The following is a 103,151-nucleotide window of genomic DNA, read 5'->3' as shown; positions in this document are numbered from 1 at the left end:
CATTTTTCAAATATGTGTCAAATTTAATTTACTTTTTCCTTTTTAGTCAAGGTGAGCGTATTTTTGAACCTCAGTTTGGGGACATGTCCCAGAATTCAGGAACGATTTGGGGATACTTCTAAATAGTTTTGGGGACATATTGTGTATTTTCTTCAATATAATTGCGTGTGTATTCAACTTCGTTTTTTGTTAAGGCAATTGGGACAATTCCTTGTAATTTTTGCGTAGTTAAAAAAAAACAGGCACCGGTGTCACAGCAAGCATTCTTAAACGATTGAGTCCCATCATGTTTTAAAATAGGGACTCAACCGCAGACTGCGCCATTGAAAGTTTTATGAGGGGGGGAGGGCTTTTGCTTTGGGGGGTCTTCGTGATATTTCTGGGGGGGGTGCGTCTTGCCCTTAAGGGGTTGGCCACCCCTGACTATTCATAATTTTTTCTTAAGCATTTTCGTATAAAAATAGGGCGATCATTTCTGCTACCTTAGCAGTTCTTTGCACTGCATCGAGTTGCAATTTTTTTATTGGTTTTTAAAAAAATTCTTAAATGACAAAGGACAATATTTCATAACAATACTAAAATAAGTCAAACAGTTCATTATAATTTATTATGATGCAAGCAATGATTACTTATGGACTATTCTTGGACATTAACCAAAAATTTGAGTTATCTTATAACACCAATAAGATTTTCTTGTCAGGAGTCTGACTGAAAAACCACAAGAGGGCGCCAACCTGGGCCTCCAAAGGACACAAAAAAAAAAAAAAAAAAAGCGAAAAAAAAAAAAGTGTAAAGAAAAGGAAAAAAAAGGGTGGGGGGGAGAAGCTAGTACACAGGATTAGGGGGTTAAAGAAAAAAAAATTAAGTGAAGTCGAAACCGGTTTGTTTGCTCAAATAATAATAATAATAATAATAATAATAATAATAATAATAATAATAATAATAATAAGGAAGTTGCTCCAAAAAAGAAAATAAATTTGAATATTTTTTTTTTAAGTGTTTAGACGTGCGGGCAAAAAAGGCGCATTGGCGGGAGGGTGTATCGACCGGCGAGGCGGTCCTCCCCTGCTTCTTGTACGAGCCAATTTCCAACTCCCTCCGTACTAATACAAAAATTTGGGACACAGCGTCAAAAAAATTTGAATTTGGTAACCGACGCTAAAATTCGAAGATTTTGTGGTCATCTTCTAACTTTTTTATTACAAAGTTCATACGATTTTCAGAAACAGAGTTCATATTTATTTATGTAGCATAGCGAAACTTTAATTAGTTAATGAACATTAAAAGGCAAGTTTTAACTACGAACGCATTGTGTGATTAACATGTTATTGAAAAAAAAAAAAAATAATAATAATAATAATAATAGTAATAACGTTTAATAAATTAAATATACTGGAGGAAATTTCCGAATTGAACTATTTATATTTTACGTAAACTCTATATACATTTTGAATATCACTCGGCATGGGGACGTATCCAGAGAGGGTATAGGGTGGCTGCTGCCCCTCCCTTCCAAATAGAAAATAATTAATATAAAATCAAAAAGAGGGAAATTTAAAAAAGAAGAATAAAGATAAATATGTGGTTTCTATAAATTTCTACACCTATCCATGAATTCGGTTGCAGTAACTTCGTGGCTGATTTTAAGAAGAAAGAAGGAAAGTTCTTTCTGTTTATTTGGGTTAGTACCATCATGAAGGTAACGCAAGGGTAATACTATTGCACCTAAAGTACTTTCTGCGAACTCTCCAATTAAAAGTGTTCTTTCCGCCCAAAAGTGTGTTCCTTCACGCGATTATGCCCCCCCCCCCTTTAAATTGTAAAAGAATTTAAATTATAAAAAGAGATCCGCTTTGGGTCCGTCATTTGAAAGTTTTACAAATGGGAGGGGGAGGGGTATATACTCAATGCTTTTTATGGGGCAAAACAGGAAAATACACACACACATACAAATTAGGTGGTTTCCAAAATCAGCGAAGAGGAGGGGGGGGGCCATTGATACCTGTCTCTTGATTGCCCAAAAGTCAGATATGCCCTTCTTTCACGCTTTCTTGCTTTCTGGGTCATTTCAAATTTTTGCTAGGGGGGCGGGGAGGGTATACTCAGCATATTATAGCGAGAAACAACAAACCATGTGCAGATTTTGGAAATATAAATTGATTTCACAATGTCGGGGGAGGGGGTGGAAGAGGCTCAATTGCCCCTCCTGACCCCCTAAATAACGGGCCTGCTTTTGTGCACCCTTTAGGGTGTAGGGTCTCGCATTACAGGGCCTGTGGGCATGAAGATCCGGGTCTGATTCTGTGGCTATCCTTGATCTACAGAAGATTGTGATGTAAATGAGCATTTCTTAGTGATACAATAGCATGTCATGCTGCTTTTTTTCCCCAAAGCTTACAGAAACTTTGGCCAACTAAGCCTGTTAAGTTGGCAAATATATAAAAAAAAAAAAAAAAAAACATATAATAGCTTATTAAGGTTTCTTCCTTTATATGCTGTCGAATCAGATCGAACAGCTAATAATCACAGAAATGCTTGAATCTAGCTTGCCATGCTATTACCGCACACGCTAGCTCCATAGCAATTCATGTTTGCCAGCATAAAAAAGCATATAGTAGCTTATTAAGGTTGCAACCTCTACATGCTTTCGAACAAGCTTGCACAGCTAGCTAGCATATGATGCTTGTACATAGCTTGCCATGCTATTACTATGTAAGCTAGCTGCATATACACTCATGCTAGCTAGCATAAAAAAAGCATAAAATAGCTTATTAAGGTACCTACCACTATTTGCTCTCGAACAAGCTTGCACAGCAAGTTAGCATATGATACTTGTGCATAGCTTGCCATGCTATTACTTGTTAAGCTAGCTGCATAGCAACTTATGGTAGCTAGCATAAAAAAGCTTATTAAGGTACCTACCACTACATGCTCTCGAATAAGCTTGCACAGCAAGTTAGCATATGATGCTACGACATAGATTGCCATGCTATTTCTATGTAAACTAGCTGCGTAGCACATCATGCTAGCTAGCGTAAAAAAGCATAAAATAGCTTATTAAAGTACCTACCATTACATGCTCTCGAACAAACTTGCACAGCAAGTTAGCATATGATGCTTGTACATAGCTTGCCATGCTATTACTACGTAAGATAGCTGCACAGCAACTCATGGTAGCTATCATAAAAAAGCATAAAATAGCTTATTAAAGTACCTACCACTACATGCTCTCGAATAAGCTTGCACAGAAAGTTAGCATATGATGCTTGTAAATAGCTAGCCACGCTGTTACTACGTACGCTAACTGCATAGCAACTCATTCTTGCTTGCATAAAAAAGCATAAAATAGCCTATTGAGGTACCTACCACTACATGCTCTCGAGCAAGCTTGAACAGCAAGATAGCATGTGATGCTTGTTCATAGGTTGCCATGTTATTACTACATAAACTAGCTGCGTAGCAAATCATGCTAGCTAGCATAAAAAAGCATAAAACTGCTTATTAAGGTACCTACCACTACATGCTCTCGAACAAGCTTGCATAGCAATTTAGCATCTGCATAGATTGGCATGCTATTTCTATGTAAGCTAGCTGCATAGCATATAATGCCAGTTAGCATAAAAAAGCATAAAATAGCTTACCGTATTACCCCTCATTATCCGGCGTGCCGAAAAAAAGCAAGGTTCACCAGCATGCTGGGAAATTCGAATTTTCCGGCATGCCGTATGATTCGAGGTTTATTTTGCAACAAAACAAAAGTAAATTTCCCCATTCAGTTCCAACCAGAAAGCAAACCACTTTAAGGAAAAAAATAAATAAATCTCGAAAGTAACCTTCTTTTAAAAAAAATGTATTGCCTATAATATGTGATGCTTATTTATGGTAGGTCATTATGAACTGATTAATGATATGCCAATAAAGTAATCAAATTCATAAGCAATAATCGTCACTGCGACTTGTTTATATATTTTTTCAAATAAATTATTTTAGGTTCCTTTTAGAGAAGTATGTTTATTTTTTAGTTATTGAATAGCTATGGTAAATTCTTTAGCGGGAGGTAAATTGCTGCTTAGATGCTTGCTTACTTAGTTTTAATATAATTTTTAAAAATTATTCTTTATTAAATAATATTCTTCTTGTTAAAATAACAAATGACGGTGTTAGTAAATATTTTTGCAAAATTAAAATGTTTATTAATACTAATAAGATATGTATAGAACTTATATTTATTTTTTATCTGAACATATATCTTTTATAGTATTTTTTTTTTCCTAACCTCAATTTTTCCGGCATACCGGAAAGGACCAGGCAAGTGTTACTGAAAATCTGGTGACCCCGCGAATTTTGCGGCATAACAGATTATGCCGGGTAATACGGTATTAAGGTACCTACCCTACATGCTTTCGAACAAGGTTGCACAGCAAGTTAGCATATGATGCTTGTGCAAAGCTCACCATGCCCATTACTATGTAAACTAGCTGCATAGCAACTAATGCTAACTAGCATAAAAAAGCTTAAAATAGCTTATTAAGGTTGCTACCTTTACATACTTTCGAACAAGCTTGCGCCGCTAATTAGCATATGATGCTTGTACATAGATTGCCATGCTATTAATATGTAAGCTAGCTGCAAGGCAAAATCAAGCTAGCTAGCATTAAAAAGCATAAAATAGCCTATTAAGGTTGCTGCCTTTACATGCTTCCGAACAAGCTTGCACCGCTAATTAGCATCTGATGCTTGTACATAGCTTGCCATGCTATTACTATGTAAGCTAGCTGCATAGCAACTCATGCTAGCTAGCATAAAGAGGAATAAAATAGCTTATCAAGGTACCTACCACTACATGCTCTCGTACAAGCTTGCCCAGCAAATTAGCATATGACGCTTGTACATAGCTCGCCATTCTATTAATATGAAAGCTAGCTGCATAGCAAATCATGCTAGCTAGCATAAAAAAGCATAAACTAGCTTATCAAGGTACCTACCAGTACATGCTCTCGTACAAGCTTGCCCAGCTAATTAGCATATGATGCTTGTACATAGCTTGCCATGCTATTACTATGAAAGCTAGCTGCATAGCAAATCATGCTAGCTAGCATAAAAAAGCATAAAATAGCTTATCAAGGTACCTACCAGTACATGCTCTCGTACAAGCTTGCCCAGCTAATTAGCATATGATGCTTGTACATAGCTTGACATGCTATTAGTATGAAAGCTAGCTTCATAGCAAATCATGCTAGCTAGCATAAAAAAGCATAAAATAGCTTATCAAGGTACCTACCACTACATTCTCTCGTACAAGCTTGCCCAGCAAATTAGCATATGACGCTTGGTACATAGCTTGCCATGCTATTTCTATGAAAGCTAGCTGCATAGCAAATCATGCTAGCTAGCATAAAAAAAGCATAAAATAGCTTATGAAGGTACCTACCACTACATGCTTTCGAACAAACTGGAACTGCTAATAAGCATAAGATGCTTGTATATAGCTTGCCAAGCTATTATTGTGTAAGCTAGCTCTCTAGCTTGTGATGCTTGCTAGCATAAAAAAGCATATCATAGCAGGAACTATCTAGCAAACATAGCACAAAATAGCAAAAACTAGCATATTTTTGTTGCTAGTACTAGCACAAATTTTGACCTGGGTACTGAAACAGACAGTATGCAAATAAATTTTCTTGAAAATATTTATCGCAGAACAGATTGAAAAATCCAGAAAGAACGTTAAGAATTTGAACAATAAAAAATAAAAGTTCGCCAAAAATCTGTTTACAGGCTTATGGTTTTAAAATTGTGTGAAAGAATAATGTATCTTGACAAGATTTCGCATATCAGGTAAATCATTTCCATGACGAATGAATTAAATGCATGATTTCTTTGGATATCCAATTATATAGTCATAGAAATAAATTATCTAGTGTTAAACGTTACTCTTGACAGTCTGCCACGTATGTGCACTATGTGACAAAAATGTCAACAAATGCCGGAAATGTCACGAAACTGAACTGAATATGTACTAATGTATAGAAGAAACGGTACAAAATGAAAATGCCGTTCGAAGCGAACCAAAAATTTATGAATTCCGAATTCAACATCGTGAAAATGGCTGCTTCAGAACAACTTACTGTGTGTTCTGCATTAATTGTTTACTTTCGTAATACTTTTTGGTTTCTAATCTCTTTCTATATGGGTCAGAATAACCAAAAGACTTTGAAAAATCTTTTCAAATGAATAAAGCGAAAAAATCATACATACGAACAAAAATCACAACACTTTTAGCATTTTCTTCGTTACCACATGCGTTTGTTTTAGTTTTCAATTCCGCCATTAGACAGTGACTGCAGTGCCCCCTATAGTTCGTTGGAGTTGCGAATTAAGGGATTTTTCCGAAATTCTGGTCACCAATAAACCTTTTTTTCAGGGAGAATTTCATTATTTTGATGAATGTAAAAGTATCAGTAAAGAGAAAGTATCGAAATTCAAGAGTCTCACGAACAAATCATTAGTGTTGGCAACTATGAATTTTAAGCTTTATACAATGAAAAATTATTTAGAAACATGACTGTGATACAAAATTTTGACAATGGGCGTCCATATGGGGGGGGGGGGGGGCAAGTTGGAGCTCTCTAGCTCCCCCCTTAGAAATTAGAACTTCCTTGCTTTTTAGTACTCCTTTCTTTGCAAATATAAAAACATTTCTTCTCCAGCCATTAATGAATAAGTTATTAAAAGTATCAAATTTTGACAACCCTAATCCGCACTGAAATCGGTTTCCATGGGAAAAATATCTGAGCCCCCCCCCCCCCCCCTTAACATTTTGCATATGAGCGCCTATGATTTCAACTGGACTGTTTCACTTTTTATGGAATTGCCCAGGGGTAGAAAGCCATCAACTAGGACATCTCATGTTTCCACTAGCAATCTATTCATGAAAAGTCAACGCACCCCCTATTCCAAACTCTAGCCTAGCTAGCACCAGAAAAATTCAAATGGTGGAAAAAAAATATATAATAATAATAACAGTTAAAAGTAAAAAATTAAAAATCTTTTTGATTTTTGAACGATCAGACAAAATTTTACAAGCATTTCCGAACATTATTGCATTCTAAAAACTTATTCTATTAATGAATCAAAGGAACACAAACGAAACACGCCGAACCATTAATTCGAAAAAAAAAATAAGTTTATGCAGCAGAAACAAATTAGGATTGGAGGAAAATTCATCCTTCTGTTGGGAAAAGAAATTTATTGAAATCGAAACTCTGGATTGGAACTCTACTTTTGCGTTTGAGGCAACGTATGACATTGTTCGAACAAGAACCAAATTGCATTACATTATGCTAAGTCAGTAGAGAGGAAACAAAAAGAGAGATTTTCACACTAGGCTTTTCCTCTTCGATATATGCCGGGTTTATCGGTTGTTCGATTCGAACATACTTCAGTCTTGAAACAGCCTGAAGAAATAATTTTGGGATAAAAATCTGGCAACAACGATTATTTGCAATCATTGTTGATGATTGTGATTGTGGCTTCCCCGGTTAATTTGAATTTAAATAGCGTTGACAGCTTTTGCTAGTCTTTAAAAGTCTTATTATTGGCAAAATAGTGTAGTCTCGGCTCAAAGTTCTGCCCCGCATCTTCTCCATGACAATGGACGAGAACTTGCGAGCGAATGAAATCAAGCAACTTGAAAATGTATGTAGTCAATATATTTGAAACTTGACTAATTGGTTCCCGCCGTATTCCCCAGCTAGTCAATAGAACTACGCAGTGTTTGTACTTAATTCGTAAATAACTTTCAATCATGAGCTCGTTTTGTGTCATTTGTTCTGACAGATTTCGCGATTCTGAACATGTCGTTGCTACTACATGTGGCCATATTTATCATTTTAGCTGTATCACGAGATGGTTAGGAGAAAATAAAACCTGTCCGGAGTGCCGCTCGATTTTAAGAGAAAATAGACTCTTGAGATTATATTTCAATGTTCAGCATGATGATTCTATTGTTTCAAGTTTCGATAGCGAAATTATAACTCTTAGGAAAACTTTAGAGAAGAAAGACCTTACAATTGAGTCTTTAAATGACAAGATTAATGGGATTAGAGAATACTTTAGCACAACAGAGGAAAAGTATGTGAAAGAACTTAGCAAATATCAAGAAAAGACCGAGAGGCTAGAAAGATCTGTCCGACATTTATCATCGGTAGAAAAAAATGTTAATAAGTTAGAGCAAGAGAATCGCCAATTGAGAAGTAACATCGAAGGAATGAAAGATGTTCAGACATTAGTTTCTGGGTGTCAGAAAGATGTACAAGACATGGTGGATAAATGTGTCCAGGAGAAGGATTTTCAACAATTAGCTACTTTATGTGTTGTGATGAAGAGAGAATTGAATAAAGCCCTTGAATCAAAATCTAAACTTCGAGATGATGTAGGGTACCTAACAAAGCAAAAAGGTATGCAAGACCATGCATTGAAAAATGCTAACAAAAAGATCTGTAGTCTAATCCAACAGATTGAGAGTATGGAAAATGACTCTTCAGCGAGAAAACGTAAAAAAGGACTGCTCAACTCCACTAAATGACTCTAATGATTTAGATTCAACTCGTGGAAAACTTCATCAGTCCAGTTATGTGTCAGTCAGGAGTGAGGTAGAAAACATGTTTGATCCAAATGTCCCTTCTACGTCTAAGGGTCATTGTGAAATTTCTTGGGAAACGTCAGGATCCAAGACCGATTTGAATTTAACTCCGATAACGCTGTCGCCAATGCCATCCCATACAAAGTTTGAAAGAAAACCTGTTCCTTGCCAAGTTAAGACAGTTGTTACTATCAATTCAAGCTCCTCGAGTGGTGAGAACGGGTCATCGATGTTTAAAAAATATAAATTGTCCTGTTCAAGCTCAGGTGCATTGAAGAAAGATGCTAATAGTGCAATACAAGTGGGCTACAACGGATTTGGAGGTCACAGTAAAACAATCTTGCCGTCAGCACGAAATAAATATAAATCGTAAATTTTGAATGTTTTGCAATGTGCTGATGATAGTAACAAAATTTTCGGGGAAAATTAAATGCAAGAAATTACGCACTTTTATGCCTAATTTTCTTCTGAAGTGAACTGAAGAAAGCTGTGCTCTTTAAAACTAAGTTAACATGTGAACTGTCAAATTTTTTTCAAAACTGAATGGCTGTGGCTCTTTTTGAAAATTCAAACTTTATAAATGCAAAGCTTTGCAAGTACTTTAGATGTTGTTCATTTCTTTTTTCTACTTTTCTTGACATGGTTTGTTTGATTACTTGTGAGAACGAAAAAAAATATTTCCATTTTGTGATAAAGTTGCACATTATTTATAGGTCTCAAAATAACAGTTATAGATATGTAAACAAACCTGCTTGTCGAATCCAATTATTTTATGGAAACTTGACTTTTAAACTGTCTTGAAGTGTACAATAACATCAAATGTTTGTGGAATGCTTTTGTATTACATTCATTGTTAAAGCTGCAAAATGGTTTTTGTTTTGCATAAACTTTAATTCAAGGTGATGTATATTTGAAAAAAAAAATGTTTATTGTTGATAGCATTTAGCTTATCTCTGGGCAGATGTGTTTAAATGCCTAGAGAGGAGTTATCGGCTTTTTAACCAATATCTTTTTTTTATACTTAACTGTTCATGCAGTTTTTAAATCTAGTGTACATATTATTTTTTATGTGCCCAAGTATCAGAGAATTATTTATATTTTTAGTAAGAGTTTTTTTAAATAAAAATGTCTATGAAGCAGTTTCTTCTTGTGCCTGTATTGTGCTTATTCTAATGAATGTCCAGGATAACTTTATAACTATAATCAACAGTTATAGACAAACTTACACGTTGATTATAAATATTTTTTGGTATACCGTTATATGGAAATTTGAAGTGTAAAATGACATCAAATGGTTTAAAGGAATGCTTCTGCATCCATTTCCGCTTTATAAAGCTGCAGAGTGATTTAAATTTTTGTTTTTACATCAACGTTGATCGAAGTTTCTGATGTAATTTTAAAATTGCATGTTTATTGTTCATATAATAGAGCTTTGCTCTGCATTTAAGCACCTATCCATTCTTAAAAGCTTTAAAGAGTTTTTTGCAAAGGAAACATGAAGATTATGGCTCAATTTTTTACACAATGTGTTTAAATTATATTTTTTTTAATGTCGGTGCTTTTTATAATCAACTGCTAATGCAAGGTTAAAAAATATATTTTCGAAAATATCCAAAATTTTGATATAATCCGATATTTTCAATCGGCACAAACTAACGTCTTCAAAATAGTATAATGCATCCTCAAATCACTCTTTAATTATTATCACAATAGCTTAAAATTAAGGTTTCTTTTAATATTCCTATCCAATATGTCATTTTGCAGTTTTGTCAATTTTAATCGAGTTAATTTAGAATTAGTTGTTTTACTCATTTGTCTTCTGTTAACTACCTTTACACAGTTACCTATATGATTCAGAAATAAACAATATGCATTAGTCGGGTGCACAGTCATAAGACATTTTTTTTCCGACCAAAGTTTAATATTTAATTATGTACTTTTAATATGAATTAAAATTGTTACATTGCTAATAATTTTATGAATCTTTCTTTACTAATAATAAAGCTGAAAGTCTCTCTGTCTGGATGTCCAGAGGATGTCTGGATCTCTGTGACGCGCATAGCGCCTAGACCGTTCGGCCGATTTTCATGAAATTAGGCGCAAAGTTAGTTTGTTGCATGGGGGTATGCACCTCGAAGCGATGTTTCGAAAATTCGATGTGATTCTTTTTCTATTCCAATTTTAAGAAAAAAACTATCATGAGATGGAAGAGTAAATTACGAAATTATCATAATGTGGAACCGTAAAATGGGTACAAGCCAATTGGCGAGAAAATTCACCATACATTATTTGTAAAGATACAGGCAAACCAAAAGACCTTTTAATTTTTCTATTACGGGCAAAGCCGTGCGGGTACCACTAGTACAAAAATAAAGAATATTATATTATTTTGTTACATTAATGATGTATTAATACATCATAAAAATAGAGTATGTAACTTTTTGGTTATTTTTAATAATAAATGAGCAATATTACTATGATTAATATAATTTTATATTGAAAATAATGTAGTTAGAAAAATTAATATCAAAATATCATATTTGCAAAATAAATATCGTGATAAATATCACGATATATATTTGCGAACCCTGTGCTTATGCAATAAAAATTTTAAAGTTTTATGTACATTAATATTTTTCATTTGTTACCTAAATACAGAAAATTATTAACATATTCAGTCAAGGTACTTTTGAGATAAACTCTGGATGAGTTAAGATTCCTCTTTCAGCTAACATCCTTGCTGTATAGAATGGCTAAAGCATTAGCTCTGTAATAATTTCTTTATTTATGCACTAAAGAAAGGTATTAGACCTTAGCATTATTAATTTTCAATCATTGTAAAAGCACTCATTTTCGCAAGCTGTAATTTTCATGCAAATGAAGATATTGGTAATTTTGTCAGATGAAAATTTTATGCATTTCGCAAGGCTGAAATTTTTGAGATTATGACATCTTCTCGAAAAGATGAGCTTTTGTAGTTTGCAAAAATGGAAAACTCGATTTGATTTTGATTAGCCTATCTAAGGATAGCAGTTCCTGATGATATGTACCAATAGGGCCGTTTCCATGGACAATTTCGACCCCCGGAAAAAACCTGCTCTTCACCGCATTCCGGTTATTAGTGGGTTTTATGTGGAAACTTTCTACTCCTGCTAGCTTCTGGAGTGAAAGCGGTGATTTTACCTGGAATGTATTACGCGAAACAAGTTCGTCTACTAGCCGCTAAGGATGCTGGGTAAAAACCGCTTTCTCTGGTATAATGGGAGAACCCCTTTTTACATGGAAACGGGGAATTTTTCAATCGGGGGTTTTTTGCGGAGCCAGATCGGGGATTTACCGGGTCGAAAAGTAAGTTGTGAACGCGGCTATTGAGAAGAGATAAAATGGAGGGAGTGTGAACTTTCATTCGTGAAGGAAAGATGCTAAGTCACATGATAGATTTTAAAGAAAAGTATTGGAAGAAATCAGGTTTGCTGCGCTAGTTTTGCGCAAAAGACTTCAACCATTCGTTGTTGTTGAGTAATGTCACTTGAGCTCTTTGCCTCAACTTTTGCTTAGCCAATGATTGGACTAGCTCCCTCTATTTACTAATTCCTGCTCTAGGATATGTTCTAAAATATTTGTTATCACTTGTCATAATATTTTTGAAGACTATTTGGAGAATGCTGTGTAGTAAGTTTTTTCTTAATCATTGGTTCTTATCTTAAGCAAGATATAAAGCTGGCTGGGAAATTTTCAAAGAAAGATTCTACTGTATGGCAAAAGAAACCCTTCAAACTGCTTCTGACACTGTTCTTGCTGCTTCTAACGTAAAATGCCCCCTGAATCCAAATATGAATACCTCCCCCTCCCCCCGCCCCATCAAAACACACTTTTTGGAAAATGTTCCCCCCAATTTTTTTTTCAGTTTTCGACAGTTTCATAGCCATTTGGAGGGGAGGGAGCATTATATTACCATTAAGTCTTCTGAGGGCTAGAGATGTTAACATAACATTTAAAATGGCTATTATTAAAAATACAGTTTAGTATTTTTAATAGTGCAGTGAAGAATGTTAACGGTTGTTCACCTATAGTAGGCAGTGGCATAGCCAGAGAAAACTTTTTTGAGGTGAGGATTTGGCTAGTTTTAACTTATTTAGTCAAAAGAAGGAAGTTTCAGAGGGAGATATTTCCCTGAATCCCCTCTCCCCTTTGATGTGTCCGTACCAGTTAGTATGAAGAATTTTTTTTTTTAGGAAACATGCTGAAATTTTTTTTTTTTTCCAAATTTCAATTTCAGCAGATGAATAACAAATAAAAGATCTTAAACAATTTCCCCTTGTTTTGTCTTATATTTTCTTTGCACATGTTGCATTTTTCAGGGCCAGTTTTGAACTGAAATATTTGTTTTCCACATAAGATTTTATCTATAGCTATCTTCATGTGACTTATAAAGCATTTTAGCTTTTTTACCGACTGTTTATTGTTGAAAGCACTAAATTGAATCTTCTGCATTGAAAAAATTTCCTTGTAACCCTGAAAAGTATACATGCAATTTTGTGCTGCAATGACATTGATTTTTATCATTTATATAAAGCAGGGGGTACGGAGTTGAAGGGAAAATGACAAACTCCAAGTCCGGAAATTTTAGAGCCTTTGACTCAGACTTCTTTACCCCAAAATTTTTCTGACCAACCAATTTGACAGCACTAGAAAAATAAAATTAAATAGAAAAATAAGTATTCTCACGTTTCCAAATTTTGTTTTGATTGTCGGCATTGGTTTTAAAGTATTTACACATTCATGAACACACTCTATAAAATGTTTACAAGCTGTAACAAACAGTCTACCTAAAATTATGCCAGCACTCTATGTTAAATGCTTTTTCTGTTTGTTTATTCTTACTAATCCTAAAACTCAAATAGTTAAATGTTTCCACGGAAACACAGAAGTATTGTAATGTGTAAACCGCAATAAAATTGCTGTTTCTTGCATTAATGCAAATCCCGCGATATGACCATTCAATTTATTGGAGTTATGTGTGCTAAAATTAACATTTTTCCTTTTAGAACAGAAATTGTTAGAATTAAACAAGCACTGAGTAACTTTTCTAATGTTCATCTCTCTTGCAGCAATTGCAATAGTGTCGTCTGCTAAGGAAGTCATAGGCTGTACCAAGGGGTAGGGGGCAATGCCCCCTTACTTAAATGAAAAGAGGCTTTGCTCCTCCACTTTTCTAAGTTCAAAATTAAGGATAGATCAAAAAATGATAAAATTAATCGACTCAGGTGTTTAAAGAATAAAGTACTGACGTAATATAAGGGTGTTATATATTTTTCTCAAATTATTGCTTCATGAACCTGTAAAATGGAGCTTTAAATTGGAAGAAAGGGGTCTATTGTGGCCATCCTTCGCGATCTTTGAGGTCAAGTCCCGATTTTTTTGGAGGCCATTTAATCTTATAGCGTTAAAATTGTACATAAAAACGAGCTGTTGTGTGCATCACATGACTACCGTTTGCTCCAATTTAATGTCATTTCCCCATTACTGGCAATTTTAATGTGATTTAATAGTTTATACTCTCTAAATATCACCAACAGTGGCCAAATTGACACAGATTTTTTTTAATCGCCAAATTTGTCGCCAAGTTGGCGACCAAAAGACTATATATTGCCAAGTGTCCGCCAAATAATACAACACTTGAATTTACATCGAAATTAACAATGATTTCCCCCAAAAAAGGGGCAAAAGAGCCCTTTAGAAACACCCAAATGCAACCAAAAAGGGATATGCACAACTAGACCCTACTTGGAGTCTACATACCAAATTTCAACGTTCTTGGACTTACCGTTCTTGAGTTATGCGACATACATACGCATATACATACGTACATACAGACGTCACGAGAAAACTCGTTGTAATTAACTCGGGAATTGTCAAAATGGATATTTCGTGTGTCTATTCCATACGTTCTTACCACGTGTGGTACAGTCGAAAATAAAACTCATCATTCATTCGGGAGTGAGTAAAATGGAAATTAAGGTCGATTTTTGAGTGAAAATTTTTTTGCGAATAGAATACTTCCTTTTTTGTAAAAAGGAAGTTAAAACGCCAGCAATAGGGGCAGTCCACCAAACCTGCTCCCCACCTCACCTCTTTTTAACCTCCCCCACTTTTTTTGGTGCTCCATGCCTTTACTGATCAGGCCACCACGTCCCTTTTATTCATTTGTGTTACTTCTTTTTAAAACAAAGAAGGTCTGTCTTAGATTTCATATGAGGACTCTACTCTGCCTTTTTTTCAGTTTTGTTGTCAAATTAATTTTCGCCTTAATTGTTATTATAAATGCACTTTTACTTAAGTTTGGCAACACCCTTTCCGTGTTTTAATTTTGTATACGATGTTGTGGAAATGGAAGCGTGTCTACAGTGTACTCAAATTTTAAATTTTAATTCAACCTATTTCTAAATTGAAAGTTCCTGACAAAACGCCAAATCAAAATTATTGACCATGTTTTTAACACGAGACATTCTTTCTCCCATTCAACTGAAACGACTGAGTGACCACAAATATAATTCATCAGGACGAACGCTTTTGGATCCCATAGTTCAGCCTTTCTGGAACTGGTTGGTGTTGAAATTGCCGTTATGGTTAGCCCCTAATCTAATGACAATTACCGGACTCTTAATAAATATTCTCACGTCGGTCATTTTAATTGGTTACAGTCCAGATGGAACGCAAGAGGTTAGTTGAGCAATGACGTTTGCATTGTTAAAAATCTCTAGTTACTTTTGTTGACATTTTCGTTTCCTGCATCACTTTTATAATGTTAGCTAACTGAAAAGGGGGATATTTCGTTAAATGGGAATTTGGCGATCTTTCTTCATTGGCTCCAGCGCCTGCGCGATAGGTATTTTTCTTTGCAAATCTAAACAAAGAGATCGAAAACATCTATTCACATAGGGTAACTATAAATCAGCAGGGTTACCAAAATAAAATTATTTACGACAAAAATGAAACGACCGCGCCAGATTCCCAATTATCGAAATATCCCCGTGAAAAGGGATAAGGAGGACAGATAGGTCTGGCTGGAGGAAATTTGAGCCTGTTTACAGACCCTTCACAAAATTCTACCCGACTAAGACGGACACTTAACAAAATTCCAATTGATCTAATTAGACCTTTCACAAACTCATTTATTTATAAAGTAGTTAGTACAGAAATCTAATGTGATTGATACATTACTTTTGGTTGGTATTTTAATGTTTCACCAAAATAATTTTATTTTCAAACAATTATTTGAATTTGCAAGAATGCTTAGTTAATAATTATGGTCTGTAACACCTGCCATTAAAAATTATCCATTCCCGTGCCCTGCATTGCTCGGATATTGGAATCAGCAGGGGATAACAGTGCCTGGTGAACCTTTACGAAAATCCCCTATAATAATTACTTATCACATATAATTTTTTTGAGTTGTGGGAGGGTCCCGGGCCCCTGGACTCCTTATATATATATATATATATATATATATATATATATATTATATATATGCCCTTGTTCTTAACCGATCCTGAATTGTCATTAATGATAGCTTTTAAAGTATTGCTTTTCTTTGCAAACGCAGGCCGTCCACATTTTATTATTATACCTATATTTAAGCAAAAATTTCTTTGTATACAACATTTTTTTTTCTGGTGCTAAAATTATTAAGCTACTTGATGAACTCACCCTGGAGCAAGTTACATAAAATTTGCCGTGTGAAGAAGTCTTCTCCTAAATCGATCACTGCTACTTTTAATGTATGACTTGTGTTGGTTATTGCAAAAAATTTTTTTACAGGAAACTGTACCCTTCTAAATTCAAAAGGATAGTCGGTCCGAGATGATGTTCTTAAAAACTTCGTTTCCAGTGTTAAAAAAATGAAAGCAAAAGACAGCAACATTATTATTTGACTTGAGAGAAGCCTCGAAGATTCACGCAAGAAACAAAAACAATATCAAATTTAAAATTCGCTATCTACAAAAAGTTGAGATGAAGTACTGAATAATGATTTGAATGGAAGAAAGCCGTCGAAAATAAGGGATTTAAATTTCAATTACAGGTTTTAGTTTCACAGAAATTAAGGGGTTTTAATTAATTTCTCCCGAACTAATTGATATTTCGAAAAATCCTTTCTTAGTGGATACTTTCGTAATCATGTGGACATACTTGCCAAATTTCAAGTCTGAGGTTTCAGCAGTATTGGCTGTGCGTTGATATATATATGTATATATATTATCTCAAAACATTGATTTTTATATATTAAGATTTACACTTTTGACATTTAATTTTTACATTTATAGTAGTTTTGTTTAAATAAATTTCGATAAATTTATCTCATTAAAATTAAAGTTTTCTATTAAAGCCAATCAGCTACATTATGAAGATTTTGTGAAAAAATTAAGGTGTCGTAAAATGATCATGAATTTATGTAGAAGCATATTTCATGTTGAACTGCATAGTGTAGGAAATAAGTCTTTCATTTTGATGAGCAGTACTGTTCCTCAAATTCTGATACTGAGACGAAGTTCTGTAAAAAATGAGGCACAGTTTTACAACATTTTCAATAAGAAAACAATCAAGTTTTTAAAAATGTAATATTTAAAAAGCATTTTAAAAATTATGTACCATGACTTCAGTTACAAACTTTTTACTTATATTTTACAAAATAGAAGTACTGATGATCCATTTGGTTGTATCCACAAACTCAGGAATATTTGGAGTATAAAAAAAAAGTGAAACTATTTGCAGCCTGTTTATTTATAAAAATGGAGAGGGGGAGGGGGCAACTGCTTCTCCATCGAAGAGAATCTCAGACCCTCACACTGTTTCCAAATGTTACCAAATATAATTTAAAATTGCACTATTTGAACTTCAGTTTCAAAAATTTTCTGGAGCAGAGCAGGGCAGGGCCTCCACAATCCTTCTTTGAGTGGGCCTGGAACAGAGTAGAAGCGAAAACCAGCGATGTTTGCTTTTCGCTGAATTTGATGTTTACGTTCTGTCTCGTATCGTTTGTGATATTTTGTATTTAGGTTTGTGTTTAACTCTTATTTATAATTTATCATGATTGTTGCATATTTATTTATTTATCAAGAGTTAAAACTGCTTTTTTGCAATGAAAATTGCTATCAAGAGGTTAAATTAAAAGCACTTACTTATAAAAAAAAATATGCTTTAACAATTCCTAAGAAGAAAATTACTGTGAAGGGAGGAAACAAAAATAGTTATATAGTTAAATAAACTGCCAGAGCCACGTCAGCCATTGTTTACCACGAGGCATGAAGAAGAGGTGTGGTTGGACTTTGCGTAGTAAATAATGTTGTTTTTTCCTTTTTTTAAAAATTTTTTTCCCCTTTTCTTTCTATTTTATGCGTAAGACCTTTATATTGTATCTTCTAAACTGAGAATAATTAAAATGTATGTGTTCGTAAAAGTGTTGGCAAAAAGCCGAGTTTTTTTTAAAAAGCCCATAGACCCAGGATTTTTTGGGTTTTTTTTAAATAAAACCCAAAAAAACCCAACTACAGCTGGTTTTTTTTTTTTTTAAAGGAAATGTGTTTTTTTTTGTCTTTTTTAGGGAAAATGTGGGGTATTTGTAGCATATTGTAGCGTAAGTAAATGGACAAAGCGCAAAACTAGTCTTGGGGTTAAAAAAGCTGGAAAACTAGTTAAAATTCAGCGTTTATTGAAGAAAAGTATAAAAGACGATGAAACCCAAGAATGGTGAAGTTTCAGATTTTTTAGTTTCCATGATTACCAACAATTAAGGCAAAGTTACTTCTCGAGTGATAAAATCGATTGTTCGTTTTTAATTACTACATTTTTTTTTTTTTTTTTTTGCATTTTACTTTGTTGTATTTCATTTTGTTATGCAAAACTACTGTAGAACCTCAAGTAGTTAAAATACCTTTTTACTGAATTCCAGCTTAATCAAGACATTTCTTTGAACTTTATGTTGCCTGTTTTTCTATTTCTGTGTTCAGAATATTAAACTTTTTCATAAGATAATGAAAATACTGTACATCCTATTCTTTTTTCTGTCTGACAGTTTGAGAAACCTGTTAATTTCTAAAAAATATACCTTGTTTATTTGAGATTTGTGACTTGTTGGTTTGCAGGAAATAATTCACATGAAAGCCTTTTAGCTAGAGTAGTTTCCTCTGTACAGTCTACAAATATTGAGAAAATCACACGTGACAGGACTTAGTCAAGTTATTTATTAACCAGTTAAAGAAAAAAGTTAACTATATTTATTTAAAATCTTTGAAGTATTTTTTTAATGCCGTTAAGATTTAAGAAATACTATTAAAGTTCAAAATTCAATTTTTATGTACATTGTCTGTAGTGAAGAACAAATAAAAAAAAGTTTAAATTGTGAAAGAATTTAAATTAATTTTTTTTAAACTTCTCAGAAAATTTTAAAAATCCAAAAGTGGGTTAAATAATGGGTTTTTTTAAATGGTTTTTTTCAAAAAAAACCCGTTGGGTCCAACCCAATTGGGTCCAATCCGGCCAACCCTGATTTTGGTAGATATTCATCATAGAAACAGTTGAAGTTTCATGCAAAAATAACTAGGACTGCGCAGAAAATGTTTTTAGTGCCAGCATTTCTCCCAATCCATTAGAAAATTTCCCTAAAATTTTACAATATGTTTTATTTTTCAGATAAAAATTCATTCCTATTACTATAGGTATAAATAATTCTGGGGAAAAAAATTGCAGCTTTAAAACTAATAGAATGAACTGGTAACTTGTAGAACTAGGTATCTGAGAAGTAAATTAAGCAAATACATGCAAGTTTTAATTAAAATCTCCTATCTAATATTTATTATTAAATGTAAATTAATATCCAACAAATAGTTAAAGAAAATATAAAGAGTGGTGATGCAAAAGAAAATGAACTCAAAATACACTGGCGAAAAAAATCGGAAAATTAAAAATTAAGGTTTATTTGAGAAACCTGTTAATTTCTAAAAAATATACCTTGTTTATTTGAGATTTGTGACTTGTTGGTTTGCAGGAAATAATTCACATGAAAGCCTTTTAGCTAGAGTAGTTTCCTCTGTACAATCTACAGATATTGAGAAAATCAGACGTGACAGGACTTAGTCAAGATAATTTGAGTTATTTATTGACCAGTTTAAAAAAAAGTTAAATATATTTATTTAAAATCTTTGAAGTATTTTTTTGATGCCGTCAACAGTTAAGAAATTTTATTTAATTAAAAAATTCATTTTTTATGTCTGTGGTAAATTGTCTGTGGATTGTCTGTGGTAAAGAACAAATAAAAAATAAGTTTAAATTATGAAAGTATTTAAATTAATCAATTTTTTCTAAGAACTTCTCAGAAAATATTAAAAAACCCAAAAGTGGGCTAAATAATGAGGTTTTTTAAATGGGTTTTTTCAAAAAAAAAACCCATTGGGTCCAATCCGGCCAACCCTGGTTCGTAACCATAGGCTTGTTTCAAAGATTACTGCTAAGATGCACTAATGTATTCTGACTTCCTTTTTTTTTTTTGCCTTTCCTTAATTTAGCATTACTACTTTTCAGTTTTGAATAATTGTTTAAAAATGCGTTAATGGAAACAGATATGAATTTTTTGCTGTGACCTTCTTTATGTTTCACATTCCTGTATGTCTGAATCAGGAATTTTTTTGCTGTGACCCTCCTTTGTTCTGTAGCATGTTTCACATTCCTGTATGCCTAAATCAGGAATTTTACCCAATAAGATTTTTTTCAACATATTTTCTGAGTGAAGAAAATTTTCATCGCTAAGAAAGATATTAATGTATTGGAAAGGGTTCAAAGGCGGGCTACAAGGCTAATAAGTGGACTTTTCCACTTAGATTATGATTCCAGGCTTAGAAGGCTAAAAATGTAGAGTCTTGAGCAAAGAAGAGACCGAGGGGACATGATTCAGTTGTTTGAATTTATTAAAATGGAAGATGTTACGGGGCTGAAGTTTAGCACTGGGGAAACAGGACAAGGGGTCATTGTTTTAAGCTATTTAATTCTCAGGCTAACATGGATATTAGGAAAAATTATTATTATAGCAGGGTAGTGGAACATTGGAACAGCTTACCGGAAGAGGTGGTAATGAGCACGGGAGTAGATAGTTTTAAGAGGGCCATTGATCTTCACTGGGGATTGTAAATTGACTAGGACCAGTCCAGCTGGGCCCAGAGCCTGTTGCTGGTCCTCACTTTTGTATTTGTATAAATTGAAAACATTTTAAAATTTGCTACTAATATTTTCACAACATCTGAATCTAGATAAGTTAGTTTACTTCTATCTATTTCAAGCAAATATTCTTTTGTCATAGAATTTGTTATTTCAAATAATAACTCCTGCTAATAAGTTTAACCTTAATGTGAAATGACATTACAGTGCAGTGATTGAACAGTGCACTGTAAATGAGGTTTGAATTTATGAACAGCGCATCCAGAAAGTAGAGAGATATCAAATCTTTCTTCGGTCATGTTACAAAAGTCAACACCTTTTATGTAAACTTCAAGTATATCTATTGGTGTTTCTTTTTCGGAAACTCACGCAAAAACTCTTTCAAAGGAAAAGTGCCACATTCTTTTGAATGCAATTTCAGTAAGCTGTTTATTCTTATTTTTTTCAGCTTGCAAAACTTACTCTACAGAAATACTGTAGTTTACGCCACATAACTCGCGAAATTTGATGAAATCAGCTTTCGATAGGGTCGGAGTTTGGTATTTTCCAGTTTGAACATAACTATCAAAGAATAATGTCATTTGATGAATTATTATTTTTCTGACAGTTTTTGTAGTATGTTCAAATGAACGAAACGTTTCAGATGTCAGTTTCCCAAGTTTCTCTTTCTGTCCTGCCTGGAATCGTAACCCTTTTCTATTCACTGACCCATTCTGTACCTTTTTCTAAAAAAATATATCTCTCATCTGAAATAAGCTTAAAAGGTTTCTAATATCATCCGAAATCGTTCATAGCCTTTGTGATGATTTTTCACATTCATAATGCTCTACCATTTGTTAATTATTTGGATGAATTCTGTCGTTCCTTTATATGCAGAGTTATTTTACCGTTTGAAAGCTAGGGCATTTGTCATGACAAAAACTTTTAAACGTAAACTACATTTTGATGCTCAACAATGGTTGGGTGTAATGATATTACCGTTAACTTTGGAGCACACCTAATCACAGATTTAGACTCTTCTCTGTCTAGTTATCTCTGATAAACTAAGGGAGAATGATTAATCATGCTAAAAAATACTTACATGAATATCAAGGGACTTAATTCTGTATTCGTAACCCAGGAGAAAAAATGATTTGAAATAAAATTTCACAACTTGAAATGTCGAAACACGTGCGATGAGTAATCAATACAACGCTTAAAGCTGACCCAAAGAGTGAAGAAACAAATTTTCTCCCATCGCTTAGCTCAGGGATCGAATGGCGGCGGTGACACTTGTTCCAGGCCCACTCAAAGAGAGTCATCGTGAAGGACCCGAGCAGAGCCACATAACTACATTTTCTGCCCTCATCTGACCAAAAATGGCATAAAACAGTTTTTTAAGTGGGGAGAAGGACAATTTCAATCAATTTCTGAGGTCCGTACTAGGGGGAGGGAGAACCACTATCTTGTTGCACCTATGCTTGCCCTCCCCACTAGCGCAGCTAGAAATACCTTCTGAAGGGGTTTTTTGATCAAAAATGACTTCTGGAGGAGATTTTTTTTAATCAAAAATGACTTCTGGAGGGGGGGGGGGGTTTGATGAAAAATACAGTTGGCTCTCTATTTAATGACTTTCTCTATTTAAAGACGACTTTTCACGATCCCGGATGATCTGTTGTGGTCCCTTGAAAGTCACTAAATAGAGAGCCAACTGTTTTCAGAGGGCGGGGGGATTTTCTGATGAAAAATACTTTTTGAAGAGGATTTTTTGATCAAACATAACTTCTGAAGGGTTTTTTTTAATAAAAACAGCCCTTTCGTATGCATAAACTACTGTATTAGATTTTATATTTATGCTAAAACTAATGGCTCTGGCCAGTTTTTCACCCCCCCCCCCCCTTTTGTTGTGCCACTGGCCCTGCCTAACGGGAATCCTACGTACGCCCATGGCTGGAACTGCATTTCGTGTAAGTTTCAGTCATTCTGTTAGCAGACCAGTGTGTCTTTATGCTTACTGGTCTTCATCAAGACCACTCATTTATTTTTTTAAGGATTTCAACGGATTTTAACATTGTCATCTTCCATGCAGGCCCCAAGATGGACATTCGTACTGTGTGCGATTGGCCTCTTTATCTACCAGACACTCGACGCTTTGGATGGGAAGCAGGCGAGAAGAACTGGGACCAGTTCTCCATTGGGGGAGCTTTTTGACCATGGTTGTGATTCCCTCTCCACAGGTGAGTTTACTGTTGTCACTGTTACTGACAGGGCTGTGGAATTGAACTTATTTTGGGGTAAAGGCAAGGGTATTTGTAATTTGAAATTTTCGAAAATTTTGGGTTGCCGTTTCCGAAAATTTTGGGTGGACTGACAACACATTCTAAAACTGAAAAATTCTTTTCAAAAAAAGCCATCTTTTAAAATTATTTTTATTGATGGTTTCAGTGATTTTTGTATGCGTATTTGAAGAGTTTTTGCGACGAGGGGGGGGGGGCTTCCAAAGATTTTACTTGAGTTCACTATCTCCCCTGGGTAAAGGAGTCGAGAGTCGTAGGCTTTAAAATTCCAAGAGTTTGAACTAGAATACCATACTGACTTTTATTTTCGTCACCCCCCCCCCCTATTTTTAGGAGGAAAATTGGGGGAAAATCAAAAGTGTGCATATGAGTCAAAGCACTACTTTCTGAAAAAAAAAAAAAAAATCAGAACCTTTTGCGGCGATTGTTGTAAATAAACGTTTTGAAAAGAAGGAAATACTTTACTTGAATTGTAATGAAGATTTTTTTGATTAAAAAATTGATTTTTATAATTTTGTACAAAAAGGTTTCTTTTCTGCGATCTCAATTTTTGTAAAGAGTTTGTTTTTGCAGTTATGATTTTTGTTATTTCTTGCTTTTATTTTGAATTAATATCAATAACATTTTGCATTGTAGCCGTATTACATTCATTTTTTAAAAATGAGAATATAAAATATATTATAATGTATTAGGTTGAATGTTATAAATGGTCATTTTCAAAATTGCTGCACTGTTATCTTTTTTTCTGATAGTTCACCTTGTGTTATTTTTCTCTGTTATATTTGATTGCTTTAACAATCTTTCTTTCAGCTAGAAAAATTGCACGAAATTTCAAAAAATCTAAATTTTGATTTTCTAATTTAATAAATTTTTCAAGCCGCCCTTTTCGGAATATTACAAGTATATTTTTGGTATTTAGAACTTAAAAGTAGAATGAAAAGCTTAATTTAAAAACAAAATCATGCTACCAAAATGTTGCTAAACTTGTAAATGAAAAAGACATCCTTTCTTCCCACTCTACCCATTTCAAAGTAATTTATTCGTTTCTCCCTCCTTCACTATGATTGACAGATGGGACATTTCTAATGAGCAAGAGAATGCTCAAGACTAATACCTCCAAATACGATAACCAAATTGAATATGACTAGAAATGCATGATGATAATAGTTGTAAAAAATAGTTGAAGACAATTTAAAATAAAACCAAATTTATTTGGTAATTTAGTAAAGTTAGTTTAAGAACATTAAAAACATTTGAAACAACGTGAACTAGAGCTGAGCTATATCTAACTATTAAGAACTATCTATTAAAAATAAACCCGCATCGTTGTTTAAAAGCAAACGAGCGCTCAAGTCACCTAGCCAGAGAGAAAAACGCTGAAGAAGTCAATTTCCTACTTGAAACCTTTCCTTATATCCTAAGTCGACTCATTAGCATGCGGACGCCAAATCCCCTTCTGATACACGCCAGCATAGCACCTGGCCAATGAGCATCGGGCATGTGCTGATCAGTTACGATGCTTCGTCGATTACGTAAAGACCATAGACTAATAATAAGAGTAGACTGAGCTATGGCAACCCTTTTGCTGCTCATAAACCAAACCATGTGACTGGTGGATATCCTAGCAACAGCGGGCGTTGATCGTAGCAGACGATCAACGCGAGCGAGAAATAAAATAAATAGAATTGATGAAACACGGAAGAATGATCTTTTATGGAGTCTGATTTGTAAATTTGTTATTCTAAGTTGTAAATATTTTGTTAATATAGTGAGTTTTTCGTTTAGATAGTATTGTGCATTTTCTTTATTCAATTTTAATAACTCTCTAAGCAATTAAAGATGCAAACGCCCAAATAGAATCGGCAAACGGTAAGATTTTTACCTACAATTTCAATTTAAGATACCGATTAGTACATTTTTGCGTTAACGCAAAACGTTTACGCCATTACGTTCACGCCAATGCTGATGTAGTAGTTCCGAATGAAATTAAAGTTACCGAAAACTGCGATCAAAAACTAATTACTAATGTCAAAATAATGCATAACTAAAAGAAAAACAGTTCAATCATCTCTGCACCTGGGAAAAAAATTATAATAAAAACACATTACGTCTTAAAATACATGCCGAGTGCCAAACTATAGATAATCCTGCCAGCTGGCAACCATGCCGCCAAAGTTTTCGCCGAACCTTCCACCAGTCACATGATGTATCCATGAACCATTTTTTTCATCAGCAAGTCTGGGGAAGATCGGTCTACTCTTATTATTAGTCTATGGTAAAGACCGTGACGTCATGGATCGGCGACTGCAGGTGCGAGATACGTCTTCAGGCATCCGCATTAGAAGGTCGAAAAACATCGTTAAAAAATTTCTCCCATACTAGGATTAGGCAGTTGACTGATACTATCGTGGGATAAGTGGTGAGATAAACTAGTTAAAACTTGTTAATTGTAATTTAAGGGGCTCTAGGCCAACAATTTCCGTATTTGGCGCGTTAGGCTCCAAATTCAGAACCAAGGACGGATCCTGAAAATGTTCAAGGAGGGAGTGATTGTTTTTACGCTTTACTCTTTGGAACTTCAATTTCTAAAAACTTTCGAAGAATGTAGTGAACTCAATAGCTTACCCTTTCTTATGTAATCAAAGGTGTCCTAAAGCTGTGTTTCTTTCGAAAAAATCCGATTAGAGCCCTTGAACCTAGCCCTATTATCATCTAAGTTCGTCTAAAATTGAGATTTTGGAACTTCAATTTCAGAAAAAATCCTATAGAAAGTTCCGGTCTCTATATTCAAGATATAGGCTATGATTGTGTTTTAAAGACTTCAATCCAGGGGAAGAGCTCCCTCTCTTGTAACACTATCAAGTATTAGGTAATCTCGTTTTTAAAACTTTAATAACGAAAATATACGAGAAGGAAGTTCCCATCTCTCAGCTCAAGGAGGTAGTGATCGCCCCTCTCTTGTATCCGTCCTTGTTCAGAACCCCCCTATTCAGAGTTCAGCGTCTTATCCACTAGTCTCCCCGTTGACCTAAATTAATTTTTGTGCAGAAATAGAATCAGAACTAAGAATAAACAGAAAATTAGCTTACTTTAAGGATCACAAAGCTAATTTTATTGACCCCCAACAGTTAACTACAACTCCCTGATTTTCAGGGTTGGAGGTGAGTAGGTTAGTGTGCTTTAGTAGCGGTACATGGCAGAATATCTTCATAATACCAGACCAGAGGATTTGAATATTATAAAGTATGGTGTACAATAGTGGTCAGGGTTGGCAAGTTTTTGCCAGGGGTGGAAAAACCATGGAAAAAAACACGGTTTTTACCGCCCGGCAAAAATAGGTTTTTGCCAAAGTGGCAAAAATAGATTTTGTGTTAACAACTTACGGACATTTTTTTTTCCTCCTTTAGTGAGGAAAAATTAATATTTTTCTATATTCAAGTAAATATTCTGTTATTAATTAAATAGCTTAAAAATCTTAGTGGGATCAAAAAAGTGATTGATAATTAAATATATATATATAATTAGAATTCAATCTTTTTATTAATTTACTAAGCTTAAGTAAACATTCTTTGTTTTAGCATTGAAGGAATTGGCTCATTCTGAAAAAATTGTTTTAGCAAACATTTAAAATCTTAAGTTTTGCAATCCCAACATTTGTTTTTTATTTATTTTTCACCTTATAAATTTTTTATTTATTTTTCACCTTGTTTTTTATTTATTTTTCACCTTATAAATTAGAAGTAATATGGAGAGACAGAACTAAAATATTAAAGTGCATTATTTATATTATATTGTCACTATTTCTTGATTAACACTATAATGCTACTTTATTTGCAATTAGGTTTTTGCTGTTTTTTCCATTTTTGCCATGGTTTTTTCCATTGTCCCGGCAAAAGGCATTTTTGCCGGCAAAAAAACCCAACCCTGATAGTGGTGCACCATTGATGCTCAAAATTAAAACATTAATGGTATCTATACATCAATATCAAAAAAACATCAATGTTTTGTAACATCAAAGCTTTTACATACATCTTTAATCTTGTGAACTCAAGCAAATGATTTTATGGGAAAAGAGAATACAGTGTCAAGAATGTATACCTAAGATTTTTGAACTGTTGTAGCAAAATCAATATAATCATAATAATTTTGGTAATGTAAATGAATTGTTGGAAATATCTGAGTTTTAGATTAAATAATGAAGTGTAATTCATGCATGTTTTTAAAATACAAAACATTGAAAATCAACTAATTATTTTACCTAATATAAATGTTGTGAAAATATTATTTCCATCGTAAGTGATCCACTTTAGGACTCGGAAGGGTACCAAGTGGTCTTCCGTAGTGAAAGAGTTGAAAACCACTGCCTTTTTTACTACATTTAACACTAGAATTACGGAAAGGGTCATTTTGACCCCAAGCAAACTTTTTTTTGTTAACTGCTCTTCCATATTTTTACTAATATCTTAATCATTCCTTGACTTTTCCTTAATCATTGTACTGTGTGATACTATGTAGATTTAAAGAGATTTTTTTTTTTTTTTTTGAGCCCCAATTGGAAGGTTTTGTTCTGTAAGCTATATTTGTTTTTGCCAAGTAAGCAATGAAAAAAATATATATAAATGGATGTCTGCTTAACATCACACCTGCCTGTCACTTGATTCATAATGCTGCAATTATACTTTCTAAAGGAAAGAGAACAGTGAAAAAATACTAGGAATAGATGAATAGGTTCTGCTAGATGATTTTTTTTTAAATTCATTTTTGATCAAATAGTTTGTTTTATTTATGTGACTTTTTGTTTTTGTAAAAGCATATTATTGTCTCGTAAAAGAGTGCTCAGGCAAGACGAAATTCTAAAAATGCTGCAAGAACTAGATGCTCTCAATCAAATGGGAAGGAAATACTCCCAGAAATTCCCTTACACCTCTGGCCAGTGTATTATATATCTTCCACAATATTTTGGACGGAGCAGCTATAAATGCTTGAATTTTGTTCAGGACGGTACAAAAAAAAAAAAAAAAAAAAAAAAAAATCAGAAGAAGGAATTTTTAATTACGTTTGGAAGAAGTAGAACTTAGAGAACACATACCAAGCAGGGTTGGGTTTTGGACTGTCCAAAACTGGTTTAGGACAGGACAGGTGGTTTTTACCGTCCGAAACTGTCTTAAACTGTCCAAAACTAAAGTGTAATATAATCAATTTGTTTTAATGCAATATTCGTACTACATAAATATAGATATTAATGAAGTTTAATTAATGAGTATTCGATAATATTTTTCTCCAAATGTTCATTTAAAAAATATTTTACTTAAAGAAATGCCAGTAACTAGTGCGTAAAAACTTCCTTATGTAACAGTTGGTATAGTTATGAAAAGAAATACACAACACTACCAAGACAACTAATTTCAGTTCCATTTATAACTCAAAGGAATGCTATTAAATGTGCAATAAATATTGAGGTGAGAAAAAAAGCTTAATTTTTTTAATGGTTTTTGCAAATAATTTTTATGTAATGTTTTCATAAAAATTACTTTTTTAATCATAGAACAAGAAATTGATGATTAAACACTTAATTATAAAACTCTTGTGCTATTCTTTTTTTAGTTCATATTTTTAATATAATACATTCTGTAACTACAAAAATTTGTAATTTATTGCACTTAAGTCATTTATTGAACTATATTTTGAACACTTTCTTTTGCACATATGCATAAATGTCGAAAAATTTGGTAGATGAAGAAAAAAACTCCTGCATACAAATGGAAATTTTTATTGAAGAATTTAATTTCTACATAACTAGATTAAAATCAGCTGCATAAATAAGTTATATATTTGTACTTGAATATCCACATTGAATAAATGTATTAAATAGTCCAAAAAATAGTTTTGACACATTTTGTTCTGTTTTTGATATTTTCTCACAAAATATAGTTTCTCAAAAAATAGTTTTGGACACTTTCGGACACAAGGGTTTTGAACAGGATGGTTAAAACCTTGCAAATCCTGCTTTCATTTGCACACATGCATAAACATAGGGAAATTTGGTTACTATTATCAAAAAAAAAAATAAATAAAAAATAACAGACTCATGCGTACAAATTGAAATTGTAATCAAGAATTCAACTTCTATGTAACTAGATTAAAATCAGCTGCACAAATAAGTTGAATGTTCTTATTGAATAAATGTTCAATCTAAAGCATTACTTTAATATTTTATTCTGTTTTTAATGTTTTTTCACAAAATACAATTTTCCTAAAAACATAGTTTTGGACACAAGGGTACTGTGTCCAAAACTACAGTTTGGACAGTTTGGGTACAAGGGGACGGTAAAAACCAGGGTTTTTACCGTGGTTTTTACCGTAGTGTCCAAAACCTTACCAACCCTGATACCAAGTATAAACAAACTTGTTCTAGCTGTAAATAAATTTATGTAGGTGCAAGATTCAGTGAAGTTAAAAAAAAGGGGGGGGGGAGAAATGTCAAAAAAGGAATGTAAGAATAAAAAAAAAAAACTTAACTTTATGCCACTGTAAGATATCTGTATGTCGACTTTGTGCATAGAAAATTAGAAAGATTAGCTCGTGCGAAAAATGCTGCACAGACAAAGTACTATTATTTGTTATTTTCAATTTTAGTAAAAAAAATAAATAAATAAAATACCATTAATCTACTTAAATATTTGGGTTCAAAACTTTTCTGCAAATTTTGATAAAATATTCACTTAATTTTCTAACTAATGTTCTTAGTGAAACCGAAACAACGTTAAATATTTCAATCTCATTAAAAAATAAAAATTTTTAAAAATATTTCATTATATAGATTTAAAACTTCTCAATCTTCAAAACAAATAGTAATTATTATAAATTAGTATATTTTAACTTTATTTTAAAAAACATATGACATTATGTAGGAAACTACGTCGATTTCTTTATGAAACCAAATAATAATTTATTAACAAGAAATGCAAAACAAACCATAATCAATCATCTTTCATTATTTATCTAATGGTATGTATTACAGTTTGTAGAAATTACTTCGTGTTTAGAAGATAAGGTTTACATGAAAAATATGCAGTAACATTAAATAAAAAAAATAGAGTGAAACATTGTTAGTTGAATAGATAATTTTAATTCTCACGCACAAATGTACAAAGTATTTGAAAGTATTTCAAGTAATTTTGAAGAATAAATGAGAGAAAAAAAAAACCTTCTTTTAGAAACATATGTAGGCATTTTTTTAAAAACAAAACTAAAGGTACAGGGGGACACACTATTGCAAATTAAAAAGCAACACTACTGAAAAGTTATTATATTTATGTTACAGGCTGTTTTGTATTCCTTGTCTTTTGCTTTAGTTGTGAGCAATTTCAGTTATTAATTTTGAAGAAAGTTGAAATTTCTTCACTACTATTGTTATAATAATGTAAATTACTTCACTAATATATTTAATTAACTAAAATTACTGTGCTTAATTAAAAAGCTTCCAACTAACCGATTTATTAGTGGCATAACACACATACATACAAATTATAAGTCTATTTTCATGTAATTAAGTTTTGGCCAGTTCTATGGTGGTTAAATCCAGTTTTGGCCGGTTTTAGCCAGTGGCTTGGATGAAATCAGTTTTGTCCGACCAAAACTACAACCCCGGAAGCAAAGGGATGCACGTGGCAAAATTAAAAATTTGGAGATAACCAGTACCTACACATGGTAGGTGAACCTCTCCTCAGTCTTAGGGCAAGAGATGGTACTAGTAGCCCTGGTAGTTGCTGCTGTATAGCATGATTTAGAAAAAAAAATCAATGAAAGCCTACCTAGGATGTTATCTTTAAACTAGTTTTACTCAAAACTTGAAAATGTCCACTTACATCCCTTTGCTTCTCACTGCCTCATATGTCAAACTATGAAAATTTTTGAAGCTTGAGGATATTATAAACTACATTTCTAAAAAAATGTTTGAGAGTATACGGCATAAATGGAGTATACCCTATGGAAACAACTGCTGTCATCTTCATATTTTCTTTTGTAAAATTTGATTTTCTTGCTTATTTCCCAACTTTTTGTCCATCTAGTGTCATCTGAAAATGTTTTCCCCCCTTCTTTTGTGTAGTGTTCGTTTCCCTTGGCGTGTGCATCGCAGTGCAGCTGGGTACCTTCCCGTATTGGATGTTCTTCCAGTGCTTCACCGCCATGACGCTTTTCTACGTTGCACACTGGCAGACGTATGTTTCGGGGACTCTCCGCTTTGGAAGGTGAGGATTGTTTGAAAATAACCACTTGATCTATCTGAGATCAAATGGTAGTGTTCCTTCCTGACAGGGCCGTATTTAAGGGAGGGCAGGCGGGGCTACTGCCCCGGGGCCTCCACGATAAAATTTTTACAAAATATATCCTAACTTTCACGAGTCGAAAACATCGGATATACATTTATATCAAAATATTCTGATATATATATCAAAGTATCGGATATTTTCGAAAATATGATGATCTTTTCGAACCCTGATTTGGGGCCTCCACTCCTTCGTTGCCCCGGGGCCTCCACACTTCTAAATCCATCCCTGCCTCCAGATATTTTGGGAGGACCCTCTACCCTGCTCCCTTTAAGGCAAACTTCATTGTCACTATATTATACACTAGCACACCTGCCAACCCTTCCGGATTTCCTGGAAGTTTTACGGATTTTTATGTCCTTTTCCGTTTTTCCGGTTATGAGCAAAATCTTCCGGATTTTTCACGTTTTGTAGGAAAAATAATTATCTCGCCAATTTTGGCGCTAACGATACTTTTGTGGAACGCGGCACCGCGTTTTAGGCCAAGTAGCCAAGGAAAGGTTGCCGTAAGAGAATGGCACGAGAAGAAGCGGGGCAAGATTATGACGTCACTGAGTGATACAGCGCATGACTTCATCGGGATCCAATCAAAGCAAGCGTCGCGGCGGGCAACTAGGGGCACAATTTCGGCGCCAATTATCTTCTCATTCTCTCAATTCGAGCTGTTTTTGCTTCGTTCTTTTTTTAAGATGAGTAACAAATGTTATTTCCAAACTTTTAAAGAAAGCAATACAAGTAATATTTACTAAACGAAAGTAATTTCAATTGATATGAAATTCATAACTAATATATTGTTAAATGTAAAGAGGGTAGGTGTCCTGTTTGATTTTATTTTGCTTTAAAATCTTGTGGATAAAAGTAAAAAAATCTTCCGGATTTTTTTCCTCGGAGGTTGGCAGGTATGCACTAGTGGTACCCGCACGGCTTTGCCCGTAATAGAAAAATTAAAAGGTCTTTTGGTTTGCCTGTATCTTTACAAATAATGTATGGTGAATTTTCTCGCCAATTGGCTTGTACCCATGTTACGGTTCCACGTTATGATAATTTCGTAATTTACTCGTCCATCTTCTGATAATTTTGTTCTTAAAATTGGAATAGAAAAGAACCACATCGAATTTTTGAAACATCGCTTCGAGGTGCACACCCCCTGCTACAAACTAACTTTCTGCCAAATTAAATGAAAATCGGCCGAATGGTCTAGGCGCTATGCATGTCACAGAGATCCAAACATCCTCCAAACATCCAGACAGAGAGACTTTCAGCTTTATTATTAGTAAAGATACCAAGTACTGTAACCCATTGCATACTTGCCAACTCGACTGATTTTAACGGGAGACTCCCGTTTTTTGCTTCCATCTCCCGATTTCCCATCTTTTGCAATTTTCTTCTGTTTTAGCAGTTTTTCAATCAATCATCAGAAAGTTTCACTTTCTTCTCAATAGATGGCATCCATTTTTAATCATCCACCAATGTCTGGGGAAAGTACAAATCCATATAGTGCGTAAAAATACGAACTGAAACCAATTTTCTGCTCATTGATATTAGTCCTATGACAATTATGCTAGAGCATGCCAAAATAAGTTTTCTGATCTAACTTGCAATAAAGCTACATTTAAGGGCCTTTCTGCACCATTTTCCCCTAAGCATTGTGTATAGTTTACACCAGAAAAGGGAAGCTGCTAAGTACTCCATTTTCCCCGTATTTATTTGTGTGCTGCAAAAATTCAAATTTGTTTTTTGAAAAATCCAACTACTTCAGATTTTTTTTTCAAAAAAAAAAAAAAAAAAAAAAAAAAGAGTGTACTGAAGGAATTGGCTTGTTAAAGAGTATTAGTTAAAAGAATTTTTCCAATTAATACCTCGTTTAGTAAAAAAAAAATTTTTGAAGCTTTCCACATTGCATGTTCAATGAAGCATGTGCTTTGCCAAAAATTGCAGCAGATTTCAATCCTTTCGCATCTTGAAAATATTTCAGTTATTTTGAAAGTTTGAAGTTATTTTATTATTGGCTACCCTATTCCTACTTATTTTATATTTTATTTTAATAAAATATTGAATTTTTTTTTCCGAGTTTTAGTAATTAAGTTTTTGTAGTTACTTTTCAGTAGGGACGTGGGAATGTTCGAAATTTTTAGCAAATTCACTCATTATTTGAATTTCCCTTGGCAGTATTTTGTATTTTTCTTGCTACTATCAATTTGCTTACATCTCAGAAAAATCTCTATTTCAGTTTAAATTTAGTATTCATGTTATTTAAAGGCATAATTTAATAATTTTGGTGTGAAATATGTCGCTGGTGAATTACCTATATACCTCTTGTGAAATTTTTTTTTCTTCGAAAGTTGGCCCTCGTTATATTGCTCTTTTGGGGGGACAAAGAAAACGCCCAATATATCCGAAAGGGCGATATAACCGAAATAATCAAAAATAGTTATCCATCCAACATACAAGAAAATTAGTATTTGTTCTTTTTGACATGATTTTCAAATGGTTTCGATGTTTTTGAGTAAAACGCGCTTAAGGGATTACAGTACCTCAAAAATGATGAAATTATCAAAAAAAAATTTTATTGCTTATTTCAAAACAAAAAACTATTCTGAATGCAGGGAAAAAGTTTCATTGCTTTAGTTCAAATATTTAAAAAGTTATGAGTGGTTTTAGGCCATCCTCGCTATGTGTTCTTATGCAAAAGAAAAACTTTAAACTGCTTTTTCTCGATGATGGTATTTTTGTGTTTTCGTGTCATTAGAATCCCTAAGGATTTTTTTCTATTAAAGATACAGCTTTAAAGTTATACTTTTTGCAATTGGGATAACATATTTGACAAAACTGTGCATCGGATAAGCATTTTAAAAATTACTCAAATGTTTAGAGCATGTTAAACCTTTATAAACCAATTTTTTTTTTTTAAAACTTTGATTTTTTACATAATTAATCACAAAAAATTTTCTAATAAACTCATAAGCAAATGAATGCACATATTTTTAGAGATGATTATAGGGATCGTTTAGCAAAAAGAAATTTTTTAATTAGTGCAAAAATAAAAAAGCCTTAAAAATTTCAAAAAATTAAAATTTTTTCAATTTTTTGAATTTTTAAAAAAAGTAGGCAATTTTTTTAAATTTTGAAAAAAAATTATTGATTAAGAAATAATTATGCATGTTATGGTTTCAAAGAAGTATAAAATTTACTTAAATTTAAAAAAAAAATGTTTGAAAGGTACTGTGACCCCTTAAAGATAACATCCTAGGTAGACTTTCATTGAAATTTTTTTCTAAACATGCTCTACAGTAGCCCCTACCAGGACAACTAGTAATATTTCTTTCCACAAGACCAAGGAGAGGTTTACCTACCATATGTGCTGGTTATCTCCAAATTTTTAATTTTGCCACTTGCATCCCTTTGCTTCTCACTGCCTCAATTAGCTTTATGGGAAAAAAACTTAATGAGGTCACAGGTATCTGTAAATATACGAGCATCTATATTAAGTATTTTATGAGATAAACTAGTGGCACCCGCACGGCTTCGTCCGCAATAGAAAAATCAAAAGGTCTTTTGGTTCGCCTGTATATTTACAAATAATGTATAGTGAATTTTCTCGCCAGTTGGCTTGTACCGACATTACGGTTCCACGTTATGATAATTTCGTATCTCGCCAATTGGCTTGTGCCCATGTTACGGTTCCACGTTACGATAATTTCGTAATTTATGATACTTTTTTTCTTAAAATTGGAATAAAAAAAGAACCACATCGAATTTTCGAAAAATCGCTTCGAGGTGCACACCCCCATGCTACATACTAACTTTGTGCCAAATTTCATGAAAATCGGCCGAACGGTTTAAGCGCTATGCGCGTCACAGACATCCTACGGACATCCTACAGACATCCTACAGACATCCTCCAGACATCCTCCGGACAGAGAGACTTACTGCTTTATTATTAGTAAAGAAGATGACAACGCAAATGCTCAGTTCAAGTTGTTAATTTCGGTAATATAAAATGTTTATCGCCAAAAAAAAGCGATAAATGGCTTTCTAACTCCATTTTTAGCTATAAAACCAATGATTTATAAATAACTGAGATATTATTGAAGTAAAATCTTACTAGTGGAATGCTATTAGTCCTCCCTTGGACCGATTTTTCCTTACATCCAAATGCAGAACACTTAGTGACCATTTTGTTTTAAAACAACAGCTCTCCCTCGTAGAAACACATGCTACGGTACTCTGCGGTGGGTGCGTGTCACGTGGTAAAACCCTCTTTCGTGCTGGCGTGAGAAAGGGTTTCCACATACTCTTTCTACCCATCTTCACTCTGAATAAAACACGTAATCAGTTGGACGAAATTATTAAACAAAATTCAACAGTGTCGGACATGGTTTCTGATATTTTTCGGAGAATGATCTTCGTACCCAAGCATCAAATGTAACGTTCAAATGTTTTGAGAGAGAGCTGTCACATCAACCGTTTTACAACCACTTACATCCCTTTGCTTCTCACTGCCTCAAATGTACTATCACACAAGTTAAAATTTAAACCAGACTAAAATACAAACATCAAACCTTTGAATGAAGATTATCTTTTTAGCTACCACAAGATAAGAATGAGCATTCCAATACCCTCTTATTCCCAATAGACTTTCTAATCCATTCGAATTGATGTAGAAAGTATGCAGGAACTTCTCCGGTCCTGGAAAGGATGTGTGTTAGGCATAAATGCCTGTTAATAACAACGGTAAATAATCCTATCTCATCACCTCGCAAGAATGTATTTTTCGTTACTTACAATGTATTGCCAATCATTCTGCATGACTGGGGTAAAAGACGCTTATCAACACTCATTCACATCGGTCGAATCGACCGAATGTTTGGTTTCACTTTCGTCCACCTTTGGCGGGAACTCCGCAGTGGATGACGCCACATGGAAGCTTCTATACTCAATTCAGCGAGAGCTGATAGAGGAAGTAAACAAAGAGGGTTACTACTTTCATGACTTACTCGCCCGATTGGCAATGCTGTTCGCATTGAAAGCGCGGACATTTCGCTTATCTGATTGGCGCTGTTTTCAATCATTCCAGCGCCAAGCAGACAGCGGTAACGCCAATTGTCGCGTTGCTTTGTTTACGTCCACTATCAGCTCTCGCTAAATAGACTATAGAAGGAATCTGATGGCACGTGTGCTTAATGATAGCAGGAGGAGTTTTCGTTCACGTGACTCGGATATGCTAATGACCCGGGGGATATTTAAACTGCTCGCGGCTTATGTTCTTTCTCTTTGATTATCTCTCATCGTTTTAGGCGGTCGCTAGAAAATTCGAACTTGCTTGTTCGTGCCGCTTGCCTTTTTTGAAAATGACGAGCTGGAAATAGCTTATTTCCTAATGCGTTTCTTCGTCGAAGTATTTTAGTTGATAGTCATGCAGTTTGCATTGTGTTATTTCGTGCTTAAATAGCACATGGAGATATATATATATATATATATATATAATGATTATGTTCTTAGTATATTTTTATCATATACAGAATGTTTTAACTATTTACTTTATTGTTTAATAAACGTCATGCAAGTTAGAAATAGTTTGTTAGTGCTATTTCAGAACTCACTCTGCAAGTATTAAGGGAAATATTGGGGAGATATTATTAGATTAGAGATTCTCCGCAACAATGTGAAAACTAAAAGCAATCAGATTGTTTCCAACAAACCCTTTTACCTATCCAGATCATTCTTCCTTTCTTTGATGCAAATCCCGATTTGCGCATCCAAGCACAAATCTTTTCTGTACTAAAAGGCTTTTTCTACTTGGACTAGTATAACACATGCCTGCTATCTCTCACTCATTAGGACCGTTTCCATGGACACTTTCGACCCCGAAAAAAACCTGCTTTCCACCGCATTCCGGTTATTTGCGTGGTATATACGTGGATTTTTTCTCCTCCTGCTCGCTCTGGGAGGAAAGCGGAATTTTACCCAGAATGCATTACGCGAAACAAGTTTGTCTACTAGCCGCTAAGGATGCTGGGTAAAAACCGCTTTCTGTGGCGCAATGGGAAGCCTGTTTTTACATGGAAACGGAGAATTTTTAAATCGGTTGTTTGTGGAGCCGGAGCGGGGATTTACCGGGTCGGAAAGTGTGTTGTGAACGCGGCTATTGTGGCTTTAGTATCAATGCACAAGAAAGTGTCGAGTAGTTTATGAACCATTTTAAACTGAAATATTCTGCCATATGAGCATTTGAATGACAGAAATTGCTGCTGCATTTCCAGCGAATTCAAAAGAATTGAATTATTTTCGTTTTGTTCATTGTCAAAGTAAAGAAGAAAGAGACCTTTTCTGAGTGTAGTACCAATCTGTTTTCATAAATGGTTTCAAACTTAAAAGCAAGTTTTTTTTTTTTTTTAAGTATTTCGGGAGAGAGAAAAAGAGAGCGATATATCCAAATGAGCAATATAATCAAGGGCTACTGTATTTTTCTTATTTTATCTTACATTAATCTGTAAAAACGTCGCTATCTGAGTAAAAAAACTAGCAGATAAAACCATCCTGGACAAAATATTTTGTCCACATTTCTTCAGTAAATTAATTTCCTTAAATAAAAACATCTCTGCAATCATAAATAAATATATTTTTTGTTCACATTTAAACAACCTTTTTATATCAAAATATTAGACTTATATTTTATATATATATATATATATATATATATATATATATATATATATATATATATATATATATATATATATATATATATATATATGTCACTATGAAAGTCTGAAATCTGTAAGTGCAGACATTAGCCGGTGAATATCAACATTCACGTGCCAACTAAATTAGGGAATGACCAAATACTTCCACTGAGTCACGGGTGAAAGTGGACATCCTAATATTTTGATGTTTTAGAGTTACATATGCACTACAGTATGAAATATTTTTTTGCGAAAATGAAAAAAAGGGAAATATTCCTTTGAAGGAATGTATTTTCATCCCATGAACTTCAATTAAAATTCTTTTGCTAACTTGCACTGCCTCTGGGGGAACAGATGTGTGCACCAACCTGCAGCAGATGGCAAATCTAGTTTCCTTGGGAGCTAATACCTATTACAACACATTTGAAGTAAATTTCTACATAATCATCTATCATATGGCAGCTCCATTGCGAATTAATATTTTTACAAACTTGAAACTTGTGTTAAAAATGTTTGAATCTCAAACATTGAAAATTGTATGGTGAAAAATTGAATTATACATAATGACGATATTTATTTCCTTTGCTTCAGTTCGAGCTTTCATTTTCAATTACTTTTAGTATTGAGCATAAAATAACATATTACTACAGGGTTCGTATGCTCCTTCAAAACTCCTCCAACACTCCTTCGTTTAGGAAATTTTTTTGAAGGGCCCTTCAAACTCCTTCATTTTGGTTTGAACTCCTTCAAAACTCCTTCTTTCTTAGTTAAAGACTACATAGTTTTCCTCTATGACAGTAACTTGAAATACTTCGATTGACAACTTAACTTCATTACAAGGATGAAGATATAAAGGCGATTTTAACGAAGTAATTTCATATATTTATTTTATTTTTTTCATAAAGATGTGATTGACAAATAGAGCATCAAAGTTATAAAAGTTGAAGGTGAAAATATTATTAGTTGACTAAGACATTTCATAAATGAAGTAAACCATGCTTAAATGGTGCTTGGCTATTTTTTCAAGTATTATGATTATTGTTTTTCCATCCACTCCATTCTCAGCTACAAACAGTCAGTTTGTCTAATTATTATTTAAATATTTAAAAATATATAAGCAGATGTACTATAAGTGATTGTGTTAAAAAAACAATTGTTTAGCAAATCGCAGTTATGATATTGAGTCTTCCACAAGTGATGTCATGACTTGAGGGGGAGACGGGTTCGTGAAATTGTGACAAGGGGAAGAGAGAAGGTGACAAAAAGTAACATCTAGTTATTATAACAATATGTTTATAAAAATATGACGTGACAAGAGGAGTAGGAAGATAAAGTGTGATACTTTATGACAAAGGGGAAGAGGGTCAAACATGTTGAAAAAAAAGTGTGACATCATTTAAGGACAGCCCATTAGTACTCCTTCAGAATCTCATTTTACTCCTTCAAAACTCCTCCAAAACTCCTTCATTTTATTTCTGAAATTGAGTATGAACCCTGTACTATATTACTATTACCATGTTAAAATTGTTTAAACTTGCTTGTTTACTTTTAGTTTCAATAATTATTTTGATTATTAATTAAAGGTTTGATGTAACAGAAGCTCAGTATACAGTTATGTTAATTCACTTGATATCAGCTTTGTTTGGACCACCCATTTGGGCAACTAGGGTGAGTATGCTAACTTTGAATATACACCTGTCTTTTTTTATTGCACAACTTCATTGATTTCTTGACATATTATGGTTTGCGGTCTTAACTTTTTAAAGGACCAGTATTATCATGGTTTTAAGTTACAGGTGCATAATCAGCTGTAAATTGTGAATCATTAGACCTCCAAATAAGGGAGGGTGTGCCACAATGAGACAAAAAACACACATTTTTCATTTTTCGTATATTGATGAGTTCTAAAGCACAGAAACACACTTCATTATATTAAAGGTATCAAATTATAGTATATTGCATCAAATTTAGCTCATTTAATGTCAGAAAAAATAGTTATAAGACATTAAGTAGGGCCACAATGGGACAGCTGAATAATCACTATTTTTACCTAAAGTTTGTAAAATAAGTACCTTTAGCTAGTTTACTAAAGAAACTTAATTCGGTTCAGAGAAAAGAAAATTAAAATATTTTATTTTTTTATTTACAACCAGAGTAATAAAAGACTATCCCCTGACTCAGGCCCAGGGTTTCAAAGAAACATATTATTTTTGCTTAAAGCATACTTTAAATGCTTAAAACTTTTTTTTCTTACATACAAAACAATTTTAATTACAGTAAGCAAAAGGAAAAAAAATCATTTGGATTTAAAAAAAAACAGGAAAAGAATAAAACAATAAGTGCCAAATATTAATTGATAATTAACTTATATAATTATTTTAAACATGTTAATTATAAAGTGCTTTGAAATAAGTACCATGTTTGGCAACCTTATCAACACCTAACTGGTTTCTAGTTTTGTTTCTACAAAGCTGTGTAGTAAAATAAAAAGTTTACTTGTAATAATTAGTTAAAATATAAATATTTTTAAATCAAGCCTATTTTTTATTGTTAAATTTCTTTTTTGTAAACTAAAGCAAGAAGTAGATAAGTATTCTACACTTGCTTACTGCTGCTTGTGCCACAATGAGACGTCTCATTGTGGCCCAAACAACAAAGTAAAGATTTTTGCTTTATATCATTAAAATAAACCATGAGTTAAAAATAATGTAGCTGAATAATAGAAGATTAAAGTGTCAGTAGCAACATAAACTACAACACTTATCTTAATTGTTAAAGTTTTTCAAGATTATGATAGATGCAAGAAATTATCCAAATAACTTTCAGTGTGTCCAAACAGTAACTAATTTTTTTTCTACAAAACAAAAGCGTAGAACAGCATGGAACTAGGAATTGTAGGAAGCATTTTGGTTATGTTTACTCTTCCTAGGTGGCAGTAGCTGTCAGAATTGTATTTATTTTTAAATTTACAATGTCTCATTGGGGAACACACTCTCCTATATTACTAACACCCCCCCCCCCCCAAAAAAAAAATCGAGCACAGAACTAAAGAAAATAAAAGAGAGAGAGAGAGAGAGATTTGTAGGAGTTTGAGAATTATTCTAATTTTCCTAAAGCATCTATTTTTTTAAAAAAAAGCCTCATGTGTTAAGTTGATATAATAGTCCTAAAATATTACCATGTTACGCAACATTAGCCAACATGCTCGGGGTTCACCAGTTTTTTAATAACCCTTTTCTAGCATGTGAGAAAAATATACTTAATTCAACATTTTAATTGTATGTTTAACTTTAAAAATAATACAAGTTCTAAAACTTATCTTATTAGTGTTAATAAACTCAGCCTTTCATCCTTTCAGTAGATTGATAAAATGAGTACCTAGAATGCTTGGAAACTAAACAGTTGGGTTCCGCATTTGGCTGATTACCTTTCCAGAACATATGCCTTGTAACAGAGAGCCCTAGGTCATGAAGACAGAGATGGGCACAGTAGGCTGTGAGGCCACCCAGTTTTAACATTAACAAACAGTTTAATTTCGTTAAAATGTAAATTAATGATAAAAATATAATGGATTATGTACGAGGGCAAATCAAAAAGTCTTTGCGCCTATTTTTTATTTGCCAGAAAAAGATACCTACAGGTATTTACAAATATACGTAGTAAACTGCTGTTTGACCATCGATTACATGGGAAGGCTAATGTCCGGTTATAGGTGGAAATGGACACATCTATTAGTTTATAGGGATGCTGTTAATTGATTTGTTTCAGATGTGCACTTTTGCCCCTCTATTATTTAGCCTTAGTTTTGTAAAAATGAAAATTTGCTCACAGCAACATTTTTTAAATCTAAAGTATATTCGATCTATATTCTCACGGCAAAAACTAATTGATTTATTTATTTACAACAAAGTTTTGAGCTTACCATTTTGCTTTTAGGTTCCTGAATGAAATGAAAATATTTTATTTTCTTTTTGGTGTTTCCATGGAAACTATTTTTGTTTCCCCTTATTTTATTTTAGAGAATGCAATAAATGAATAAGGCACCAGTGACATTATAAAACCTCTGCACCAAAATCCCATCGTTATTTTCCCTTCTTCCCTGCTAGATCCATTCAGGTGGAATCATGTTTACTTGGCAGATTGCCAAATTACATACAATCCATGGTCAAACAGTATGTCACTTACACTATTTCTCCACATAGTCACCTCACCGGTTCAGACATTGGTCCCATCGTGGGACTGAGTTAGAGCTCCCCCTGTGGCAGAACTCTTCCGGCTGCCTGTGGAACCATGCACCGTGGGACCTCGTTCTTGGCTTCTTCGTCATATGTGAATCTCTGTCCTGCCAGAAACTTCTTCAGTGGATTGAAAATCAGTACTACAAGCAGGGTTGGCCGAATTGGACCCAATGGGTTTTTTGAAAAAACCCATTTAAAAAAACCCATTATTTAGCCCACTTTTGGGTTTTTTTAAATTTTCTGAGAATTTTTTTTTAAAAATACTTAATTTAAATACTTTCACAATTTAAACTTCTTTCTTATTTGTTCTTCACCGCAGACAATGAACATAAAAAATGAATTTTGAACTTTAATAGTATTTCTTAACTCTTAACGGCATTAAAAAAATACTTCAAAGATTTTAAATAAATGTATTTAACTTTTTTCTTTAACTGGTCAATAAATAACTCAAATTATCTCGATCAAGTCCTGTCACGTCTGATTTTCTCAATATGTGTACAGAGGAAACTAATCTAGTTAAAAGGCTTTCATGTGAATTATTTTCTGCTAACCAACACATCACAAATCTCGAATAAACACAAGGTATATTTTTTAGAAATAAACAGATTTTTTAAACGGTCGACAGAACAGGTACAGTATTTTCATTATCTTACGAAAAAGTTGAATATTTCTAACTCTGTACACAGAAATAGAAAAACAGGCAGCATAAAATTCAAAGAAATGTCTTGATTAAGCTGGAATTCAGTAAAAAGGGATTTAAACTACTTGAGGTTCTACAGTAGTTTTGCATAACAAAATGAAATACAATAAGGTAAAGTGCAAAAAAAAAAAACGTTGTAATTAAAAACGAACAATAGATTTTATCACTTGAAAAGTAACTTTGCCTTAACTGTTGGTAGTCGTGGAAACTAAAAAATCTGAAACTTCACTATTCTTGGGTTTCGTGGTCTTTTATACTTTTCTTCAGGAAACGCTGAATTTTAACTAGTTTTCCAGTTTTTTTTCCCCGAAGACAATTTTTGCACTTTGTCCATATACTTACGCTACACTATGCTACAAGTACTCCACATTTTCCCTAAAAAATGACAAAAAAAAAATCCACATTTCTTTTAAAAAACCCAACTTTAGTTGGTTTTTTTGGGTTTTATTTAAAAAAACCCAAAAAACCCTGGGTCCATGGGCTTTTTTAAAAAAACCCGGGTTTTTGCGAACCCCGACTACAAGGTCTGAATTGTAGGTGCATTTCCCTGTGACTCGCTATGGGCTTTTGTCCCTTGCTCCGTACAAAATGAATAACACTTCGCTGCTCATAAGCAGTGGACGTCTGAAGAACAACCGTCATCTTTAATGACTGAAAGCGTCTCTGCTCTTCACAGAAAAAGCAAATACGGCTGGTACGGTTCAAGGAACTGTCACTGCTGGGAATGTATGTGTTTGCTTTGTGTTCACAGCTGTATTTTGGCTTTAAAAAAAAATAGGCGCAAAGACTTTTTGATTTGACCTCGTATAATTTTGTAAAAAAAAAAATAATTAAAACGAAATAGTCAAAATTTAAATGTTTTAAAAATGCACAAGAAGTATAGCTATTCAATAAATAAACTCATCACTATGAAATAAATCTAATCTAATTTATATTGAGGAAATAAAATATTTTTTTCAATAAGGCATAGTTGAATAACAGTGTATTATTATTTAATATCTGTTTGGCTATTTTTAATATGGAATGATATGGCAACTGAAAAAAAAGGCTGCATTTATTCCCCTCAAAAGGAACTTATGACCTTGATAGAGGAAAAAAAACACTGTAGAAAGTGAAGAAAAAAAAATAATTTGAATTTTGACATCTTGAATTCAAATTATGTTTTTTGCAATCACGAGGGTGTGTTTGTGTGTAGGGGGTATGTGTGTGTAGGCATGTTTGTTTGTGTCTGTGTGCTGGCATAATTGTGTGGGTAGTTGTGTGTATGAATGTATGTGTGTGGGGGGGGGTATGTGTATGTGTGTGTAGGCATATGTATTTGTGTCTGTGTGCAGGCATGAATGTGTGGGTAGCTGTGTGTATGTGTGTGTGTGAGTGCATGCGTGTGTGTAGTTGTGTATGTATGCGCGTGTGTGTAGGACATGGATGCAACCTGGAGACGGCTTTCGCTATAGGAGCAGCATCGTGAGGAGCCAGTTGACGGTGGTGCTGCAGAGGGTGCTGGTGGGAAAATAAAATGATAGGAACACCAAAAACAGTCAAATGAAAGCAATAAGCAATCGTGATTGCTCAAAAAAAAAAAAAAAAAACTACAAAAGAAACCCCACATTATACAGCGTGCCAGAAAATTAGAATCTTCCCTACATGTTGGTCCACCTCACTTATTTTTGGCATGCCGGCTAATGTGGGGTAATATGGCAGTTATTTTACTTTGAATTTCTGAAATAAAAGCACAAGCTCCAAATTTGAAATATTGTGTCTCAGCAACATTCTACGTTGTTAGGATGTACCAGAACGGCGTTCTGGCTCCACTACACCCCTTGGCATCGACCACCTGTAGATCAGAATCAACCAGAATGCATGATGTATGTAGGAAGGTGTTTTAAGTTACTGATTTTTCATTGAAATTTTTTTGATGAATTTTTAGTATGTTTATTTTTAAATAAAAGTGCATGTTCATTTCTGCTACTTTATTATCAAAGGAGAATATTATTGTTATTAGTTTTTTATTCTTCAGCTGATTCATATTTATTTTTTAAAACCTCTCTTCATGTATTGTACTTTATTTTTGAAATTCAAGTAAGTCACTTGAAATTTTGAATGGTCCTGCAACAATCCAAAGGCCAAAGACTGCAGAGGACTGATTGAAAATACATAGTAAATGATCTTCAGAAGAATTATTTTTCTCTTTGTAGTTTTATTTATAATTATTACAGCATGTGTATCATTGCATGATTTTGATTTGTTAAACATAAAAATTATATTAGTTTCTATTATTTTATTTTATTATTTTTTTTATGTTTGCATGATTTTTCTTTGATGTGAACATTTTTGTTTCTCATTTAGATAGCTTCAGTGTACATAGAAGTAAAATTACTTCCCGTGTTTGTTGGAATAGTGGCAGCTTCTTTTGCATTTTATTCTAATATCACATCTATATTTACTGGAGGGGCAGGGAAAAACGGATCCACAATTGCAGTAAGTGAATGCCTCTCATCGTGTTGCCTTTCAGTTGTTTAGGGTATCTGCACACCTTGAAAGTCATTAAAGTTCATGATTTTCAACAAAAAATGCTCAAAAAACATGGAAACTGAAAATTAGTCGCAGATTTTCAATTCTTGGACATACTAAATATTGGGTAGGAACTAGGTTTTACCTATCAGTCGTAAAGTTACGCATTTTAGCTTTTTTTTTTTACTCTGTTATGTGTAAAGTAAAATTTTTTAAGTATTTCAAAATCCGATTGCATCACTTTCTATAAAATTCGCTTGATTTTGTTTTCTAAGTGATTCTATCGCATGGATAACATTAATTTTGTGATTACCATTATTTTTATCCCTTCCTTTATTTTAACTTGTGCCCTGGTCATTTTTCCATATACACTTTTTCTTTTTTGTTTTCCATTTGCATCTGATTTGATTCAAGCTAATACCACTTGCAACAATTATCATTAGTTATGTTCAGCAGTGTTTATCTTACATTTTTGATAATTTTAAAAAAGAATATTGTCTTAAAAAGTTGACTAATGATAATATTGTAGTAATAGAATATGAAAATCAAATCATTTCGAATTAATTGTTTTTTAGTTATAATCGTAGCTCAGCTTGTTACTTTTTGCTTTAACTTGAATTTTGTAAAGCATGTTTTCTGAGGCAGTTGCAATTTAATTTTCACAAAGCACATATATAGATATTTCTTGCGAAAAATGTGTTTTTTTTCCTCCTGAAAACATTGCATCCTGTGAGCCATGGAAAGTTACTAGCTGAAATCATGGAAAGCCATGGATTTGAAAACTTTAGCAAATACCCTGGATGTTACACTGATGCAGTTGAGAACTGCAAGCTCTGGTTGAGCACATGAACACTCACAGACAAAAACATAAAGTAGTAACTTGTCCTAAAATTTCATGAGCTATTATTGATTTGGAAACTTAAAGTCAATTAGTGTTTTTATAATATTGATTGCAACATTATGTGTAGGGGTGCATCAAATCATATTTTCCCTGTGTGCATACATAGCAGAATGTAATGTGGGCGTGTCTGTCCTGGCTAACAGTTGGTGTAAATGTTGTCTCATGAGCAGTAAACATAATGGACCAGAGTGAATTAATAGACATTTGGGCACTGAATGTGTTGATGATTTTTGATCAGAATTAATATATTTAAAATGTATTAAGAATTAGTGTATAGAGAAATAAGTTTCCTGTTATTTTCATATTTTTGTCAATTGGTTTTAAATGTCGATCATAAACAAATGCAGTGTTGATGCTTGACAACAAGTAGTTTTTGTTCTGAAATTTAAAGCAGGTATATCTTGAATTGTTATTTATGCTTGTGTTCTTTTAATTTAAATCTTTGATGTCTAAGGTTCAACCTAGTCCTTGGGGCTAACAATTTTCAAGAAGTCATTACTAATCTTATGCTTGTATTACTCCTAAGCTGCACTTCAAGCTGTAGTGCAGCATTCATGCCTTTTCTTTGTCTTGAATATCCAGGATTTCATAGTTTAGTATTAAAATGTCGTCTTGTGACCATATAAACTCCCCATGGCATTCGAAACAGTAATAAGCGATTGAACATTTATGTTATGTAATGTTCTCTTCTGAACTTCCATTTCAACTTGACAAAGAGTCTGCGGATAATATTTTACCATATTATAAAAATCCTGTTATGGTTTTGCAGCAGCCAATGAAATCAATGAAAAAACTCTGACATACATTAGTAGAGCTGAATTTCATGATTGACGCTTAAAATTTCAGGCAAAGGCTGAAATGGATAAAATGTTACAGTTTGCAGTACATTGAAATAAGTCTGGGCACTGCTGTTATACAAATGTATTGCGTAACATTTTTTGCATTTATTCAATAAAATCATTTGAAGTTCAAGTAGGCAGCCAATGATGAGGAATATTTTGAGACTTGAAATTTTAGCTCAATTGGCAGCTTTTGGACAATTTCCCTTTCATTCTGGCAAGATTGGCAGTGCTCAAAAATTCAGTGCCCAGCCCAGAAAAAGTATTATGAGCATGCTATTTTACCACAAATGCTAGACTGCAATGATGTAGTTAGTGTGTAGTAAATGAGAGCAGTGGTGTAGCAAGGGGGATAGGAGGGTCACTCCCCCCCCCCCCCCCCGAAACTCAAAATTATAAGTATGATCACACGTGCAAAGGCTCAAAAAAAAGGCCACTTTTTGGCCTTTTAATTTCAAAAAATTTCATATGACCCACCCCCATGAGAAATTTCTTGCTAGGCCACTCAATGAGAGTGGTGAGTACATGTGCAAGATTAAGGAATTCAAATGTAGAAGTTGTTCCAAGATCAGTGAGACGACTAATGTTTCGCACTTGGTCATGCCAAGCAAGGTCATGATCATACATTTTAAAAATTCATTCCATAACTGATAATGTTGTTCAAGCAAACACTAATGCACTATTGATATTCTAGTAGCTTTGATGTTTGAAATGAAATCCTGGAAGTTCATGTGCTTAATCATTTTACTTTCTAATACCTGACATAGTTTTTCCTTTATCTTCATCTCAGAACAACAAATGCTCTGCTGCATTTTACAGAAAAGAACCCATGTCGAATTCATCAATGTTTTTAAAACCATAAGCATAACCATAAATTTTTAGCACATGTACCACCAGTAATCTTTAAATACAATTCAGGAGCTAAAAGAGAATCTGAAACAGCTTTATCTGATGATAAAATTGTTTCTGAGATTGCAAAATAGACCCTTTACTGAAGAGGTAGACAATTTCCGAAATACACGATTGAAAAAATAAACACTTCCCAATAGTAAGTTATAGACTTTGCACAATACCAATGATTAGAAGAATAACCTCATCGCGGCATTCAATATTGCAAAATGGACTTTATAGAAAAACTAATATAACAAAAAGTAAACAACCTCTACAAAATAATTTTAGCATAGGTTTGCATAAAACCAATTTTGCTAGATTCCCGAATTCCTTTATTGTATCATTTTCCTATCTGTGATAGATGCTTTAAAATGGTTTAAAGAAAAATTATTTTAAAAGGTTTAAAGTTTCTTACCAATTTTACCTTCTCAGCCCCAATACCTACTTTAAAAAATAATTTTTTAAAATTTTCATACCAATTAGTTCAAAACAAATAGAAAAGTGCAAGCTTAAAAAAAAAAAATCTTAATTTTTCTTTTTGAGAAAATTGAGTGTCTCCTGGAGGAACAATACTGAAATTATAGTGTTCTAAATCAGATGGAGAAAGATTTGAATTCTAAGTTGATAATCTCACATAAAACACAATATTTAAGGAATTCATCAGCATAATCAGTAATTTTCTACTGTAAAAATAAAGTAGCAACACTTCCAGATGGACATGCATATCATTTTCAATTTTTTTATTTTTAGAAAATACTATTTTCATTTGACTGTAAGCAATGAATAAGATGAATCTGCCAATGAAATACCCCATTTTCAGTACCGTCATCAATTACCAAGAAAATTAGCTGATGCTAATAACTTTATTTACCTTGATGGCATTTTTTGTTAGTGGTGATAAGACGGAGGAGATAAATACTATCGCCCTATTACCCCGCATTATCCAGCATGCTGCAAAATTCGGGGGTCACCAGATTTTCAATAACACTTGCCTGGTCCTTTCTGGCATGCCAGAAAAATCGAGGTTAGGAAAAAAAATACTGCTATAAAAAATATATGTTCAGCTTAAAAAATAATAAGTTCTCTTCATATCCTATTAGTATTAATAAACAGTTTAATTTTGTAAAAATATTAACTAACAATGATATTTGTTATTTTAACAAGAAAAATATTATTAAACAACAAATAATTTTATACAAATGAAATTAAAACTAAGCAAACATTTAAGCAGTAAGTTCCTGCCCCTAAGCCAGTGCTAAGGAATTTACCATAGCTATTCAATAAATAAAAATTAAACTCACCTCTCTAAAAGGAACCCAAAAAAAAAAATTTATTTAAAAAAAATTATGTACAAATCGCAGCAACGATGATTGCTTCTAAATTGATTTTTTATTGGCATATAATTAAATCCGTTTTTTATGACCTACCATAAATAACAAACACATTATATGCAATACACAATTAGAACTGAATGGGGAAATTTGCTTTTGTTTTGTTGCAAAATAAACCTCCAGTTATATGGCATGCCGTAAAACTCAAAATTTCCTGGCATGCTGGTCAACCTCACTTTTTTCCGGCATGCCGTAAAACTCGAAACTTCCCGGTATGCTGGTAAACCTCACTTTTTTCCGGCATGCCGGATAATACGGAGTAATACGGCAAGAGTTTATTTGTTTACTGGAACATACTTAGTTTGAATAGGGCAATTCCACCGTAACATGTGACATTTTTACAATATTTTTCTTTCCAAAGTTCTTTTTCATTAGCTCAGCATAAAATAATAAAGCATTACGTGAAATACACCGCCAGCTCAGTCAATTCCAGCCGAGGACTGCAGTTTCGTGCTTATTAGCACTCATCAGCCTATCATAGGAAAGTGACTGAGCTAGAGATGGAAAACCTCTTAAGGTAGCCAAGAGTGCGAAACAAACTGGTAGCTAATATAGAATCAGCAGACCAGACGAGTGACCGAAGCAATGGTTCGGTTCAACTCGAAGATTGAACGCGAGGCAAGGTATATTCAGTAGTTTTTTCCTATGCCGGGCTGATGAGTGCTAATAAGCACGAAACTGCAGTCCTCGGCTGGAAATGACTGAGCTGGCGGTGTATTTCACGTATTTCTGCTTTAGCCCAGGCTAATGGGCGGTAATTTACTGAATAAAGCATTGTTTCATATTATCTTATTTTACGTACTCTTCTTGCATGCACAATGTAATTATTCTCAGATTTTTCTAATTATTTGTTAATTTTTTAAAACTTGTAACGTGCATGACAGTTTGAGATTTAAGTTGTCACACAGGTTACAAGCTTTATGAAATTGATAATTAATTATAAAAAACTTACGAGTAATTATATTGTGCAAGTAACTGTTTTATGTATGTCAGACAAGATAATACTAACCGATGCTTGATTTTTTTCAATGCTGAGCTCATGAAAAAGAACTTTGGAAAGAAAACAAGCTGTGCATCACATGACTTCTTTTTATGTCAATTCAACGATCATAGTGCCTTGGAGTAAGCAAAGAAACACTTTAAATATTCCCCCCCCCCCCCAAGTTTGTTGTGAAACAAAGCAAAAAAAAATGTTTTATATAGATTAATTTTTCCAATATTGGCAATTTCAGTGTAATTCAATGGTTCACTCTCTAAATATCGCCTCTAAAATGTCCGCCAAATTGCAACCAGATTTAAAAAAAAAAAACTCGCTAGATTTGTCGACAAGTTGGTGAAAAAACTTGGCGACCAAAAGCTTGCTGATGTATTGCCAAGTGGTTGCCAAATTATAACACCACTTGAGTTTGCATCAAAATTAACAATGATTTTCCCCCCAAAAGGTGTAAAAGACCCCCTTTGGAACACCTGAATGCAGCCAAAAAGGGGAGTGCTTAACTAGACCCCACTTGGAGTCTACATACTAAATTTCAACTTTCTGGGACTTACTGTTCTTGAGTTATGTGAGATACATACGCACATACATACGGATGTCATGAGAAAACTCATTGTAATTAACTCGGGGATCATCAAAATGGATATTTCGGATGTCTATACGTTCTTAGGCATGTATCCACATGTAGTTGGGTTGAGAAAAAAAAACTCAATATTCATTCGGGGTGAGCAAAATAGAAATTAAGGTAGATTTTCAAGTGCAAATTTTTTCGCAAATACAATACTTCCTTTACTATGTAAAAGGAAGTGCAAATGTGTCAAAATGTCACATGTCACTCATGTTTTGGTGGAATCGCTCAAAGCAGAAGTAGGCGCTAAAGAAGTCAGTGACACTAAGCTTAGCAAGTGGGTGCAGAATAGGATTTTAAAATAAAACTCCTCGGGACCCGATACTGGTGGTACATCCACAGAGCCCAATACAGGCTGATTTTGCTACCGTTTTTTCGGTACCTTCACAAAAGTCTTGTTTTGAAATAGGTACTTTCACAAAAATCAAGTAATAAGATCAGTAGCTTCGCAAAAATATCGAAAATTTCACAAAAATTTGCATTTTAAAATATAAAATTTGTTTTTCTGTTTAAAACAAAATTTAATCATAAAATTCTAAGCAGGTTTATATGAAGAATCGCTTAAATAGCAACCTTTTTGTGGTATTTTAACTAATTTTTAGCTGTTTTTCGCGAAAGTGTATTTTATGCAATATTATCGCAATCTTTTAACATGTTTTGGGGAACCGTTTTTCTCACAATTTCCAATATTGTACACAGTACATAGCCTATTAAGCTGACATTATGATGGTATTTTTGGTACTTCTTGAGTTTTTAGCTTTCCCCCCCCCCCCCTTCCCAAAAAACAAAACCTGTTAAAAATAATACTAGATGACATTTACACTTTTCAAACTGAAATTCCACTTGTTCTACTTCTCTTTTATAAAAATTAGGATGCCTCTAAAAGTTTAGGGCACAAAATCAGGATGCCACAAAAACAATGCTGATAAAAAAAAAAACCTTTCACAAAAATAGAATGATGAAATACACTTTCACAAAAATAGGTAGCAAGAAAAAAATCCTGGATTGGCTCCTGATCCAGTTCCGCGATGTATAAAATTTTGAAATTCTACTGAAAGTAAAATGCAGCAGGGTTGCATTTGTTGTCTGGCCCTTTCGATCTGGCCCTCATCTCTCTCTTGCGTCCAGCTACCAGGCATGCCTGCAGAGCTACGCCTGGTCCCCATTACTATCGCTTTCCTGGTGAGCCTGATGCTCTGCTACGGCTACCTAACGTCCATCTTGTCTGGCGGAAGCGGGAAGAACGGATCTTCCGTGGCAGTGAGTCCTTCCTCCTTATGTTTCCCTGATCCCTTCCCTTCCCTGTAACCTTGAAAACACTCCAATATGCATGTTGTAGAGTTTATAGAGCTTTTTCACATAGACTAATAATAAGAGTAGACCGAGCTTTCTCATTCTTGCTGATAAAGAAAATTGGTTCATAGATGTATCATGTGACTAGTGGAAGGGCTTGGCGAAGACTTTGGCAGCATGGTTGCTAGATGGCAGCATTATCTATAGTTTGGCACTCGACATGTATTTTAAGACAATGTGTTTTCATTAAAAAAAACTTCCAGGTGCAGAGATTTAACTGTTTTTCTTTTAGTTATGCATTATTTTGACATTAGTAATAGTTTTTGATCAGTTTTCGGTAACTTTTATTTCATTTGGAGCTGTCAGCGTTGGCGTGAACGAAATGGCGTAAACGTTTTGCGTTAACGCAAAAATGTACTAATCGGTATCTTAAATTGAAACTGTAGGTAAAAATCTTACCGTTTGCTGATTCTTCTTGGTCGCTTGCATCTTTTATTGCTTAGAGAGTTATTGAAATTGACTAAAGAAAATGCACAATAGTATCTAAACGAAAAACTCACTATATTAACAAAATATTTACAACTTAGAATAACAAATTTACAAATCGGACTCCATAAAAGATCATTCTTCCGTGTTCCATCAATTCTATTTATTTTATTTCGCGCTGGCGTTGATCGTCTGCTATGATTAACGCCCGCTGTTGCTAGGATATCCACCAGTCACATGGTTTGGTTTATGAGCAGCAAAAGGGTTGCCATAGCTCGGTCTACTCTTATTATTAGTCTATGCTTTTTCATTAATGTCACACCCATATAAACTGTTGAATGCCTTCGCACATTTTGGGTGCGTTCGCCGACCTCGACTGGTCAATTGGTGAGAAGGTATGCCAGCGTTCTATGAGATCGACCTTTTAACTGCTTGCTACTGATGTCGTTCTGTGAGCCTCACTGGTTGATCTGTTGGCATGATTAGAATTAAGTTTAAAAATCCAATATTATGTTTGAGAAATTTAAACTAAGCCAACATTAAATGGCCGTGAAATGTCAAGTTGGAGACAAGCAAAAAGCATGTTTCAGAAAAAATTCATTTATTAAATATGACTAGTAAATATAGCAAAACATCCCTGTAAAAAGAACACCCCCAAAATATCACAACAAAATGAGTTCCATATAATAAAGGATAAAATGTCGCCAATCTGTCGATGAAGTCACTGGTCAGTCCTAAGTTGTCAATTCCAGGAACACACAAAGTCGTCCGGATTAAACTTCAGGAACACACTTGACAGGTAAACCACATGGAAGACTCGAAGATTCGGCGAACTTATCCAGCAGAACTTATGGAACACACTTCCCTGGCAATATCAATTTGCCGTACACAAAACAAGTACTTCTTCACCTGGACTCATTTCATTTCCAGGACTTGGAATTCCAAAACTTGAAAAACAAGGTGATTAATTCATCACTGGTTACACGCCACTAAATCCCGCTAGCATAGCGAGGGAAAAACCCCTCTCACGTGAGCCGGACTAGGCCTCACAATCAAAACAAAACTGGGGATCGATGAGAAGAGAGAGAGAGTGTTGCCACTCACCTCAATATATATATTCCATCGGCCAATGAGATTGCATGCCTTGATGACGTCACAATACTAACTTCAATTACAACTCATTTGTTTATTCCACTGCCGCAAATTTTCATACTCCCTCCATGGTATGTGCGGTCTTAAACAAGTGGAATTAATTCAAATCATTCAAGTGACAACTCAACTTTTCCGAATTGACACATCGAGACATGCAATCTTCGATGTACTTAGTAAACAGTCGCCATTAATTATGGCGTGGGGGAAATGTCGATTGAAGTGTTAGCACCAACTAGTTGAATTATACTTTTACCAGACTAGGCTTATTAAAGTAGGTAACAATTAACTTTAAAATTATTTTCTTTAAATTATCGGCTGTGGACCGAGAATAAATAAAATTAAATAATATTTTATGCCAACATGATCTACCGGTCGACAGCAAGTTAAGCTGGTTGATTGAACCGGGTGACATTTTTGTCCAATTATAAGTATTTTTCACCTGTGTGTTATTCATCTGCGCCATGTCTGCGCAGGTAACCCGTGATCAACTGAAGCCGTTCGATGAAACATTGGTTGGTGAGCAACCGGTTTGTAACCGCTGACATCATTAGCTGTCATGTGAACAATCGACCGGTCGCCAACAGTCGAGGTCGTTGAACGTAAGCTTTACTAGTATATACATAGTATATACTCGTAAATATGTTATTGCAGAGAAAATTTGTCATAACCCAGGGTGCCCATATGGGAGGAAGGGGGGTTCAAGCCCCCCCCCTTTGAAACTTCCTTTCTTTTAGTATTTTTTTCTTTTCAAAAATGTAAAAACATTTTTTCTCCAACAATTAATAAGTTATTAAAAATGTCAAATTTTAATTAACTCTAATCTACTGAAATCAGTTTCTACAGGGAAAATATCTTGCTAAACCATGGAGAAAATATATGAGCCCCCCCCCCTTAAAATTTTGCATATGGGCGCCCTTGGTGGTAACTACATTTATTAATTTTAAGTAAAGAAGTTTTTTAAAAATATGCACTCGGGTTAGACCAATTATTTACGAAAAGACGACAGTAAGTTGAACAATAAGTTAAGCCACAAATCAAAGAAATAAGTTGTAAAGCTTTATTCATGAATTTCGCATTTAGAACTCCACAGCAGATACTTAATTTGTGCTTAGCACGTCAGCATAACCGTCACCATCTACGCATTTTCAGGAAAAGTGTAAAATACCGAAGAAAGCGCAGTGAAACGAGAAATCAAACTTAAAACATGTATAAGAAAAAAAAAAAAAACTTAGAAGATGAAACGAGCGTCTAATGTCTAGCCAGAAAGTAAGTGCTATTGATGCTAAGTTTTGTAAAACATGCACTTGCATCAAGGATGTGGGGAAGGAAAAAAACAAATTATAATATTGTAGTGCAAAAAGCATATGGTGTTGTCCTACTCTTAATGGAAAAGTACTATTAACAGTGATGTAAGTATATATCATTGCATGCTGTTGCTTATCCTAATTTATTGAACAAATTTATTTGGCATTATACTGTTAAGTCTTAAATCTAAGTCTCTGAACATTTAATAAGTCTATGTGTCTACTTTTATAATTATAGGAATACCTTACTTGGTGGGGTTTCACTTCATACTGATCCCAATGTGTTACTATTAGAAATTTGATTTATATCAACGTTAATTGTGATTTAGTACTGGGTGGTTTTGAAATTTTTTTTTCTCCAAAATATTAAGCGAAAATAGTAAGAAAATGATTTTGTATCATTGCATTAATGATTTTCGCAACTTTAGCTTTAACTTATCGGAAAAAGTTTGCATGAGATTATACATTGTTTGGATGATATAAGTCTTTTTAGAATTCAAAAGTACAAGTCAATATAAACATAGTGAGAAGTAAAACAATTTATATAAGGAACAAATTGCAGTGAAATGGGCAAATGTATGTCCTGGTGTTTCAAACAGTCTTTTAGAGCAACTTTGAAAAAATTAAATTGATTCAGGAATAAAACATTTTTTTCCTATATTTGTCCTATTCATTTCCAGATTTTCATTTCTGCCTTTTCATCCACTTTTGCTTCTTATGTTGCTAATTTTTTTCTGCAAAAATTACCAACTTCAAGCTAAGCTAAACATACTTCATGTGTGCATGTGAAAAATGATTTCAACTGTTCGAAAAGTAATACATTAAAAGAATTTTTTTAGCTGAAAACTTGTGTGACATTTGTTATTGATATCCTAGGGTTCGAGCATCTTTTCTCCAATCATCCCCCTGGCCCTGGTGGTGGTGCCCGCCTTTGTCATCTATCAGAAGTCTGTGTCCAACATCTACGAGCACCACCCCTGCCTCTATATCTTAGCATTTGGAATGGTGGCTTCCAAGGTCACCAATAAATTGGTGGTGAGTAGTTTTTGCTTGAAAATCTTGCATCAAGTTACTGCAAAAGCACTTATTTTCGCAAAAATGAAGATACAGTCAAACCTCGTTATCACAACAACTCTGGGACTGTCATCAAAGTGTCGTCATAGCCGGAGCGACGTCATAACCGGAATAGTTTAGAAATTCATAATTAAACATTGGTTCGGAATAAAATTAGATTTAAGGAAGAAATTAATAGTGTTTATGCTTTTAAATAGATTCAACTAATGTAAATTTGAGTTATTGGTGAATATAACAAAAAGTTTTAAAAAAAACTTCACTCATTATTATTATTTTCTTTTTTTTAATTCTACAATACTTTCCAATAAGTGTTTGCTAAACTTTCACGAATAACATTTTTAATCCGCCTTTCCACGAAATTATCAGCAAGAAAAAAATTAATTCAAGACTTTTCACTTTTGTCCGCAATTTGATTAGATTATGACGGCCTAGCCCCATTTTTCAAAGGTGAAAAAAACCCTTCCTCATTCTTTTATCCAGTTTAGAGTTGTGCATCCCTTTTATATGTAATGAGGAGCTTTTATCTCTTTTTCTCTTATGGGAAAAGCTTGTAGAGACTACCTACAGCTTAGCTTAAGGTAGCTAGGTCTTTCTCTTCTGCTGTTTCCCTCGTCCAGAATTACAATCCTCCCACTTTGAATTCCTTTCTATTGTCCCTCTTGTCAAAGTCTGAAACCTGTACCTTTCAGAACTTATCTACTCCTCCCCCTCCATTTTTCAGGTGTCATGCCTGGTCAAATCTCTTGTCTGAGTCCGAAGTTCCTACAGCAAACATTTCCAGATGTTTTCATTATTTTAAGGAAAATTTTTCAATAGAAAGAAGTATTTGATCCTATCTGCTCAGCTTGAAGTGTCGTCGTAACCGGAGTTACCCATAAAAAAATGTCGTAAAATCCGGAGCCACTTAACATTAAAACTGTTATGTACAGAATATCAAACGCCATTAGCGAAGATATCTGACATATTCTAATACTGTCTAACACTAAGCAGAGTGAATATTACACATTACAAGGAAAGATACTTCTGCTATAAAAAGCTTCTGTTTAAAAGTCTAAAATAGTTGGTAAGTTAAAGAAATTACAATGTACGTTGCAAAACAGGATGGATGAACATTTAACTTCATACCTGTAAGGTGAATATTCTATATAATACACCCATTCGGACATGAGGAAACGAAAGCACCATGTTACAAGATAGCCACACACCAAATACCACACAAACCCTCTGTGATCTTACTTCTTATATCCCACAGAAAAAACACAGTTGATGTCTACTCATGGCGCCATCTACCGGACAGTGAGACAAACAATGAGAAAATTGATACGTATATATTTATGATGACAATAGAGGGTTGTTTAAATGGCGAGACCAATTATGTCTGAATATATTATGCAACAAAAACTGTATGGCATAAGTTCGGGACTTTGAAAAAATGACGTGACATCCGGAGTGTCGTAAAATCCGGGTGTCGCGATACCGAGGTTTGACTGTATTGGTGAATTGGTGTGCTGAAAATGTCGCGACTTTTTAATGAGCGTAACCAAAGTTAGAAAGAAAAGGATTTCGTGGGGCTTAAATTTTCACAACTACGATGAGTTCGCAAAAACTAAAGCCTTCCAAAAATAAAGGCTTTACAGCAATTGCTTTTCAGTTATAAATGTTTTTTTTAGAGATGTACCGAGTAGCACTTTGGCCGAGTAGCCGAGTGCCGAGTACTCGGTCTTTCATTACTCGGCCGAGTACCGAGTTACCAAGTAACAATTATGTTTTAAGAAGAACCACAAACACACATGTGATGAATTTTGAACTTATTGGAATAGTAATATAGACCTCCTTGTACATATAATAGTTTTTAAAACTAAATTCCTGCTGAAAGTTAATTATGCGTTATTTAAAAATTTTGTTTATGTCAAAAATTTCACAAAAAGAATATTTTTAAAATTAAAAATAAATAAATAAAAGGTATGATTAATCAAGTTGGAATTAAAACAAATTATACCAATCTATTATAGTTCTAGTCCGCCAAACTTAAATAATTTTTAAAAGCAAATAAAACAAATGTGCAGGAATACTGCAGATAGGTGTTTCTGTGTTACAAGGAACGTCTTTTTCAGTGCATAAAATGTGAGTTAAAAGATGTAAAGACATTCGAGAAAAAAATCTGACTTTTGTCAGATGCCTTTAAAACCATGAGCTCACATTTTGTGCATTGAAAAAGGAATTCCTTGTAATACCAAAACACATGTCTGCAGTGTGCTTTTAATGTTGTTTTATTTCCTTTTATTTTTTAAGCAAAGGTATTTTTATATTTCTTATAACTAATTTTTGCTTGTAGCAAAAATCCATTTTTAATATAAAAATTCCATATTTTCTATACTTACGTTTTTTTGTACAATTTTTAATAAATATGTTTTATTTACTTTGGGGACATTAAAATAAAAGATTTATTCCATTGATGCATTACAAACTTTATTATTCTCAAAATTTAAATTTACTTGTAAATGATTGCAGAATATTATATATGCTTGTGCTTTTTTATAAATTTTAATATCTGCCTCGGACAATATTCAATTTTTTGCAACTACTCGGTATTGGCCGAGTATCTGATCAAAATTTGGCCGAGTACCGAGTACTCGGCAAATTGGCCGAATAGGCCGAGTAGTTACCGAGTACTCGGTACGTCTCTAGTTTTTTTGTTTCTTTTCGTTTTTTCAGTTCATATTCCATTTCCTCTTTTGTTTTCACTAAAAGAGTCATAATATTCTGATGATCAATTAAAACATTAAAAGGTAAACAAAAAAACAGAAAAAAAGTTGGAAAACAAAATGAAATATGATTTTTTTTAAAAAGATCTTTAAAGGAAACAATTGAAATATAATTTATTTGTATAAATTTCTCTTTGTGTGTAGGATTCTGAAGAGAAAGATAAAAAATATTAAAGTTAATAATTGTTAATGCAGAAGAAAAAGCGAAAATGCTGATAAAAGCATGATATATAGTGCTACATGTATGAGGCATATAGAACTATATATACATCATATAAAGTGGATCCTCCATTTCGATTTAATCCACTTAAGCTCTGAAAGCTTCATTTATGAACTTCATTTTTTTCCTAAAATCTGTTTGGTTCAGAGCTATAGCGAATGGAGTCGAAATGGATTTGATTGACTAGCTCTGAGTGTGTCATATATTAGTTCAGTACAGTACAGAACTGTGTTGTATTACTGTCATTCATTTACATTGGTAAAAATAAGGTTTCATTATACCCTGGTTATCTATCTATATAAATAAAAAAAGAATATAAGTGTGTATGTGTCCTATACAAATCCACAGTTTACGTTGGATCTCGACCAAATTTGGCAGAGAAGTACTTGGGCCCCCGAGAAGGAACGTCGGGGGAGGGGGGGGGTTCAAACAAAAAGTACTGAACCATTTTAATTTTAAAGCCCGAAAATGGGATTAAATAGCTCTTTCAACCGATCATCTGATTTCTTTGATTCAGGTCCCATTCGAAAGCCCGCGAAAAACACCCATAGAGTTCCTTCATTTTTTCTAATTTCAAAAAATTTTAAAATCACCGGGAAAAAAAAGACAAATCACTGCTAAGCCAAATGCAGCAGAAATTTTAAATCGGAAAAATTATTGTCTGCACGATCTCATTTTAAATTAGCGTTCAGAAGGTTGCCACTTTGTTTTTTCTTGGCCATCACTAAGTAAAATTTTGTTTTTGTTTCGAGGTGTAAATAAGCTTGATTGTTGAGCATGTGTCACTTGACATAACTTTTATTTTTGAGATAGACCATGCAAAGCCAGGCAATGCAGCTAGTATTATATAACACAGGTAGAAAATATGTTCTCCAGTTCACACAGTATAATGAGGTTCTATTGCAATCCAATGTCCTGTAATGACCATGTAAAACAACAATTTGTAGCAATTTATTTTTTCATAACTAGTTTCAACAAAAAGATATGGCAGAAAGAAAAAAAAAATTTCTATACTGTTGTGCTGCATGTGCAAAAGAGGATGCTTTACCTTTAAGAATTCCAATCTTCGTAGAAAAATATCTCCTTTAGCTGATGTAAATCCCATGGCAGATTGCACCCATGTAAATCATGCAGTCTGCTCAGTTTCAAGTTGTATTACTTATAAAATGGCTGTTATTTAATTTTCACTTTCCTCATAGATCGCTCACATGACAAAAAGTGAAGTTGAATATCTGGATTCTGTGCTGGTGGGGCCTGGCATGTTGTTCATGAATCAATATTTCAACACTTTCATTGATGAGTACATTGTCCTGTGGCTGTGTTTTGTAAGTATGCTACACAATACTTGTACCAGTTTGAGTCAAAAGTTTTTTCGTATTTTCCCTGTCCTGGATTGGCAGGCCTGAATGTAACGCATGCAAATTACAGTTCCTGCGCAGCTGATCTAAAATGGTAGAACGGAGTTTGACCTTATTCAGTCGCTGTGATTTCTCGTTCCTGTGTAGACGTTGCAGTCTCTTGAAATGGTGGAGGATAAGCTAGTGATTTGTGTTATTTTGCGTTTCCACTGGAAAAAAGGTCTTAACGCAAGGGCAGCAGCCAGGGCCGGATTTGGAAGTATGGGGGCCCTGGGGCAACGAAGGAGTGGAGGCCCCTAATCAGGGTTCGAATGATCATCATATTTTCGAAAATATCTGATACTTTGATATGTATCTGAATATTTTGATACTAGTGGTACCCGCATGGCTTTGCCCATAACAGAAAATTAAAAGGTCTTTTGGTTCACCTGTACATTTACAAATAATGTATGGTGAATTTTCTTGCCAATTGGCTTGTGCCCATGTTACGGTTCCACGTTATGATAATTTCGTAATTTACTCGTCCATCTTATGATAATTTTGTTCTTAAAATTGGAATAGAAAAAGAACCACATCGTATTTTCAAAAAATCGCTTTGAGGTGCACACCCCCACGCTACAAACTAACTTTGTGCCAAAATTCATGAAAATCGGCCGAACGGTCTAGGCGCTATGCACGTCACAGAGATCCTGACAGACAGAGAGAGATCCGGACAGAGAGACTTTCAGCTTTATTATTAGTAAAGACATATGTATATATCCGATATTTTCGACTCGTGAAAGTTAGGATATTTTTTAAAAATTTTGTTAGGCCCCTTTGTTGTGGAGGCCCCGGGGCAATAGCCCCACCTGCCCTCCCCTAAATCCCGCCCTGGCAGCAGCAAAAGAAATTAATGATGTTGATGGTCCAAGTTCTGTGAATGAGCGCACTGCTCAGAACATTGTTTAAGCGTTTCAAAGAAGGTGATACGACCCTTTAAGAGAAACCAAGATCTGAGTGGCCATCTGTTGTCGATAATGAAGTTTTGCTGGAAGCTATCCGACACCAGCCAAGTTCTAGCACCCGAGCATTATCAGCAGAACTTGGTCCTTCCCAAAGTACCATCAATCAACGCCTCCACCAACTGGGGCTCGTGAATAGGCGCTGTCAAAAAGTACTTTTGTAGATGAAAATACAAAAAATTTATGACTCAACCTAGTATAATATTCATCAGAAACTGTTTAATAATATTTATTAAATATACTTTTCCTTCAAGGATTTATTCGTCTTATGTGTATCTGTATGAAACCGTCCATGGTCACCGAAACCTGATTTTTAAATTTACAACTTTAAATCTACCTTCCAGTACTTACTACTTTCGGTGCTCCCTACTTTATGGGCAGGGAAATTTTCTGCACATTTTTCGCACATTGAAATAAAACTTACTAATGCTACAAGAAATTATTTCTGTAAGTTGCATATCCGATAAAAGTTTATCCGTTTTATTTATCTCCCCGACATATATGAATGCAATACATTAGACATGTTTGCTCTGCAATTCTCAGTGAATAAGGATGGTTAGTTGTTACCAATTTCATCGCATCATGGAATTAATTGCTATAAAAGAAAATTGCGACAGAGTTAGACCAAATTTTATTGAACTAGTTCTGGTGTTTTCAGTCTATTTAAAATTTTCCTTAAAAACAGAAACTCAGTTTTGAAGCCCAGTTTTCAGTCATTTTTGGGCCGAGGGGAAACTTAATCTTAGCAATTTTGTTTTATCAAGCCCTGATCCCCCCCACCCCCCCAAGTGCAGTAGAACCTTGTTTATTTATTTGGATATCCAGATTATCCAGATCAAATTTACAACTTTCAAAAAAAAAAAATCACTTAGATAATTTCAATTTAGGATTGCAAGAGCGTAACTATAAGTAAGCCAAACGTTTATTTTTTATTTTGATTAAGTGTACAACTCCTGCATTCATCTATATAAATAAAACAAAATATATATGTGTATATATGTATGTTCCCTATACAAATCCAGTTTTCGTTGGATATCAACCAAATTTGGCAGGGAGGTACTCGTGCACCCAAGAAAGAACGTAGGGGGAGGGGGTCAAATGCCAAAAAAGAACCGAATCGTTCGAATTTTAATTTAAGGATCCAAAAACGGCATTAAATAGTTCTTTCTACTTGAAATAGTAATCCAATCAGTTCGAACGCCATTCGAAAGCCAGCGTAAAACACCCATTGAGTTCCTTGCCTTCAATCTACCTTGCCTTCTGTCCATCTTGCCTTCAATCTTGGAGTTGAACTGAACCATTGTTTCGGTCACTCGTCTGGTCAGTGCTAATTCTTTATTAGCTACCAGTTTGTTTGGCACTCTTGGCTTCCTTAAGAGGTTTTTCCACCTCCAGCTCAGTCACTCCTATTACCTATATATTATTTATGAGTGCTGATAAGCATGAAACTGCAGTCTTTAGATGGAATGACTGAACCGGTGGTGCATTTCATTTATAGGTTCTACTGTGTGATGGAAGAAGACATGAGGCAAAAGCTAATACATAATGATTGTATGAGTGCAATCGGGAAAAATCCTACCAAGTTTGCTTTTTTATTTAATTTGTGCGATAGGATTGTATTACAAAGGAAACCTGTACCTAATGATGAAAAATAAATAGTTTTTGAATAAAGTAAGATAATGATCGAGTTTTATTTCTTCAGCAATCATCACAACTCCTCAGTGTGCTAATTTATATTTTCTTTTTTTGAACACTTGTGCAAAATAAGCTTTTATTTTTAACGTATTAAGTTCTGTATTCAAACCCTTTTACTTTTCCAAAAACTAAATTCGGGACATGCGTCTTTTTATTTTGAAAACTTACGTCTTAAGAGTTCTTGCAACTTTCGGCCCTGTCGTTAACTACATTGTGTATTTACTTTTGTTATCTGCATGTTGTTCCAATGTATCATGAATGTTAAAGCAGTTTTGTTCTTAATTCTTTTGAGAAAATCTGTTCCACTTACGTACTTTTAATTTTTTCCGCAGGTGTATTCAGCGTGCAATCTCCTCCACTACAGTACGATTGTCTGCCGCCAGATCTGCTCCCACCTCCATATCAGCCTCTTCACCATCGTGCCACAGGACAGCTCCAAGATGGAAGAGGAACCGAGCTCTCTAGTGTCGGCACCACTCTTGCAAAATGGTACACACTCTAATTTCTACAAACGAGGGTGATTCTATCTCTCTGGTGCTTCGGTTTCTCCCCCAGAGCTTCTCTTCAAGCTCGCTAAATTGCGTCTTAAAAATCAGATGATAATAAATTAATTTGATTTAATGTGACTGATTTATTTTAAATATATTTCTTTATATATTTTAAGTGGACAGTAATAGAATTATTTACGTTCCAGAACTTTTTAAAATTTGACTGGATGCTTTCAAATTTTGGAACTGTCTTCCAATTTTGTTAAAATCATTTCTTTTTTAAATACTTCATTAGAAGTGATTGTTATTGAATTGTATACAACATAATCCTAGTATTATTTTCTGCTTTAGAAGTAGCATTTATATTTTCCTTAAAATTTCTGAAATGAATGTCTTATCACACGAGGGTCGATCCTAAAGTAAGGTTCACAAAAATTGTACAAATATACAGCACTGTCTATTCTCATTGAAATTTACATTGTTGGAATGAAAAAAATTCTCTCTTGATACATAATCGCCATCTTTTTCTGTGCATTATTGTCGACAATGCCCTAACTTCTGTATTGAGTGTCACTGAATTCCACCGCTAACCTGTTGATGAAGCAATACACCGCTTTTTTGACTTTATTGTCACTCCGAAAATGTTGACCATCAAAATCTTCCTTAAACTAAGGAAACAAGTGGTAATCACTAGATTCTCGACAATGCCCTAACTTCTGTATCGAGTGTCACTGAATTCCACCGCTAACCCATTGATGAAGCGTTACACCGCTTTTTTGACTTCGTTGTCGCTTCGAAAATGTTGGCCCTCAAAATGTTCCTTAAACTAAGGAAACAAGTGGCAATCACTAGATTCAAGCTCTGAACTGCAATAAAGAAGGAGGTGGTTTGTTGACTGTCATGTCCCACTCTGACGGTGGAATTCTGTGACACTCAATATTTAAGTTAAGGCACCGTCGATAATAATGCACAGAAAAACATGTTGATTATGTATCAAAATACAGTAGGCGCCGCTTAATGTGATCACTTTGGGACGAATACAATTTGATAACAATAACCGAAAAGAATCCAGGAGACACAAAATAATGATTTTTTTTCCAATTAAGGTGCATTTATTTTGGCAACCTCAAATTAAAATCAGTGACTCAACTGAATGCACTTTCAAATTATAAATTATTAAATTAACAGAATGTAAATATCTGAATTATAAAAAGTTAAAGCGAAGTTATGCAATTTTTAATCACATAGTAATAGGTGAAGTAAAATATGACCGTTTTCCCTGACATTCGTAAACCAGTTTCAAAGCACATTCAGCTTTTCTATCTTTTCCAGCATGGTTTTGCTTATTGTTTAAATTTTAATTTAACTTCGCTTTGTTTTCAATCTGGACACAATTCTTTAATAGTTTACAAAGCAATGGCAACAATGGAGATCCTACATCAATGCCATGTCCAGGGACTGAGTTTTTTTAGGTGCAAAAGAGTTTTCTTAGGGGGAGTCAGTGGTCACTGGGGGCGAACTTTCTGTAGCTTCATTCCTAGAATAATTTTGAACTGCTATTGAAAACCACAAAATGCTTCACAGAAAGTTAGTCTCGTCAGGGTTTGCCTATGTATTTCTGTTAATTGAGGAACAATAATAGGGAAAAAATTGAAAGTTTATGAAAATGTGATAACAATAAACGAAGAGGCTGATTACAGTATCCGACTTTTTTAACGTGTTAACATACAAGTGTTCCGGAACTTCGTGATTTTGATAACATAAAGGGAATAATAACATTAACCATGATGACATTAAGCGGCGCCTACTGTAGAGAAATGTTTTTTCTTTCCAACAATGTAAATTTCAATCAGAATAGGCAGTACTGTATATTTGTAAGATTTATGGAAACCTTACTAATGGATCAACCCTCATATGTGTCCTTTGCACATTCTAATATGTATGTGTCTATGCAGGGAGAGGTCAGGCCAAACAAAATTTGGATCCAAATATTTCACAATAGTCCTGTTCAAACTGGGGCCTTCACAAAGTTTCCAATCAAACACATGGACTTTTCACAAACTCTTTAATGAAAAAGCAGGTCTCAAATTAAAATGTTTATTTTGGTGCATAACCAGAAAAATTTTAGAACGTGTTTTGCAATTAAACGAGGGGGATCAGCTTATTACTTAACTGATCTGCTAATTCTGAAGAAAAAAAAGCGGGGGGGGGGGGGGGGGGGGGGTCTGCCCTTACATGTTGTCTGCGGATGCAATTAATATTACTTATGCTTCTTACTTGTGTAGTTTGTTTAAAAAGATATTAACTTTAAATCAAATCAGTTATTTTGTTTTTACAATTTTGCTTCTATGTTTGTTTTCGCACAGCCAAAGTTAAATGGCTAGCAACAGTGTTATTGTTACAGATTTCTCTGAAAATACAATCACCTGCAGCTTGAAATTGGCGCATAAGGTCTTTTGTCTTAGCTTCTTACCCATTTTAAATTATCGCCATTGAGTGGCATTAAGCTTTATAGCAACATGATTAAAAATTATTCCAAGCATTTAACACTAGTTTGGGAGAAAATTGTATGAGTATTGAAGTTTTAGTGTTAAACTAAACAGGCAGCAACTTTTATCTATTGCAACATGTTAACATTCAAAAAATAAGTGTTTTCAAATATTCCTAATTGAATGAATTGAGAAAATGTAAATTTAGTTGTAGATGTAAGAGGGTGCGATTGTAACAAAAGATTCAATTTCAGCATTTTCATTAGTTAAATTTTGCTTCGTGTCTTAAAGTGCTCATCAAAATACACATTACTTGTCGGTTATAATTTCCTTCACAATATCCGATAAATCAATCTTGGCTTTTTTTTTCCTTTTTTTTCCCACCCATTATTTTTTATTTTTTTATTATTTTTTACATATATATAGAGATTGAAAAAAAGAACCCATTAAAAATGATATTAACCTCAATAAATAAATAAAATAAATAAAAATGCTCCTAAAAGCACCCCCTTAAGATTTTGCCCCTGTGATTAACACTAAAAGGAAAAATCCAGAAAGAAACTCTGGATATATTACTGCATAAATTGTGAACTTTCAAAATATTTCAATTTTCACAAAATTATGTTATTTGCCACACAAAAAGGATGCTGTGAAATATCCTAGGCAGACCCCAGATATATAACGTACATACACACATACATATAATTTTTATATTTACTTGCCAATTTTTATGTGTTAGGCGTAAAATTTACTCATTTTAATTATTTTACGTGCCAGCCTTGACATTTTAGGCATTTCGAAATCCATTTGCATCAGCTTCAGATATGCTTGCTCATTTTTGTCAACTATGTGATTTTAATTGCATAAAAATTAACAACTTAATGTTGCCCATTATTTTTAATCCTTTTTATGTTTTATTTTTTGCTGAAAATTTGCACATCTTTTTTGCCTTACCCATTTGAAAATTTCTATCCATTTCCAGCCTAGTTAATTTAAGCCAACACTATTCTCACAATTTATCTTTACAGCTTACTTAACTTGCCAAAGATATAGTAAATGAAGATTTTGATAAAATTGATTGTATCTAGTTATTAAAAACAAATGGCAATAGATTTCTGAAATCGAAAGACTTTCTGCTGGAAAAATGAGGCAGGACTTGTTCTATTGCAACAGATGAAAAGCATTTGTTAGTATGTGCAAAGCATGACTTAACTGCATTTTTTCTGGATATTTCTAAAGTATTATACTTTTAGTGAATAGTTGAATTGAGGAGTTTCTGCCAATGCGATTCAAACCACCAATATTCCCTTTTTTAAAACTGGCATAACAGAAACTAGTTTCAGCAAAAAAGTGGCATTAAAAAACTTTGGATATAACTTTGTAAGGATATTAATTGGAAAGTTTTTCCCCTAAATGCTATCTCTTTTAAAGCAAATTGCATACTTTGCTAAATCATATCTTTTACTAAAGGTTTTTTAGTGTGTTTGTGCAGAAAAGTGTAAATAAGTTAGCTTATGAAGTACTTAATAATCTAAATTATGTACTTATTTTCTAAGAAGTGCCAAATTTGTATCATATATAATTTTTACCTGTGTGTTTTAAATCTATCTAAAAGTATTAAAGTGTGGTGATATTTTTTTTGCTGAGCTATTGAAATAGTTAGAATGAGCCACATATGAAATAGTTTTTCAAAGTATTGTTTTTTGTCAATCATTGGTGCTGGTACTTGTTTCATCCCTCAGTACTTGTTAGATGTGTATTGTAAAGCATGATTTCTTTCTTAAAAAGCATTAGATGTTAAACTTTTTTTCATACAATTTTGCATAGTAGCACGTTTAATTATGCTGTTGTCATGCTTCGTGCAGCCAGGGCAAACGATAGGCAATGTCAGCCTAGTCAGGAACTAGGAATCAGAGTGGTATAAATTTTATAAGTTTTGTGACGGAAGAGGGTCCGGCAACCAAAATGACTAGAGTTCCGCCTTGGCTCTTGGTAGTCCTGCAGGCAGCTTTCTAGTGCCTGTTTCAGCTTTAGGAAGACTGAAAACAACCATAAATTCAGCCAATTTGTGTTGAGCTGCTAATGCATCTCATTTACGTGCTGTATTAATTGATTAATTATGTGGATGATAGTTTCTTTCCTTTTCTTTTATTTTCTCCAAACAATATTTGATCTGTTGCGTTGTATATTAATGTGATATTTTTTATTCATTGTTGCTCACTTTTTTTCCTGCACTTGTACTAGATGTGTCAAAACAGAAAAATATTTTTTTTCTTTTTTTGAAAAATGTGCAATGTTTGAATATGAAACTATATGCATATTTAAATATAATAGATATGTGTTCTCATTAACAGTATGAGATTATTTATTTAATTTAGTATTGAAATGGAAGCCCTTAAAAACAGTTGCTTGTGCAGGGCTCCCAACAGGTCCATTTTCCCCAACAGTCCCTTTTCAAAATCTGGTATTTCTGTTTTATTTGGAATTTCCCTTTCCTCCATTATTTTTTATTTATTTATTTATTTATTATTATTATTTATTTATTTATTATTATTTTTTTGTAATAAATTCATTCAGCTTAGTTTTTATTCTAGCCAAAAACGTTTTAATTGAAACGATAATTTTTCTACCAATTAATCGGTTGACATTTTCCTCTCATGTATCTATCACCAGTAATGTGGCAGATTACCAACTCCTGGTGATTAATCGGTGCATCCCTGATTTTAATCTTTAAAAGTTTTGATTAAGACCCTTTTTTTTAGAATTTAGGTTCATTTGTTTCTTAGAGACAAGCTAAAAATTTGTTGGGAACCTTGCTTATGTAGAAATGGCAATGGATCTTCTATTTTTGAATGAAATTATTTTTGAAAAAAAATGTGCTTATATTTCAGATGTAAATAATGTTTTTGTATGGTTTTGTAAGTAATTGTTTTGTACTTAACTTTCTTATCTTTTCTTTTGTTTTTCTGGTAGGTATGTATACGGATTGTTTATATTGAATCAAAACGTCTCAATTTTAAAAATTTTCATTTAAACTCAGGGTGTGATCAGGATTTTCAAGATTTTCCATTCATTTTTACTCGTTAAAAATATGTCGGGCTCTTACTTTTACGTTTAAAAATAGTTAATTTGATCCTTTTTGTAATATTTTGGTGCTGTTCTCTTTTTATTGTCCCCAATATTGGCAATTATTTTCCTATCTGTCGCTAATAAGAAAATTGGCGATAGTACTCAGTATGATAAAGTCACTATAAAGCAAAGGATTAAAATTTTGAGTGAAGAATTTGATGCTTCATTAACATGGCAAAGAAATCACCCCCCACCTGGATCACTCATGAACATTACCGTGCAATGGCTATGAACTTTAAAAGCAGAAATCAAGTATCAAATGACTATGGTTTTTAGCTTTGATTTTGTAATTTACCAAAAAAATCTTCTTTGATGCTATTTTGTTATTCAGATATTTTATAAAAATGAAAATATCATTCTAATCATTAAGTAGAACTTCAGTAGATTTTATTCAGATCTGTTTTTGCTATATCTAGTTTTGTGGGTTTTTACTTTAGCTTGCAGATTTCCAAATGAAATAAAAGAAGAAGTTCTTTGATCTTGTGTAGTTTAAACTTTTTTTTTCTATATTCGACTTAGCCAGAACCATTGGTCATTTAGTAGTCATATCCGAAGAATATTTTGAGAGACTTATGAAACAATTGAAATTAAATTTCATTCACTATCTCCTAAGGTGGAAGTGCTGGTTCAAGTTTTTATAAAAAATGAGCTTTGCTGTATCTTAAAAACAGTATCTGGTTTAGTGCGAGCATTAATCATATGTACATTTGAAAGAAAACTTCTTTGTAATGATCAGTTTGCTTGAGTTGCATGCTGATTTGCTTCACTGAATATTTTCAAAAATGGTACAGCCTTCTTCAAATCAGTTTTTTCACACATATTTAGTCTTTAATTTAGATACTGTTTCCCAAAAGAATAAACCCCTCCCTTAAAACATTCCTCACTATGCCTCTGCTTCTAGTAATATGTACAAGCAGCAGGGGTGCAGCAAGGGGGAGGGGTTTAAGGGACCCCTTCCCTGAAGGTGAATTGTAGCTATGCTTGTGACTAACAGTATTATCACTGATAGAGAATACTTCATGTGTATGTATGTATGTATATCCTCTGCTTCTAGTAATATGTACAAGCAGCAGGGGTGCAGCAAGGGGGAGGGGTTTAAGGGACCCCTTCCCTGAAGGTGAATTGTAGCTATGCCTGTGACTAACAGTATTATCACTGATAGAGAATACTTCATGTGTATGTATGTATGTATATCAGGATTTGTTTTTGGTTGCCTTTTTCATTGTGCAGTTTGATACAATATGAGAGCTATTTTTTGAATATTTTCTTACTATTTTTTTAATGTATGTGTAAATAGTCCTAATTCATAGTAATTGTTGTGCATATTTCAGCGAGCTTAATTCAATTTTGTATTTCATTTTTCAACTTTTCTCGGTAAATATTGCCACCTTCAGTAAAATTAATTTGGTACAATTAGTTTCAACTAAAGAAGAACCAATATTATTTGTGCAAACCATTAACCGTGAAGCAATTTTATTGTAAAATAATAGGTAGAAAAATCGTATATTATTGTGTTGATTATTTATTCATTGTCTGAATCACTTTATGTGTGCCTTTTATTTTATGAACATTTCATTTGTGCTTTTGACAACAAATCTACGAAGAGCTCATTGAGCTACCTACAGAACTGGAATACTAAATGAACAACCTTTCATTGTCTGCTCGAACCCAAACAAACATTTTGAAACAACTTGAGTTTGAAATTATTTTAATCTGATTTACATTTCACCTTGAATAAAAAGGCACTCTTGCATGTATGAATTAATCCTTTGTACTCTGTTGTGCCTTCTGAAGGGACATTAAAATTTATTAGTTACCTTAAGGGATTACAGTACCTCAAAAATGATGAAATGGTCAAAAAAAAATTTATTGCTTATTTCAAAACAAAAAACTATTCTGAACGCAGGGGAAAAGTTTCAATGCTTTAGTTCAAATATTTAAAAAATTATGAGTGGTTTTAGGCCAGGCTCCCTAAGTGTTCTTATGCAAAAGAAAAACTTCAAATTGCTTTTTCTCGATGATGGTTTTTTTGTGTTTTCATGTCATTAGAATCCCTGAGGATTTTTTTCTATTAAAGATACAGCTTTAAAGTTATACTTTTTGCAATTGGGATAACATATTTGACAAAACTGTGCATTGGATAAGCATTTTATAAATTACTCTAATGTTTAGAGAATGTTAAACCTTTAAAAAACAAATTAAAAAAAAAAAAAAACTTTTAATTTTTTACATAATTAATCACAGAAAATTTTCGAATGAACTCATAAGCAAATGAATGCACAGATTTTTAGAAATGATTATAGTGATCGTTTTGCAAAAAACGTTTTTTAAATTAGTGCAAAAATAAAAAAGCCTTAGGAATTTTAAAAAGTTGAAATTTTCCTCAATTTTTTGAATTTTCAAAAAAAGTAGGCAATATTTTTAAATTTTGAAATCAAATTATTGATTACAAAATAAGTATGCATGTTATGGTTTCAAAGAAATATAAAATTTATATAAATTAAAAGAAATTGCCTGAAAGGTACTGTGACCCCTTAACGAATTAACGAGTGGTCCCCAAACTTAATTTTTGTGAGGTTGAAAAGTCAGTGCTGTCTTCAAATTTTCTGAATAGTCAGGCAAAATTTTTGCTGCAGAAGAAAAATTTTTGGGAGGTCACTGTGACCTCCTTAAATATTCTATTAAGGCACTCCTTTGAATACACTTTTTCCAGCATATCTTTTTGAGGGATGCAGATTGAAAATAAAGAAATGTATGCAAGAAGTTAAAGCATCAACAAAGATAATAAGTTTTCATGCTTATTTTGCATCAGTTTAATTTGCAACTCAAATATCATCCTTGAAACATGCATAACAGAACAATAAATATTCTTATACATAGGTCTTAACCTGTATTTAAACTTTTTGAGCATTGCTTTTAATCCAGTTCAATTGTGAGTCAAGTGAGTAAGATGTATTCTTCCACGAAACCTTTACTCCTATGATGCAGCACTGTACCAGGTAATATTCCAGTTAGTTATATTGGTCAGTGACTGAAAAATTTCGTTGGAATGATGGCATCTTGACAACAGCATTCGTTTATGGGCCATCATTTGGTACCCTAAGCTGGTGAAATGCAAATTATGAAATTAAAAATGAAAAACAAGCAGTTAGTTACCACGTACTTCAACTTCATGTGTATATATGAGAATAAGATATTGTAATTATTCTTTTACGTATTGTACGTGTTTGAAACATATTTCAAATCATGTTTGAATTGAGCTGTATTTTGTATGTATGAGAAAAGTTTTATTGTATCAGGTATTTTCAAGGGAAGTTAAAGAAAAATGTTATTGTAATTGGGAGTGTAAAAATTTTTTGTATTAACATTAGATCTCCATGTGCTATATATATTTTTTGTGAAATTTTTTGGTGCTTTTGATAATTGACTGAGTAAAACTCGTACAAATTTTGTGTGGCAATAAATAGTTTTAGTCAATGAAATTTGTCATTTTATCTGCTGTTGACTTCATTAGATTTTTTACGATATTTTTTTTTCTCTAAGAGGTATTATACCTTCAAGGCCATGCCCTAGGAATTAAAAACTTTTTATTGAAAAAAAAAAATATTTTCCAATGTTTCATGACTCTTTTCCTTGAGAAACTGGAGACATGGTGGAGAATTTTGATGATGACACAATGGCTAAATGGCAGTCCTTTTTTTTGTGTGTGTGTTTAAAAGTTGACATATTATTTCATCTAGCCAACGTTGTTGTAGAGCAAAATAATAATTTTGTTTATAATAGAGATTTTTAGTCACTTCAAAATTATTTTCCATTAACTGCAATTTGAAAGAGGCAAACATTTTCAAAGATGTTTCTTACGTGATATTTTTTTCTTGCACATAAAATTTTTTCTTCTTTTTCAGATACAAAATTATGTGTCTGAATAGGAATGCAATTTTTCTTTTCATTATTTTGCTAAATTTTTGTCAGAATTTTAAAAAATGCTGTGAAATTTTACAGAAAAAAAAAACATTTTTGCTAACTTTGTCGAAAGTTTTTTAGAAATTTGTTTGCCAGCAAGCATGTTAGATAATTTATAATAGAATAATTATTTCATCCTGATGAGGAGAGTGTTTTATTTTTCAAAACTTTTTTTAAAGTTAGTTTTTTTCCTGTGTACACAATTCACTATTTTGTAAAGTGTGTATAAAATATTCTTTTTTTACAACGTATTATAATTTATTCTGTGAAGTAACACTCATTTGTAAAAAAATTTATGAGTTTACTTATAAAATTTACTTGTGAACAAAACATTGTTACAGTAAAACCCCTCCTAACGGACACCTCTCTAATGCGGACACCCCTTTTATGTGGACAATTTTTAATTCCCCAATTCCAAGGCAAAAAACATTATTAAACTCCTGTCTTGCGGACACCCCTCTATTGCGGACAAAAAAAATTGTCCCGTTAGTGTCCGCATTAGAGGGGTTTTACTGTAGTTTGTTTTATTGCTGCCTCCCCCCCCCCCCCGGTTGAATGAACTCTATTACCTCCTTAAGAGCAATATTTTGTTCTTTATCCTTTGCACTGTCAGCCATTCTTTCATATTTGAATTTCTCCAATGTAATATTTATTTAGCCGTGATTAAGTAATATCATCAATTACAGGAGTATGCATACTCAATTTATGAGAGTGGTTATAACTCCTGAAACTCATTTCTTGGACAGGGCCTTGAATGATTGATCATTTGTGTTCTTGATCAGTCTCTGTGGAATGCATGTTGATAGGATGTCTGAAATTTTGTTTCTGTCCCCCTCTAGATGGCGCCTCAGAGACCTCAGATCTAATCTCCAACCCCCGATCCCCATCCTATCAACATCCATTCCTAGAGGACGGAGACTCTGTGGACGAAGTGAAACTGGATGACGAAATCCCTTGATGTCATACCCTGCCTCCGCTTTGAAAAACTGTATATGTGCTTTTATAAACGTTTGCTGAAATTCAGGGAACGGCTTTTACGTGGAAGCATCTCGAAAAATCAAGGGAAATGTGGCAGACACGAAATCTCAGTGTTACCATGTGGTAATCAAGCTGCTTGCTTAATCATTTTGTGTTCATCATTCAATCATTTTGTAATCATCATTCATTCAGAACTGGAAGTCATATTACACCCTTTTAAGCTAATTTCAAATTGTTTTCATATAAGAGCACTGCAAAAAGAAAAATTGATTCATCTGAGGTTTTGGCTCGAGGAATGGTATGGATGTAAATAACCCACAGATTTGAGACACGACAGGCAGGGGTGCTCACCTGGGGGGGGGGGGGGGTCATGATGCAGACTGCAGCATTGAAATTTTTAAGGGGGAGGGGTTTGGGGGGTCTTCACAATATTTAGGGGGTACGCCCTTACTGTTGGGGGGGGGACACCCCTGACGACAGAAATAGGATCTGAAATTTCGGGGAGTAATCCTGAAACTGAGGGAATAATTAGTTTCACTAAAATGTGAAATAATCCGCCAACTATACAAATCTATAGCTCCATTACGATATTTTGATAATCTGCCAAACAAGTGTATCAAGTCATTAAACAAAATAAAGGAAAGTTCTATTAAAATGTAAAGTTAAAGACTAAGGAGTAAACATAGTATTGAGGAAAATGAAATTTTTTGTTTTTACTAAATGAGTTAAAAATAGGTGAGAAAATTATTATAGTCACACCTGTCATTTCAGTTTTCCAGGGGAGGGGGCAATAGGTTTTTAAAAGATTGTTTAGAATTCAAGGGCTGCTTCACCCCCCCCCCCCCCCCCCCCCACACACACAATCTTTCAAATGACGGGCTCTGATTATAATGCTTATACAGCAGTGGGGTGCTGAACCTTTTTTATCCGGAGGGCTACATCTCATATTAGGATGAATCTCGCAGACATAAAAGTTAATTTTTTTTCCTTGATAGAATGGAAAAACAAAAGGAGGACAATTTTGAACCAAGAATTGTTGTGTTCACAACAGCCAGCTTATTTTATTAATAAGAAGTTTCTGCCTACTTTTAAGAAACTGATTTCTGACTGTTTGACCCTAAAATTGCATTTGCTGAATGAAAAGTGTTGGTTGTTTTGGATGGTTACAGAAGATAGTGTGGTATAATTTTCAATTTGTAGCATCGAACATAGTAATGGGGCTCATTGATCAGCTGTGCGGGCCTTATATGGCTCGTCAGGGGCCAATCCAGAATTTTTTTCTACCTACCTATTTTTGTGAAAGTATTGCATCAATATTCTATTTTTGTGAAAAAGTTTATCAGCATTGATTTTGTAGTTTCTTAAAGGTATATTCTTATTTTAGTTAATAAAAATTAGAGCAACTTGAGCATTAGTTTGAAAGGTGCAAATGCCATCTATTATTTCTAACGGCTTTTTTTGGGGGGGGGGGGGGCTAAAAGGTAGAAAAAAACCATTTATCTCAACTCAAAAAACTTTGTGCAATTCAGGAAATCAGCAGAAAAACAGCCTTGCTCCCACTACAAAGAAGTTGGTTACCTAATCAATTGTTCATATAAATCATCTTAGCATTTATTTTATGAGTAAACTGTTTTAAATAGAAAAACAAGTTTACTATTTTAAAACACAGATTTTTGTGAAACTTTCGATTGTTTAATATTGTTTTGTAACTGTGCCGTTTTTCAAAGTTAGTCTTATGACACTGCTAATTTTATTACATGATTTTTGGGAAAGTACCGATTTTAAAATAAGATTTTTGTGAAGGTACCGAAAACGGTAGTAAAATCAGCCTGTATTGGACCCTGCTCGTGGACCATAGGTTGAGCAGGACTGTTAGTAGGAAAAATATGCATTTCGAAATTAGCTTCTCAATGTGCAACAGTTGAAGCGTTTCATTGTTTTTCTCAGGAAAGGCTTTTCCTGTAGACTTTTATTCCGTTAGTAAGATCAATTATTTTACCAGCTTTGCTTACAACTCTTATTTTAAATGAACAACAAGATGCTGTGGCAAAGAAGCTTTTCAACTACCCAAGTAGAGGTTATTTTAAGCAGTCTTAGAGCCAAAATCTCTGAGAGGCATGTGTCTCTCTTCCTTAACTGTTTTATTTTGTTTGCATGGAATCAGGCTTCATTAGTCATTAAGTGATATTTTTGCATTTCATATCTCATACTGTTCGGTCGACAGTAGACTTACAAATTTACCTTTGAAATAATTTCAAAATTTTCAGCCTAGCCTAAAGCAACTTTCTTTTTCTCTTTGTTTATGCAAACAGTAGAAATTTTTTAAGAGGTAGGCTAAGAGAGAGGTTGCTAGATTTTTTTTTTTTTTGAAAGTCTAAAATGAAAATTCTGACAATTTTGTGCTAAAAGTGATCTTTCATATAAGCTATATTGATGTTATTTTAACTACAGTCAAACTCACTTATAGGGATCATGAAGGGACCCTGAATTTTTTACTTGCTATAAAAAGGTTTTGCTTGTAAAAAATTAGTGCAAACAATCATAAAAAATTACGCATACTTGCTTTTCCCTCCCCCCCCCCTTCTAAAGTTTCTCTACAAGAAATTAGGTAATTTGCTTTGAACTGTATTAATGTCTTTTGTGTCATTATTTGCAACTCCAACTTCGAAAAAGTTTGAGGTTTTGGCTGCACATCAGAGCTAATTATTGGACATGATGACTGGGCTGTCACTATATTGCAAGTATGTTGAATGTTGTTCTGCTACAAATTCTTTGCATTTGTGGCACCTCTTAGTTTTTCTTTTCATGTGCTTTTGCTTGAATTTGAGCTATAATGTCCTCGGAAGTATATCTTGGCCCTAAAAATGTTGATGTCATCAAATATGTAATTTTCAAATTCTTCTCTACACCACAAATTTGAAGAAAAAGTGCTGTCATCACTGGTTCTAAGGATTTATTATTTGTCCCTAACTTTCAGGTAACTTCAGAATGTTGAAGAATTTTTTAAAAAATTGGATAATTTGAGCAGGAATTCAATAAAAATTTCCTGAACCATAAAAAAATGTTGCTAGCTTTTAAGTGGGTTTGCTCGCTAAGAGCGTATTATGCTCCTGTAAGCTTAACATTGTACCAAGCAAATTTTTCTAATTTCGTCACTAAATCGACAGACACAATTACAAGCAAGTTTGACTTGTAATTAGTATGCAATCTTTGGTACCAATGTAACTGGTAGTTTTATTCTTTTAATGCCTAATTTTCTGTGGGGAAGAATCTCTTTACAATCACCAAACATTTATTGAATATTACCCCATGCAGTTGCGTTCCTAGCACAAGTTCAGAAAAAAATTATTTTTATTTCTATGGTTCAACAAAATTTAAATTGAAAGGCAAGTACAAGTAATGAACACTTTTTATGTATAATTTGCCCCTTCCATAGTATTATAGTCCATTTATGTTTGAAATTTGATAGATTAAATATAATTTAAGGTATATTGAGGAAACTTTTCAGAATTGATGTACAGTGAACATCAATTACTGTTACAACGAAAATCAATGTTATTTCGTTGAATTGGTATTCGTTATGACAAGATTTCACTGTATTAAAATTTTTTTCATAAACTCTCAAACCCATTTCAGGTTGTTACCCCCCCCCCCCCCCCCCGTGGGAGGACTGCTGCCTCCTCCCTATGTGCTATGTGGTAACACTACTGCCCTATAAGATTATGAATCGGCCACAGTGAGATGATTTCTAACCATTTTTATCGATTAGTCATCACAATTAAATGAGGTGTTACACAGTGTTCAATGGGATCTGCTTTGTTGTGTTTATTTTATTCATTCTTTTTATATTATAAAGCATTTATTTTGTTTAATAATTATGTACATCTCTTATAAATTATTTGTATACACATATTGCATGAAATATGCAAAGCATTTATTGAGAATAGATAAGTATCAAAATGGGAAAGATAAACTTTTGCATTTCATGGTAGATAAAGATTTCTTAAAAGACTTACAAAAGTTTAATAAAAATAATTTAGTTCTGAAAATACCGATATAAATTCCTTTCACATATTAATTCAATTGTTATTTTTATTCATTTGAAATTAAATGGGCCCCATGTATTTCCTTTTATGTCACTGTATGGTGAGGTATAAATGAATTACATCAATTTTTTCCTGAATTAAGCATCAAAACGTATATGGTGAACGAAAGAATTTTTGAACTTTTTTATTTGATGATATTCAAAAACCCAAAATCCACAAATCTCGAAGTGCTTAGGTTCAGCTTTGAAATTAATTTGTTAATTTTATTAAAAATTAACTTTATAATGAATAGTTATTTAGCTTTGCTCTTTTGGGAACAATTATAAAGCTTGATCCACCAACCTATCCAAGACAAAGGAAATATAATATTATTTGAAATTTTTCAAAAACCAAAAATCTATACTAGTTTAAGTTATCCCCTGAAATTTATTTGTTAAGCTTATTAATAATAAACTTTATACCTAATTACTATTTTTCATCTTTGTTTTTTGGCAACCATTAAACCCCTTGTCCCACTTGCCAACAACAGAACAAGTATCGTCAACATAAAAAACTTATAATAAAACACCTCAAAACAGACTATATGGACTGATTTTTTACCTTAACCATTTATGCCCTGACAAAACTTTCAAGTCCCCCCCCCCCCAAAAAAAAAGTGAATTTGGAGAAATTAATTCTGTTTTAAGTTCTGCCTTGAAATTCAGGTTTAAAAAAAGAAAGTTTTTGTTTAATAATTTTAATGTAAGGTGTTTCTCTTTCATGAAGAAATGTAATTAAAAAAAATTTCAAACTCCAAATTTGAAGAAACTTGTGTCATAAAGCATTGATATAAATCCATCCTTGGTGCTGTGTGAGTATTAATTTCGCCAGTATTCACTTGTAATTTCATTAATGCTAAATTCAGTAGCAAAGGTTGTATATATTTTTGCATTGCACTGCATTGCAGGGTTAAAATATTTCTGTACAAGTGCTTGGGCGCCCTTATGCAAAATTCTATGGGGGGGGGGGGGAGGCTCGGAATTTTCTCCAATGGTTTAGCAGAACATTTTCCCCATGGAAACCGATTTCTGTACAGATTAGAGATATTAAAATTTGACATTTTTAATAACTTATTCATTGATGGATAGAAAAGAATTTTTTTTACATTTTTTACAAAAAAAAAGCACTAATAGCAAGGAAGTTCTCATCTCAAAGGGGTTGCTTAAGCCCCCACTTGTCCCCCTATATGGGCGCCCTTGCATAGGTGTACTTATTTGTCTTTATGTCTGGATTATCATCAAACTAGTATCATATCATCATTAAATCATAAATGCCTGATCATTTTGATATTGCAAAAACTTCAGCAACGCCATTTATTGAAAGTGACCGAAGCAGACTGTGCGGATAGTTTAATATTTTCTTCAGGTTGTCTGTTGTAACATTGCTTTATCTTTTTTTTTTTTTTTTTGTAATGCTCAATGGCTTGATAAAAAAAAATCTTGTTCTCACAGCAATGTTCCCAAGCTAAGTACATAGCGGAATTTCATGCTGTAGAAATTTCAGTTTTTAACATTTAAGGTATTTTTTGACTGGGGAGCTACAAAAATAAGATAAATACTATTTTTTTCTTTTGATTTAATTTATATTTTGGTTTTAAGGCAGCATCTGTGGGTCTTGTGTCACTGAGCTATTGCTAACACATTTATTGGTGATGTTATTTGATGCAATGTAAAGCCATTTCAGGCACAGGAATAAAATTTTGCATTGTGATGATGTTGAAGCAATCTTTCATTACAGAAGCAATTTGTGGTCTATTATTTGAAAAAACTACCGAAATTCATTCAACTCAAGTAAAATGACTTAACTATAGTTGGGGTAAACCTAACCTGGCATTGTGGTAATGCTGTGATTGATCTGTGTAGCTTTCACAATGCTGCTGGGTTAAGTTTGCCCGAACTATAGCATTAGCAGGATGTGGGCATTTAAAAATTGAGGTACTTATTTAAAGTATAAAAAACTGGCTTCAGGCTAAATTTAGTGGCATCCCATGTTTGGCAAGTTTGACGGCATGGTCACTATGACCGATAAAAGTTTTTTTAAAAAATGATAATTACATTTTTGTACGATTTATTAAATATTCGTTCCGTACAAAGTATAAGGTTTCTACGCAAAGAAATATTGGCAGGCTCCATAATTTCTGCTAGAATTATCATGTATTTTGAAGTTTTCTTTGAATTGTAAAAGCATATTATGAAAGAGAAATTGTGACTATGGTTTTGTACACTTTTCTAAAATAAAGGACAAAAATGTGATACATGTGTGGTTTTTGTTTTGTACTGTTTAGTTTGTGGCAAGATATCGGTGCAAACAATTTTTCTCACCATTCTGATGAGTTGAAAAATTGATGAACTTGATTCGTATGATGAAGAGTCACTAAGTGTTGAACCATAAGCGGAAATCTATATTTGCCAGGGTGTGCCAAATCTACCACAAAAATTTAATTTTTGTTTGCGGTTGCGTATAGCAGTGGTGCCCGAACTTTTTTTTTTAAATCCGAGGGCCTCACCTCATACTAGGATAATTCTCGCTAGCCAGAACACTTATTAAAGTAAAATATATTCAAATTATTTTACATAATATGGGAAAATGCAGAAAAAAAAAAAAAAAAAAAAGAAACTTAACTAACCAGCAACTGTTATCATTAAAATATGGTTATTTAATTTATTGATGCTCTGTCGTCAGAGGCGGCGATTGGGACCGAAAAGTGGGGGGGGGGGGACAAAAAAAAAGACAACTAAAAGCCATTGGATTTTTAGCGACAGCAAAAATATGAAAGAAAAAAAAAAGGGGGGGGGGGGGGTTATGAAATAATACAAATACAAATGTGACGATCAGCAACAGGCTCTGGGCCCAGCTAGGCTGGTCCTAGTCAATTAATGAGTCCCCAATGAAGATCAATGGCCCTCTTAAAGCTATCCACTCCCTTGCTCATTACCGCCTCTTCCGGTAAGCTATTCCAAGTGCCCACGACCCTGCTAAAGTAGTAGTTTTTCCTGATTTCCAAGTTAGCCTGAGATTTAAATAGCTTAAAACAATGACCCCTTGTCCTGCTTTCCCCGCAAAAATTTAATCCATTTACATCTTTCATTTTGATAAATTTAAATAACTGAATCATGTCCCCTCTGACTCTCCTTTGCTCCAGGCTATACATGTTAAGCCTATTAAGTCTGGTATCATAATCTAAATCTGAGAGTCCCCTTACTAATTTAGTTACCTTTCTTTGAACCCTTTCCAATACAAAAATATCTTTCTTCAGATAAGGCGACCAAAACTGAACAGCATACTCCAAATGAGGTCTTACTAAACTCCTATATAAAGGCAGAAGAACTTTCTTAGATTTAATGCTGAGGCTAATTAAATGCTAAGGCTGGTTTCGAGAGCATTATGAGTGGTAATTGATGTAAATCTAACAGCTTAGCTCATGTTTTTCTTAAGATTTTGATGAATTATGTACGTAACTTTTCCCGAAGAAACACTTGGTAATAATTTCATTGAGCAAATATGGCTTGTTTAACTAAAACAATTGATTTACTAACATCTAACCAGTTAATACATAAACTAAAAGTTACTGCTTGTGCGAAATAATGTTTTCTAAGCAGATATACAAAGTAAAATAAATAATTATAATCTGAAAATTTTGAAATTTCTGCTTTTTTTTTTTTAAATTTCTAGTTTTGGTTCCTTTCCTAAACATGAAAATAAAAAAAACTTCTCACGAAAAGTGAGGAGACGGTTGCCTTGCCCTCCCCATCAAGTCGCCGCCACTGACTGCCGGAAGTAGTGCATAGTTCAGGCGATTCGACCCTCTAATTTTTTTGGAATTAAAACTCCAAAACCGCTATTGTAGTTCGTTATTGATTGTGTTATGGAGAGAGATGTTCTGGGGGTTTTCCCTGTGGGTGTCCCCGCGAACTCTTTTGAAACTATAGTTCTAAAAACTCAGTTACCCAATCATTTGATGATGTTTGGAAGACTAGACATTCGGAGGCACTTTGCTCAGAACGTTTTCGAGTTTGAAATCTTAAAAACGCAATCGAACGCCACCCTTGGTCAAGTCGGGTGACGATTTTTATAAATTGGGGCTCTGGAAATGTAATTTAATCGAACTTCGGTTTCGTTAGGGGAGGAGTATTCAGTAACTACCCATTCCCCCTCCCGGATATGTTTTGAAATTGAAACTTTTAAAGCACTGTTGTTTGGGACGTCTTTGGTAATTACTAGAGTCCCTAGGGACTCTAGTAATTACATGGGACGAAGGTTCAGGGGGCCCTCTCCCGACAATTCTACGAAATCGAAATTCTTCAAACATGATTACAGATAGTATACGATCTTATCAGGAGAGGGGGTTCAGCTGCCCATCCCCTTTTTGCTTTAATCTCGATATGAAAAACAAGTCTAATGCTGATGCATAGATCAAAGTCTCAAGTCACGTGATTCAATACAACGAATGGTTTACTCGTTCTGCATGAAAATAAAAAAGATATGATTTCTTCCAATATTTTCTCTTTATATTAAATATCTCTTTATATTAAATCCACATAAACGCACCTTTTACCCCCTTCTCAATGCGGATCCTCCGTGTTTCTGCACTCTGATTATTGGTCTTCCAGTTACTGCATTTTTACCTGCAACTGTGAGTTAAATTTGTTCTTTTTGTTTACTTTACAAATTTTAGCCCGTGAAAATTTGAAAGGAAGTTTGTTGCTGATTCTAACTGATTGATCTAAATTTGTAAGTTTGAATTTTTAAATTACCCTTTCCCCCACCTATCATATTTTTTATGCTGTAATTTTAAATTCTTCAGAATTGTTATCATTAGGTGCTGAAACTATAGTTTTGTTTTCACAGTATAATGATTAAGTGCGATAAAGCGAAGAGTTCTAAAAAGGCTAAAATGGCATTCCATCTTTCCTAGTTTTTCTTTTTTTGGCTTAATTAAAGGACTCGTCTTCAAAACGTTTATTTGCAAGTGCAGTAGAGTCGAAAAATCTGAGTCTTAAAGGTTTGACTATTTTTCTCGCTCTAGTAAGAATGAAGTTTTCTTATTTAGTTATTTATTTGAGGATATTTCGATAATTGGGAATCTGGCGCGGTCGTCTTATTTTTGGCGTAAATAATTTTATTTTGATAACCCTCCCTGCTGATTGAGAGTAACCCTATGTGAATAGATGTTTCGGTTCTCTTTGTTTAGATTTGCAACGAAAAATGCCTCTCCAGTCATTCTTCATAAAACGCGCTTTTTTAGGTCCAGGGTGGTTAGCTTCGAAAATATTTATTTTTGAACACTTTTTTATGAGATTTAGAAAAGTATAACAAATTTTGAAAATGATCAGTACAAATTAATAATGTTATAATTTTTTAAAAATATTTATTTCACTGAACGGAGGGATACTTGTATGCCTCCGTTACATGTCCCAACACATTTTCTCCCATACTTTTTCATTTATTTACAAAAAATATAACATATTTAATTGTGAAATTTGAATCACTTGATGTTTTTTTAAAAGAATTATGTTATAAAATAAAAAAATATATAGCATTCATAATCTTTTAAATCACTGTCATAGTCTTGTATCCTCCGTTCAGGATCTAATCAAGTATTAGAATTTCCAATGGACGGCAGTACTGGCAACTCGTTAAAGGTTTAGAATCACAAGTAGCCCTTTTCAACTTTTGGTCTTCATAAGTGAAGCTAAACAACTTAGTGTGAAATAGTGATATGGATCGGGTAAATACCCAGCCGGTAGGTAGGGAAGAGGGGGACACATGTAAACATGGGGCACATGTGAACAAACCATATTTTACCCAGATAACATGAGGAAAAAAATCTGAAAAAAATTCATGTAGATGACAGCAGTAGTACTGTATGCTGCCTGAAATTTCAAAGATCTCAACCATTTTGTTTTTTAGTTATCATAATAACTTCTGTTTTGGAAGGTGCCAGTAAACTTTCATGTTCCAGTTCTCACAGTAAAAACACATTCAACACTATCTTTATTGTGATTTGAACTTTATTCATTTTGAAGTGGGATTTATAAAATAAGTTTTTGTACTCTATTTTTTAAAAAAAATTTGAAAGAAATATTGCTTTTTATCAGATTATTCTTAAGTTGTTATATGGGGCACATGTGAACACACTATGTAGGGGCAGGTGTGAACTGTTTACATGTGCCCCATACTGTTTTTTTTTTAGTTATTTCAATTTCAAAAATTGTTTAATTTTTTTTTTTTGATTAGGCTAATTAAGAAACATTGAATAATTAAAAATTTTAATAATTGGAGTTAGTATCAGCTGTATCACGATTGTGTTGGAGGCTCGAAAAGTGATCGCGGTTTGTGGAGAGAAACAAGTTGGACAAAATGTTTCAGGCAAGAGAGGTGAACTTGTATCATTTTGTAGTATAGTTAATGCAATGGGAAACATTGTACCTCCTGTTTTTGTACTCCCAAGAAAAAGATAAAGATATTTTCTTAAATGGAGCACCATCAGAAAGCTTAGGGTTAGTATCCAAAACTGGATGGATGACAGCAGATATCTTCCTAGAAGTTGTAAAACACTTCCAAAAGTACTCCCGCTGTACCTCAGCAAATCCTGTTTTGCTTGATAATCATAAAAGTCACATCAGTTTGGATGTAATATTATTTTGTCGTGAGAATGGAATAGTACTCCTTACATTCCTCCCTCATTTTTCACATCGCTTACAGCCTTTGGATGTAGGTGTTTATGGCCCCTTTAAATCTGCACTGAAAACTTCTTTCAATGACTGATTGACATTACACCCAGGAAAAAGAATAACTATATATGAAATTGATCAGTGTTCTTCACCAGCTTTCACAGCAGCCTTTACATCCAAAAATATTAAATCAGATTTTTCTAAACCAGGAATTTGGCCGTTATCTCGGCTTGCTTTTACTGACGCTGATTTCATCCCAATTCAAATAACAAGCTTAATGCCAGTTAATCATGAGGATGCCTCCACCAGCTGCAATGCACATTCAAGTCCTACCCCAGAATGTGTGAGACCATTGCCTAGAATAGAATTTCACGATTCCACTCTAGGGAAAAGTAAGCAGCACCAAAAAAGAAAATCAAGAATTTTGACAGATACCCCAGAAAAAGATATTGTTGTCAAAGATATGGAAGAAAAGGCAGAGAAAATGAAGATAAAATGTGAAAGAGTTGCAAAGAAAAGAAAGTTAGAACTTGCTGAACTGTTGAAAAAGGAGCAGTCAAAGGTTGTAGTCAGTGACTCCGAGTCCGACATTAGCTTTGAAGAGAGTAGCCATCATGAAACTTGTGCTGAAGTCAACCTTGCACCAGAAAATTTAGCTGTGAATGACTTTGTTCTCGTAGAATTCACTACAAAAAAGACAAAAATTCACTATGTTGGCCGTATTGAGAAAATGGAGAGTGATGAAGCAAATGTTAAATTCATGAGGAAGCAGAAGAAAGAAATCTTTGTATTTCCAGAAACATATGATACATCGATGGTAAGCACTGATGATATTCTGCTAAAATTACCCCCACCTACAAGTTTAGTTAGCACATATCGAGCTGCTTCTTCAGTTTCTTTTTCTGTAAAACTTGAAGGCTATAATGTTCGTTGAATCAAGTTAATTTATTATGTACTCAATATTTATATTTTCATTGTGTTTATTAATGTGTAATAAAGAGTACTTAAAGATATGCTTAGGTGCATTTTATACCATTTATGTATCTGTTCACTTGTGCCCCAGGTGTGTTTACAACTGCCCCCCCCCCCCCACCGGGGCAGATGTGAACAAAATGTAACATATTTTAGAATTAATTTTTAGGTTGGAATTTACTCTTGTGGAAACTGCATGAAAATATTAGCAAATGTTTGATTTATCATATTTAGCACCTTTTTCTTTTTTATCTCAAATCAATAATGAAAAATATAGAAAAATGTCGTTTTTGTTCACATGTGCCCCCCTCTCCCCTAAGTATTTTTTGGGTATTTACCCAAGGCCTGGGTATTTTACAAAAAAATGTAAAAAGTGAATGGGATTTTTTTTTTTTTTTTAAATCTAAATATGAAATAATTAGTAAAACTGATACATATGTATGAAATAAGTTTATAATATTTTTTATTGAAACACTTCATGAAATTATGAAAGAAACATCTCGTGAACCAAAGAATCTTTTTTTTCAACGTCATAATTGGAGAAGTATAAGCAATTCAATGATGAACTTCGGAATTTCAAAATCACAATCTAAGTTAGTCATATCCAAAATGAAAAAAAAAAGGGAAGCATGCGGGATGTTTGGAAGAATAAACTGAGAAGTTATTAAGAATGTGATGTTATTTATTTTATTGCTGTTTAAGTGATAACGTGGCAAATATAGAAACAGTTTTCACATTAATAAGCAATAATATATATATATATATATATTTATATGTATATATATATATGGGCAGTTCTCAAAAGTTGGGAGCAAACACAGACCTCAACTTTGAAGCTTCAACACCAAATAACTTTCATTTTAATTAACTCAAAAATTTTTGAGTTAAATTGTAATACTGCGTAGAGACAAGAATTGACATAAATTGTGGAAAAAATGCTCTTCAAATGCCCTTAAAAAAAAAAATTCCTTTGCTAAAAGACACAATTTTGGACATACCAGAACGTTAACTGAGCAAATGTGCCATTAAAAATTTTTTTTTTAAAATTATGTCCATACGTTTCAAAAAAAAAAAAAAAATTAAAGGTATGAATCTTACACTGAATAATTTTTTGTTAATATTTTACACAAATAACAAAAGTAAAGACAGATTATTTACTTTGTAAACGATTTTAGAAAAAAGTAAGTTTGAAATTTTATGCATGTCCAAAAGTTACGATCTTTACAATGCTATTATTTGAGAACTAAGTATATGATGTTTTCGTTTTAAATGTATTTATCGATCCTCATAATCAATTTTTAATTGTTTAAAAGTGTTTTCATAAGCTTTTATGCAGTATCTTAGAAGAAAAATAATTTTTCTTAAACATACATGTGAGATGTCCAAATGGCGTTATGATCTTGACGCCGATAATTCTGTCCGTTAATTCATAATTTTTGATGGTCCACTGTCTTCTAACCTCAATTCAAAAGGTTATTATGATGTTATCTTCTTTAATCCATTGGCATTTTGCATAATTAATATGTTACACATTGAAAAATACATAAATTACAGTAGAAACATGGCTGGTTATGATCGTAACTAGAGACGTACCGAGTACTCGGTAATTACTCGGTACTCGGCCTACTCGGCCAATTTGCCGAGTACTCGGTACTCGGCCGAATTCTGATCAGATACTCGGCCAATGCCGAGTAGTTGCAAAAAATTGAATATTGTCCTAGACAGATACTAAAATGTATAAAAAAAAAGAGCAAGCATTATATTCTGCAATCATTTACAATTAAAATTTATAAATCAAATTTAAAATTTTGAGAATAATGAAGTTTGTAATGCTTCATATCAATTATTCATGTATGAATAAATCTTTATTTTAATGTCTGCAAAGTTAATAAAACTTATTTATTAAAAATTATGCAAAAAAGGTAAGTATAGAAAATATGGAATTTTTATATTAAAAATGGATTTTTGCTACAAACAAAAATTAGTTATAAAAATATAAAAATACCTTTGTTTAAAAAATAAAAGAAAATAAAACAACGTTAAAAGCACAGTGCAGGAAGACTGCAGACACTTGTTTTGCGTTACAAGGAATTCCTTTTTCAATGCACAAAATGGAAGCTCTTGGATTTAAAGCCATCCAACAAAAGTATGACTTTTTTGTCGAATGTCTTTACATTCTTTAGCTCACATGTTATGCACTGAAAAAAACGTTCCTTGTAACGGGGGAGGAGAGGGGGGGGGGCAGAAACACGTGTGTGCAGTGTTCCTGCACATTTGTTTTATCTGCTTTTAAAAATTTATGTTTGGCGGACTAGAACTATAATTGATTGGTATACAGTGAAACCCCTCCTAACGGACACCCCTCTTATGCGGACAATTTTTAATTCCCCAGTTCCAATGCAAATAACATTATTAAACCCCTGTCCTGCGGACACCCCTCTAGTGCGGACTAAAAAAATTTTTAATTTCAAAAATAATGTCTTTGTACAATTTTTGACACAAAATTTTTTAAATAATGCGTAATTAAATTTCAGCAGGAATTTAGTTTTAAAAACTATTATATGGACAAGGAGGTCTAAACTACTATTCCAATAACTTCAAAATTCATCACATGTGCGCCGGTGGTTCTTCTTTAAACATAATTGGTACTTGGTAACTCGGCCGAGTAGTGAAAGGCCGAGTACTCGGTAACTCGGTACTCGGCCGAGTAGTGAAAGGCCGAGTACTCGGCTACTCGGCCGAAGTGCTACTCGGTACGTCTCTAATCGTAACAAAAGCCATTTTGCGCTAAAATCGCCAAGCAAACCTCCGTTGGCAACAAGAATACAATAAGCTAAAGGTTACCAGAGGGGAATTCCAGTTTGACAAATGTAGTTTATCGTCAGCTGCACCAGTTTTGGCGACTTTTTCGCCTGCGCTAGCAAATTTTTTTCCCTGCTTTTATTATTTTAGAATTTTTTTTTCTCTTCTTTCTTTTGGAAACAATTTAACGATCTCCAAATAGAAATACGAATTTCTTTTTTCAATAACTTTTTTTTAGACATCGTTTTAATTCTTATGACATTAGAAAAAATATTCATTATTAAAACTGACGTCACTTTTTACATTTGTATTATTTTTAATTTGAAGCTTTTTTTTTACCTTTCATCAACTTCTTTAAAATCATTCCAAAACTTTACTATATGTAAAGAGCAGTACCTGTGTATAGCCATTCAAGCACTTCATTAATATCAGGGTTGCCAGACGTCCCGGTTTTCAAGGGACAGTCCCGTATTTTGAAAACTTGTCCCGCGTCCCGGAGAACTTCCATACGGACGGCTGAAGTCCCGTATTCTAGCTAACAATATTTTACAGAACGAGACATTATATTAAGAGAAAAAAATAAAGCAAAACAAAAAATGTGAAATAATGAGCAATAAGAAAATCATGTGGCAGCAAAGGCAAAAATTATTTTCGTTTTTTTTTGTATGTTTTTGTTTTGGCAGCAGATCATGAGGAACCGAATGGTTGCTTCTTCTTTACTCATTTTGTCTAATGTTGGAATCATATCTCTGCTGCGTCGTCAAACGCAATGAAAACAATTTTTATAATTTGATAGGAGACTTTTCGTGAAGTTTAATGCTTCGTTGCGATTAAATTTTTCAGATGATTTATCATGAACAGATGGTTCAAAAATATCTCCCCCCCCACACCTTTTCACTCCTAGAAGCCTGTCCCGTATTTACTGTTCTTAATTCTGGCAACCCTGATTAATATCCTCTTTATTATTAAATTGCAAAATTCAAAAAGTAGTAAATAAAATTTTCATTGTATAAATTAAAAATCAGATTAACAATTGTCAAAAATGGTGAAATTTACATTATGATGATGTCCAAAATCCGTTACCTACAGGACAACAATGTCCAAAATCTGTTACCTACACACTGCTGATTTAATTTGCTAATTAACAATTTTTGCAAATACCTGCTGTCTTTTCATGTTCATATATTGTGTTCTAGCTATGCATACTATAGAATAAAAGCAAAATCGATGTCAAGTTTGAAAATTTTTGAAATTGCTCAAAGTTAACTTTTTTGTACCTACCTTTTGAGAACTGCCCATATATATATATATATATATATATATATATATATATATATACACAAACCTCGAAGAGTTCCTATTTTTCCTACTTTTTAGAGCTCTCTCCTTATTTTCCTACTTTTTCCTTTTTTTTCCTACTTTTTCTTTTTTTAGTATAGCACTTCTATTTGTGCATTGATTCTTTATTTCTACACTGCCGTACCGATAATTTTCTGCATGTTTCAATTTTGAAAAGAAAAAGAAACAAGCGGATCCTGAGCTTTTCATTGACTGACTACAGTAATTACTAAGGAACTAGCTGTGTCGCCCGACTTTGGACGGTGCACGTCGAAAATAATAGTTATGTCTAGTGACGCGTGTTCAACAATCAGGTTTGAACAAAAAAAAAAAAAAAAAATCAGAAATTTTACAGCAGATTGTGGGAAATAACCAAAAAGTAAACATTAAAAAACCCCCGATTGCAGGAAAAGCTTCAAAAAAAAAAACCAATTTTTTTGTTTGTTTATATTTGAGAAAAAAATGGCAACAGATCTTTGATTTAACGATTTTCTTCACGCTACAACTACAAATTTTAATAAAAGCATTGTTACGGAAAGATGAGATGAAGCACTGAATAATAATTTGAATGGAGGAAAGCCTTCGAAAAATAGGGATTTTATGTCGAAATCCAAGCTTCATAATTAAGTTTTTAATTGATATTTCCGCTAATTATTATCAGAGGATTATGTTAAATAGCAAAACATGGGAAGATTACGAATCCATCGATTCCTGGTTCGATGGTCAGTTCACTGTCGTTCAGGAGAAGAAGCTTGGACATACATAGATACATCCAGTTTTTAATTATATAAGAAATGCTGCGGCGTCTGCATGTTTAAAAGTTAAATTTTCGCAAGTGACGTTTTTGCTGCTGCGGCGTTTATGAACGAATTTTCTTTTTTTCGCCCCGACTTCAATCCTACTGTTTCAACGAATCAATAAATAAATAGATACTGGCACATTCTGATGCAATTATATAATATTTACCCGTCAATTAGAAGCTTTAATTAAAGTTATCGGCCAACTGTTCAAAAAGTGCGGGAAAAGCCGAATTTCCTATTCACCAATTTTTTTGTATAAATGATTGCAAGTGAAATGGAGCTCTATTTAAACTGAACAATTTCGGAATGAATATTTTTGTTGTATGGTGAGGATTGAGAGAGAAGCTACATGCCTTCTCTTTTATGCACAGAGAAACATTATTGTCCGTTTTCCACGAGAAGGCACTTGACTCCTCCCTCGTCACGTGGTATCCGATAATTCTATTTCGCTGTTTTCGGCAGAAGGTATATTCAGATCATAGCATTTTGTTGTAAAAGCAGCAGTTTTTAAAATGCAAGAATAACCAAAATGACAACAGACAAGTGAAGCAAGTGATGTAATTGCCACTAAGACTTTTTTGCACATTAAAATGCACGGCCAAGTTAAGGCTGTCTGGTTGTTTCCTTCAGAAGCGAGTGGATTGCTTACCGATCACCCCCGTGTGAAATGGAACTCTGCGTTCGAGGAGGTGTGGCGAAGTGCCTTCTTGTGAAAAATGGACAATAACTGATCTTTGTCTGTAATAAAAATGTTATGTTTACCATGCATGGATTTTCCCTTTTTTTTCGGTAACAATAATTTTGGAACAATGAGGTATAAAATCATCAAACCAATGAAACAATATTCGTTTTTATTGCTTGATTAACACTGGCCCGTCATTTTGATTTTTCCCACGGGGGTGGCTAGCGAAGATGTGTACTGAATGCAAATTTTATCTGAAAACAACAAAAACCGCACAAACTTGTTTAGTTAAGCATTAATTTTCCAAAGCCAGGGAGGGGAGAAATTGACCTCACTGACTACCGTAAATGAATTGCCTGAAACAAAAATTTATGTTGAATGCTAAAAATACGTAACATAATATAAACCCTTTAGTTGACTTATTTCGTTATTTATTTAGTTTAATTATTTTATTATAAATTTTATGTCCCATATTTAAGAACAAATTTATTTTAATTCTGTATTTTTAATCTTTTTCCTTTTTTCTCAAATTCAAAGATCTGCTCCTGTTTATGTAAGAATGCATGTCAGCTGCTGATTATTTTTAACTAAAACTAATTAAATATTTGCTTTGCTTTTTGTATCATAGTTTATGACAACAGGAGCTGAAAGTGTTAGTATTTTCAAATGATATTTTTTTTTTTTGTGATTGCTTATTGCATTTTATTCTTTCACATTAAAAAGTTTTATTACTGTATTGTTGAAGGATGTTTCTTTGTTTGGATTTTATTTTCATATTTTTGTTTCTACCAGTTTATTTTTCATGCTGTTGATTGTCAGCTTGTTTCTTTTGTCTTGTGTTTTTTCGACTCGATCTTTCATTAAATCCCTTTAATACTTCAAAAGTACTGTTAGTTTATTTTTGGGACAGTTTTAAATCAAAAATATTGTTAGTTTATTTTACATTAGAAATAAAGTTTACGCTAAATGTTTCCTCTTGACGTGTGTGTAGTTCTGCCTCTTCTTATTTTTTCCTACTTTTTTGAGTGATTTTTTTCCTACTTTTTAAATTTTTAATTCCTTATTTCCCAAAACCTTGCCAACCCTGAATAGAGGATATACAATGAGAAATGGAGTATAAAATTTTTTTAAAAAATCCATTTTAAGAATGATGTTTTAAATTTTAATCAGTTTAAATCGTGTTCCTCAAACAAGATGCAAGTGTATTTAAATGAAAAGTTTAAAAATAAATCTAAAATATATATTTACTATTCGGTACCCTCCGTTCCAGATCCAAATTTTTAACTACAAGAAAAAGTTACAAAATAATCAATAAAGAATGACTAACTATGTGAGATTAAAAAGGGACCTAAAAGGCCCAATAAAATTAAGTTTAAAAAAATTGAAGATTTTTTTTTTACACGAATTTCAAATTCAAAAACCTACGTTTTTTGTCTGATGACCCGAGCAGGCACTGGAGCCAAAAAATGACGCCAATGAAGAAACATCGCCAGATACCCAATTTTCAAAATCTTCCCATTTATTTTAGTTCCTTAACAGAGGAGAATTAAATTTTGGAACCACACACTTATATCATAACATGGACAAGAAAATTACCGTAGCAAATTGGCAAGAAATTCATCATCGACTATTTGTAAATATGCAGGTGAACCAAATGACCTTTTAATTCTCTACTACGGGCAAAGCCATGCGGCAGGGTGGATTCAGGGGAGGGTCAAAGGGTCCACTGACCCCCCTGTGACAAGAATTTTATTTTGTGATTACTATTACTTCATTGTTTTAGATCCGAAAATATAGTGAAAATAAGGTTCTTTTTTTTCTTGGTTCTGTAAGGCATTTCTTCTTTGCATGTCGAAACTGAAAGGATTGACTGGCAGTCTTGCATAATATAGACGAACGCGCCAACGGCGTTCGCAGAAAATTTTTGACTCTGCAGAAATTTTTTGCTAAACTGCCAACGTTAATAAAAAATAAATAGAAAAAAAAATAATAAAAATTTTTTTAAGGGAATTTTTTAAAAAAAATCCCAGTTTACTTCTGTTGAAGCCTTTCTCCAAAAGCCTTTTAAAGCACACGTGTGAAAAAAATAATGGTTTTGGCTTTTTCAGTTGGTGAAAATGAAGCACAAACTATATTGTTACAAATTCTGTAAATAGTAATTATTTTTGTGATTAATTTGTAATAATCTAGCTAAATTTGGCATTTATTAAATTACCTTTCATCTAAAATAATTGTAGTAACGTAACCTGTAAATAGTTTCTTGTAATGAATATACAGCCCCTTACATTCGGCTGAAGTATACGTCCCCTCATTTCTGAATGATAAAATTTGTGAAGGGAAAAGAAATAAAATAACGGCCTACGATTTTCGGGAATCTTGTGGAATGTTTGAGAGTTCTCTTTCGGTGTGTATAAAAAGCCGTTACGCATGATAAAAAGTCAGTCTCAATTGAGAATTTGTACTGAGAGTGTATTAGCTCTGTGTATTGTGAGGCATTTCGCTGTGTTGTTTTTCGTATTTGGATGAAAATACGTGTGTAACCATTGAGTTTACGGTGTTGATTGATATTTGCTTAATTGCTGATGATTAATTTAGCAGTTGTTAACGATCTTTCCTGTACATAGTGTAAATAAAGCTCCTGTGTTTTTCTCAAGAACTGTGTCGTCCTTTCAAGAAAGTTGAAGCTGCACCGGATCCGTTACAATATGTTATTGTAAAAAAATTAAATGATTGTTTTTAGCACTTTTTTTTTTTTGGCCTTTTTCATATTTGAAGATAAATTTAATTCTTTATTCAAGGGTGAGTTAGGCAAAATAATTATTTGCCGAAAATTTTCCAGTTAGGATTTGTGTTCGCAGAAAGTTTTTCATTTTATCTAACTACCAAACGGCACGAACTTGAGGGTCACGGATTTGGACAAAATCCTAGATATAGGTCAATTCCCACTAGATACGAGCCCAGGTAAAGGGATTTGACTGCATAGGCCCTAGTTCGGCTGCAACGGGGGTCCAAAGTTGGTAATTTGGACCCAATATTGCAAAGGAGTTTCTTTTAGAATTACTATTTTTGCCCCCCTTTTCTGCAAGTATTGCAGTATGAGTTATTTGCATGCACTTACCTTTGAATTAATTACAAAAAATATTCTCAAATTTAAATTGGACACTTCTTTTAATTTTAATAACTTGAATGCTATAACAAATAACATATTTACAAAATATTTATCGTTTGCAAATGAAACTAATTGTTTTCGTTTCATATTGATTCTCTGCTAGTAAAAAGTATTTATGGAGCAAAAAGAGGGAGAGGAGAAAAATCTCTAATTTATTGCACATGGCACATAAAAAAACGAAAATACAAGATCGTTTCAACTTTTCAAGTAATTTAAATAATGTTCATAAATAAATATGTGTTCTCTCTTCCACTCGTTGTACTAACAAAAGATGCCAAATTTGTTGGGACATCGAACATAGTATCGAAGTCTGAAATTCCAATGAAAACGCCATTGCATTGCTGGGGGAACTAGCAACTTTGGACCCTCGCTGCAGCCAAACTAGGGCCTATGCAGTCAAACCACTTTACCTGGGCTCATATCTAGTGGGAATGGAGCTATATATAGAATTTTGTCCAAATCCGTGACCCTCAAGGTTCTGCCGTTTGGTCGTAAGTCTGTTGACTAGTTCATTTACTGGGCTAATGCTGTTTTAAGATTTTTATTCCTTTTCAAAATAACAATCATTTCAAATGAGTTAAACGTTTTTTTTCAGAGCACCCATCCACCTCAAACCAATGTGTGTATTTATGTATTGTTTCTGCTTTTCCAACTATTTTATAACTAATCTCATCTATACATCTGCACCTGCCTGTCTGCCAAACGTAATATGACTTTTGATGAAAATTTGAAAGAATATGATACATAGTGGCAGCTACGCCGTTGGAAAAATTGGAGGAGAAGGGACAATTAGAAAAGGTTTTGACCTCATTTGTGGGGAGGGGGGGGAGTGCTCCATCCATCACCCTTGGGGGGATAGGCTTAATTGATACTTTTTACGTAGGAGCTATAGCACTCGCCATTGAGACTTGACCCCCCCTTACATTTTTTCTGGATCCGCCACTGCCATGCGGGTACTACACCACTAGTTCAGTAATATAGAGCGATTGGGAAGGCTGTCAGCAGCATTTGTCAAGTGGCACCTTTTTTTTTTTGTCCATTTTGGCATTCTTATTAAAGAAAAATTTTAGCACTACAACACTGCTTATGTATGCTTACTACCAAGCAGCACGACCTTGAGGGACACGGATCTGGATGAAATTCTGGATTTAGGTCAATTCCCACTAGATATCGGCCCAGGTAAAGCGGTTTGACTGCATAGGCCCCAGTTCGGCCGTAACGGGGGTCCAAAGTTTTTAGTTTAGCTCCGGAAAAGCAATGGTTTTTCCTTTGAAATTACTCTTTTCTTGATATTACATAGCAGTATCACCCAACTGAATGCATTCACAGTATATAATAAACTCCACCGCCCCTACATTGTACTAACAAGAGACGCAACAAATGTTAGAGATCAAAATAGTGTGCTGAAATTTGAAATTCCAAATAAAACGTTATTGCATTTCAGGAGCCAAACAAGCAAATTTAGACCCTCCCTGCAGTCAAACTAGAGCCTATGGACTCAAACTATTTTACCTGAGCTCATATCCAGTGCAAAATGACCTTAACCCAAAAGTTGATCCAGATTCGTGACCCTCAAGATTTTGCCGTCGGAACCACACAGAATTGCAATGACGTTTGTATTAGAATTTGAAACTTTGGTACAGTATCTACCCTACCAAGACATTCGGCTTCTCTTTTCAGTACATCAAAGGGGAATGGGGATATTTATTCTTAGCTGTAAATGTATTTAAGTAGCTCATGCTGCAATGCAAATGCAAGAAAAGGGTATAAGAAGTTTAATTTCAAAGGAAAAACCCTTGATTTTCTTTAGTAAAATATCAACTCTGGACCCCCGGTTCAGCCGAACTAAGGCCTATGCAGTCTAACCGCATTACCTGGGTTCATATCTAGTGCGAACTGACCTAAATACAGACTTTGGTCCAGATCGGTGACCCTCAAGGTCATGCCGTTTTGTCGTTAATATATAATTACTTCTGCCCTTTTCCATCTTCAAATATATTGAGTGTCAATGAAAAAAGCGCAGAAATAGAGTGAATTTATTGTCCCCTAGAAGTTGCGGCTTGGAGGCAAGGGTTTGGGCTTTCACCCCTTAGATACATCACCAATAAAATTAATGTTCGGCACATGTAAGTTTTGGTATACTTCATCGTTTCTTAATTTCTTTGATAATCGGAACCCTTTTGAGTTTCCACTTTTTTCCTGGAATCCCACGAAATTTCAGTAGCAAAAATGAATTGCAGATGGTAATTCAATAAAATTTTCATATTCTTGCAATGACAAAGTCCGTTTTCGTACGTAAAAATAAATTGGATTTTAATTTAAAATTCGTTTTGATGCCTTTTCGCTGTTTATTCGGAAAGTACTGATTTAAAGCTTTACTGACATCTTTATCGATCTTTTAAAAGTTTAATTTGAATCAAAAAGAAGAAAAGTGGAACCCTTGAGGGATCTCGATGGAGCCCTTGGGTTCCGCGGAACACAATTTAAGAAACGCTGCTATACATAATTTTGAATTATATTTTTTAAAACTTTTAGTGAAATACTTTAAAATGAAATTAAACGATCTTTTCTTTTACACAGGGGTCAAAGTAGTCCTATATATCCTATATTTCCTATATTTTCAAAAAAAGCATCAAAACCATCCTATATTTCCTATATTTTTGGAAAATGTCCTATATTTCCTATATTCCTGTTTTTTACCCTATATATCTTTGAAAAAGAACAGTAAATAAACTTTCTGACATCGGATTTTTCGCTGCAATATAGCTGAAAGTACATCCTCAAACAAATTTCTAATTAAAAAAACGAAACTGACTAAATCCTGCTACAGGCATCTTCGCTCATTGGCTACAGCAATGTACCGTCACTATAGTGGGTGGAGTTTCGAGAACTGAGTCTGAAGTTGGTTTTAGAATTTTACGTTTGGAGGGGGGGAGCAACAGCCGTTTGTTTTGTTTTCCATCATGGTTTTCGTTTTCATTGGTAGGTTTTTGTTTTCAGTGCATTTTCTGATCGGAATGCTCTTATATTCTTTTTGCAATCTTTTCCTTTTGTGGAATTTTGGGATCGTGGAATGTTAGTTCCTTATGATGTTAAAACATAGTTTGTTGTAATAAGTGGAATTATAATGGCAAAATTGCATCGCTTAACAAAATTTCTTGTGGAGTGGTTGGACCGGGAGGACATTAATAGTACAAATTTTGGTGCATGGTGCACTAAAGGAAAAGATGATTTTACCACTTTTTGCCATTTTTGCAACCGTTCAGTGCCCATAAGCAATAGTGGATTTTCGCAATTGAGGCAGCATACTGAAACATTCAAGCATAAAGAAAACTCTGAAAAACTTCAGAAGGATCCTTCTCAAGTTCTCTTTGTTCTTACTACAAGTGGTAAAGGGTTCAGTTTAGATATAAAATCAAAGAACAGTGGAATTAGTACTTGGGTCATGAGTGAGGAAGAAATAGTAAAATTATCTTTGTTCAAATTTTGTTTAGTTATTTAGTTTATAAAGTACACTGTTTTTTCAAAAATTATTCTTTCAACTACAGGAAAGTCATTTCAGATGTAAGTTATAATTTTGTTTGAGGTTTTTTTTTTAAACAAAATCATTGATAAGAATAACTAAATAGTATATGATATGTATTATTTCTTTTTTCATAGCAAAATTATTCGTATAATGTGTCCTATATTTGTCCTATATTTTTTGTGGAAAATGTCCTATATGTGACAAGTTGATCACTTCTACCCCTGTTTACACAAAACAATTATTATTTTTTCTTCTATTATTATTATTTTTTTTCCCAAACAGAGTCATGTCATTCCTGGTCGTGTACTTCCTGAAAATAGACGAAGTGGAAGTGATATCACATGCATGGAGGACAAGTAAGGGAAAGTGCAGGTGGCCTCCGTGTGTGGACCGATTGCAAGTGAAGAAATATATGTTGCAGCACAAAGCTCCAGAAAGTGACTGGAAAGAATACAAGGTGGTTGTCATGGGAAAATATGGTGAGAGAGCTATTTCTATCAAGTTTTCACTTAAACCTTTCTGGCCTGTATTATATTTTGAAAGTAAATATTGTGTTTCTTCAACTTATGTTGTCTTTTTCTATAAAAATACAAGTGTGCTTAACATAGATTTAAAAAAAAAAATTAAGTTAATACTATTATACTTTTAAGCTCATTCAATTGGTCTGAAAGCAAAACATCAGTAGAAATATCTCGGTAAACATACTTGCCGAAAATCATATTCATGAAAGGATTAACCCTCTCACTGGCAAGACCGTGTTATATTGTTCTTGGAGTTCCATTTTCTCTGCAATACAACTTTTGAACCGTTTTTTTCCCTATCGAGGAAAAAAAATGATTTAAAAGTTGCATTGCCAAGAAAAGGGAACATAACAGGGTCTTGCCCGTGAAGAGGATTAAATAAATTAATGTTGTGGAAATTTGACGATCGCTACACAACTTTAAAAAAATAAAAAATAAAACGATCAAATTTATCGATCCGCATTATCCGGAGATCTGGACCAACGGGGTTCAAATTTGCGGGTTTCTACTGTATTTTGTTGACTCTTGCCAGAAACGGTTAAAAGACAAAAACTTAAAATGATTTCCTGCTAACATCTTAATGTCTTTTAGATAATTATGCAAAGGCAAAAAGAAAAGTTCAGATGACATTAGATATGAGGAGTGTAGATAGCGGCGAATCAGACTTGGAAACGAGGACAAAGGAAAGACGAGAACGAAAAAGGAGAAGATATTCTTCCTCCGACAGCTCTGAAGATGAACCTGGAAACTCTCCAGCGCCAGTCATTCTTGATGTGTTCCCATCTGTTCAGATAAAACAAGAAGAAAATTCAGAGGTTGTTGGTGTAGAACAGATGTCAAGCGTAGAAATTGGAGCAAATACTACAGGTAAGTAATTTTAGCATTACCATTATTAACAAGAATGCAGAAGGAGAGTGCATTAGCTACAGGGTTCGAAAATATCATGATATTTTGATATACATCCGATATTTTCAATCGGCACAAACTAAAGTCTTCAAAATAGTAAATGCATCCTCAAATCACTCTTTCTTTTCTTATATTATTATTACTCAATGTAGACTTAAAATTAAGGTTTTTTTCATTACTTATATCTAATATTTCATTTTATCAATTTTTAGTGGAGTTGATTTAGCATTAGCTGTTTTACTCATTTTTCGTCTTTACACAGTTGTATGATTCAGAAATAAAAAATATGCACATTTCTTTTAAGACATTTCCTTTTTTTCTGACCAATGTTTAATATTTAATTAGACACTTTTAATATGAATTACAATTGTTACATTGCTAATATATTTATGAACATAAAATAAAAAGAAATATTCACAAGGTCCATTTTTTGGGGAAATTTAATTAATTTTGTGAAAAATCAAATAATTTTGCAGATTTTTTTCTTTTTGTAAAAATAAAATTTTAGAATTTTGAGAAGGCGCAAACTGCATCATTGACACTTAAAGTTGAGTGTTTTCCCTCTTTTCTGTTGAGAATATCATTCTTGAGTGTTTTTCGAGTATTGAGGGGGGGGGGGGGCATCACTCTCTGGGAGATGGGCACCCCTCAAGTATCAATATTTATTTACCATTCCACATTATTTTAAATTATACTAGAAATGTCGTGTGTATAGTATTTAAAATAATTGTAACAAAAAAATTCAGGCAGGGGTTCAGCATTTAACTTTTTGACCCAAAACACTGTTAAAGAACACAGAATTTCGTTTAAAACTTATAAACTCCATGATTTTTACGAAAATGTAAAAAGATTTTATAAGTTTACCTCTTAACAAAGCGTACTAAACATCAAAAATTCAAAAAATCAGATTTCCATAGCGGATGCAAAGAGACTGCAATCCGCAAAGTATAAAAACAGCTTGTAAAAAAAAGTATTTTTGATAAAATTATTTTAGAATTGCATTTTAGAGTCCTATGATAAACATATCATTAATATCTGGACATAGTTGAAGCAAAAGAAAAAAAAGTAAAAAAATTAACCATCAATTCAGCATTTTAATTTTTGACTCATAAAAGAAAATGGAATTCCGCTTTAAAAACTTGAACTAAGCGTTGTTACAAAAATAAAGAGACATTTCATTTATTTGCATCCTAATAAAGCGAAGTTAGCTTGAAAAAAGAATAAAATATAATTATCATATCGGTTGTAAAAAGATTGCGTTTTTCAAAATGTAGGCATCTAAAGAAAAAAAACGGTAAATAAATTATCCAATTTAGCACCGAAAAATCAAACCCATATAACTTTCTTCCAAAATAACAGTTAAACTTTGCAGATGCTAGGTGGCAATAAGTTTGAAGTTGGTAACCCCCCGTACTGTCATTTGCAGTTCTAAGTTCATTTTGCTGTATATTATTGTTTATCAAATCATGACAGGGAGAAAAGTGCTTAGCCTTTTCAGAGATGGTTGAAACTTTTTTTAGAGACGTTTACAACTACACCGCTGCATAAAAAAAGACTTTCAGCTGTTAATTTCTTTCAAAGAAACCAACAACAAGCATTATATTTACCTGGCCGTAGTAATTAGTTATGTTAGTTATTTATCAGTTACTTATAGCTTGCAGGAGCATCACAAGAGTGCCTTTTTTTTCTTTCTTTTGCAAAATTAGCAGATTTTGAACATGTTGATCCCTTTAATTTAACTTAAAAAAGGTTCTAAACATTATCCTATTTATACACGGAAATATACTGCGTTATTTTGATTTGAGATTTGATCTTTCAATTAACAATTTGTGAAAGATCCCTTTTTGTTTATCAGAATTTTGTGAAGGGTCCGTTTTGGTTGATCGGAATTTTGTGAAAGGTCCGTTTTGGTGGATCAGATTTTTTTTAAAGGTCCGTTTACGGACCCAAATTTCCTCTGGCCAGACCCCTGATGTTATATTACTTTGTTATATTAATCATGTATTAATACATTATAAAAATATATTACATAACTTTTTAATTATTTTTAATAAAAAATAAACAAAATTACTATGATTAAAAATTTTTATATTGAAAATACGGTGGTTGAAAAAATAAATATTTAAAATATCAAAATATCATGATATTTTCAAAATAAATATTGGATATGTATACTGATATATATCATGATATATATCGACTGTATATCAGCAAACCCTGATTAGCTATATGCAAGGTTCGTATTTAGCACACATTTTGTGTTACTAAAAAATAGTTTCATTTCAGAATGGCAAAAAGCTGTCACTGCTGATTTGGAACACATCAAGAGAAGCCTTGATAACTTAACTCAGTTGGTGACTCTGCTTGGGAATCATTTAGCTCCTGGTGGTTTTTCCCCAAACATAGAACTGCCGAAGCTGCCAATTCAAACATTAGAGGAGTTTGATGAATGGGAAGATTTTCTGAACAATCCAGAGTGTTTTACCTCTGCTGTAAGTTTAATATTTTTTTAATAACCAAATTATGATAAGTGAAGAAACAAAACAAAAAAAAAATAGTAAGATTCATCTAATTATATTTGTTTGTTCACTCACTGCAGTAGCGGATTTTAGGGGGGGGGGGGCGTAGGGGGTCTGGGCATCCTCCAAAAAGGTGAATTATGTTAACTATTTCATTTATTATTTTTGATTGACTTCTCTGTAGCATAATTTTTTTACAGGTATTTAAAAAGAACACAAATCACACACAGCATATTTTGAATGAAAGCATTTTTGTTTGCTAAAGAAGTATTACTGGAGTTTGAGGCTAGAGCAGCAAAATACAGTTAACTCACTGGTTTCAAATTCAAGGGAACGTAATATTACAATTCGTCCATTAATTCTTTGCTGGAATCAACAATTAACAGCCTTAAAAAAATGTGTAAAAGTGCCTAAAAAGTCATTTCGGCCCAGGAAGCTATTTTGCGAAGTAATATATATATGTATATATATATATATTTTTTTTAGCTTATAAAAAATGCAAAATGAAAAAAAAATCACATGGTAGTTT

The 103,151-nt window shown here is 33.4% G+C and overlaps 2 protein-coding genes across 2 annotated transcripts; both read left to right on the top strand.

The window, feature by feature from the left end:
• The first annotated feature begins 7,804 nt into the window (after positions 1-7,804).
• On the top strand, positions 7,805-13,019 carry LOC129233789 (E3 ubiquitin-protein ligase TRAIP-like). Its single transcript, XM_054867766.1, has 3 exons — positions 7,805-8,456; positions 8,908-8,970; positions 13,003-13,019. The coding sequence occupies exons 1-3, from the start codon at positions 7,805-7,807 to the stop codon at positions 13,017-13,019; spliced, it is 732 nt and encodes a 243-aa protein (XP_054723741.1).
• A 2,042-nt stretch (positions 13,020-15,061) lies between these two features.
• LOC129233788 (cholinephosphotransferase 1-like) lies at positions 15,062-74,627 on the top strand. The gene is made up of 9 exons (XM_054867765.1): positions 15,062-15,364; positions 22,917-23,064; positions 31,235-31,376; positions 39,724-39,808; positions 45,425-45,556; positions 56,345-56,503; positions 60,727-60,852; positions 63,914-64,070; positions 74,490-74,627. Exons 1-9 carry the CDS (start codon positions 15,131-15,133, stop codon positions 74,606-74,608), a joined length of 1,302 nt encoding a protein of 433 aa, XP_054723740.1. The 5' UTR covers positions 15,062-15,130; the 3' UTR covers positions 74,609-74,627.
• Positions 74,628-103,151: the final 28,524 nt, after the last annotated feature.

This window comes from Uloborus diversus, unplaced genomic scaffold (genome assembly GCF_026930045.1).
Source record: "Uloborus diversus isolate 005 unplaced genomic scaffold, Udiv.v.3.1 scaffold_723, whole genome shotgun sequence".
NCBI lineage: Eukaryota > Metazoa > Arthropoda > Arachnida > Araneae > Uloboridae > Uloborus > Uloborus diversus.
This window is presented reverse-complemented; position numbering and strand designations above follow the sequence as displayed.

Bases quoted from the DNA above. Each gene is read 5' to 3' on its own strand.
- LOC129233788 (XM_054867765.1), top strand. From the start codon at position 15,131: ATGTTTTTAACACGAGACATTCTTTCTCCCATTCAACTGAAACGACTG. The intron at 31,377-39,723 runs GTGAGGATTGTT...TATTAATTAAAG, and splicing joins GGGACTCTCCGCTTTGGAAG to GTTTGATGTAACAGAAGCTC. The intron at 60,853-63,913 runs GTAAGTATGCTA...TTTTTTCCGCAG, and splicing joins TTGTCCTGTGGCTGTGTTTT to GTGTATTCAGCGTGCAATCT.
- LOC129233789 (XM_054867766.1), top strand. From the start codon at position 7,805: ATGAGCTCGTTTTGTGTCATTTGTTCTGACAGATTTCGCGATTCTGAA. The intron at 8,457-8,907 runs GTATGCAAGACC...GTTCAAGCTCAG, and splicing joins GTACCTAACAAAGCAAAAAG to GTGCATTGAAGAAAGATGCT.